The following is a 144179-nucleotide window of genomic DNA, read 5'->3' as shown; positions in this document are numbered from 1 at the left end:
CTTTCCACCCAGATCCCAGCACTATCAAGCTACCTCCTTTCCTTTTACTGCCGTAGCCACAGGTGCACCTTCTTCCAAACATTTCTCACAATGTTGACTCAATTACTCTCTACACTCCATCTTTTTTAACTACTAGGTCCTATTAAATGCAGCATAGATATTAGGGGTCAAGATATCTATTTTCAAATTCTGAATCTGACATTTACAAGTCTGTGATCCTGATGAAGGAGCTTTCACATCTCTGAACTCTACCTTTCTCATCTGGAAAACGGTGCTGGGGAAGTAGAATAACTGAAGGACTTGTAATTATGACAACCTGAGAGGTCTGTCTGGTAGCTATTACTGTTATATTTATGGGATTAATGGCAATTTTGATTCCTCTATATCTTTATCTGACTTTCAGCAATACATAACCTTGAGATCAGAGACTGTCAGAACTTATTTTCTGGTCTCAATAGGACCAAATAAAGAAACCATTCAAAACCCGCAAATGGCACCAAATGCAACCTCTGGTTGCCCTTGCTGCTCATCAGCATAAGACAGTCCCACCAGTGCCATGATTGTTTACGAATGCCATAGCAACACCCAGAAGTTGGCATGTCTTTTCTAGAGATTTCTAAATAACCCACCCCTGAATTTGCATGTAATTAAAAATGGGTATAATACAGCTAGTCAACAGCCCATAACTTCCTACTCTGGGTGCACTGCCTATGAGTTAGCCATGCTGTGCAAAGAGCTGCTACACTGCTGTACACTGCCACTTCAATAAGCTTGCTTTTTTCCACCATCAGCTTGCTCTTGAATTCTGAGTGAAGCCCTGAATAATCCCAGGATACGCCCACATTTTGAAGCTTACCTGCCCTGTATCATCTGGTGCCCAACGTGCCCAGAAGATGGCAAGAGTTGGCAAGGTGGTGAGATGGCAAATAGAAAGAAGATGGTAAAGAGAGGTGGCAAGGCAGTGAGATGGTGACAGGTGATACAGTCAAGAGAGACAGCAAGGTGCCAATCCAAGGTGCAGAGCTGTAGCACAGAGGTCATAGCACCGAAGACCTACTAACACTGCAGAGCTGCAAAACCAGTCAAAGGCTGTTTTCAGAGCCATCATCTTTCTTGTCAGGTGACAGCAGCAGACTGAGCTGATGGGCAAGGGGCTGACACTTCATTTGGACCAACTGTGGCTGGCAAGTTGATGGTCCGCATGTTGGTCTCCTTGCAGCAGTCAAGCCTTCCCAAGCTTGGGAACCTAAGGGAGACCTTCACCAGGGCCTCAAGTGAGAGACCAGTCAGCATCATTTTGGCTTCTGCAGATGGGTAATTGTGCCCTCTGCCCCTTCTTTTACATCTGGTAAACCAGGAAATGAGGTCTCCGGCTAGATGGTCAATTCAAAGTCCCCCATAGTTTGGGTGCCCTAGAAAGAAGTCCATCTGACCAACTATATCATCATTGCCCCTTCTCTAGCTCCTTTTTACTTTAATGCCATTTTATTTTTCCACAGATCATTTTATTTTCCTCCCTGCAATGTATGTTTCATTTACAGTTTCTGCTTCTACTCCCTGCCAACTTTATTTGGGCAATTGTGTAAGGCAGGTCACTTGGTTGTGAGAGGTCCCCTGTTGTGAGAGGACCTTGTGACATCAGAGTCGCATTGTTCTGTAGCCCCAATGTGGCCTCTGGGGTTCACTCTTGAACACCCCTTAGATGCTCTGGGGATTTTGGCCTATGATGAGGGGACCCTCACTGGCCAATATCCAGGTGCTGCAGGTTTTTCAGTATTTAGTACTGTTGGCTACCCTCAGATGCTCTGGGGTTTTCAGCATTGGCATGTCCTTCTAAGATTGTAGATTACAGTCCTACCCTAGGGGGTTCATTTATTCCTTTGTTTCCCTTCTATGAGTGTGGGTTAGAGTCCCTCTCTAGGGGTTTCTTCACCCTGTCACTCTATTTTTACCTTTCCTTTTATACTTGGCTTAGTAAAAGAAAAGTCACCTCTTTTGTCATATTCTGTTTACGGGTGAATGCAGTTATCACTCTAATGCCCACTCATATCTCATCATTTACTTTTGCTGCACCCTATACCTATGCCCTCTTTGCAGGAATTGGCAGCAACTGTGTACTGACTTGAGAAAAAGTAGGTGGGAATGTAAAAGAGAAAATAACAGAGCTTTTGCTAGACTTAGATAAACCTCTGTTTCTGGTAGAGAACCCTGTTAGACATGTGGACAATGGTGAGCATCCAGAAGGACTCACTGCTGGGGTGCCCTTTTAGCAATTAGATCAAACAAATTAGAAGGCTTAAAATAAAAGAAATTCATTTCTATTGCAGCATTGCTCAGGTCTAGTACAAACCGGAAAACAAAATATTTGGCCTAGAAATGGTTCTTTGTTATAAAACTATTTTTACAATTAGATTTATTCTGTAGAAAAGAAACACAATGGGGAGAGGTCGCGTATGTAAAGGCCTTTATGGTCCTTTACCAGGATCCTGACTTAAGGGGTGGTTGTAGAATGTTTCTGGCTCGTGTTACTTCCAGGCACGAAGAAGGTGTGCCAGTTTTGCTAGATAACCAACCCCCTCTTAGCTGTGCCTCCTAGAAAGTCCATTTCCCTTCCCACAGAGTGTCTTCAGTCCTCTGATTCTGAAGAGAGATCCTGCCAGTTCTCCAGCTCAGGGTTCCACCCCAAGATCATGAGACACCCCTCCATGTTATCCAATTAGCCCCAGCCTACACTCCCTACCACTGCCTTGCTCAAGTCCATTTTTCTGGAGGGCCCAGACACCTGACTTGATGGACAACTCCCTGAAGCAGCAGACATTCGGCAGCAGGGAGTGGCCACCTGAACACTTTCTTCAGTTTCTCCACTGCCAGGTGAGTTCTCCAGCAGCTCAAGGACTCCAAGGGCACTCATGGAACAATGCTATCAACCCCTTCCCTCTAAGAGAAAAGAGGTTTTTAAAATCGAAACTGTAACAAAAACTACTTTACCCAAGTTCTATTCTATAGCTTTCCTTGTCTTACCTATCAGGGAAAATGAAGTTTAGCCACATGGACAGATCTCAATCTTTGAAGAAATAATTAGAATCCAGCTATATTTTATAAAGTGGTGAATTTTATACTGCTATCTTACGACTAGAATTCTGAGGTAAAAGCAAATGGGTAAGTGTTCCGTCTTTCTGTGTGTATACACATGTTTAAATATGTTTATGTGTATGTACATGTGTTATGTGTTGTGTCCAGCATGCTATCAAATTACCTTATAAGCAAATGAATATTCATAAATTAAGTCCAAATGTTTTCAAATTCATGTGAATATTTGGTAAATAAAACTGGCTTTAAAATTACCGATAAAAACAGAAATGTCTTCAGAATTTTCAAATTTTGATAAATCAGACTAATTTAAGACTGTTGGTTCAATAAAAACACCTAAATCTTCAGAGTTATCAGCAAAATGCTCATGTATTCAACTGTAAGATTCTTACTTAGGTGTTCACCTAATGTTCAGACTTTAAAAATGTTTAATCAGGAAGCAACTTTGAATGATGACTAGATTTGTCTAATAGCACAATTTTTAAAAGTAAACTTGCTAATCACAATTTTTACAAGTAATAATAAATTAGGTAAATGTAATGAGATAAATGCTTGTAAGTGAACTTTTTGTATAACTTAAAATCTTAAAATCATTTTAGATGTTTACTGGATGTCTGGGTCATTTCCAGTTAAGAAAGTATCATCATAATATATGGGAAGATAAGTTTCTAAAAATTGTGAAATGGTTCTCATCTTTAAAATGATAACATCTGGTACAGAGTTCAGGATTTCTTGCTTCGTTGGTTTATATAATATGTGCCAGAAAAAGATGTCTTTTTATCAAGAAAAAGAATAACTTTGTCTAATTCAAAAGCTATGTAAAGGTTAATTCAAATTACCAACTTGAAAAGGTTATTTATGAAATGAGGTAGAAAGGAACTAATAAGAAGGAAAGAGAAATATAAATAAAGTTATAGATAAAATATGTATTTTTGGTAAAGAAGGGAATAAACAAAAGTCTTGCATGCTGAATTCTTGTTCTAGAGTACAAAATATAGTTGGATTCAAATTATTTCTTCAAGTTCTAGTTCCAGTTCTTTAAGAAGGAGATAGCATGGGACAAGTCAGAAAGTACAAGCATGTGATAGTCTGCATAAGTCATGATAAAGTTTGTGAAAGAAAATTTATGAAGGAATTTTGTGTAAAATTAGGTGGCTGTCATTAGAAAGGAATTGTTTATAATTGTCTTTCTAGAGAATGGTCCCCCATGTTAATGCAAGTTATTCTTAAGTTATTGATTTGTTCTTAATTAGAAGAAATTTTTATTTTAATTCTATAACCTGTTCCTTTTAAAACTTCTCAGATTCATATCTCATATTCAACTACTGTTGTGCCTTGCTGTTTTCAATTCTTTCTCCCTTTGAGAAGGCCTAACACAATAATGCTCCAGCTTTTTCATCTGCTCCTATGACTTTTTCTTCTCCAGTTTTAACTCTTGATATTAACTTACGCTGAAATATTTTATCTTAGAGGTCTATAAAAGCATTGTTTTTCTCCAGGATAACTTGATTTTATACTCCTTGTTGTTCTTGATGTGTAACTTTATGTTTGGCCTTTGGTTTTTAATTCTTAGATTGCTTAAAAAAAGTTTTAAGGGCTAATGAGTGTTGGGCAACCTCCATTCTCACCTGGACTAAAATGTTTAATTGGTTATAGAAACCTGAAAAACTAATTCAGTTCATGATGGGAAACAGGGGCCAGACATGCCTCACTATGCCCCCTATTTGGAATTTAGGTCAGATTCAAAAGGCCTTTCAAGAATATGGAAATAAAGCATTGCCCTTTCCAAAAAGGGAAACAATTAACTCTCCCGTTCAACCAAGAGACTTAGTCTTGCTGAAAATTTGAAGAGAAGGATCCCCCCAGGATGAATTACAACCAAAATGGAAGGGCCCCTATCAGGTGTTGTGAAGTATCCCCACTGTCATTAAGCTTCAGGGGATCACCAGCTGAGTACATCTATCCAGGATTAAACCTGTTTCTTATGAGCCCCCACAGGTTTCAGATACAAACAATGTTACCTATACTTGTGAGTCCCTGAAGGCCACCCACTACTTCTTTTTTTTTTTTTTTTTTTTTTAACTAAAGGAAAGTTAGCTTTATTGGAGAAGCCAAAACCTGAAAGGAGGCAGTGAAGTAGCATTCAAAAACCACCTCTCCAAGTTGTGCCTCTGGATCAGGAGTTTTTTTAAGTTTTTAACAGAAAGATGGAACACTGACCCATTTGCTTTTACCTCAGAATTCTAGTTATAAGATAGCAATATAAAACTCACCACTTTACAAAACATAGTTGGATTCAAATTATTTATTCAAAGTTTGAGATCTGTCCATGTGGCTAAACTTCATTTTCCCTGATAGGTAAGACAAGGAAAGCTATAGAATAGAACTTGGGTAAAGTAATTTTTGTTACAGTTTTAAGAGAAGTTAAGAGAAATCATCAAAACATTTTTGTGAAATGGTCGTGTGCAGTCTCAGATGGGCAGTTAATCACTGCGTTCTTGGTCAATGTCTTGTGGTCTACTGTAGGCACCATCAGCCTAATCAGACCAGTCAGCCCATTCCTAGAGTTGTTTGTCAGAGTTGTTTCTAGAGTTGTTGGTCACAGTTGTTTTCTTTTCTTGTTTTTTTTTTTTTTTGACGGAGTCTCATTCTGTCGCCCTGGCTGGAGTGCAGTGGTGCCACGTCAGCTCACTGCAACCTCCGCCACCCGGGTTCAAGTAATTCTCCTGCCTCAGCCTCCTGAGTAGCTGGGACTACAGGCGTCCACCTCCACGCCCGGCTAATTTTTTGTATTTTTAGTAGAGACAGGATTTCACCGTGTTAGCCAGGATCGTCTCGATCTCCTGACCTGGTGATCAGCCTGCCTTGCCTCCCAAAGTGCTGGGATTACAGGCGTTAAGTCACTGTGCCTGACCTTTTTCTTTTTTTAATTATTATTATTTCAATAGCTTTTGGGATACACAATTTTTTTTGTTACACGGATGAATTAAATAGTAGTGAATTCTGAGATTTCAGAGCACCCATCACCTGAGTAGTGTACAGTATACCTGTGTAGTTTTATAATCTCTAGCAACTCTTCTACTCTCCCCCTTCTGAGTATTATATTAACACCACTCTGTAGTCTTTGGGTACTCATAGTTTAACTCTCACTTATCAGTGAGAACATATGTTTTTTGGTTTTCTCCCCCTGTGTTACTTCACTTAGAATAATGGACTTCAGCTCCATCCAACTTGCTGCAGAAGACATTATTTTATTCCTTTTAATGGCTGAATAGTAGTCCATGGTTGTATATATATCACATTTTCTTTAGCCACTCATTAGTTGGCGGCACTTAGGTTGGTTCCACATCTTTGTAATTGTGTATTGTGTTGTGATAAGCATATGCGTGCAAGTATCTTTTTCATATAACAACTTCTTCTCATTTGGTCCATTACCTTTGTAAAAGGACCAACGCTCAGTTTGGTACAGAGATGTGGTGCTGTGGTAAGCATAGAAATATCAATTTTTCTCTTCTTAATCATAATACTCCTTCCCCACTGCTTTGAACAACTGCTTCCTCCTAGGAAACACATCTTTTGTCCTTGTTGGGTGTAGAGGCCACTCTAAGGTCCAGCCAGACATCATACTGCCTCTGATAATCCTGTTTGCTCCCCCAGTTAACCGATTTCAGTGTGGGTGGGAGAAGACTCTGTAGTAAATATTTCAAAAAAGTATAGCATCAAGGAATAATCTTCTTGGTTGCCGAATCTGTCATCAACATCCCCAGGATAGAGAGTTCCACGTTCTGGCACATCTGGAAAATCTAACGACCATGTCTCTGGACCTCCTAATTATTCACTGTGATGCCTTAGTACACAGACCACTACTTGTTAGGTGGAATTCTCCCCCACTTAACAGACTCTACCTAACTTCCTCCACCACTGTTATCTGCACCTGGGAGATTGGGTACTGGTACCTCCAGTGATGTAATGACACTATCTTTTGCACCCATTGCTGTGTTAATGACACAAGAATGGAAGTTTCCCCACAATGCTCTGTTCCAACCCTAGTTTCCAAGTACCAAGGCTGCACTAAGATAAATGGGATTCAACTTCTAAGTAAGGAAGTCATACATGATGCCACCGCCAAGGTCAATACATGCAAGGAGAAAGCAACCGCCTGATCTAGGAAGATGGAAGTGTTCCCCCTTCTGGAAAATAGGAGCTATTTGACCACTCTCATTGGAATTTGGGGAAAATAACTCTATAGATCCATCTTGGAAGCAGAGAATAGACGTTACACCACATATGGCCTCAATTTGTGCCCTAACTGGGCGCACTTTTGTCTGTGGTTATGATTGGAAAGAAATCCGACCCTGCAACTAACTACTCCTGACTCCCTGGAAAGTCAGCTATTCTTTTAGGAGTAGCTTTATTTTGTATATCAAAAACTTGTACATAAAAACAAAATGTTTTGTATATCAAAACAAAAATGTATGTTGGTCACCACTGCCCCTCTGACGGTCACTGTCTATAACCCTGTAAGGCCCAATAATACCAGAAATAAACAAACAATAGCATTATTTCTGGTGGAAAGCAGGGCAGCAATAATGTAGTGTCTTCTTGGAGTGGCTTTGCCTACCTGAGACAACCCTAAAGAATTAGACTCAAACCCCAGAATCATTGGCCACCAACAAAGGTGAGGCACTAAAGAGAATTCAAGAGTCCCTAGACCTTGGCAAATGTAATCTTGGACTAGTGTTGTATTTTTGGCCCTTGCTTGTTACCTCTTAGTAAAGTTTGTGTCTTCCAGATTACAACAATTCCATTTAAAGACAATGTTGTCACAAGGCTTCCAATTCATCCTGCCTTCTGACCCAGGAAACAGAGATATACTGCCTTTGGCCTCCTTACATCAGATGACAAGAGTTTCTACTCCTCCAGTGTTAGCAAGTGCCTACACTCATAAGATCAGCAGGAAGCAGTTACAGAAGATGGACCTCCACTCTTCTACAAGCCCTTTAACATTAAGGAGTAGTATATAATCTCTAATGCGAGAAAATAAGGTAGGAGAACAGCAGAATTTATGTTCTGATCCTGACAAGATGAAATCAAGAAACTGGCTGGAACAAGCCAGTGATGCCAAAGGCTGTCTCTAGTTGCCTTTGATGTTTATCAGCATATGACACCCCTACCAGCATCATGACAGTCCACAAGTACCATGGCAACATCCAGAAATAACCACTCCTTTCTCCAGATATTTATGAATAGCCCAACCCTTAATTTGCATGTAATTAAAAGTGGATATAAATGCAGCTAACGAACAGCCCATACCCTGCTGATCTGAGTGCACTGCCTATGGGTTGGCATTCCTCCACAAGGAGCACCCACTCTGCTGTACATGGCCACTTCAATAAACCTACTTATGCTGAACCAACATTGTATCCCAGGGATGAAGCCTACTTGATCAGATTAGATTTTTGATATGCTGCTGGATTTGGTATGCTAATTTTTTTTTGGTTTTTGCATTGATGTTCATCAAGGATATTGGCCTGAAGTTTTTTCATTTTTTGTTATAGTGTCTCTGCCAGGTTTTGGTATCAGGATTACACTGGCTTCATAGAAAGAGTTGGGGAGGAGTCCCTCCTCCTCAGTTTTTTGGAATAGTTTCTGTAGAAATGGTATAAGCTTTTCTTTGTACATCTGGTAGAATCTGCCTGTGAATTCATCAGGTCCTGGGCTTTTTTATTGGTTGGTAGGCTATTTATTACTTACTCAATTTCAGAACTCATTATTGGTCTGTTCAGGAAATCAATTTCTTCCTGGTTCAGTCTTGGGAGGCTGTATATGTCCAAGAATCTATCCATATATTCTAGGTTTTCTAGTCTGTGTGCATAGAGGTGTTCACAGTAGTTTCTGATTGCTAATTTTATTTCCATGAGGTCAGTGGTAGCGTTCTCTTCATCATTTCTAATTGTGTTTATTTGGATCTTCTCTCTTTTCTCCTTTATTATTCCAGCTAGTGGCCTATCCTATTATTTCTTTCATAAAACCAACTCCTGGATACATTGAACTTTTGAATGCTGTTGTTTTGTTTTGTTTTGTTTTGTTTTTGCCAATCAATTTCCTTCACTTCAGCTTCTAATATTATTTCTTCTCTTCTGCTAGCTACAGGGTTCATTTGTTCTTGCTTCTCTAATTCTTTCAGTTGTGAGGTTATATTGTTAATCTGAGGACTATGTAACTTTTTGATATGGGCATTTAGTTCTATAAATTTCCCTCTTAACACTGACTTAGCTGTGTCCCAGAGATTCTGGTATGTTGCATTTTTGTTCTCGTTCGTTTTGAAAAACCTCTTGATTTCTGCCTTAATTTCATTATTTACCTAAAAATCACTTAGGGGCATGTTGTTTAATGTCCACAAAATTGTATGGTTTTAAGCAATCTTCTTAGTCCTGACTTCTATTTTTTACTTGAATGTGGTCCAAAAAGTGTGTTTGGTATGATTGTGGTTCTTTTGCATTTGCTGAGGATTGTTTTATGTAAAATTATGTGGTCGGTTTTAGAGTAAGTGGCATGTGGCAATGAGAAGAATGTGTATTCTGTTGTTTTTTGGTGGAGAGTTCTGAAAAGGTCTATCAGATCCATTTGATCCAATGTTGAGTTCAGGTACTGAATATCTTTGTTAATTTTCTGCATTGATGATCTGTCTAATACTGTCAGTGGAGTGTTATAGTCTCCCATTATTACTATGTGGGAGTCTGTGTCTCTTTGTAGGTCTCTAACAACTGGTTTTATGAATCTGGGAGCTCCTATGTTGGGTGCATACATATTTAGGATAGTTAGGTTTCTTGTTGAATTGAACCCTTTACTATTATATAATGCCTTTGTCTTTTTTGATCTTTGTTGGTTTGAAATTGTTTTATCTGAAGTTAGGATTGCAACCCCTGAGTTTTTCTGTTTTCTGTTCGCTTGGTAGATTTTCCTTCATCCCTTTATTTTGAGCCTATGAGTGTCATTACACGTGAGATGGGTCTCATGATAACAGCATACCACTAAGTCTTTCTTTTTTATCCAGCTTGCCACTCTGTGTCTTTTAAGTGGTGCATTTAGTTCATTTACATTCAAGGTTAGTATGGATATGTGTGGGTTTGATCCCATCATTGTGTTGTTAGCTGGTTATTATGTTGGCTTATTGGAGTGGTTGCTTCACAGTGACACTGGTTTGTGTGTTTAAGTTTCTTTTTGTAATAGCTCATATGAACTTTCCTTTCTATATTTAGTAATGCTTTCAAGGTCTCTTGTAAGGCAGGTCTGGTGGGTAACAAATTCCCTCAACATTTGCTTATCTTAAAAGGATCTTATTTCTCCTTTGTTCAGCAAGCTTAGGTTGGCTGAATATGAAATTCCTAGTTTAAGCATTTTTTTCTTTAATAATGTTGAATATAGGTCCCCAAACTCTTCTGGCTTGTAGGATTTCAGCTGAGAAGTCTGCAGTTAGCCTGATGGTGTTTTCTTTGTAGGTGACCTGCCATTTCTCTCTTTAGCTGCCTTTAAAATTATTCATTTAATTTTGGCCTTGGAAAATCTGATGATTATGTGTCTTGGGGATGATTTTCTTGCATACAGTCTTGACGGAGTTCTCTGTATTTCCTGAATTTGACGGTTGGCCTCTCTAGCAAGGTTGGGGAAGTTTTCATGAACCATATCCTGAAATATGTTTTCCAGGTTGTTTGCTTTCTCCTCCTCCCTTTCAGAGATGCCAATGATTTTAGATTTGTCCTCTTTACATAATCCCATATTTAGAGGCTTTATTCATATCTTTTTATTCTTATTTATTTTTGTCTCACTGCCTTACTTCAGACATCCAGTCTTTAAGTTCTGGGATTCTTTCCTCAGCTTGGTTTATTTTACTGTTACTACTTGTATGTACATTTTAAAATCAATAAATGTGATAAATCACATAAAAAAAAAACAAGGACAAAAACCACATGATTATCTCAACAGGCACAGAAAAGGCTTTTGATAAAATTCAATACCCCTTCCTGTTCAAAACTGTCAACAAACCAGGTATTGAAAAAATATACCTCAAAACAAGGAGGCATCTATGACAAGCCCACAGCCAACATACTGAATGAGCAAAAGTTGGAAACATTTCCTTTGAAAGCCAGCACAAGACAAGGATGCCCTCTCTCCCACCGTGGCTATTCAACATAGTGTTGGAAGTCCTAGCCAGAGCAATTAGGCAAAAAGAAGAAAGTGCATCCAAATGCAAAGAGAGGAAGTCAAATTATTTGCGTTTTCAGATGGCATGATTCAACATCTAGAAAACCTCACAGTCGCAGCCCAAAAGCTCTGCCAGCTGATAAACATCAACAAGCTTCAGAATACAAAATCAATCTACAAAAATCACTAGCACTAGCATTCCAGTACAACAACAACAACCACGCCAAGAACCAAATAAGGAACTCAATACCATTCACAATTGCCACAAAAAGAATAAAATACCTAGAAATACAGCTAACCAGGAAAGTGAAAGATCTCTACAATGAGAATTACAAAACACTGGTAACTAAATCATCGAAGACACAAACAAACAGAAAAACATTCTATGCTCATGGAGAGGAAGAATCATACCATTAAAATGACCATACTGTCCAAAGCAATTTACTGATTTAATGCTATTCCTATCAAACTATCAATTACTTTCTTCATAGAACTAGAAAAAATAAACTATTTTAAAATTCCTATGGAACCAAAACAGAGCCTGAAGAGTCAAGGCAATCCTAAGCAAATAGAACAAAGCTGGAGACATTATGTTACTAGACTTCCAACTATATTACAAGGCTGCAGTAACCAAAAAAGCATGGTAATGGTACAAAAACAGGCACATAGACCAATGGAAAACAATAAAGAGCCCAGATATAAGGTTGTGCACCAACATCCATATGATCTTTGACAAACCTGACAAAAACAAGCAACAGGGAAATGCTCTCTGTTCAATAAATGGTGCTGGGGTAACTGGCTAGCCATCTGCAGAAGACTGAAGCTGCCCCCCTTTCTCACACCATATAAAAAAATCAACTCAAGATGGATTAAACACTTGAATATAAAACCCAAAACTGTAAAAACCTTGGAAGATAACCTAGGCAATATCATCCTGGACATAGGAACTTGCAATGATTTCATTACAAAGACACCAAAAGCTATTGCAACAAAAGCAAAAATTCACAAGTGGAATCTAATTAAACTTAAAACCGTCTGAACAGCAAAACAAACTATCAACAGAGTAAACCTACAGAATGAGAGAAAATATTTGCAAACTATGCATCTGACAAAGGTCTAATATCCAGCATCTATAAGGAGCTTAAATATATTTACAAGCAAAATAAAACCCATTAAAAAGTGGGCAAAAAACATGAACAGACACTTTCCAAAAGAAGACATACATGTGGCCAAGAACCATATGAAAAAAAGCTCCATGTAACTTATCATTAGAAAAATGTCAATCAAAAACAATGAGATATCACCTTCCACCAGTCAAAATGGCTATTAAAAAAAATACTAGATACTGGCAAAGTTGAGGAGAAAAGGGAACACTTACACACTATTGGTGGGAGTATAAATTAGTCCAACTGTTGTAGAAAGCAGCATGGTGATTCCTCAGAGAGCTAAAAGAAGAACTACCATTCGACCCAGCAATCCCATTTTGGGTATATACCTAGAGGACTATAAATCATTCTGCCATAAAGACACATTCATGTGAATGTTTATTACAGCACTATTCACAATAGAAGGACATGGAATCAATCTAAATGGCCATTAATATCAGGCTGAATAAAGAAACTGTGGTATATATATGCTATGGAATACTATGCAGCCATAAAAATTAATGAGATCATGTGCTTTGTGGGAACAAAACTGGAGCTGGAGGTGATCATAAAATTAATGCAGGAACAGAAAACCAAATACTACATGTTCTCATTTATAAGTTGGATCTAAATAATAATAATTTATGAATACACTGAAGGAAACAACAAACACTGGTGCCTACTTGAGGATGGAGGGTGAGAGGAGGAAGAGGAGCAGAAAATGTAGCTATTGAGTGCTAAGCTTAATTCCTGGGTGATGAAGTAATCTGTACAAAAAAACCATTATACGTGTTTACCTATGTAATAAACCTTCATATGTGTCCCTGAACTCAAAATAAAATAAAGTAAAATAATAAATAAATAAATAAATAAATAAATAAATAAATAAATAAATAAATACTGCTGGCTCTTGAATTCTTTCCCAAGCAAAGCCAAGAACTCTCCCAAGATAAACTACAGTTGGGGGTCTGGCCTGTCCTGCATCATCGTTGCTCCTTAATTCTATCTCAGAAAGGCAGTTCCTCACAAATTATGTCAATAGAGCAGTTCTATTGCATAGTATTAAAGAAATGATCTCAGAGGTCAGAATGTCAGAATCTGAGTTCATGTCTTTGCCCCTTCCTAGGTGTGTGACTTGGACAAATTACTGATTCATTTTGTTCCTAACTTCCCTCATCCATAAAATGGGGATAATTATGCTAATGTCTTCATAGGGTTTTGGCGTTAATTTTTTTTAATTATACTTTAAGTTCTGGGATACATGTGCAGAACGTGCAGTTTTGTTACATAGCACATACGTGCCATGGTGGTTAGCTGCACTCATCAACCTGTCACTTACATCAGGTATTTCTCCTTACGCTATCCCTCCCCTAGTTGCTCACCCCCCGACAGGCCCTGGTGTGTGATGTTTCCTCCCTGTGTCCATGTGTTCTCATTGTTCAACTCCCACTTATGAGTGAGAACATGCGGTGTTTGGTTTTCTGTTCTTGTGATAGTTTCCTGAGAATGACGGTTTCCAGCTTCATCCATGTCCCTGCAAAGGACAGGAAATCATCCTTTTCTATGACTACATAGCATTCCATGGTGTATATGTGCCACATTTCCTTTATCCAGTCTGTCATTGATGGACATTTGGGTTGGTTCCAAGTCTTTGCTGTTGTGAATAGTGCCCCAATAAACATACGTATGCATGTGTCTTTATAGTAGAATGATTTATAATCCTTTGTATGGACAGCCAATAATGGGATTGCTGAGTCAAATGGTATTTCTAGTTCTAGGTCCTTGAGGAGTCACCGCACTGTGTTCCACAATGGTTGAACTAATTTACACTCCCACCAACAGTGTAAAAGGTATTTCTCCACATCCTCTCCAACATCTGTTGTTTCCTGACTTTTTAATGATCACCATTCTCACTGGCGTGAGATGGTATCTCATTGTGGTTTTGATTTGCATTTCTCTAATGACCAGTGACAATGAGCATTTTTTCATTTGTCTGTTGGATGCATTAATTTAATTAATATGTAAATAACCTAGAATATAGTAGGTGCTTAATTTTGCTATTACTATTTTTTTTAGTAGAGGTATTATTTTCTTTGTTATTTAAGCCATAATGCCATTCTACTGGTTAAATTATCAGGAGACTGAAATTGACGTCCAATGGGTAAGTGGAATTAAAAGATCATGGACCCTATGCAGAAAAATATACGGGCTTGCAGATTATAATTCTCTTTGTGTCTTGATTAGTTTGGGAACTTGGCTTATCCATACATTTTGTTGTTGTCTTTTTTTAAAAAAAGAAAGCATGGATATTCAGTTCAGATTTCCTTGAAGACCAAAATACATGCATAATTTAAAACATAAGATGAAAATCCAAGATGTATGTTTTATTTAAGTATAAGCAACGTAGTTGGGAAGAAGAAAAAATTCAGAATTTGCTTAAATTCATGTTATTTTTAAGAACCACAAAATATGGTTCAGGCAAAGCTGAAGTGTTTTTAGTTGCAGTGAAGACACAAGAGGTTCCCAAAGGAATGAAGTGGTGAATAGAATTTCACCTCTGAAATCTTCACTGGGAATATGATTTTTCAATTGCTGCATCTAATGTGCAAAACAAAAAACAAACAACAAGCTGAAACTTATCTGATCTTCATTTTCTATTCCATTTCTGTAACTACCAAAGAACATATGGACCATCATATCAATTCTCTTGTGTGTGTGTGTTTTTTTTTTTGTTCCAAGAGCAGAGTATATTCTCAGCTACATTAATCATATTTTGAAATCAAGTTTATGTTTTGATACATAGGATTTATATAGTCCCTGATGAATTTTGAAAGCACACAATATTTATTTATGTAGACTAGATAAAATACTTTAAAAATGTCAGGGGAAAAAAAGTATATTTAGCCAAATTCCTGAAAACTTGGTAGATGTTTGCTGGAAATGTTTCTCAACACTGATATTTTTGTAAGACTGACACATGCAAATCTACCCTTATTGTTTCTCTTTTGTTGTTTTTGTTTGTATGCAGACATATAGTCATAGTTCTATTTAACCAATCTGCTTTCTACCTGAGATGTCTGCTGTTACTAGGCTGGTCTCTGAGGTAATTCTCTGAAAATTACAGGCTCATTCCTGCCACCTAGTACTGCTTATTAAAAATACTTCATACCTTCCCCTTTGTTTTCAAGACTATGGCTGGGTATTAAGGCTGCATAACTTATCTAGAACAAATATCTCCCTATTGGTAACTGTTACCCTACATATAAAGATACCTTCTGCACAAGTATGTGTTTCTAACCATTCATTACCAGTTCTTTGTAATTTTTCTGTTTTGCTTAATAGGAATTTTGTAGACTTTTTGGAAATGTTATGGAACAATAATTACTAAACAAGGAAATCAAAGGCATTTTAAACTCAATGGCAGGTAAAACATTGGATTTTAACAAGTTTCTTTCAAATCGAAAAAGCATTGCCCACTAATTTTGCCCAATAGCTTCTGGAGCCAGTTTTAACCCTTTGCTTTTTTTTCTTCATACTGTATTCTCAGTTGTCCTTGAAAAGCGCTCAAAATTGTTCCATCTTTTCAATCCTTAATATCATAGCTCAATTCTGAACAATTTCAGCTCATTTTTACTGCCTAAATGACAGTTTTTGCCACCTTCAATGCACACTATAAACATCCTCTAGATTAAATTTCCTAAAATACCACTTTCATCATGTTACAATCTTGCGCAAGTTCATACTGTGGTTCTAGTGATTATGGGAAAAAGCCCATTCTCCTTACACTGACAGGTTTCCAAGGCTTGGGAAACAGCATCCCATTTTAGTTATCAATCTAACGTCCTATGACTTCCCAAATAAGTTCTGCTTCCATCAGAATACATTCCTTTTCATCCCCCATAGCCCATGTCACTCTGCCCAGTGACTTTCCTAATGTTTTCTTCTACTTTTTCCATCTCTTCAGCTGTCCACATTCTACCTGTCTTCCAAAGCCAACTGAAGTGTTATAAATTCTATTAAAATTTCAACTACTATAGCCCACTGGTCTTACTTTTCTCTGAATTTACACTACACCTCACTGAATTATTGTGACTATGTAATTCAGTGAAGTTTATATGCTGCTATGCATTGTTTCTCCTATGGAACTACTGTTAGTCCAAATAGATTATAAACCAATTGAAGAAATGAATATTCATTATGCAATTTTTTTCATATTAACCACAGAGCTTTTTCAGTGCTGGAAATACACTACATCTTATGGATGCAAAGTAAACTCAATATGATATGCTTTAAAAAGAATAAAAGGTTTTTAAAATACAGCTGCACTAACTGTAAAATTACCAGGGATCCATTAATGACTGAGACATGAATGGGACAAATCCATGTGCTCTGAAAAAGTTAGAGATAACATTTTTATAAATAAAACTGCAGGTTAAATATACCAGATGATGATATTTAAATAACATTTCATTGTATCTCTTTACAAAGGGAAGATGATCCTCAGATTTTCAGTTTCAAACACAGGTGTCTGTCCTATTGTCTTTTTTTTTTTTTGAGACGGATTCTCACTTTGTCTCCCAGGTTGGAGTGCAGTGACACATCTCCGCTCACTGCAAGCTCCGCCTTCTGGGATCATGCCATTCCCATGTAGCTGGGACTACAGGCACCTGCCACCACACCCGGCTAATTTTTTGTATTTTTTTAGTAGAGACAGTGTTTCACCGTGTTAGCCAGGATGGTCTGGATCTCCTGACCTCATGATCCGCCCACCTCAGCCTCCCAAAGTGCTAGGATTACAGGCATGAGCCACCACGCCCAGCCTGTCCTGTTGTCTTAAGAAAGCTTTTCATTTTCTAAAACAAGAATAGAAAAAAAGGAGAAATCTTAGCTGTGTTAAGATGAGAGAATTAAAAGATAAGTCCAAATGTCAATATTCTCCTTTGTCATTACATTACAAATCTTTGTGAAACTTTGTCAAGTATGAGTTTTGTTAAAGGCTAAAACTACTTGATATTTTTCTGACAACAGCTATTTTTATATCTAAAAACTTACCAACCTTTACATAAACAAATCTGTGATGAGTCTGGAAAGAAATCATATTATCACTCTGAGTTTACAATGTTAAGTTTGAACTAAAACCATTAGCAATAAGAACGGAACAACTCTCAAAACCCGGTTCCAGTTCTAGTATGACAGATGGCAAAATGATCTAAAATTCCTAAACACAAAATAGAAATGAATTAAAGTGCACATTACTCTGAACTTGGTGTATCAGGGAGTGGTTAAGTAGAGGACAAGAGATGGGAAATGAGTATATGGAGTAAGTATTACCATATTACACATGAGGAAACATAGTGCTACCTTGTTATGTGACTGAGCTGAGGTTTCATAGCCAAATTCAAGGACATCTGCGTCCAAAACCTATGCTTTCTTATTTACTATGACACGTCTCTGGATAAAACATCTTTCACTCTCCCTAAAATGCCTAACATATTTGTCTTTCACTGCTGGTTAATCTTTTCTTTTTTAGTGTAGGAGGACATTGTGACTGTAAACTTTTCTACACACATCTAGTTGTCTTTACATAGATATAGATCCTGGAATAGTTATTAAATGTATATTAGGAATTAAGCTGCTCTACTAACAAAGAAACCCAATTTAAAAATGGGCAAAGAACATGAATAGACATTTTTCCAAAGAAGACACAAAAAGGTCAATAGGTGTATGAAAAGCATCAGCATCAATAACAATCAAGGAAATACAAATCAAAACCACTATGATATACCACCCCATACCTGTTAGAATAGGTATACCAAATACCAAATGTCAAAAAATAATGAATATGAGCGAGGATATGGAGAAAAGGGAACCCTGGTACACTGTTTGTAGGAATGTAAATTGGTACAAACGTCATAGAAAACTGTTTGAAGGTTCCTAAAAACTAAAACCATAACAATCACATAACCCTGCAATCTCTCTGCTGGGTCTATACCTAAAGGAAATGAAGTTAGCACCTTATAGAGATATCTGTACTCTCGTGTTCATTGCAGCAGTTCACAATAGCCAAGATACAACTTACATGTCCATCAATGGATGAATGAATAAAAAATTTGTAGTGTACACACAAACACACACACAGGAATATTACTCACCCTTAAAAAAAAAGAGGTAATAACTGCCATTTTCTATGACATGAATGTTCCTGTAGGACATTATGCTAAGTAAAATAAGCCAGACACAGAACGACTGTGTGATTTCACTTATATGTGGAAGTGTTTTTTTAAAAAATCCAAGTCATAGAAACAGTAGAACAGTGGTTACCAGGAGTGAGGAGGGAAGGAAAAGGGGAGAAAAAGGTCAAAGGGTATGAATTTTCAGTTATATAGGATGACTAAGTCTACAGATCTAATGTATAGCATAATGACTACACTTCATTATATTGTAATGTATACTAAAAATTTGCTAAAAGAGTAGATTTAGGTGCTCTTACCACACACACACAAAAGGTGATGGATAGGATAATTTGCATGACTGCAGTAATCATTTTACTACATACACATAAATTAGCACTACCCCCCCCCCCCCACACACACACTACATTTTAGATCTTAAATACATACCATAACATTTTTTAAAGACCCAAAAACTTAGTGCCAAGACAGAAACATATTTCTTTCTCACATCATAATCTTAACATAGAGAGTCCAGGGAAAATATGTTGGTTGTAAAGTGTCAGGAACCACTCAGTTTCCTATCTTAATGCTCTGTCTTCCTCAATATTTGGTTTCTACCTCATGGGCAACTATGATTCCTCTAGCTTTTCTTATCAAATCCACATTCCAGAAACCTGGGAAGCAGGTGAAGTAAAATATACCCCTTCCCTCTGAGGGCATGACTCAGAGGTTTCCTACATCACTAGTTCTACTTACATTTCATTGGCCAGAACTTAACCACACGGACACACCTAACAAAAACAGCAAGGACATACAGTCTTAGCCAATCAGATATGTGCTCAGCTAAGACTCAAGGTTTTATTACTAAACCAGTTCATGCCCAAAGATGATTGTAGGTAAACAATATATAGGTCACTTGTCACTTTTCTGATTGACTCCCAACTTACTATTAATGTGCACATATATTTAGTATATCTGGACATAATGAACTAAGGCCATGATTTTTTCTTCTTTTCTTGATTTTTTTTTTTGTTTGTTTGTTTTTTGAGACAGGGTTGTACTCTTTTGCTCAGGCTGAAGTGCAGTGGCTCACTGAAGTGCATAGCTCATTGAAGCCTTGACCTTGAACTCATGGGCTCAAGTGATCTCCTATCTCAGCCTTCCAAGTAGCCTCTAGTCTTCCAAAGACTAACCAGTAAGTCCTACTTACAGCCATGTACCACTGTGTCTAATTTTTTTTTTTTTTTTTTTTTTTTGAGAAAGGGTCTCACACTGTTACTCAGGTTGGAGTGCAGCAGCATGATCATGGCTCACTGCCCTGCTGATTTTTTTTAAAAGTTTTTCATAGGGATGGGGTCTCACCATGTTACCTAGGCTGGTCTTGAACTGCTGGCCTCAAGTGTTCCTCCCACCTCAGCCTCCTAAAGTGCTGAGATTATAGGCTGGAGCCACCTAGACCTCTCCTTGATCTTTTCTAAATGATGATCCATTAGAGTATGTTGCATAATATTTATCTGTTTTATAATTGCAAGTTTTTATTTTATTGTATCACTTCAATAAATTTATTGTACCACTTTGATGAATCCTTGATGGATTTATCAAAGGAAACGAAGACTTCAAAAAAAAAAAAAAAAAAAGCAATTGAGACATATTTTGTTTTCATAGTTGATTTGAAGGAGTGTCGTTCCAATCCTTCAGGATCCTTGTAATGACAACTCTTTGGTGTACCCAAAAAAATGCCACTAATTAACACAAAATAAATGCTGTGGTTTTGGACTGGTGTTCTCTGTATTAATGAGAACTCACGGTTTTTTCTCTATAGAGAGACATAATTGTTTACATGAGTATATTCTTTCTTTTGCCTGACTGCTCAAGCTAGGACTTCCAATACTATGTTTAACAGAATTGGTGAGAGAGGGCATCCTTGCCTTGTGTCAGCTTTCATGGGAATGCTTCCAGCTTTGCCCATTCAGTATAATGTTGGCTGTGGGTTTGTCGTAGATGGCTCTTACTATTTTGAGGTATGTTCCTTCAATATGGTGGCTTAATTTTTGATGTGCTGCTGGATTCGGTTTGCAAGTATTTGTTGAGGATTTTTTCCTCGACGTTCATAAAAAATACTGGTCTGAAGTTTCCCTTATTTATTGTGTCTCTGCCAGGTTTTGATACCAAGATGATGCTGACCTCATAGAAAGTTGAGGAAGAGTCCCTCCTTCTCAGTTTTTTGGAATAGTTTTTGTAGGAATGGTACCAACTCTCTTTCTATAATACATCTGGTAGAATTCAGCTGTGAATCTATCAGGTCCTGGGCTTTTTTGCCTTTTTTTTTTTTTTTTTTTTTTTTTTTTTTTTTTGCTGGGTAGGCTATTTATTACTCAATTTCAGAGTTCATTATTAGTCTATTCAGGAAAGTAATTTATTCCTGGCTCAGTCTTGGGAGGGTGCATGTGTCCAAGAATTTATCCATCTCTTCTAGGTTTTCTAGTTTGCATACATAAGGTGTTTATAGTAGTTTCTAATGGCTAATTTTATTTCAGTGGGGTCAGTGGTGACATTCTCTTCATCATTTCTAATTGTGTTTATTCGGACCCTCTCTCTTTTCTTCTTCATTAATCTAGCTAATCTATTTTATTCCTTTAAAAAAAAAAAAAAAACTCCTGGATTCATTGATCTTTTGAATGGTTTTTTCATGTTTCAATTTCCTTCAATTCAGCTCTAATTTTTGTTATTTCTTGCGTGAACCCAGGAAATTTGAGACAGGTCCCAGTTAATTTAGCAAGTTTATTTTGCCAGGGTTGAGGATGCACCCATGACATAGCCTCAGGAAGACCTGATGACATGTGCCCAAGGTGGTCAGGGCACAACTTGGTTTTATACATTTTAGGGAGACATGAGACATCAATCAATACATGTAAGAAATACACTGCTTCAGTCTGGAAAGGCGGGGCAACTGTAAGTAAAGGCATGAAGACTCAAAGCAGGGAGGGAGCTTCCAAGTCACAAATAGGTGATACACAAATGGTTGTGTCCTTTTGAATTTCTGATTAGTCTTTCCAAAGGATGCAAATAGATACGCACCTATCTCAGTGAGCAGAGGGGTGACTTTGAATAGAATGGGAGGCAGTTGGGCATGGTGGCTTACTCTGTAATCCCAGCACTTTGGGAAGCCAAGGTGAGAGGATCACCTGAGGTCAGGAGTTTGAGACCAACATGGTGGTACTCCATCTCTACTAAAAAAAATACCAGAATAGCCAGGCGTGATGATGTGCACCTGTAATCCCAGCTACTAGGGAGGCTAAGGATCGCATCACTGCACTCCAGCCTGGGCGATAGATCCATCTCAAATAATAATAACAACAACAATAATAATAATAATAATAATAATAATAATATAATGGGAGGCAGCTTTGCACTAAGCAGCTTCCAGCTTGAGTTTCCTTAGTGATTTTGGGGGCTCAAGATATTTTCCTTTCACATTTGTCTTCTGCAAGCTTTGAGGTTTTTTTTCTTGCTTCTCTAATTCTTTCAGGTGTGATGTTATACTGTTAATATGAGGTCTTTCTAACTTTTTTATGTGGGCCTGTAGTGCCATGAATTTCCCTCTTAACACTGACTTCGGTGTCCCAGAGATTCTGGCACGTTGTATATTTCTTGATTTCTGCCTTAATTTCATTATTTACCCAAAAGTCATACAGGAGCATGCTGTTTTAATTTCCATGTAACTGCATGGTTTTGAGAGATTTTCATAGTCTTGATTTCTGTTTTTATTGTACTGTGATCTGAGAGTGTGTTTGGTGTGGTTTTGGTTCTTTTACATTTGTTGAGGATTGTTTTAGGTCCAATTATGTGGTCGATTTTAAAGTATGTGCTATTTGGTCATGAGAAGAATGTGTATCTGTTGTTTTTTGGTGTAGAGTTCTGTAAAGGTCTATCAGAGCCATCTGGTCCAATGTTGAATTCAGGTCCTGAATATCTTTGTTAATTTTCTGCCTTGATGATCTGTACTAATATGGTCAGTGGGGTGCTGAAGTCTTCTACTGTTATTTTGTGGGAATCTATGTCTCTTTGTAGGTCTCTAACAACTTGCTTTATGAATCTGGGTGCTCCTGCGTTGCGTGCATACATATTTAGCATAGTTAGGTCTTCTGGTTAAAGTGAACCCTTTACCATTATGTAATGCCTTTCTTTGTCTTTTTTATTTTTGTTGGTTTGAAATCTGCTTTGTCCAAGGTTAGGATTGCAACCCCTGAATTTTTCTGTTTTCTGATTGCTGGGTAGATTTTCCTCCATCCCTTTATCTTGAGCCTATGAGTGTTATGATGTGTGAGATGAGTCTCCTGAAGACAGTATACTACTGGCTGACCCAAATTTTTTAACAACTACGTATTTCTAAGTTTCTTATTACACAAAGAATGTGTGTTCTCACAGTGATATTTATTAAATTTTTTCATGAATCTTCTGATTTGTAAGACAAAATGAGTCCATCATATGTGAATTTAAGCCACAAACCATTATCAATATATATCTGCAGTATTCCATATTACTTGTGATAAATTCTGCAATGGGAAAGGGACTTAATTTCTCACATGTTTAAATAAATATGCTTCAGCTAGGTAACAATTTGAAGGCTATAATTTTATATGTTAAGATTATTTTTTCTTATATTGATAGGCAATGAAAAATAATATCTCCACATTAAACATTTAATGAAAATAATCAAAACCAATTTCATATCTAAGACTGAATCATAGGTAAAGCTGGTACCAATACTGAGTATAATTATTTTGGAATCATATGTAGATCAGATGTTTTAATTCTGGAAGGAAATGTGTAACGATGAGAAGGACATTATCATTTGCCTTCAATTGCTTTGACAATCCCAAACATTTATTTACCTCATTACCTAAATACTTTGTAGATTTGGTATTTTGGTAGAAGTTATGGTTATCCGGCTTAGATTACATAAATAATAACCTCACTAATTTGGCTTTTTCAGAATTCCCTTTCTGTATTTTTTTTTATTTTTGCACTAGTATTTTCTCAAAAATTCTTATTTATCAACTCAGTATTAAATATTTAATTGGCTGGGCATGGTGACTCAGGTTGTAATTTCAGCACTTTGGGAGTCCAAAGCAGGTGCATCGCCTGAGCTCAGGAGTTGGAGACCAGCCTGGGCAACATGGTAAAACCTCATCTCTACCAAAAATACAAAAAATTAGCCAGGCATGGTGGCACATGCCTGTTGTCCCAGCTACTCGGGAGGATGAGGTGGGAGGACTGCTTGAGCCTGGGATGCCAATGTTACAGTGAGCCAAGACTGCACTTGCAGTGAGCCAAGATTGTGCTACTGCACTCCAGCCTGGGCGACAGAGTGAGATCTTCTATTAATCAGAATAAACCTTTTGGGAAAAATAAAAATAAAAAAAAACCTGAACATTAATTTTAAATTCTTGTCAAGGTCTCAAAACTTAAATAAACTGCTTTCAAAATGAAGTTTTGAACATTATCTTTTCTCTTCTCCTTATAAATCTTCCTGGAAACATGATGTTAGAACTAGTCTGGAGAATCCTTTGTAAGAACCTAAAGTACAGAATGACAATTTCGGTGTTACGCAGTAAAAATCAGAAGAGCTGAATTTGAATCTTCATTTTTCATAACAAATGGATAAATTATGTAATAGCCTGTCTTCAATTATTTCTAAGTATTGCTGTTCTCATTTTAGAAATGAGAAATTTAAACCTCCAAGAACTTCAATAATTAGCCTAAGGTCAGACATCTAATAAAAGCGTCATAATTTGCAACTATATCTAACTGTGTGTGTGTGGGGGGGGGGTGTTTGTTTGTTTTAGAAACAATGTCTCACTTTGTCACACACGCTGGAAAGCAGTGGCACCATCATAGCTCCCTGCAGCCTCGAACTCCTAGGCTCAAGCAATCTTCCAGCCTCAACATTCCACAGTGCTGAGATTACATGCATGAGCCACCATAGCCAGACTGCATTTCTTTTTTAAGAAAAGTTTCTTTTCTGTAATGATGTCCCTAATTATTCTGATTAATAGAACGTTCCAATTTGTATTATCTGTTTTTGAAGCAACAGAAAATATTTTACTCACTGAGTTTTATTACAAAAATTAGCTCGTATGTGATCAGTAAATAGTGGAATACTGTTAGTATTAACACAGAAATAAGATTAGTTCATCCATGGTTGTTTCTCCAACACATTAATGTTTTATGCTACCAAGTACCAGCAGATGAACCCAACAAGCCAGGGAGGAATACTGTGATATTCACATTGCTCATTCATCACTTTTTATTTTCTTTGGCTCCTTTTATTGGTCTGTTTTGGAAGTGTTTTTTGAGCAGTTTTTCCTAATCTTTTTGAATTTTGTCCTTGTCTCCTTGGCTTAGCAGCCTCAACCCTTCTTCACATCTCCTTCTGTCAAATTACTTTCAACTTTATTTTGTGATGAAGTTATAAATTTATTGAGTATTGGCTTCAAACAATCTATTTGCCTTTCTTTTTGTTATTATTATGTTAGCATTTTATTGAGGACTGTAATATTTTTGTTAATGCCCTGTTTTCAATTGTCTGCCCCATCTTTTTTTTTATAAACTAGTTTGTAATTTTCCAGAAAACATGTATTGTAAGAAGGAAATGCCAATACATATAAATCACAGAGACAAAAATACATCAAACACAATTTTCCTATATTTGCTAATTTAGGTTATATTGCCACTAATATGAGTGTTTATATTATTTTCATCATTATTGCATCCAAGTCTTGTTTTGACTTGTGGCCGTTTCCCATTCCTTCCACAACATTTATTGAAAACTATAATATATAAGGCACTACTGGATATAAATGTGAATTTAACACTCATTATACTTACTAGAAAATTACATTTTAGCAGGGAAAATAAAACATGCATATAATCACACACCTAATAAATGCTATGTATAAAGCTGTGTAGTAGGTAATAGAAATATACAAAATTTTGAAACGTGCCTCTTCTTCTCAAGGAGAAATAGCATATACATATATATGTAATAGTGCAGTTGAATAAGTAAACATATAAACAAGTTCCAAATGAAATACATACCCTTCTACAGCTTAGTATATTTGTATTTTGTATGATTTTGTAGATTTGTATTTGCACGCTGCCTGTTTTTTGTTTATGAAATTAATAAACATACCCCATTCTATTCAAGAAACACCTTCTGACCAGCGATTATAAGCAGGATATTATACCTCCATGTTTGATATCAGATGCTAGGACAGACATAAATATGAACAAGATACAACCTTTCTCTTCAACAATTTAAACATCTAGATTAAAAGCATCAAAACTAGGCTTGATTATTCAGAAAACAGGTGTTTTTTTTTTGTTTTGTTTTCATTTATCTAAACATTTAATTCTTTCAGTTATCTCAACATTTAATTCTCCTAGTGGATGCAGAAACTGTGATACATAAGAAGGCAACGAATTTTTAGTAAAGGTTAGTTTTGAGCAACATTCTATGATTGCTGGCCTAGTCACAGAGAAACAGTATACAAGGTTATCTAAATGAGGCTTTTCCTAAATTGAGTTTCCAGGTCAAGAGTTTATTTTTCATGTTGGAATAAATGTACTGAATCAACTACTGAAAATTTCACCATGCAGACATTTTACTGTCTATAAGCCAATGATGATATAGATTTTCAAAAGAGAAGGGTGAAAAGTAAAGACTTGGGAAGAAAAGAAGGCTAATTAATAATATTAATCTGCGCTTGTCCCAGTGGCCTTGAAGGCAGGCAAATACACTGCCAAAGCCACTTGACTTTAGGTAGAAGTTACAGGGATCAGGTTAAAAACGACTCATCCAGATTCTTCTGTATAAAATGCATTTATAAAAGCACTCAAGAACAAAATGTAGAAAACTATGGAGACCATAAAATGTATTTTAATTGATACATCATAGTTGTATAAACTTTTGAGTACATGTAATATTTTCATACATACATACAATGTGTAATGATTAAATCAGGGTAATTAAGATATCCACCACCTCAAACATTCATCTGATCTTTGTGTGGGGAACTTTATAATTCTTTCCTTACAGTAAGTTATTTAAATACAATAAGTTATTGTTAACTCTAATTTCCCTATTGTACTATCAAATACAAGAACTTATTCATTCTATCTAGCTTATTTTCATACTCATTAAGCAACTCCTATCCTCACAAGTATAATTAATTTAGTCCTTTGTGTATACTGTGATGAATATAAGCTCAGAAATGTAATTTGTTCTAAAAGAATTTGATATAAATCTTAAAATTTGACCTAAGAAACGCAATCCATTTCTTTAAAAGATCCCTGATTAAACAAGAAATGTCAGAATATATGCTAAAACAAAAACAAAGGGAAAGATGAAAGCAACTAAACATGAATTTTTTTTTCTCAAACAGAAGTAAGCAGAATCTCCGAATCTATTTTCAGCCTTTCAGATAATAAATCGGTGAAACCAAAAGTTCAACATGCAAAAATGCCTTTTCACAGATTTAAGGAACACTTGATTAAAGCAAAGTGAGAACCCTTATGTGTACATGAAGGAGTCCACCTACTGGACAGACTGTTAATTGGTGTGGAAAAAAAATCACAAACGTATTTTAAACTCAACACAGGAAGCTCCTCAGCAACATGAAATACAAAGGCCTTTTAAAAACAATTTGTATTAGAATTCTAATCATTATGTATGCCTCACATAAAGAAAGACTTAATAAAAATCAAATAGGAAGAAAGGAAAAAAGAAAGAAGAGAGGGAATGAATCCCATTTCTTCTTCCTAATCTTCCCATTTCTTTTCTGTGAAGCACTTTAAGGAATACATTTTCATGTTACATTTTCCATCGAAAGATACTAGTTTCCTACCCTTAAGGGTATGGGTAAAAAAGCAAACACATTCCTTTAAGAGGTAGAACTTTATTTTGTCTTAGTTAGTTTGACAATCCTGAGAAAACAGAAAAAACAGAAAAAAAATTACCTCATGACCTTCATCTGAATGCATCCTACTACCCAGGGCTCAGATCCTGGAGGATTCACCTAAGATCATGTACATAAAACTACTTTAAAAAGTAAATATCCTATACAGAGACAAGATAATCAAGTCATATTTGGCAATGCATCCCAACTAGGCAAGCAGTCTTCACTACCTAACTATTCCCCAAATTCCCTCATTTCTGCTCTGCACCCTGCGAGTAGCCTCGAAAATGAAAAAAAAGGTTAGGAGTTGGCCGTGGATTCTGTTGTCATCTCCTGGACATGGTTCACTCCTATTTGGAGCCATTAGTCAAGCCAAAACCAGTAGGCTGCCAACCCCTACTGACGGTATAGATACCCAAATGAAAGACCTGCTTGCTGTGCTGACACCACTCTTAAGGACTCAAACATCTGGGAAACATTTCACAGTGTTGATCACAACTTTACTGATAAGCAATAACTCACATGGTGTGTACTGTGCATCAGGAGCTCAACAGGAGAAGCAAAGCAGTGTCCCCTTGAAGATGCCACAAGAACTCAGTGCTCTCCTTTGAGAGAAAGCCTTTTGCATCTCACAGTCGTGCCTTCAGGTAATAGACGGTGCCTTCAACCAAGACTTCAGTCCTTTACGATTACGGGAAATAAGCCACATTTAAATCTTGGCCCATCCAGTTTCCTGTTTCTAGCTTGTTCATGCCCATTTAAGAATTTAATCTCTTTAAATACTAGATTTGCTTTATAATCACGAAAGTAATACATGCAAGTTAAATAACGGTGCTGGACAGGGGCAGATTATGTTTCTTCTTAGACATTTTATATTGTGTTGATATTACTTCCCTACTGTGTTTTTATAATAATTACTACAATCACAATTCCGTATCTTCCTCTAATCCCCCATTCTATATGCCACCAACACCACAAAATACACACCAACAGATATCTTTAAGTGAGCAGCTACTTATCTGTGCCTTCTAGTGTTCCTGCAATGATTATGTATTAGTTGTACATTTTAAAGTAACTAAGAGTGTAACTGGATTGTTTGTAACACAAAAGATAAATGCTTGAGGGGATGGATACCCCATTTTCCATGATGTGAGTATTATGCATTGCATGCCTGTATCAAAACATCTCATGTACCCCATAAATATATACGCCTACTATATAATCACAAATTTAAATTTTAAAAATAATAATGATAAATAAATAAATAAAAAATCTAAGGAGAAAAATCCATTTGATAGAACTAGTTAAACCACCTTTATAGATGGTTCTCATATTTCCTCCTCCCATTATACTTATTATCTACATTTTCTCTGGCTAGGACTTCTAACAACTGGCCTGGATTTCAAACTGTAGTCCTACAATAAACCTGTCACCTACTCCCTGGATGTAGGTACTGTCACAAAGTAGTCTTAACGTTCAACTCTTCTCCATGTCGACGAGGCCTAACACCACAATACTACATTCTTCTTCAAGTCAGGGATGCTCTCACACATTTTAACTCAGGTTTTCATTGATTATGCTTTCAGATGATTCTCCGGCTTGTCTAAGCAGAAATAATTGACAAACAGGGAAGCAAGACAGGCAAGGCTGCCATGAGCACTGTATGTCAAACATTAGCCACAGAGAGAGGTGAGATAGGTATGAAAAAGAGGACAAGTGCACGTTGAATCAATGGGTAACAGCAATGTGGATAGAACAAAGTCTATAATTTTCAAACAAAAGGAATGCCTCTTGAGAAGCAGCTCATAATGAGGGCAAAAAGTCAAATTCTCTCAGCTTTTTAATTAAGTTTACTTAGTACAGGAAAAAAGGTGCTCACTAAATATTGTTGGTTCACTACAATGACAGACACACACACATACACACACACTCTAAAACTGATATGAAATTCAACTAAATGTTAATAATAGTTGTTTCTAAGGAGTTGAATTTTTAAGTACTTTTCTGCATTTTGGTAGAGTTTCTTTTTCTAATGTTTCCTAGTGAATCTAGTCTGGGTTACTTTTATTATGAGAGCAAAAACAAATGACTTATCCAAAAAAAGAAATACATGCCAGCATCCTGAATGGTAAGAAACTCATCTGAGCATTGACACCTCTAACCTACGTAGCCAGCTGACCTCAGCTCCAGAAATAATGGATCTAATAATAATGAAGAAAGCAGACAGCAGCCTTAAGCTCCCACTGAGCAGAATCTGGAATGAGCCCTAAAGTTTTATGTTACTCTAGTGTGTTTGAGGAGAAAAGTAAGTCTACGCCTTCCTTAGTACATGCTATGTTTGCATAATCACAAGGATTTGGCTTCTGTTCTAGTAGAGATTAGTGGCTAAGAGCTAGTATCTGGCAACTAGCTGGGAACTATAACAGATTTGACTATGGCCATATTCTTTTTGCCTACCCCAACAGAAAAGGCATTGTTGTAAAGCAAATGGAGCCCCTAGAACACAATCGATGCTTTATTAGTTCAGTATCTAAATATTTACTGAGGGACTACTCAGTTCCTATGCCAAAACATTTTATACTCCGAGTATTCAAAAAAAGATAAATGAAACATTTATACAATGTCTCTTCCCTCATAGATCTTACATTTTATCAGGATGTAGGCAAAAAAAAATAAAGAAAAATTGAGAAAGGATGCTACTTTCACCAAGATATTCAGTGAAGTCTTATCTGACAAGCTGACACTTCATATGAACATCTGGATAAAGAGCATTCTGGACAGAGGGACTAGAAAGTGCAAAAACTCTGAATGAATGTTCTTAAAGTACTGAGTAACAATGCTTGCAGAACAGTGAAGAAAGATACAGTCATTTGGGGACAGCTACTGGAGCGCTTTGGGAGATAGTAAGGATTTTGAATTTTATTCAGTATAATAAGTCACTACAGAATTTTTTACAGAGGATAACAGCATAGTTACATTTTAAATGGATCTTTCTGGTCATGTGTAAAACATAACTAAATGGAGGCAAGACGAAATACAAGGGGTTGAAGGATAAAGTAAGAGTCTAGGCTAGAGATAGTGCTGTCTTGATGAAAGGGGTGATAGTGGAAATAGAGAGGAGTGGTTACACTCAGAATAAACTTCAAAAGTTGTAGAACCAACAGTTTTGTTAATGTGGGATGTGAACCAAAGAGTGACAACAGATATTATCCCAACATCTTCCACCTAAGTAACTAGACGTTACTGTTTACTCGAAGGAGAACAGTATGGTAGGTAGAAACAGATTTGGCAGACAATATCAAGAAATCAAGTTTGGATATATTGTATTTAAGTAGACATTTGAATATGAGTCTGAAGTTCAAGGGAAAGATTCAAGGCATAAATAGAACCTGGGGAATCTTCCATATACAGATGGTAATTAAATAATATAGGAAGTGTACTTATTTAAACAAGAGAAAGGGTCCGGGGACAGAGCACTGGGACTTCAACATTTAGAGGTCATAATAAAGAAGATCTTGCAGAAATACTGACAGGGAGCAGCAATGAGGCAAGGGGGGAAAGTAAGAGAACAATATCCCAAAAGTCAACTGAAAAAACTAAGAGAATTAACTTTGAATAACACTTCTTAAAGTATCCATATCTTGTTTCTGATCTCAGAGCCCTGGCGAAAACACACTACCTTGATAAAAATGGAGTTTCCACATCCCTTTGAAATATATGTAGTAGACCAGTGAATTCAGTGTCATCCCATTATTGGTAAGTTTGTTTAGACCTTCACCCACTCTAGCTTCTTGCCCTTCCCTTCAACCTGCATCACTAGGCAATAACAGAAGATTCAGAAAAAGCAGAAGAGACTAGAGATGTTTCAGGGCAATACATCCTGCAAGTCAAGCTTGGTTGTGAGCACTGTAAAACAAAATTAAATTGCAGGCACACTATTCTGATACAATGAAGAGAAAATGAGCCTCAGATCTAAGTAGGTTTATTTTGGTCCAGCTCTGTGCAACACATATCTTATGTAGTCATTTATTTCCGTACATTTTTACCCTATTCTGGTAAATTTATGTTTAGCCAGTGTTGAGCATCCTTCAGGAGAGGCCATCCTAAGGACTCTACTGGAGTACAACCCACAGGTTCCACAGAACGAACTGATCAACATACCAGTGTCAAAGAAAAGATGATCACCTTTTTGCCCAGAGGAGTCAAGGATTTCCTCTTGCTAACCACAGTAACCTGTGAGTCTTCTTGACTTTGATATTAACTACTATACACTACTGGTACCACTGTTATAGATTATGGTATAGACTAAAAAGAAAAGAAAAACAATATTACACTAATTGTTTATTCAACTTTATTGATGTTTTTAATAAGGTTAGTGGGGTAAGTCCATCAGACACATCACGAGTTATTATATGTAGACAGTACAGACATGTTTTGAATCATTGTCATGTATCTTCTATTATCCATGATGAAATTCATGACACATTTTACATGAGGTGTGTACTGGCTTGGCCATGATACAGAAACTGAAACATGCAGTGACATGTATTATTTGCATATGAGTTACTGTAATGACTTTCCCATCAGCTTATATGGAAGATAAAGCCTGGGGTACTTGAAAAAGTGATTTACGCAGTTAACACTTGACTCTTTGACCCAAAACCTTGGGCTTCATCCCTACATAAACTTCCATAATCAGAAAAAAATGACTCCTTATCAAGGGAGAAAATCGAAGTAGCCTCAATCTCTTCAGAAAATAAGGAGTGAAATAGATCATTTTATGTCCAGACCACTAGCTATTTTGACTTTTGTTGTTGCGGAAATAATTATTTTCATGGACCGATATGGTTTCGCTGTGTCCCCACCCAAATCTCATCCTGAGTTGTAGTTTCCATAATCCCCAGGGGTGGCAGGAGGGACCCAGTGGGAGATAACTGAATAATGGGAGGATTTCCCCCATGCTATTCTCATGATAGTAAGTTTTCAGAATATCTGATGGTTTTAAAAAGGGCTTCTCCCTTTGCGTGGCTTTCATTCTTCCCTCTCCTGCTGCCCTGTGAAGAGGTGCCTTCTGCCACGATTGTAAGTTTCCTGAGACCTCCCCAGCCATAAGTAACTGTGAGTCAATTAAACCTCTTTCCTTTATAAATTACCCAGTCTCAGGTATTTCTTTGTAGTAGCATGAGAACAGACTAACGCATCGACAAACAGAGTTAAGGAATGCCTAGTTAAACCATTAAACAGGTTTCTTGGGTGTAGGACTTCTTACAGCCTTAATTATGGTGAGTGCATTGTGAATGTCTGTGAGGAATATATAATATTATATGTCTTTCAAATTTACTTGGCTATAAAAATGTGTTCCTTTATAGCATTTTACACAAGTGGTCTGCATTATACCAGCCAGTTGAAATTCCCTCCACTGATAAGCTATACCTTTTGTACATACTTCATTGCTGAACTGTTCACATTATGTTATAAAATATACATTTGCACTAGCCTGTGAGTTCTATGAGGACAGAAATGCCTTCTTCATTTCTTTATTCTCTAGACCTGGCACAATGGCAGAAAGAAAACACTGAATAAATGTTTAACAAATACATTCAAGCCTGAATGAGTTCTGTGGCAATAGCTGTGGCAGTTATAGCATCAGTAAAGGAATACAAGGAAATTTCAAAATGCTGGAGTTTTCCAGGGCTTATTCATGAACAAGAAGCAATCTAAGTGAGAATCCACGGATAAAGTCAAAGATGTGGCATTTCCAAAAACATGCAGCAAAGTAGAAGTAACTTTTCCAGTTTAACAAAAACTACCAATCTTTCTTCTTTAAAAGAGTCAAAATATCTTTCTCTTCTCTCTACAGAAAATGATATAAAATGTTGTCACATAAAAGACTCAGAGAGCATATAGTTTAAAAAAATGCAAGGAAAAGAATTGTCTTATATACCAACAACAGCCTCTCCAAGAGCCAAATCAGGAAGTCAATCCCATTCGGAACTGGCACAGAAAAAAATAAAATACCTAGGAATACAGCTAACCAGGAAGTTGAATGATCTCTACAATGAGAATTATAAAAACACTGCTCAAAGAAATTAGTGAAGACAAACAAATGGAAAAACATCTCATACTCATGAATGTGAAGAACCCATATCATTACAATGACCATACCGCCCAAAGAAATTGGGAGTAATGCTATTCCCATTAAACTACCAACAATGTTCTTCACAGAACTAGAAAAAACTAGTTAAAAATTTATATGGAACCAAAAGAGAGCCTGAATAGCCAAAGTAATCCTATGCAAAAGGAACAACGCTGAAGATATGCATGTTACCTGACTTCAATACCTATACCACAGGGCTACAGTAATCAAAACAGCATGGTACCAGAACAGAATAGACAGTCCAGAAATAAGGCTGTACACCTACAATCATTTGATCTTTGACAAACCTGAAAAAAACAAACAATGAGGAAAAGACCCTCTATTCAATAAATGGTGCTGGAATAACAGGTTAGCTATATGCAGAAAATTGAAGCTGGACCCCTTCCTCGTATCATATACGAAAATCAACTCAAGATAAATTAAAGATTAAATGTAAAACCCGAAACTCTAAAAGCTCTGGAAGACAACCTAGGCAATACCATCCTTGACATAGGAATAGGCAAAGATTTCATGAAAAACATACCGAAAGCTATTGCAACCAAAGCACAAATTGACAAGTGGGATCTAATTAAACTGAAGAGCTTCTGCCCAGCAAAAGAAACCACCAACAAAGTAAACAGACAACCTACAGAATAGGAGAAAATATTTGCAAACTATGCATCTGACAAAGGTCTAATATCCAGCTTCTATAAGGAACTTAAACAAATGTACAAGCAAAAACAACCCCATTAAAAAGTGGGTAAAAGATACGATCACTTTTCAAAAGAAGACATACATGCATCCAAGAAGCATGTGAAAGAAAGGTCCATACCAGTGATCATTAGAGAAATGCAAATCAAAACTACAATGAGATAGCATCTCACACCAGTCAGCAGTCAGAATGGCTATTTTTTTTTTTTTTTTTGTGAGACGGAGTCTCGCTCTGTCACCCAGGCTGGAGTGCAGTGGCGCAGTCTCAGCTCACTGCAAGCTCCGAGAATGGCTATTTTTTTAAAGTTGAAAAATAACAGATGCTTTTGAGGTTAGCAAGCAATTGTTGGAGTTGTGCCAAGCAACTGTTGGTGGTAGAGTAAATTAATCCAACCACTGTGGAAAGCAGCACTGCGATTCCTCAAAGAGCTAAACACAGAACTAGCATTTGACCCAGCACTTCCATTACTGGGTATATACCCAAAGGTTTATAAATCGTTCTATTATAAAGACACATGTACACCAATGTTCACTGCCACACTATTCGCAATAGCAAAAACATATAATTAACCTAAATGCCCATCGATAACAGATTGATTAAAGAAAATGTGGTATATATACACCACAGAATACTATGGAGCCACAAAAAAGAATGAGATCACGTCTTTTGTGGGAACGTGTTTGGTGCTGGAGGCTATTATCCTTAGCAAGCTAAAGCAGGAACAGAAAACCAAATACTACATGTTCTCACTCATAAGTGGGAGCTAAATGATGAGAACTCGTGGGCACAAAGAGGGGAACAACAGACACTGGGACCTACTCGAGGGTGGAGGGTGGAAGAAGGAAGAAGAACAGAAAAATAACTATTGGGTGCTAGGCTCAGTACTCGAGTGACAAAATAATCTGTACAACAAACCCCCATGACACTAGTTGAGCTATATAATAAACCTGCACATATACCCTTAAACCCAAAATAAAATTTTTTTAAGTATTAGGAAGTTAGAAACTATTTGTTTTTCTGGAGTTTATTTGATTTGTCATTTTCATGTATAATTACATGTAATAACTTTCTTAATTTATATACATTGCTTTGTATTTTTTAAAGCCCCCCCTCAAAACTGTATAATCTTCAATTTGCACCAAACCCTGATCTCCCCCTAAGGGAGAAATTCAGTAAAATTACTTAGCTAGAAAATAATTAAAATAATTACAATTAGACTTGAAGCCAGGACTGGTTGGTCTCAAAGAGTTATTTCTATTGCATTTTCACCACCTTTATTATCAGTTAAACCTCAGCGTGAATAAGTGTCCTCTCTTCTGGAGAATAAATAAATGTGGAAGGGAGAGAAAAATCAAGGAAACTTCTGGAGAAGTTATTATTAAACACACAAAACACAGGCTATAAGTATCTGAACACAAACTATTCCTATTTTACAATTTTGCTTAGACTTGGGTCACTGGCCTCTTGTTATATAGCTGGCTAAAAAGAATTATTTACTGTGTATACCTGAGTATAAACCCATATTTTATTGTTACCTTTGCATATCTATAAATTTGACTATGGTTTCACAATTGGCATGCCCATAAAACTATCTAATGGAGAAAAAGAAAATTCTGCAATACACATTTTGTTTATGGAAATCTCTATCTCAGAGGTACCAACCTACTTTTATTTCCAGATGCTTTTTATTACTGTAGCAGTTATGCTATTGGTAGATGTATCCAGTGGCAATTTTAGGATTTACATACCCAATAAATGCAATAAATAATTAAAGCCAGCATTAAGTATGCTAAGAAGTCTACATGTCTCCTAAAACAATTACACCAGCATTGTAAAACTGTTGAAACAGAAATATAAGCAAGCCAATCACACTTAAGATTTGATCATTTTTCTAAAAGACTCACAGTTGCCAGCCATTAAAGCTAGTGGAAAAACTTTCCTCTGGGGACTATTTTCCTCGTTCATTTTGTACCATGCTAGAATTAACAAAAAAGAAAAAAAAAAGGCCTAGAAGAACAAGAATCCTTAATAGAAGTAAACCACAACACACCTCATACAGTTTGGGACAATGAATATTGTATTTTTTGCCAATAGCCAGCAACAGGTACCCTCTGCTTTTGCTAATGCAGTTCAGCTGATATGACAGACAAAACTGAAAGAGAAGGAGAATGTGCTTTATCATCTGTAGCCGAATTTCAATTTTCTCTTTCAAGTACAGTTGAATGTACTTTCTTTGCAACCCAAAGACAGAAGATCTTGATTACTGTTGCAAGAATAATCGCAGCTTTTGTGTGAAGAAGACAGGGAAAATAAATAGTCTCTCTGGATGACGTGTCAGCTTGTGAACTTACAAAACAAGATATATTCTTGGAGATAGGGAAATTAAATTAAGGTGAAATAGTATACCCATTAAAATGACAACTAAAGGCTTGTTTGGTAGGCTATGGCTGGCACCCCAGGGGCACAGACAACAGAACCAGGAACAAACAGGGTCAAGACAGATCCAACTGTCTGGGAATACAGGTCACTCAGGCCACAGGCCCTGTCATGAACTGCCAGCTCTTCTGTAAAATAAAGGTTTCAACTCCTTTCCCCCCCGCAACCACCCATGTTTAAGGTCTTAAGAAAGAAAAGGAATTGATATCTCCCTAGATTTCTTCTCATATTTATCCACATCAAAAAAAATCAATCTAACACCAGTTCAGCTGGATTTTTTCTCTTTGTCTCAGGAGAATGCTAAGTGTGTCCCCTCCTGAGTATTAGGAAAAGTTGTGTTTCTCTGAGTCACCTTTTCGTTCCATTCAGCAGACAACATTTTAATTGTGGCTAATAAAAAGAGTACTTCATTGTCCCCAATATGATCAGAAAACACAAAATTAGTAACTAGTCTGTTATTGTTCTTTCTCAAGTACTCTGTCTCATGCATCCCTCAGGGTAATCCCAACGGCTGTCAACTCAGCACTGCTGTCCCATCCCCATCCATACTTTTATCCCTCCTTCCTCTCCGCTGCTCAAATTAAATAGCCCATTCCCAATTCATCTGACAAATCAGTCTGCAACAAGGGATGACAGTGGCTTAAAGTGTATATTTACATGGACACAAGATTGTCCATAGTACCTGATCTGAACTCTTTGGTCTGGCCCTATATCCTTTTGCATATATCTTTCTGTTCACTAAGCATAAAATTAGATTATCAAATTCATTGACAGAATTAACCAATGAACACAGTGTACTGTAAACCTACTATAGTGTAACCTCATGAAGGAAGGGACTGCTCATCACCTCTTATTTGTTCATTGCTGTATTTTACTATGGTGGAGAAAAAAATTAACAAATTGTGTTCAATAAATGATCTTAGTTTTTATCAGTTCCCATAGCTGATATGCTATCTTCTTTATTTACCTCTTATACAAAATAAGGTCTAACTCATTATCCTTCTCCTCTAATAAAAATTATCAGTTACTCCAACCTACCTGTATTGATCCCTCTCCTTTTTCAACTACTATATCTTTAAAATATACTTTATTATACTGTATGCTAACAATTCCATCTGTATAGCAATTTTGTCTTTCAAGCTAGATTTCAGTACCCACTTATTTGAAAAACTGTCACAGTATTAGAAAATAAAAAGAATGTGAAACTTTGTAACTAGAATCTGAAAGATGAGTTAAGAAAGGCAAGAAATCATCTCCTAACTAGTGAGTTTAGCTAGTAACAAGTGCATAGATTCAGTCTCAATTCCTAGGTAGGCATAAAATCCATTTTGATAAAACCCTAAAGAGAATGGAAATCTAAATGCACTTCAAGAAGACAGGCTTAACAATTGGAGGGTGTGAGGGTGTGTGTGTGTGTGTGTGTGTGTGTGTGTGTGATCTGTGCATTTATGTATGTGGGGGGTGCTTTTCTGCCAATGAGAGAGAGATTGTGAGTCATGAGCTAAATAGTTGGCCTTTCATGAGAAAGTATAGATTCTTCTCTGTAGGTCTCCAGGCTCATGATAGACTCTATCCAACTTAAATTTCATCCACAAATTAATTTCATAAATAAAATAAATGAATATAAAAGTATTTTCTATTTGAATGATTTCTGCAATAATTACACAGGCATTTTTGACATCTTAAAATAATAAGTATAGTAATTATTATAACAGCTATCATTTGTAGAGTACTTGCTATGCTCCAGGTATAGTGTTAACAGTTTCATCAAGCACAAATGATAAAAAGTCATGTACTAGATATGTGGAAAAATAAAACAACCCTAGATTTCTCAGTGTTCCTATAAAAATCCCAAGCCTCCTTCAACATGGAAATATATTCACTATATAGTCAAAAAATCTTTCATTTCATTTCTCACAAAAACATTTTCACATACCATAATGATTAAATCTGTAGCAATTTGTTTCCCTAATGATGGAGCTAACTGTTCTGATCCAACATTAAACTCAGATCTCCCCAAATCAAAAGGTTACATACTGGGATAGTTACCTAGTTACTGGGTGAAAGCACAAAGCAGAAAATTCCTAGGTATTTATATTCTAACGAAGAATGAGATCCAGGACTTGGAGACATCTCTAGGTCTGTGACACACAGGGCTATGTGGCTCCTGGGGAGATTTTTATTTACATACCAAAGTGCTGAAGTTAGGAATCAGGCCCATTATGTTTCCAAGGATACCCTTGCAGAAAGAGAGTTGGACAGCTGCCTCCTTGCCCTTAAAAAAGCAGAGCAAATCTGTTTTTTCTTGTTCTTACTTGGGTAGTTTGGCTTCTTGAGTAGAATAACTGACCTGGTTCTCACTGTCTCACCAGAAATGTAAGAACTGGCGGCAGGGGAGGAGGGCAGTCTTCTTTCTCATGAAGAAATCTGTTACTGATATGGGGCACCTCAAATTCAGAATAAAATTAATACAAACAAATATTGCTATGATTTGAGTGTTTGTGTTCCCCCAAAATTCATTTGTTGAATTCTAACCCCCACAGTGATGACATTAAGAAGTGGGGGCCTTTGATAGGTCACCCTCATTAATCAAATTAGTGCCCTTATAAAAGAGGCCCAATGAAGCTTGTTTGTCCCTACTACCATGTGAGAATACAGCAAGAAGATGTCATTTATAAGCAAATGGTGCCCTCACCAGACACCAAATCTGCTGGCTCCTAAATCTTGGACTTCCCAGTCTCCAGAACTATGTGACATAAATTACTGTTGCTTATAAGCTACCCAGATTACGGTATTTTGTTGTAACAGCCCAAAAAAAGACAAAGACAAATGTTAAAAACTCAACACAATGTGAACTTTATATTCTTAGCAGTTCTAGAACCTCAGGTGTATAATATGTAACTTTATTTCTACATTGTATTATAATTTCTGCCTTTGATTACCTAGTCTAGCATAAAGTTTCAATGTGCTTATAAATTCAGACTTTCCTGGGATTTCTTATTCTGGTTTCAGAAAAAGCATATGTAACATTGAGGTATGAAGGGTGGCATTCAGACGATCCTTGTTCATTTTATTTGTGATATCTTGTGGTAATATAACCTGTCATATACTGCCTCAACATGAGTATTAAACATGGATTGCTACTAGAGCAGGTACTGAAAGTTATGGTCTCACCGATGAACCTGATTCCCACCTCAGCTATGAGACATAATCAATCAATGGAAATTTCTGATAAATCATCCTACTGTCCTCATCATAGTCTTCCCACTCTGATGGAGTTGGGGGTGGAAAAATCAGTAACTGGCAGTCCTACCCAAATTCTAAATAATTAAGCGATACAAAGGAGTTGTCTTAAGATGAGATCAATATCTTACCTCTGCATCAAATAAAGCACATTTAGAGAGTACAATTTAATCTGTTGTATGATTAATTTTATGTGTCAACTTGGCTGGGATTAAAGATGCCAAAATAGCTGGTAAAACATTATTTCTAGGTGTGTCTGTGAGGGTGTTTCCAGAAGACATTAGCATTTGAGTCAGTAAACTGAGTAAAGAAGATGCACCCTCACTAATGCGGACTTACATCAGCCAATCTATTGGGGGTCCAAAGAACAAAATGGCAGAGAAAGGGTGAACCAACTCTCTCTCTTTAAGCTGGAACATCCATCTTCTCCTGCCCTCAAACACTGCAGCTTCTGGTTCACCAGATTTCACATTCAAAGACTTACATCAGTGGTCCCCCCGAGTCCTCAGGCCTTAGGTATTAGAGTGGAAGTTACACAATCTGTTCTTCTGGTTCTTACATTTAAGGACTCAGTCTGAATCATGCCTTCAGCTTTCTTGGTTCCCCATCTTGGGACAACATATTATGGGACTACTCAGCCTCCATAATTGCATTAGACAATTCTCCTAACAAATCTCTTCTTATCCCTATGTCTATCTCTATATATCCTATTAGCTTTGTTTCGCTGGAGAACCCTGCCTAATACATCTATGAACAATGAGTTTTCCAATATTACACAGATCTTCCCACTCAGTCTCAGCAACAGTATGAGGAAAGTCCTTCTCTTACCCCTGTAAAATGGAAGAGCAGAGCAACTTCCTGAGGACAGCTGAATCCCAAGAGAAAAAGGAGGACAATGTTCTAGTTTCCTCTTCTAAAGTCAACAATCATATAACTCCCTTAACTACTCACATAAAAGTTAGATCAAGAGATCAAACATGTTATAACAGTGGACCTTCCACATAAAAGGAAACATCATAAAAAGAAATAAAGCATTCTATAACCCCTTCCGTATACTAATGATCTGCAGCATTTTTGTTCTACTAAATCACTGGACAGCATTTTGTTCTACTAAACCACTGGACTTAAGCTTACGGTCAGTCAGCATGGCTCTCCTGCTTCTTCCATTTCATGAGTCACCTACACTATCTATGACTTTAGGTATTGCTCTAAGGCCACTATTAGCAGTTAAGATTTTTGAATCCTGAATTCTCCAAAGTAGGTCAAAACTACCTTAATTAAATTAAATCTGTAGTCATTCTACAGTCTGGCCAACATGGCAAAAACCTCGTCGCTACTAAAAATACAAAAATTAGCCAGGCGTGGTGGCACACACCTGTAATTCCAGCTACTCGGGAGGCTGAGGTACAAGAATCACTTGAATCTGGGAGGCAGAGGTTGTAGAGAACCCAGATCACACCACTGTACTCCAGGCTGGGTGACAGAGGGAGACCCTATCTCAAAAAATAAATAAATAAAATTAAAAATTAAAAATTGTAGTTAGTCTATAACTAAAGCTGAAAACTTATTTCTAATTCTATGTCTTATCAAAAATTATGACAAGTATATATCTAGCATAATACATCAGGGTCCTGCGATGAGAACAAACAACTTAAGAAATTCCAAGAATACAATTCTAACATTATATAGAGATGCCAAATTTGAAAATAAGCCCTTTCAATTATTACATTCCCAAGAATAAATTTAAGGCAAAAATTAAATCACCTTGGAAATTCAAATAAAAATCCATTAACACTCAAAGGAATTAAAGTCCATAATCACATTTTCATTTCCTTATGAGCTACACCTTGAAAATGTTCAAATCACAATGCTTAGATAAAAATCAGTAAAACATCATGGTGAATTTATTCTTCTGCCACTTCCCAGAGGCCTTCTTAATACTTGGAATGGGCATACAGTCATATGCCATGTAACAACATTTCAGACAATGATGGACTGTCCTATAATATTAAAATGGAGCTGAAAAATTCACATCACCTAGTGACAATGTAGTCCCTGTAATATTGTAGCACAATTACTTAGTTTTTTAAATAAATTCAGTGTAGCCTAAGTGTACAGGGTTTATAAAGTCAACAGTAGTATACAGTAATGTCCTAGGCCTTCACATTTACTCACTACTCTCTGCCTCACCCAGAACAACTTTTAGTCCTGTAGGCTCCTCATTCATGCCAAGTGCCCAATACAGGTGTATCATTTTTTATCTCATACAGTATTTTTACTCTTCCTTTGCTATGTTTATATATGTTTAACTACACAAATACTGACCATTGTGTTACAAGGACCTTCAGTATTCAGTAAAGCAACATCCTGTACAGTTTGGTAGCCTAGGAGCGATTAGCTATACCACATAGCCTATGTGTGTACTAAGTTATACCATCTAGGTCTGTGTAAATACACTGTATGATGTTTGTAGAATGATGAAATCACCTAATGATGCATTTTTAAGAACATATATCCTTGTTGTTCAGCAATGCATGACTGTAGTTCCTCCAGGGACTCAGAAATTATATCACATCAAAGACAAATTTTCCTAGCCACATTGTAAAAAGCCCAAAGAATAATCATCCGCAAAAAAAAAAAAAAGAAAAGAAAAAGGTGAGCTGTAGTTGTATCTCTACCATATTCTTATGATCTCTGATAAACTAAAACTGTATCAAAGATTTAAATGTACAAAGGGAAAGAAATATGAAACCATGCAGTACTAAATGAAAACACACAAATTCCTTTAAAATCTGGAATGAAAAAGACATTTCTAAATGACTAAAACCCATTACATAAAGAAGAAAATACTGATAAATTGCACTACATTAAAAGAAAAATCAGAGTCAAAAGACAAATAACACACTAGGGAAAAAATATTTCAAACTCACATCATAGGCAAAAGATTCATCTCCATCATATAAAAAGAGCAGCTAGAACTCAAATGGAGATAACAGTGACAAATTCCTAAAAATGTTCAAAGAAAATGAAAATCACTCACAGAAAAAGAAATTAAAACAGCCCTTAAAGAAATACAAAGGTATACAACTCATTCACATGTTCTTATTAAATAATAAATACAAATTAAAACAACACAGAATATTTTTCACTTGTCAGATTGTCAAGAATCCAAATTTTCATAATACTCTGTCAACGAAACAGATCTCACACTATAAGAAGAATGCAAAACGGTACAACATATACAGGGAGAAATTTGGTAATACACAAACATTACACAGGCATTTATATTTTGATAAAACAATTCTACTTTTAGGAATTTAGACATGCAAGCATCCACTAGCAGGAAACTGTTTATGATACATTCACATCATAAAATATTAATTCCATGCAACAAGGAACAGTTTTCCACAGACTGAAAACATGCAGTTGACTGAAAAAAAAAAAAAAAAAATGAGGTACAGAGCAGTGTGTGTAAAGTCTGCTATCTTTTGTAGAGAAACGGAAAAATTAAGAATATAGATTCCTATTTGTATGTGTTTGCATATTAAAAGACAACACATTAGGTATAGTATGGCAGAACCTACTAAACGGATTACCTACCTACTTATGAATCTGAAGCCAGATTGCCTAAGTCTGTTTCTGTCGCTTCCAAATTAAAACCTTTCCGAGCCTATTTTTAATATAGTGAGTATAGACATTCTTACCTCAGAGAGCTGATACAAGATATAAATGAGTTAATATTTGCAAAGTACATAGGACTGTATTTGGGCACTTAAGTATTATACACTTTTTTTTTTTTTTTTTTTTTTTTTTTTTTTAAGCAACAAACAACTAAATAAATAGAACCTGCAGGCATGGGTAAATATATGAATAGAAGTAAGGTTTGTCAAATTTACATTTTTCCATCTCTTTTAATTTTACAAATGTATGGTTTAAAAACAATACTAAAAGAATGCATATACTCAACACAACTGTCCACACACCTATGTAATATAAACATAGCCACATTCCCAAACCCTAAAACAGTTATCCCAAAGTACACTGTGTTCTTAGAAACCAGAGCTGAATGTCATCTAGAGGAAGAAGGGGACATGAAAATATTATTGGTTGCAGCCTCATCAGGATGCTTGTCATTTATGTGAGTAACACAAAATCCAGAAAACTCCTATCAATACGATAATTTTGACATTAAGGATTCATCATAACTGGGAGTAAGATGCACTCAGCATACTGTTGCCTCTCTCTCATGACATTTGAGACATTCCTACCTTCCAGAAAAGTTTAAAATTTTCCAGTCAAGATCACCAGGTTTTAATAAAGTATAAAATTTTCCCTCTACAACCTGTTTTTAAAACCTCTTCATTTTCATTCCCTCTCTGAGCTCTCAGTTTCTGCCACTTTGGTGTAGCTGAAGGTGGACTCTCTTACAAACAGAGCCTACCATCTCTGACAAGCATCTATTTCAATACTATATTACAGTAGCTCTTTCCACTGTTTCTTGTTACAGAATTGATAAGCTGGTGACCTGCCCCTTAGGGAGGGTTTCTCGCTCATCTATTTATTTCAGCTGGAAAATCACTCTCAGCAGATTCCTGAACTGAAGTTGCAATTGATGATTCTGCAGCCTGAGCCTCCAGAGGCTGAAAGAGAACTAATTCCTTTTCCATGTGCTCCTTTACCCACTGTCTTTCATCATAAAATTGTACAGACCTTGAATAGCATTTTTTTTTCTGCTACATATTTTTCTGCAACAATGAAACACACCTCTACTTTTTATTTTCTTCTATCCTTCTCTTACACCTTTCAGAAAGTTTTAACTGTTCTTAGCTATGTAATCAACTTAGGAAGCTGAGTTTCTAACTGCTTTGGTCTCTTCTCCAACACACATAGCATTGATGCTGTTTGCTGGATGAATACTTCACTACCTTATTTTTTTTCTATGCATTAGTCTTTTGCTAACATAATCCTCTAGTTCTTAAGTTCCAGAATCTTCTTCTCTATCAGTAACAATGAAATCAGTCAATTTTGAATTTACTAAAAGTATCTACCATTCAAACACATATTTTCCCCTCTTCCTCCCTGAGACAAATAATTCCAGACAGGAACTTTTCTCTCATTAGACCAACATCTAGTCTATTTAAGCTTGAATTTATCTTCTTGCCTGTCTCATTCCAATATGCTCCTCTTGCTTGAGCCTTGTCTTGAATCCTAATTTTTGGGCACAATCCTTCAAAGCAGAAAATATGACTACGTTCAAAATCTCTAATGGCTATATTACCTTGAAAATCACCTAATGATACTGTGGGTTCAACAGATTTCCCTAGTCTTAGTTTTAACTGCCTTTAACGTCATCCCTTAACTGTGACTTCTTAACAGTTTCCTATTTCCTGACTCTCTTTGAAGGGGCCATTCCATTTCAGATCTTGCCTCTTTCTCTTTTTGATTAATTTGACTCAGGTTCTTACCTCAATCTAGTAACAACCAAACTCTTAAACTCTCCTTTTACCAATCCTATGACATACAACATTTAGATCCTCTTGAATCTCTATTTCCCTCTTATAGATGTCTACTTTAACTTCAAATCTCATTTTCTATGTCATTTATCTTAAGCTGGTGTCCTAATTTCCCAAATTTGCTCCTAAAAACTTTTCTTTTTCTCCAGCTCTAACTTATTGCTTCCATTTTTCCACTGCTCTCTATTAACAATGAAGCATAAATTTTAAACTACTCTAGCACCTAAAAATCCTAAGCAAAAATGATTTTTAGAACCAGATATTCCAATCATGAGACTTTTTAATTGCTTTCTCACTCACTGTTTTTGCAATAATTGTATTGAATGGTTTCTCATCATCAATTTATGAAGAAGGTATATGGCTCTTAACAAAAAGGGTTCCCGTTGCTTTTTAATTTAATATCCATCTCCATAATTTGATATCCATATGCACCTCCTATGGATGGAGTCACAGTGTGGATCTCAAAGATCAAAAGTTATGACCAAAGTACATAGAATTGTTCAATTCAAAGCCACCCTGAGATCACAAAATAGGAACAACTATTAAATCGATGGCCAAGTCAGATAACTCCAAGATTTGTCACTCCAAACTTCCATCTCTTATCTCTGAAGAGGAGTCAAAACAATATAAAAGATCAGAATTTGAGCAGACTTTTTATTTTTTTTTAGACGGAGTCTCTCTCTGTGGCCAGACTGGAGTGCAATGGGGCGATCTCAGCTCACTGCAATCTCCGCCTCCCGGGTTCAAGCGATTCTCCTGGCTCAGTCTTCCGAGTAGCTGGCACTACAGACAAGTGCCACCACGCCTGGCTAATTTTTGTATTTTTAGTAGAGACGGGGTTTCACCATGTTGGCCAGGATGATCTTGATCTCTTGATCTCGTGATCCTCCCGCCTCGGCCTCCCAAACTGCTGGGATTACAGGTGTCAGCCACTGCACTTGGTCAGAATTTGAGCAGACTATATATGCCCCCTATGTAGGCCTGGCACTAAACATTTCCTGAAAATACCACTGGCCATACTAGAAACACTTTGAGATCTATAAGGCTCGCACACAAAAAGACTCTATAATCAAACCCTTCTCTCAGTCAAGGCTACTTAGAAAAAACTGCGTCTACAGATTTCAAAGCCAAGCAGCAATAATCACTTAACCAGCACTAGGATGCCTCAGCACTCCTGGTCAGATTCTGTTTGCTGAGTCCCTCAAAGCTTGTTGGCTTTTTCTTACAGCCCAAGGTAGGCAAACCTGCTTATATACAAACAGCCACTCTCCTGTGGGCAAAATTGCCACTACAGCTGAACATATGTGATCAGTACCTAGAATTCTGCCAGAGCGTAACACTTCCCACTTTAGCCATGCCAAAAGCTACAACTACACAAATCGCTCTGCAACATGGAATTCCTTTCCTTTTCATTTTATTTTTACTCCCATCCTATGTCCTAGACGTCAGAGTGACAGAAGGTCCAAAATATAACGTCTTTCCATTCCCTCTGGGAGAAATGAAGCAAAAGAAATGGAAAAAAAAAATCCAAAATATTTCCTGATAACTGTTAGAGCAACGAGTGAAGACTGTGTCTTATAATTGTCAGCTTACTGATAACGAACCCCAGAATTAGATGAACTTACCAAGGACGTCACGGGTAACTGCCAAAAGAAGATGGCGCAGAGGCAAATTCTCAACCTTTCCGTTTTACAGCCTGGAGGGGTCCGGTTAAACAGGTACTTCCGATGAGCAGTTTTCGCAAAAGGAAGAGGCGGTCCAAGAACTGTGCATTCCAAACTGACCAATCAGATAAATTATTGCTCTCTCCACAGGAGAAACTAAAAAGACAGCCGTTAGGAGTGTTCTTCTAATATAAGTCCCTCTGTAATGAAGGAAACAAAAGAATTGAGATAGGTGTTCCTACCTACCAACATAATTCCTAGTAACACCTGTTGGGATCTTTTCTTTTCATGTCGCAGCTATCTCTTGGCAAGCCCCCTGGCGCCCTGTTACATCTTTATCCCACTCGATGATGAGGGAACTTTGAGATTGCCTGCAACCCAAAGCAAGTCATAAATCCAGTGTAGCCCATCTGATCTCTCCTAAGCATGCTAGGATGCTAATTATGATGACCACATAATATTTTGCCCAAACTGAGACCCTTGAAAGTGAAAGAGGGCAATGAAATTAATTAAAATTATGTGTTTTACTATTTTTTGAGATTTTTGAGACTTTATATTGGTGGACCAATAAAGTGCAATTCAAAATTCATTTTGGAAAGTAAATTAGTTCTTAAAATTAAAATGATATAACTGTATATTAAAGCTAAAACGTTTTTTAAAGCCTGTATTGATAATATGAACGTTATAAAATGGCTCTTTGGGAAGCAGAGGCAGGTGGCTCACCTGAGGTCAGCAGTTTGAGACCAGGCTGGCCAACATGGTGAAACCCCGTCTCTACTCAAAATACAAAAATTATCTCAGTATGATGTCAGACGCCTGTAATCCCAGCTCCTCTGGAGGCTGAGGCAGGAGAATTGCTTGAACCACGCAGGCGGAAGTTGCAGTGAGCCGAGATCGTGCCATTGCCCTCCAGCTGGGCTACAAGAGCGAAGTTCCATTTCAATATATGTATCATTCTTGCCGTATGCTGGTGTATTTTAATTAGTGTTTTGGTCTATAACATTGGGTCACTGGTATTTTCTAAAGAATGTATTTTAATATGGTATCATTTCTTGTAAACTTTTTAAATCGCCTATAGTCTCATATATGTACTTTATGGGTGATATATGTAAAATTTTTGACATTTTCACTTAACTCTTCACCATGTATTATAGTATTTTAAATTGAGAAAATAAGCTCATAGAAATCCTGCTAAACAGAAAATATCCTTTCTATTTTTTTATTTTGAAATATGTAATTTTTTCAGCCCAAATATATTCGCAAGTACCTTCTTTTTGCCTCTATTAAGGGAACCTATCTACAGCAAATGTTTGTATGAGACAAATTTCATTAACCTTTTTGTTATTTATGATTCTTTTGAAGGTTTTACATATTTAGAACCTGAAAATTGGAAAGCCTTTTAAATTTTATGTCGCTAAAAATGTGAATTTACACTACTTATAGCAGAAATCCTATGAAAAAAATTATATAAATTTAAAATATTCCAAAGCACAATTATAGAATGTGAAAAGTTTATTTACAACTTTTTTTTAAGGATCAAATGTTTGCAAAATCCTGTTTGGAAGCAACAAAGAAACAAAACATGCTATTATGTTTAAGTCTACTTTTTTGTTTGTTTTACTCAATTCCAGTTTCATCACACAAAAAAAAGATTCATCTAATTATTACATATAACACTATTTGTGAATATTAACAATTACAGCATGTGTGGTGTGTGTGTGTGTGTGTGTGTGTGTGTGTGTGTGTATATATATATTTTTTTTTTTTTTTTTCTTTCCCCCACGAGACGGAGTCTCGCTCTGTAGCCCAGGCTGGAGTGCAGTGGCGCGATCTCGGCTCACTGCAAGCTCCGCCTCCCAGGTTCTGGCCATTCTCCTGCCTCAGACTCACTGGTAGCTGGGACTACAGGGGCCTGCCACCATGCCAGCTACTTTTTTCTATTTTTAGTAGAGACGGGGTTTCACCATGTTAGCCAGGATGGTCTCCATCTCCTGACCTCGTGATCCACTGGCCTGGGCCTCTCAAAGTGCTGGGATTACAGATGTGAGCCACCGCGCCTGGCCTACAGTTTGTATTTCAACTGCAGTTTAGATACATTAATTAATTGTGTGCATACCACAGCTCATTCCAAGAATATAGTTATCCCACTGGATTCTCAATTTAATATGAATAGTTATTTTCTCCTAGGATCTTGTGTTCTTCCCAATTCAAGTTCATATTCTACTGTAATAATTGATTTTAAATATTGCTTGAACTGAATATAAAATCACATTCCCAATAGCAGCTGATGTTTTACTCTTTGGAAGAATGAATTTTCCAATGTTTTAATTTGAGTGCATAAATTAAAGTACGTTTTAGTAATAAATAAAATATATATTTACAATATAGTTAGTTTTTCTAACTTTCCTGTGCTGCTAGTGTCCCAGACCACCTTCCTTCATTAGTAAGTATCCTTAATGATGTATTTAATAGAATGGTAGGTGTATTAGTCCATTTTCATGCTGGTAATAAAGACATACCCCAGACAGGATGATTTATAAAGGAAAGAGGCTTAATTGCCTCACAGTTCCATATAGCTGTGGAGGCCTCACTATCATGGTAGAAGATGAAGGAAGAGCAAAGTGATGTCTTACATGGCAGCCAGCAAAAAGCAAATGAGAGTCAAGTGAAAGGGGTTGCCCTTATAAAACCATCAGATTTCTTGAGACTTATTCACTACCACAAAAACAATATGGTGGAAACTGCCCCCCATGATTCAATTATCTCCCACTGGGTCCCTCCCACAACAGGTGGGAATTATGGGAGCTATTATTAAACATGAGATTTGGGTGGGGACACAGCCAAACTATATCAGTGGTGAATAAGGTTTGATCTGGAAAGGTCAGATAAACAGAGACAGGCTATTGCTAGTTGTCTGTCAGGTTTGTCCATGTGTTAAAATCATAATATTGTTTACTGCACACATTTCACACTTTTTAAAATGAGATGATAGCAGAAGCTAGAAGTACAAAGTCAAGATCTAACAAATCCACACTGACTTATTTTAATGCAAATATAAATAGTAATTTTTCAACAAAAATAAAACATCTGGGATAAATAGTGTGTTGAACAAGATGCCAAGAAATAAGATACACATTCTTTTGTATGATGTGTTTCTGTGAACCTGATGCCTTCAGAGCTTGCCAGATGAAGTACACATATAAGTCTACCATGGCAAGATCTTCTCTCACCTAACATCTTTCAGAACACAAATTTTGTTTACATTCCCATCTCCCACCCCTTCCCAGGTCTTAGTCTTAGGAGTGAGAAGAGACACAATGTGCTCACCTCTTCTTTTCATGTAAGTCTCATCTGTCTGCAAAACACCAATCATCCTACCTTTGTTCTCAGTCTAGATCCCCTCATGAATCCAATTTGAGGGAGATGAGTGATTGGAACTCTCTAAAGCAGATTTGGCCAACTATCAGGTTAGCTTTTTTTTTTTTTTGTAATGGAATATGAGGAGAAATTAAACTAGAGGGCCAGGAGGAAAACAGGAAGGATAAGCTCAGGAAAATGTGTAAAGAGATATTTGGGGGCAAGGATATGGAAGTAAATGTGGAATATGGGGAAAAAAGATGAGAGATAAAAGGAGTTTTTCAAAAGTGTTCATTTGTGTTATATGTACACACTTCATGATGTTTAAGGAATCCAAGTAAATAAATTTCCTTTTAAATTAATTTGTATCACTGTGCTGTTATTCTTTGACTACCATGCTATAATTCTGTGATTTCAATAAGATAAAAAAGAGATCAACCAATGGAATTTAGAAAAAAAAAAATTCATACAATAATGTCTTGACCAAGAAAGAATTCAAATCTAAAATAATTATTTAGCTATACTAGCACTTGTAAAATGTATTTTATCTATGATACCAGACTGCACAGCGCTGAAGCCTGACTGCCTGACATTATAAAGGGCTCTATTTCATGCTTTCTGGAAAGTTTTTGTTTTTTAAACTAATGGTTTGCAAGTTATTTGGCAGTAGTGACATCTTTATTTAGATCCTATGAGCAGCTTAGTTACATAGACCATCTAACTTTGTGAAATTTGAACCTCAAAAACTAATTTCAAATTTGCCTTGTTTCAAATTGCCACTTAATAGCTCAGTTACTGCCCACTATCAGATCTGGAACTAATCAACTAATTAAAGGGACAGTTAAGGGAATGGCATAATATCGGCAGGAAGGATATAGCTTCAGTGGTACGGTCCCAAAACTCAGAGTCTCCTTGATTTATTAAATTGTATGGTTATTTTTAGTGAAGGTTTAGAAAGAAGCCCCTCTACTCTGGCAATTCTTTTTACTAGAACCTGAATGACCTCTAATTTTAACACCCTGCCTAGAAAAACATCTATGACCCAGTTCTCTCACAGTCTTGTTTATTGTGTTATGAATGTAGAGATATGTATCCTTATGGGTTTCATTGAAGAATAAATAGTTCTTCCTCTAAATTATCTTATCTGAATTAGTGCTTGACTATTAGGTAGTGGCAGCATACACAAAAACATACCAAATAATACTGGTCAAAGGGAAATGATAGCTAGGGTTATTTTTCTTAGGCTGCAATTATATACTAACTATAAGGCAAATTATCCAATCACATGTTTTTGTTTGTTTGTTTGTTTTAAGACAAAGTCTTGCTCTGTTTCCCTGGCTGGAGTCCAGTGACGCCATCCTGGCTCATTTGCAACCTCTACCTCCCAGGTTCAAGTGATTCTCCTCCCTCAGCCTCCTGAGTAGCTGAGATTACAGGCGCACCCCACCACGCCCAGCTAATTTTTATATTTTTAGTAGTGATGAGGTTTCACCATGTTGGTCTGGCTGGTCTCGAACTCCTGACCTCATGATCCACCTGCCTCAGCCTCCCAAAGTACTGAAATTACAAGGCGTAAGTCACCACACCAGTCCTCAATCACATTTTTAACATTTCAATGTAGAGGATCTAGGGCCAAGTCATCTACATTTCAGTTTTTCAGGAGCCAAGAAGGTTTGAAATGATGACATTCACTAAATAAACTACTGAATAGTGTCAAAACATATGACAATTAAAGATGGCCACAATACTTTGACTCTCTTCCATAGAGAAGCAAGGCCTACATCCTTTTGTCTTGAATTGGAGTGGACTCTGTATCTACTTTGACTAATAGAATATAGCAGAAGTAACAGTATGCTAATTTGTATGCTGGGCAGTAGTGGTTTTGGCTGGGCAGGCAGCTGGGTTTGCTACTTCCACTTCCTGTCACTTAGAATGCTTACTCTGGGGGAAACCAGCTGCCACATAAAAAGTCTAACTTCTGACACTGCCATGCTATGAGAAAGCTCAACGTAGCCACTTGCGGAGAAAGATCCTCAAACAACCACTACTGTTGTACTTCTCTCCACTCAGGCATCAGGCCTGTGAGTGAGAAAAGCACTCCTATGGCTCCATTTTTGGCAATATTTCACTGCAACTTCATAAGAAATCCCAAGTGAGAATCACCCAGGTAAGCCTACAGAAAAATGAATCAGAAAACCAAAAACAGTGTTTGTTGTTGTTATTTGTTTTGTTGTTTTGTTTTTTAATCAAATTTCAAGGAACTTTGTTAAGCAGCAATGGACAACTGGAATAACACTCAATATTTATTAAGGGCCAGGAGCAGTGACTCACATCTATAATCCCAGCACATTAGGAGGCCAAGGCAGGCAGATTACCTGAGGTCAGGAGTTTGAGACCAGTCTGGCCAACACTGTAAAACCTGTCTCTACTAAATATACAAAAATTAGCCAGGCGTGGTGCTGTGTGCCTGTAGTCCCAGCTACTCAGCGGAGGCAGGAGAATCGCTTAAACTTAGAATGTGGAATTGTAGTGAGCCGAGATTGCACCACTGCACTCTAGCCTGGGTGACAGAGCAAGAATCCATCTTAAAAAAAAAAATAATAATAAGCACTTTGTGCAAGACACTTTTGAAACATGCTCAACTTATTTAAACATCAAAAACATTCTTGCCTAATTACATCTGAGTCCCTCTTCAATTGTTCTAAACATCAGAATTATGATTATAGATCCATGGTAGTATCTTTAGTTCAGAGCATTACAAATGATTGTTTTAGTCATAGTACACAGTCTTAAACTGGAACTGTGTGAAGTAATTTGTCTGGCCCATTTCTTTTAAATAGTTAATATTATATTATCAAAAACACACAAATAAATGAAAATTGTTGTTGCAATGCTGTAATAGGTCAGTTCTGACATTAAAATATCAACATTTTATTGATAAAATATGCAAGGTGACATTAGTGAGGCTATTAGATTTTAACTACTCAATTAAACTTAAAATTCAAATTAGCCAATAAACTAAACCTACACCCTCATTTTGTCATCAGACCAATGAGTATGTGGATTTTTATCTTGTTAAAACCCCAGGATAAAACTGTGAACTCGTGATCAGAGAGTATTCATCCTTTATCCAAACATAATTGCTTTACAGATTTAAAAAGTGGGACTAAGTAATTACAAAGTAGATACAGAGAACATAGGAAAATGCCAGGAATTAATTACACTAAGGAGGATCTAGAGGTGACCTCAGCAGGCAAGATGGCCAGTGCTGTGATTAACATATTGCCAGCAAGACAAGAGCTGGAAAAATGTGGTTCAGACAAAGGATTTAGCTTGAAAAAACATCAAGATATGTCCATGCAGGCAGGATATGTTTAGAGAATTTCATGCAGTCCTGGGTGATTAGGTCATAAAATAGATGGAGGCAAAGGATAAAGGTGATTGTGTTGGGCCCTAAATGTCATGGTAAAGAATTTATATTTTATTCCCCCAAAACAAACACAGACTAAGGCAAATGTGAAATGAACAGAAATGAACTTTAAAAACATTTGGCATCAGAGTATAGAATGGATGAGTCTGGAAAGACAAGATCAAGAAACCTGCAATAAGACCATTACTTGAGCAGAAATGCAAGGAGTAATTGTCTAATGGAAAATGAATTACATATCACTCAACCTTTATGATGAACGCCAACGTTTTAGATCTGCTTTTTGAGATATATTTGAATAATTCAGTTAGCACAGTCTCTAAAGGGCATTTTCAATTCTACGTATGGTTTATTCTTTGAGTGGCCAGAAGGTATAATTCTATTTACAATGCAATCTTTTCCAAAATAAACAGCAATAGCTTCCCCCAACCCCTGACATTTGCTTTTTTGTGCTAAAATAAGCATTAGACCTAGTCTTACTTATGAGTGAAAAATAGATTGTTCTCATTTATAGAGCAGTATTATTTATTATATGATGTAGTATTTAGAGAAATATGCACTTGAAAATACTCAAAAATAGAAATATGCCCTCATCTTTTCCATTTTCCATTTTACATGCAGAAGAGAAGGGGATTTTTGTTCTCTTCTCTCTGTGGCCCTGCTAGAAACACTACAAACTGAGAGAGAAGGAGTTTTGGCACCAAATTGTACTACATTTACACCAAGTGAAGAGTAAGCAAAATGCAGGAAACTGAAGTCATGGAAAAAATGGAAATGCTATCAGTATGTCAGAATAAGATGTCAATTAAGGTATATCCCTCTGCTCAGCATACACATGTATCAGTGTGTTCAGTTTTCAACTGATAAATGTACATGGGGCATCTTGACAATAATATTATTATATAAGCAGACATATGGGCCTTACTTAAAAAATGATGCCATTGATTAGCATTTATCTTAATGCTGATGATACAGATTCATGAATCCATTTGCCTAGAATGTGCGGTTGATGAATGTTACCCTGAAGAGTTTTCAAAGGTGAACATAGTCCACACCAATGTTATATAGATGACGTTATTTTACATTCTTCAGAACAAAATGAGAGGGATAGCATTTAACAATTTACATGATGAATGCATATTTGACATCAGCAAAACATACTGGAATAACATAGCAGGAATTTATATAATTTTTCTTTTAAAAGAGATTAATTCTCAGAATGCACAGAGAATAATAATGTAGATTAGGTAACACTGTAAACAAGTACACAATTACTGAACCACCCGAGAGTTTATTTTCATAACCAAGAGACCAGCCTTGAGCTTCAGCTTCCAATTAATCAGAAAGAAAATTGACCTTGGACAACTAGTCTTTTCCAGAAAATGAGCTATATAGAAATTATTCATCAAAGATTAAGACAAATGAAACTAGTATAATGTATGCCATTGATTTAATCCAGTTTTGAAAGTTATCATTCCTCCAAGTACTCCATTAATTTATTTCCCCTACATCTCTATTTATGCTTGTCACTGTGGATAATTTTGTTTCTTTGATTTTGACTTCCACCTTCTTCTATATTGACTATAATTCTCTATTATCAACATTGAATATAAGAGGCAAGCACTTTTGGAATAGTATTCCACTCAATTGAGTAGAATCTGGCAGTCAATGAGAGTTTCAGAAATTGTGTGTGTGTGTGTGTGTGTGTGTATACAGTCATACATATATATGCATGCATAAATATTAAGTGGATATAAAAACACGCACATAAATTTGTGTACATACACACACATATATAACAAAAATCACTACACAATAAATAAAAAGAGCTGTACATTTAAACATTAAATTTTAAATATAATTTTTCTTACTAGAGTATAAAATCATATTTAAGTGACCAAATACCATAAATATGGAGCTGACTTAACTCAAATAATATGTCATACAGCAAGTGAAGAAAAGAAGAATTCTGTGTGTATTATGTGTTTTGTAAGTCTGTGTTCATATAGGAATATGTTGTGTGTGTGTGTTGTGAACATCTGTGGTCAACTTTTTCCTCTCAGGTACATTCTCTTCTTTAAAAGCTATAATCATCATTTCTATCACTCTTCAGTGCTTGTAGAATGAAACATATCACGTGCAATGATTGAGATTTAATGTTGAATTTTAAAAGTGCAAAGATAGAAGTAATTAGTGAAGGATGACGCTGAAGTTTCTTATTCTATTCAGTCATTGTAACCAGTGTGATTCAAGATTGGTTGATGTATGGGTCATGGCCAGCAGCAGCTTTTTTCAGAAGTAGGAGACCAGAAATTTTCTTCCCTGTCAAGTATATAAGAAGGAATCTAAAGTATGTGATTTTGGACACTATCTTTCCTAATATGAGACATACTTTCCTAGGACTAATACAATGGTAAAATAAAACTTACCAGTTCTTAGATTCACAGAAAACTACTTTATGTCTCAAATATTTGTTGTTTTAATTTCAATTATATTTGAATGAATAATATTGAGGAAAAACAAAAGAAATTGTTGCTTGCACAAGCAACAATTTTTATTCTAGTTGGAAACTAGCCAATGAGCTACATTTGATGTACATTTTATTGAACAGTGGCTCTGAGATCATGTGGTTCTCCAAGGCTACATCATATCTTATTCATCCCCGCAGCACCCAGTACCTAGAATAGTGTTTTGCAAGTTATGTTCTGTGGAACCTTGGGGTGCTTCAGATATCTGCAAATACTTGATTTGTTCTACTTCTTTAAAAGTATATCTAGCTTAAACTCCATGTATGCATACATATATACACATGTATACATATGTATCTATGTTCCATATCAATTATATGTATTATAATACACATATAATAAACATGTGTGTGTATACATACCCAAGTTGGAGACTTCAGAGATAATGAAAACATTAACTTATATGGCCAGGGAAGCTCAGTTTTTAATAAATATAGGAAAAATATCTATACATACATTTGAATTTCTTGAAAATGTCAGTGTTTAGGAAAGTTGAATGTTACAAAATGTGTTTTTCTAAAATTTTGAACTGAGCATATCCAACTATGTACAATTATATTTAAAATATTTGTTCTAGGTACACAGGGGTTCATTACCTTAATCTCTCCAAATATGTACACTTTTCCTAATAAAAAAATTTAAAAATTAAAAAAAAGCTATAATCAAAAACCTACATTTTTTTCTTCAAGAAAGAGATGTTTTGGAATACTACATTTAGAATGTTTCATCGTACATTATATGATGTAAAAAAACAATTTATAAAAGACAGTCACAGTATTCAAAGTGTTTTATTTCATCAAACTAATTACAGTTAATAATCTGAGCTAAATATTAAAATGCATAAACTCACATGTTTTTATTAAATGTTAATCCCATTCAGTTTCTCAGACATTTACTTTGGTCTTCCAAGTTAAGATTAAGTCATAGATTGATTGCTGTACTTTATTAATTTTAACTCTCTTCGTTGGGTTGAATCTTTAAAAAATACACACAAATACACACATTTGAACTCCATTAGTGAACCAAAACCACATAGTGAAATGTTTTTATTATGCCACATCAGATATTACAGGTCGAATAACTTTTCTTCCTCCCCATAACCTACAAAGAATTTTTCAAAACATTAAAATTTGGCAAAACTCCAATCTCGATGGTGGTATTGGTCATGCAGAGAATTAGATGTTAAGTAAAAACCAGGAACATTCATGATAGCAGCAGGGATTTCAAAGTGAACTATCAAGTTAGACACAATACTGTGACCAGTTTAAAGGAAGGATATTTATAGACAGAAAAAACAATACACAAACCAAAAAATATTCCAAAGATATTTATGTTTATTGTTTTAAATTTAAATAGAAAAAATACATTAGAGGGATATGTTTTATATTTTAATAATTCCAGAGTTTAGCTCCAACACATTTATCTTAAAATATAAGTATCTTTGATTAAATTTTATAGAAATTTGAATCCTTAATCCTTACTATTTTAAAGACTCATTTTCCAGTGAGAAATTGAGACCTGAATAACTCTACAATGCTATGCTCTAGTATAAACTTTGTGTTAAGAAGCAAAGGAACTGTATTACCATGAGTAATAAGTTGAGATTTGAAAAGCAAGGGACATTTACTTAAAGAGACAGTGTTTAAAAAATCATTTCCTGATGAATTACTTTAAAATTGTAAACCAATATTTGATAATGTTCCTTTTTTTCAAAATAAATTTGCCAAAACAAAATAATAATGACTATGTGCTCCTCACTATAATATACCATGATAATACTCCTACATAGAATAAAATTGCCAATTTCAGGGAGTCAAATGTGATTACTAAAACCTCAAGAAATATGTTCTTGAGGAAGTAATTTTCCTAAAAAATCAAAACACCTCTATCTCCTATCAAACCTTGAACTGTTATAAATATCACACTTCACATTTACTACTCTAATTGAGCAAGAATATTGAAGCTCAGATGATAACAAATTTAGTTTTTATGATATGATGAAATACGCATTTTTTTACTTCTATAATAAGGAGTATTTTCAATTGTACAACTAAACAATTTTAAAATTATTCAGGAGACGGCCGGGCGCGGTGGCTCAAGCCTGTAATCCCAGCACTTTGGGAGGCCGAAGTGGGTGGATCACGAGGTCAGGAGATTGAGACCATCCTGGCTAATACGGTGAAACCCCGTTTCTACTAAGAAATACAAAAAACTAGCCGGGAGAGGTGGCGGGCGCCTGTAGTCCCAGCTACTCGGGAGGCTGAGGCAGGAGAATGGCATAAACCCGGGAGGCGGAGCTTGCAGTGAGCTGAGATCCGGCCACTGCACTCCAGCCTGGGTGACAGAGCGAGACTCCGCCTAAAAAAAAAAAATAAATAAAATAAATAATAATAATAATAATAATAATAATAATAATAAAAATTAAAAAAAATTATTCAGGAGAAGAAAGAAGGGAATGAACTTTCTATTCCTCAGTTTGTATAATACTTCAGCTGAAAAATCTAAGAAAACCTTTATTTCTTCTGAAGTTTTCAACATTTTCAGAATCAAAGTAATTATCAGGGGATTTCCTTCATTAAGGATAAACCAGTGGAAAAAATTAACCTCTTATTTCAAACTATAGACATTCAAAGTATTATCGCATAGATACAGCTTTTCATGAAAACTGGATTCTCATTCAATTTACAATGAAGCTCCCTCAAAATCATATAACCTTACCTTATCAACCAACAATTATTTTTCTGCCTCTTGAAAAATGAAAGCTTTGATTTACTGTATACTTGAACTAGGAGACAATATACATAATCAGTAAAATTACAAGCCAACATGCTACACTGTATTAGCAACATCTGTAAAGACAAAATACAGACTACAATTCACAAATATAAAACACTGAGAAAAAATATGTCAATCAAAGTTTAACTGAAATACTATACATTTTCTGTTATCAGAGCTTCTTTTATTTCCCCCAAAGGAAGCTGTTTTCTATGGACTTCAAGTGATAATTTGTATAGGTACCCATGGAAATCTATAATTTGCATATTAATTTGCCTTTGGAAATAATATTATGAAATTGGTAGTATCTTATATTGCCAACAACATAACTTTGTTCAGGTATTTGCCACACTCCTTTAATGCATACTATAGTAATAATAAAAATGAGACATATATGAGCAAATATAAAATGTGAGACATGAGAAAATATAAAATATGACACATATGATAAAATATAAAACAAAAGAGTTCAGCAAAATATTGTATTAAAGAGATTATGTATATGTATTAATATAGGGAAAAAATCCTAACTGCACTTCACATTATGATATTCATATATGATCTACAAATTTCAAGAGAGAAATTTTTATCAAATTATATAAATCTACATTATCTCCATATTTTACAGTCTATTTTGCTGACACATTTGTTTATTCTCTCTGATCACACACACTCACATCAAAATCCCAATGTATTATAGGAAGCTATTTCCAAAGTAGGTTATATCTTATAGCAACTAGATTTACATGGGATAAGTAGAAGTAATGAAAAGTTTGTTTTACTGAAAACTAAACGAAATGTATATAGTAGAAAAATTAAAGAAGACTATAATTAGTTTTAAATCTTAGTGTTAATATAGAATATATTTAATTTATCCTTTACTCCTTGTTTAACATGACCAACTCTGTCATAGCTTGAGTTATCTGGTGACATTTCAAATACATTTGTGTCATTCTTTTTCTCAGGTTAGTATTTTCAATTAAATTAATCAGTTCAGTGATAATACAGTACTCTTGAACATGGTAAATTTCCTTTGCATACTTTCGTTTTTCCATTTTGAAGTGGAGATGTTTGTCTCTAGTAAAAAGAAAGGATACCATTTTATTCAAAGTTTATTTTATATTACATGTGGGTATTCCTTTTATTTTTTAACAGAAGTAATTAGTGATTGAGAAAAGCTATTAAGAAACCATAAGTATTTTAAAAATTTCCATTAAATGTATCATTATCCAAAAAGAACTTAAAAATGTTGATACTTATAATTAAAGGAATAAGTACTTCACTAATCTACTGATGAATTGAAGGACAGGAAAATATAAACAGTGTAATAAATTAACATTGGGATAGAAATACATGACTGAAAAGTAAAGCTCAGGAGAGAAAAATGAAAATAAAAAAGGCAAGGGAAGCAATCTCAGAGGACAACTCTGGGATTCCCCTATAGAAACTAAAGAAGCTTGCAGAAATACTACAAAGGAAAATGTAAAAAGAATTTATTTTTTATACAGGAGTTCTTTCTATCAGCTTCCTAGTCCTTCTCATTTTTCTGAGGTGCCATAGAGCTGGTTTAATCCAGATTTAATCTAGGTTTAATGCTTGATTCCAATGACATCTGATATACAGAAGGTAAAAGCCATGTAGCTCTGGTTGTCATATCAGTAAAGGATACTCTGGTCAATCCCTGGTCTATTGGAAGGGCAAATAACATATGGTGACTCAGTTAAAGATGGTGAAATAAAAATATTCATAATTCACTCCCCACCTAAGACAGCCTCCTAAAATAACATAATGAAAAATTGAGAAAAAAATGAAAACTATATCCATAATTTACAAGTAATTGATGACAAACTATAGTCAGTAGCTTTTAAATAGGTAGCCATTTGCACTAATAGGAGAAAGGAAATTGACTGGCATTTATCTTAAGCAGGATGTATATTTCAGTAAGTATCACTATCCTGAGATGTTTCAAACAAAGATGGTTTGTTTGAAACCTCTGTAGGAAGGAGTGTAAACAGGCAAGAGAAAAACAAAATCTGTCTTCATACGGTTTTACTACATACTTCCAAATAGTGGAACGTAGAGGTAAAGATAAAAATTCTAATAGACTATATTTGAGAGTTGTGAACAAGTTTGCTGAATAATATAGAATACTAAGTTTAATGTGGGGAAGGGGGAGGGACTAAGAGCAAGAATCACTAGCAATAACATAAAGAAAGTAAAACAGAGAGTTTTACACTGTGAACTACATAGGCTACCCAAATGTCAAAAATAGATTTAAAAATATGGTGCCTGGGCAGAAGAAAAAACACATAAAACAGTTTTGGGGAGGTGGGCTTGAAACCTGAAATTTAAATAGCTTCTGTGGGCTGATCTGACTCACCCTCCCACCACTTCCCACACTATAGTTCAGTAAATAGCTGGCTCTGCTCAGTGATTAATAGAAAGAAACCAGCGCCAAAGTAGGGAAGGGAGACAAAAACTCAATGAAAAAGCAGATGAAGCTCATGCCAGATAAAAGCTTTTTCAAGAAATAGAGGAAGAGTTTATATAAATAGCTCTCTGTAGTCTCAAAAATATTATAAACATGATCTCATTAATAGAGAAAGTGAGAAACTCAAAGAAGATATTTCAATAAAGCAATGGTAAAAATGAAGAAAGAGATGAAAAATAAAATGACAGTGACCAAGAAAGCAATGGAAAACTAAATAAACCACTATGAAGTTGAAAAGTACATTAGAAGTTACAAAATAGAATAATCACAACTGAAAACTCACCAGGGTTATGGCTAACAAAAGTTAAAGAAAATTTTAAAGATACCAAAGTCATTACAAAGAATACTGTAAATAGTTATACAGCAGGGGTCCCCAACCCCTGGGCCACTGACCAGTAGTTACCCACGGCCTGTTAGGAATTGGGCGGCACAACAGGAGGTGAGTGGCAACCACTGAGCATTACTGCCTGAGCTCTGACTCCTGTCAGATTAGTGGTGGCATTGGATTCTCCTAGGAGTGCATGCGAGGTTGTCCGCTCCTTATGAGAATCAACGAATGCCTGACGATCTGAGATGACACAGTTTCATCTGAAAACGATTCCCCCACCCTCACTGGTGCCCATTGCCAAAACAGTTGGGGACCACGGTATAGAGACAAAAGAGATTTGACATAATTGGCATTTCTAAAAAAATTTACTTAGACATAATTGCAGAAAATTTTCCTGAAATAAAAACTGGGAAAAAAGCACCGACTCTCTAAATCTCTTGCTTTAAAGAAACACCATCCAAATTTCAACAATTTCTTCAGTTTTACCCTCCTATTTTTATCTTATATTGATATAAGCCAATTTAATTTTTTAATATTTAGTGACAGCATATATGTCATATTGGCTTCTACATTTACAAAACTGTGTCTTTTAATCAAGCAATCTACTCTTCTAGACAAACATATCCAAATATAAAATATTTATAATTTCTGGATGGTAGAATTTTGAGATTGTTTTTAAATTTCCACAAGGTCTATCTTTAACAGTCATGTATCACTTTAACAAATGACAGTGAAGCAATTGCGCTTTAAAAAAAGAGAATAGAAGGCAAAGTTTAAGAGAGGAAAGAAAAAAATAAGAGATCTCTATTGTTCCACTACCTCTAGATTTGTGGCCCTCCAAACCATAGTTCACATAATAATCAGGTGATTTCTTTAAAATAGAAAAATAAAGATGTTAGTTTTCATAGCATTATCCTTCAAGATTTTTAATAAATTGCCACTAATCCTGAACAAATTCCACTATTTTAGTAATTTACACAAAACTCTCCCTAATCCAGGCCGTTTTGGTCTTTCCAACATCAACAACTCTCACTTCCCTGCATTCACCCTTCCCTCCAAACACTGAACTAAGAATTTGTGGTAAGAGTTTCCTTTGACTTTCCACATCTTCATCTATTCTCCTGCCTCAGGTGGTGATAAAATTGTACTTTCGTTTTTTTGTTTGTTTGTGGAAGTGAGAACGGAGGCTATAAGAACTACAAATCCTTCTACAAAATTTAGTTTAAGATTATCTCTGTGAAAGCTCTGCTATCACTCTTGTTCCTCTCCATCAACGTTATTAAGTTATATGCATCTTTTATCCACCTCTAGATCAGCGCTATGTGAGCACTTTTGGAGCCTGAGGCAGAAGAAAATATTATTACTACTGATTTTATTAATTTATTTAAAATTTGTATATTCTGTTCGTCATAAATTTTTTGCATGAATTTTGATTTTTAAAAATATTGACTTAAATATTAGGTATCTTGATTATTGAAATTTTGGTGTTCCCATATATATTTGTGCCTGAGATGAGTATCACCCTAGTTTTGGCCCTGCTGTATTCTACTGAAGCATTTGTTACACCCCATAATTTTTGTCTGTACATCCATCATCTCTACCAGACTGTGACTACCTGCAAGGAAAGGGGCTAATTTTATCTCTGTATACCTAAAAATCAGCACAGTTTTTAAACTGGACAGGAACCCACTTAGTGAATAAAAGCCCAGAAAATCCCAGAAAGGAGAAATAACCAATATTCTACAGTCTTTAAAGAATACAATCTTCCCTGGGGAAGAATACACTTAATCTAAATGGAGAGATGTTATACATATTTTTGAAGGTAAGGAAATCTTAGTTTGAAGCAAGCCATGAACTTAAAGTAATCAAGCAGCAGAACTAAATTTTTGTCCATAAGCACTTATTTGTGGTGCAAACTATTCAGTGTTTTTATTGCAAGAGTATGCTTTTATTTACTATGAGAATCAGAGAATATTAAAACTGAAAAGCTCTTAGATATTACATAATCCACCTCCTCCCTGTTATAAATGAGGAATCAGTCTTAGAGAGGTTAAGAGACTTGCCGAAAACCACAAGACAGTCAGAACTTGAAATTAAGTGACCCATCTCCACATCTGGTGCCTTCTACTTGAGATTATTCACAAATTTACAAGAGGAGACCATTGAGAACAGGAATGCGGAGAGTGGAGATTTTTTTCTAGGCCAGAAAGAATTGGCCAGCTCATGGGTAAAATAAGCCACAAATAAATTTTTTATGCATTGTTTGAAATAGGGTCACTGTTAAGGTAAGGTTATTGAAAAATGATCTTTCAAAGTTCTTTCCAACCCTGTGATTTTATCTTTGTCATTTAACTTCTCTGTGACTCATTTTATCAAACAAAGGGTGACTCTACTCTCTACCTACTTTAATACAAGATTTGTGAGGTCCAATTTAAAATATACATTATTCAAAGTACTATGTATATGCACAAGTGCAAGTCATTTTAAACTGCGGATTAATCATGTAAATACATTTTTATACCTAGTCATGCCTGTAGGAAATTGAAAGTAATTATGTAGCAGTTAGTGGCCAACTTGGACTGCAAGCACTAGGTCCTAAATAAAACTATTCTGAACGTCACCTTAAAAGAGTAATATAAAGGTACCATTCGGAGCCAAAATTATTCATTATTATTCTGAGAGAGCCAGAATGTTGGGTGCCCCTAATTATTCTTGTGAGATTTTCTAACAGGGAAAAGTGACTGGCTCTTCACAAAAGTGTTTTTACTTGATGTACCTCTGGGTTATTGGGAAGATAGAAATGATGACCAAAATAAAAATCACTGAATGAATTCGATGAAATTCAGTTAAGGAAAGCAAGCAACATACTACTACCATCATCATCATCATCATCATTAACGTTGTGTGCAAATGAAATAATTTATTTTAATAATAATGTTTAAGCTTTCTTGTTAATGTGTTCTTCAAATTAACAATTAAGAATCCTTGGTTAATTTTGTCCTTTCTCATTCTTTGGCCACCTGACTTATTTTTAAACCTTCATATGTAAAGGTAAGAAAAGAAAATCTATGAGTTCACCTGGATCTCTGATCTACAAACCTAAAATCATTTCTTTTTATCTCTCCATACTCTGTGAGATTTGTAGAAGAATACTTCTTTTTTTAAAGGAAGCCAATGAATAGCCAATGAATTATTTCTTAAGATAGGCCAATAGATTAGCAAAGAGTAAGAGTGCCTCACCAAAACAACAACAACAAAACAACAACAACAACAAATAAAACAGCCTTTTCATCAGAATAGTGAACTATCAGTTTCTAGCATAGTTCCTGGAACAAAGTACGCTCTGAATAACTAGCAGTGAATCAATTGTGCTTCCAACCACATTTCCAAGCATTGTTCTCAAGGCCAGAAATCTATTCACATTCATGAAATAATTTATGATAAGCTTTTTTTGTACAAGTACTCTTTATTAAATATATACATATATACAGATGTTACCAGGCCTAATTTTACTAGAATCAGTTTTAAAATGGGGGATTGGGACTGGGTGATTTCTACAGTATCTTTCAGCCTTAAAATGTGTTGATTTTATGGAATACCTAGAAAGACAGCCAAGAAAGAATTCTCAGATATGACTTACAATTAATATTTGACATTTGCACAATTTTCAAGTCTCAAAAACTACTATTTTAAGGTAATGAAATAACTGAAAAATCAATGCCAATTACCTATCAATTCTTTTCTAAAACAAACAAACAAACAAACAGAGAGAGAGATTTCGTCTGCAATGTGGCCATTTCTACCAATATGTTCCCTAAAACACCCAGAACACATTCACTCATCCATTCCAGAGCAGATAGAGAGAAGCACAGAAGAAAATCTAAAGGCAATATGACAAGAACCAGACTTAGATTGAGCTGCATAGACAGTTGCAAAATTTTCAATTAAGTTGTTAAGCCTACCTAATGAGAAAGAAGTCAGTAGATGAAAATCCTGATAAACCACATAGCAGAGTCAGTGGCATCCTACCCCACAGCTATATTTTCTTTACTCGTTTCATTTGCCGCTCTCTTAGTTTTAAAATATTCACCTTAGTTATAAAACCTTAAAAAAAAAACTCCTAAAAAACCAACATGAAGACTGCCCAGAATTACAGAACTACGGACACAAAAATTCTTCAAAATATAGCATTTCACTAGCTAATATACAGATCTATGTTGGGGAAAGCACCTGAAAATGCCTGTGCTAAGTTCCTATTTCTGATGATTCTGTGACTCTGATCAAACTCTACTCTGTGGCTCTGATCGAATTTGACACAGTTAATCTATTAAGTCTTATAGTGCCCAGATTTTTACTTTCAAGTACACAATGCTTTTCACTTACAGAACAATCTGTATCACATTCTCATCTATTTGGAAAACCAATTGCTGAAGTTGTACTAACATGTACTTATCTCAAAGTCGTTATGTGAACAAATATATTTGTTATCCACTATCAGTATAGGAGGAGAGAATATTTTGAATATGTTGTCAGACTCTAAATAAATGTCCTTCACTAAAGAATGCAATGTCCTCTGCTAGTTTATGGTTCTTTGGCATGCATTGACTGTTCTACTTTTTAAGTAATATTGTAGGTAAAGGTGCAAGAGCTTTCCTAGAGAGACAGTTTCTAGCATAGTTCCCGGAACACAGCAGGCTCTGAATAACTATGTAGTAAATAAATACATAACTGAATGAACTACCATGAAAAAGAATTCATACAATGAGTTAAACTTTGGCTCAGAGAACAAAATTTCAAATTAACTGTTAAGTACTGTTTGGCCAACATAAGAAAGGGAACATATTTCCTTTGGTCTTTGTCTTAGTTTTTTATGCAGCACAGTTTTTACTCTATTGATCAGCGTTTATACTATTCCATTTTCTTTTGCCAATGTTTCATTTAACAGGAAAATTCCTTTTCCTGAAGCTCCTAAGAAGATCACCAGAGGTCACTGCATATGACATCCAATAAACAATTCTCATTAAGGGCAGTGCCACTGGGAAATTTAGGGTGGCGGGTTGATATTCATCGGGTAGATTTTTAAAATGTCATAGTCTTTTTTCAAATATCAATGAAAAAATATGTGCCACATGTCTCTAATAGCTCTATTTCTCTTATCCCAACTTTCCATGATGGTGTGTATTCTATATAAGTGAATGCTGAGTTCTTTTAAAATAATTTTTCTGGAAAATAAAAACATAGTTCACTTTTTCACTGAGGAATTAACTCTCCCAATAACTGGCTTATATCTTTAAATGGAAAAAATTACATAGATTTTTTTATTTTAATAAAGAATAGTCGTTTATATTTAAAAACATTTAAAAAGACATTCTGCATTTTCATCATCTTCTAGCAAACTACTATAGCAACAAAATTACATTAGACTTTCTGATTTCTCCATAGTGTCCTTAGATAAATAAACAACCCAATAAACCATGTTAAATGCCCCAAATGTGACTGGAAAGAGAATACGGGCATATTTGTCAATTTTACTTGTGCCAGATCCAGAAGGTGGTGGAGCTGATGGAGGAGGAGTAGCTGACAACTTCCCAGTAGCCCCTATGGTATTAACTGTGGTCTTAATCCTCTGCAATCTTGATCCAAACATGTGACGAGCAGAAGCAGATGCAACTGAAGCCTTTCGAGACACATATCCAGTTCGGCTAGAAGTAGGAGAAGCAGATGGAAGTGCTCTTGCCGCAGATATGGTTTCAGCTGCATTTGCACGGCTGAATGGGTTTGGACTGGAAGCCAAGTAAGACCGAGGTGTGCCTTTAGAAGATTCTTGAACAACTGTGGAAGATTTGCTTGAATGGTTTCCCACCACAGTTCTGTTGCCAACGTCAGATTCAGAGGGAACCAAAGCATTTGTTCTTTTTCTCATGTTCAAATTGGCATTTGTATTCTGAAAAGGTATATGAAAAAATATATTGGTTATGTAACTTTATGCAGATTTGTACAAAATTTAATAAGCTGTAGTCACCTTGATTTTAAAAAGCTTTAAAATATATAACTAAATATAATATGCATATATTTGAAACTTTGAATCAAAAATCTTCTATTTCAAAATATGGTCTATTCTTATAAATAATTAGACCTTAAATCTATAGAAAGAAAGAACGACAAGCTGATGTTATACTTAATTGCATTTTAAGAGTCAATGATTACTGTTCTAAAAGTTATTTGTTTAGTTTTATTGCAAATAATATTCTGTATATGTCATATACATTTCAAATTTCTCTGTGTATTTATTTTATAAACAGGGAGAACCATACCTAGTCATGTACACAGAATACCAACAATAACAACTATCCATATGTACATAACATTCCTTTATTTAAAAAGTTCAAAAACTTTGATTTCCAAATCCTTTGAATTTACCGTCATAAAAGGCATAGGTAATTATACACATTATTTTAAAATCTAACAATCCCGACACATTTTATTTTTCACTTCAATTAATAATGAAAACACAAATAAAATTTAATTAGAAAAGGTTGTATTAGACTTATAAACAGCATCAATGAATAGTTGCATAAATATCTGGATTCAAACCATTAACCAATATTGATTACATTGAAATATATTTCACTGGTTTTCATCAAATTATTTTATTTGTAGAACAAGATTGTATTTGAAGAAAGTTGTGCAGCAAGCCACTAAAATTCTTATAATATTGACAGCCACAATAAACAACTATGTACATAATTAATTATAGATTCTCCATGCTAATGAAGGCAGTAATTTCTCAGATGATCCCCCAAATACTCATCTGATTTTTTAGAATATATGATGATATTTCCACAGTCATTTTTCCTATGTTTATTCTAAGCTATATTAATGTTAGATGATAATTACTTCCATAACTTCTCCCCTTACCATTTCATGAAGTAGATGGTGAGTGAAAAAATGGAGAAATAGAGGAGAGAGAAAGAAGAGCAGCTCATAAAAGGGTGATTGGAAGAAGCTAGCCTCAAAGGGCAATTCACAGATACTAATAAATGAAGCGGGTAGATTATATATAATTAATTAAGATCTCACTTTAGACATAAAGGTTTATTCTATAAATGTAATCTTTATTAGTACACTCATCTAGCATGCTTAAAGTTCAACTCATATCTCATAAATCATGACTTCAAGGTAGCTGAGCAGACAAAAACAGCCTCACAAAACAGAGTCAATGTAGACTCTGACAGGTATAGAAAGCATTCGTCATGTCAGCTTGGAGTATTCTTCTAAGCAGGTTGCAGTTGAACTAATGAGCAATTGTAGCCTAATATATGGCACTGAATTTGGGGTGGAGAAAATTGAAATCAAAATTGACATCAACCTAAAAGCTGAAGAACCATTACTTATCCTTCACTTTTCCTTTACACAGGACATTACAAATGTCACCTAATTAATCTTTAGATTTTGAATCACTTGTTACAGAAAAGAATAGTAATTAATTGATTATCATTGATCCTAAAATGTTACACACATGGTGAATAATAAAAAAAAAAAACAAGGTATGGCCTTACAATTTAAAGAGCATATATAATCTTTGGCAAGGAAGCATACATACACACGATACAATAAAAAATATAACAAAAGGTAAAATATATTCAAGAACCAAACTATGACCAAATGCTGAATATCCCAAGAGAAGAAAAGAGAGTAAAAATGATAAATTGGACAAACAGGAAAGTAATACATTTTTTCAAATATAATATGATAGTTGCATACTGTCTTCTTCTTTCAGTCAGTTAGGTTGTCCATTACCTTTAGAAATCTGTATGTTTCCTAACACTAAATTCTAAGGACTGGAGACTTTCCCTGCCAGTCAAAATGAAGTAACAGGAACTGAATCTACTTTCCTGCCTAAAATGACCCCCAAAACTTGACAAAAAAAAAAAAAAAAAGTTGTTTGAAGAAACTGGCCACTAGACAACCCAGAACCATAATCACTGAGAGGGAAAAAACAAACTTGAGAGAGTTGCTATGCTGTGGTTTAGGAATGGAAAAGCCAGAAAAAAACTGGCAGGCTTCCTGAACTGAAGAGATGGAGTTAAGAATCTTGGGAGACTGAGGTGGCTAGAGTTCACAGGACAAAGTACCAGAGATAATAATGCTAAACAAAGAGAGAACTTCAAAGATCTAAAGAGAGTCCCCATTGAGTATTTTACCAAACAAAGATCAGTTCGTGAGTGTGAGGTAACTACCCAAGGCTGAAAGGAACCATCTGAAATGATTAGAAGAAACAATATCTGACATTGACCCAAAGCCAGGAATAGTGCATGTTTCCACCTGCCAACCTAGAAAATGTCAACATTCACGTAGCATTTGGTAGAGTACGTAGAAGTGGCTGTCTTAACAGTATAGCATAAATAGCCTCAAACACTGCTCTTGTATTGTCTAATGCATTTTAAGAGCAAGAGTAGGAAGAATCAAACTGACTCCAAGTAACTTTACAGCCCCCCAAAACAAAGTATTAAAACATTTAAGTTCTTTTGTTCTAGACCAGTATCCTTCTGGAATGTCCTGAAATCTTGTAAATTGTGTTCTATATAATAGATTGGCTTCAAAAGTGACACCAATTCATCATTTCTCTCTATATTCATGCCCTCAATATTCATGCTCCATATTCAGGCCCAGGAGCTTACCCATTCCTGACCCATCCAGAGTTGGAATCTATTTTTCCATAAGCTGCCTAATGATTTTCTTTGTCCAATAGTATGTGGCGGAAATGATAGTTTGCCATTTCCAATTCTTAACCTCAACAGTTCTTACTTGCTTACACTCTTTCTCGAAACACTGCCACCACCACCATAAGAAGAACAGGTCAGCCTGGCTAGCCTGCTAGAGATTGAGAGATCATTTGGAGAATAGCCAGTTATCACAGTGAGTCAATCCTAGAACACCCAACAACTAGCTGACACTAGATTCACCAGTGTTCCATTAGAAAATGAGCTGCCCAAGCAAGCGTAATCAAAATCAACAGAATTCAGTTGATCCATAGACTTGGGAGAAAAAATAAATATTTATTGTGTGTACCTGAAGTATCATTTTTTTGTTATGCAATATTATTGTGGCAATAGATAGATGAGTTAGATCAAAGGTCCTGATGGGAGGTGCAGCCAAAGGGCTCATGAGGGCAGAAGTTCCTCAGACATTCTAGGATACTTAGAAGATTGGCCTGCCCAGAACTCATAGAGGACCTTTAGGGGGCACTGTTGCCTAATCCACATACTAGCTGAAGGACCAAGATGCTTTGCCCTCCATAATCCCACTCTTTTAAGAATTACAATATTTTAAAACAGAAAGGGATTTCAGTGATCAACTTATTCCATTACCTCATTTTCCAGTAGAGAAAAGTAAGAACAGAAAGGTTACAGGTGGCTGGAATTCACACAGCAAGTGACTTACTTGGTGTCTGTTCTGCCTCATTGTAGAGGTTCTCTACTCACAAATGTGGAGGAGGCTTTAAAGAACTTAACAAGCTGCACATATTTGAGTCAGTCAAGTATTCATAATAGTATGATGTTAAGAAAAATTTTACAAGACTTGGACATCAGAAAAAAATACAGCATGTCTTTTCAATGTCATAATAGAGTATTGTTTAACAAGCCCACACAAGGATAATTAAATCTTTAGAATCATTTACTTGAATTTGATTTTGCCATTTAATATTGGATTAGAACTCAAAAACTGTCAAGTTAACATATTCAATTATGGATTCTTGTCTAGTACAAAAGATCACCAAAGGTTATGGTTTTATTGCTTTGTTTTAAGACATTAAGCACTTCTGTATTTAACCTACCAGTCTTATTTTACTTTTCCTTTTAAAAAAAATTGCCTATAAGTAGCCATTCCTCAAAATGACTTTAAATCCATTTTACCATCTAAGTGGTTCTCTCATTAATGAACCATTGAACCAATCTTGGAGACCTGTCCATTCATTATTTGTAGGTCATGTTTTCGACAGTTGGAAAACTATATTCTGACGATATCTACTATTGTATAAGTTATAAATATCAAAGAAATAAAAGCTTAGATTTGAAGAATATGCCTAGAGAAAGAGGAAAGCCTAAGCAAAAATAAAAAGAATCAGTCTAAGGTGGTTAGAAAAAAGAACAATGAAGTAAGAGACTTTTTGAGAGTAGGGTGAGCAATATGAACAGCACCAAAAAGATTACTGTCTGAAAACAAAGATCAAGTATTTTTATTCCAGTTTAAAAGAAGTAATGATAGAGTATAAAGACCATCTTATCAATCTTTGTAGATTAATGTACACAGTAGGCACCTACTTCATATTTGATAAATTGCATTAAAATAGATATCCTATAGAATCAAGATCATTTTTCAAATTAGAAAGTGTCAAAAATTTTTATCTGATCTCCAATTTATTATTTCTTTTTCTATGGGACACATCTTCAGAATATCGTAGGTAGTGCCTAAGGCATTTAAGTTATCTTGACTCAATCTCAAGTCCAGCTGACAATGCCTTAGAAGTTTCACTATGCTGTATACCATATCCTACATAAAGGAAAGTGGAATTAGACTGATTTGAGGCTTAAATCATTGCTCTCTGCCAAGCAGTTAAATGACACTCAAGTTATTTTTGTAGTTATGTCTCAAGTTTTACTCTGTTAAAAGTAGTCATTTTCCATGATGACAGACCACAAAAGGAATAAGGTATCTGCTGATCTATCTGGCAGACGACTCACCCAGAAGAATATTCACCCAGCCTTCACATTCTAGTGCAACTAATGTGGTAGAGTGATGTTGTGTTTCATACAGAGTGTAGAGACTTCAGTGGATCCATTATGATTTAGCTGATGCACAGTGGTTTCGAACAAGAAAAAGCACCTAAATTCAAAGCTTCATTTGAATTTTAAAAAATGATTTAGTTTGAAATCACTTTGTCATTAGTCACAATAGCCTGAAGCAAGAAACGAGATGCAAGGTAATAGATTTAAACATTACCAACAAATTAAAGCAGTAACAGGCAAACAGGAGCAGATCCAAGCAATTCGTCAATCGTGACTGTGATCTGACACAATTTCTAAACAATTTTTATCAACTGCAAAAAAAGTCATCTCAACTTACTACTCTAGCAGCAAAGAGATAAAGTGACTAAGATTAGGTTTGCAGAATGCATGCAGCTACATTCATATTGCTTGCTTGTAAAGCTAATGAAGTTTAGCTTTGATGAAGTTTAATACAATGTAATTTAATTCTTATAAATTAAAAACTAACAAGACTAATAACGAATAGGGTTATCTTCTAGAATATAAATGAGTCACATACTAAAAAAAAGAATCTAGTAATGTAAAGACATTTATTCAAGGCCATTTGGACAGGACTTCATGAGTAAGCCACACATCTTATTTAATAGGGAAAAAAGTGTGGTAGAGCAGCTAGAACTAAACTCCAAGGTAATGATTTACTGAGAACTGTCAACAGCATTTTTAGAAAGTGCTACGCGTAGAAATTTTTAACACGTCCCTTCCAAATAAACACGCTAAATATTTTATAAATAGTTAGCAAGGCACTCTATCATATATTGAGCTCCAAAACATAGAAACCAAAATGCTGAGTTCCCTATTTATTGTATTTAATTTCCTCCCAATGTTGGCATTTAATTCAATGTTTGTATTTCCATAAGTTATAGAAATATTACTTTCAATATCAGGCACTGGGATAAACTTTTGTTTTCCATTTGGGATTACCAGAAAAAGAAATCTTAAAGAATCCATTCATTTTCCCTTTACATATTTAGAGTTGAAGGTTTAAAACAGAATTTCTTTAAGATAGGTGACTTTGTGATTACTTTCATTTCATACTGATTCCTAGTGTTTCTTTTTTATTTGTAAATATTTTGTATAGTAGATATACGGCTCCAATGGAGGAAACCACTTTGTTAGAGACTTCTTTGGTCAGAGCAGAGGTTCTTAGCTTGATTAAGCAGACTTGTTCAAATGCTAGCTGAAATCACACCAGGAGCTGCTTTCATCAATGCCACCAACATAACCCTGGAGAGAAAAGAGTGCAAAGGACAGTCTGCTCACTTCCTCTAAATACAGATACTAAGCTAGATGAGTCTTTCTTATTCAATGTAGAAAAGCAGTATTGTGGTTATACAAAGTGTTTATAAGCATAATCTGAGACCAGTTAAAAACTCAAAGTCTCAAACAAGCCTTATTTGCAGGAAGTCTTTTTCATTAGCTATGCTGTTGTCAGTGATCCAGGGATCAGAAATTGAAAAATGCTTGCTAAACAGTTAAAATTGTGGGCTTCCAAATCAGACAGACCTGGTTGCAAATACTGAATTTGTCATTTACTAGCTATGAGATATTCAGCAAGTTATTTAGCCTCTCAAAACCTCAAAGTCCTTGCTATAGGAGTAATAATGCTGCCTTCCTCCTAATAAACATATAAGATAATGCATGCAAGGCAGTTAGCTCAATGTCTAGCACATAGTAGGATTCAAATGAATATTATATAGAAGTAACCCAGCTGAGGTCACATAATAAGATTCTGCCTCCAAAAGAAAATGATACGTCACAGAAATAAATAATTACAGAAAACAAAATTTTAGAAGACAATATTATACATCTGTGAAAACATGGCCATCATGTCTAATAATTACCACAGCGAATGATCACTGAAGGAAAGAATAGTCTATGGAGTGGGATTTGAACAATGAGAACACACAGACACAGGGAGGGGAATATCACACACTAGGGCCTGTCGGGGGTGGGGGACTAGGGGAGGCATAGCTTTGGGAGAAATACCCAATATAGATGACACCCTGGGGTGCAGCAAACCACCAGGCCACGTGTATACCTATGTAACAAACCTGCACATTCTGCACATGTATCCCAGAACTTAAAGTATAATTTTAAAAAGTTTTTTAAAAAAGAATATTCTATGGTGAAGTCAGTCAGGGAAAGGATGTTGCTGGTGAAAATGAGAAATAAATACAAAGAAATACAAAATGCAATAGAAAAATCAACATTCATATTGATAGTAAGGGTGCGAATTAACACTAGAGTAAACCTTATAACTTATGCATAAGACATGTCAAAAAGCTCTTTAGGAAAAAGTAGCAGTAACAACAACCAAAACAATGGCTAACTTTTCTTGAGTGATTCTTTTGCACCTGGCACTCAGGTAACATGCTTCTAACTGAACTATCTGCTACACCTAATGTCATGTGCCATGTAAGAAAATCTGATAATATCACTTTCCAGACAGAAATCCTGAATCATCATCATCAATATTTCTACAATGTATTGAGCCCTTAATATAGGCCAGACACTACCTAAAGTGTTTTCACAAATAACCTCACATAGTTCCTACAAAAACTCATGAGATAGTGCTAATGTTTTCATTTTCCCATTGAACAAATGTTTCAATGTCTAAGAAAAGATGTGGGTTATATAAGAAGGAGATCTCGTGTACTATTCTATCAGATCACAGATCACTGTTTCTTTTATTTTCTTTCTTTCTTTTTTTTTAGACGGAGTTTCACTCTTGTTGCCCAGGCTGGAGTGCAGTGGCGTGATCTTGGCTCACCGCAACCTCCGCCTCCTGAGTTGAAGTGATTCTCCTGCCTCAGTCTCCTGAGTAGCTGGGATTACAGGCATGTGCCACCACGCTCGGCTAATTTTTTTGTATTTTTAGTAGAGACGGGGTTTCTCCATGTTGGTGAGGCTGGTCTCGAACTCCCAACTTCAGGTGATCCACCTGCCTCAGCCTCCCAAAGTGCTGCGATTACAGGCATAAGCCACCACACCTAGTCTCCTGAACTTTCATAACAACTTTGGTCTTCTTCAACCACCAAATATTTTTCCCTGAATATTTTCACCTCCCTGCAGATTATGACTCACTCATAATGTGAATAAGTATGTATCTGCGTGTATGTGTGCAAGTGTACATGTGTTTTGGATTTCGAACCATGCATTTGTTTAAATATTGAAAAATGTAATTAACAATATAATTTATAACTTTTCTTTTTCACACTTTAAGAATATTTTTAATCCTTGAAAGTGGAGTTAATATATATAGAGAGATCTGATAAAACATTACAAAGAAGGCTAAATTAGATGGCAAGTAAATTTACCTTTAAAGCATCCACATTATCCTATGGGAATTATTTTCTTCAGCTTCAAAATATTCAGAAAATTATATTCAAACTCAAACAGTATTTGCACAATGCTTTATTCTTAATATAGACTTGATATGACTTCATCATAATGAAATTGTGCTATGATGAATAGCCATCCAGAAGGATTCAAGTCCATGCCAACCCTATAGGTGGCTGGCATCGCAAGTAGTCTGAGTTACAATTTTATCTACATCAGCAAAGGCAACAGGGGCTCTGTCTAAAACACAATCATTTATCAAGGCAGGATTCTCAGTATACTTTTGCTGGGGAGAAAAAAATTCCATAGCTCAGGCATTATAAGAGAGTAAAATAATAGTCCTCTGTAAAACAATAGCTATGCAAGGTGAGTAAGTCTTTGATGAGCCAAGAACCTTGCTGAATCTGGAATTCCAATTCCAATTTCTTTGAAATTCCAGACAATGTTTGCTTCATGAATGTAAACATTTATAATAACTGTAATAGATCTATTTTTAGGGAAAAGTAGTTCAAGTTCCATGCGTCATCTCTTGTTGGAGCATATTCCCCAGGTCCAGTGGGTAATAGAAGATCCACAATTAATGACATAAGTAATAAGGTCTTATTAAGGACAGTGATTCACCTCATTCTTTCATTAATTCAACTGTTTCAAGTTATTTTCCTGGGCACTGGGAGCAAAGGGATGAAAAATAATATAGTATTTGCAATTTATCTCAAGAATCACAAAAAATAATAAACAGTAAATGGTATAAAGAAAGATTAGAGGAACTAGGGAATACATTACCCAGCCAAGAAGGCTGGAAAACCTCTTTGTGGAAGTTATACTTAGGCTGAGATATTAGCAACAAGTAAGTTTTAAATAGGCAAAAGAGCTCACTGTTCCCTTATGGGGTGAGGGAAGAAGATGCCTGTTGGTACAAGAAACAATTTTTCAAAGATTCCTCTCAGTGGTATAAGGATAGGGAAGATCAATACTCTTCCTTGTCAATAGAAATTTGAGGTTTCTTGAAGATATTCTAAGTTCTTCCCTTTCTCTTCTTACTTTTTCTTTTGAAATGAACAATTATGGCAATGATTTATAATACATTCTACTCTAACATAATTAATATCTGACAATATCACTTTCCAGACAGAAATCCTGAATCATCATCAATATTTCTACAATGTATTGAGCCCTTAATGTAGGCCAGACACTACCTAAAGCATTTTCACAAATAACCTCACATAGTTCCTACAAAAACTCATGAGATAGTGCTAATGTTTTCATTTTCCCAATGAGGGCACTGAAACCTAAAATGTTGAGCACCTCTCTCTCCCAACATGATACAATTAAAATGTGTTATTCATGATTTGAGTCCCAAATACATACTCTTAACCACTTCAAGAAGCCACCTGCGATAGCAAATATGTATACTCATGGAATTAAAAATACATGGTCATGAGATTTTTTTAAAAAAAGAAAAAAGTTTATCTGAAATATGTTCGCAACAACCCCTAAGTGACGTTTGTAAACAGTTTGGATTTGACTTACATTTACATAGCTTCCATTATAAGCTAAGTACTGTACTAACTTTTTTTGTATCTCACAAAAAAATTTCTCCTGATTAGAAAATCCTTCCTTTCCAGTGCATGTGAAAATTGTTCTAGAGTTCTTACTGATTGTTCTTACTCCCATTCATAATATTCTTTCTACTTTGATGCTTGGCTGTCATGAAGTGCTTATAGATAATACTTTGTATCACAAATATCCTCTACATTCAGGCGTAAATAAATATTTATAAATAGGCTTACATTTAGTTGATTTATTCTACAGAAAACTGTATCTTAACAAGTGCAGTCTAGCTGAGCAAAGTGGTATTTTTAATTGAAGACACTTTCCCTGTGAGTTATTTTAAAAATGAATCAACGCTACTCAAATCTGCATCTTCTATGTGACAAAAATATTTTTATGATGTTCTTCTACAAGAGGAAATCTATTCCCTATCTTTCTTCCACAAACTCTCCCTGAAGTTTGGATATAGCACTTTAAAAAGCTATTTAAAAATTTACTATTCAAGATACATGGTAAAACTGATTGAAACATTTTCCTTTGGTACATAAGACACTGAAATTTCGGCTCCATTTGTAGCCCAGAGAAGGTATCAACATGAGCTCTACCTCTTGTTTCTGATTTGAGAATGATTCTTCAATCATTCTCAAAATTTTCTACAAATAATTAAAGTTAAAGTTCATTAACACATTTGCCAAATTATGTATACAGTAACTGTGTGTACACATTATATGTAGCAGAAGAGGATTCATTAAGTCACCTATTGTGTCAGTTCTTATATTTTTAAAATCAGTCCTCTCCCCCTTAGTCTTTACAAATGGAAGTATAATCAGTTGGTCATAACCCATATGTTGAATTAGCCTATTAACACAATTCATTACAAATCTACTCTATTTACAATAAAACAGCACATTAAGTCAGCAGAATAAACTTAAGTTCTACTATGACACCGATTGGTAGCACTTACATTGTTAAACAGACACCTGCCACTCTCACCACCCACTCCCCCAAATTGCTGAAGCCATTTGGCTGTTTTCCAGAAACTAATTTGACATGTCCTGAAGAGTAAGCTCTAAGCTACTCTTGATAATGGGCATTATCAAAAAACATTCAATGGTTAACAAGTCTCTCAAGCTGAAACAGCTGTTCATCCAAAGTGAAACTTTTTTAAACTTTCTCTGAGTATAGCTAATCTTACTTGAGCTAGAAAATAAGGTACTAGACTGTTTTGCATGTTCTACCACTTTATGACAAGAAAGCCAATTTTGCACTTCAGTAAAGGCAGATTGCAAATTTAGCATGAATTGAACCAGTAGCTGAGTTGCAATTTATGGCAAATGGCTCATCAGCACATTAATGTATACTGCCAATATAACCACTTCAGCCAGGCAGGCCAGAAAGTACAAGACCCAAATACCTAGTAGGCAGTAAAGAAAATGTGCTCTCTATCAACTTGTGTAAAACAAATCTTAAAACCCAAAACTATCAAATATAATTATCATTTATTATCATTCTTACATTAGTACTTAAAAAAAACCCAAAGTCAGAACCACAGGTTCTGAAATTAGATAGATTCAAGTTTTGGACTTTGCTAAATACTAGCTTTGTAACCTTGGGTAACTTATTTAGCCTTTCTATGCTTAAGGTTTCTCCTGAGTACAGTGGAAATAATAACAATAACTACTACTTAGAGTTAGTGGTGGGGTAATTTCCATAAAGTGCTTAACACATTGCCTAGCATATAGTAAATGATCAATATTTGTTCAGTGTTTTTATTCTATTGTTATCATTTAATATTCTAATAGAGATCTGTAGATGGCCACTGTCAGGTAAAATATTACTTTAGAATTGACCATTATTTCTATACTCAGATATTTGTATTTTTCAACTGAACTAAATGTTCATACTGTAATTTTCCACTTCAGTAAATGTTGGAAATGTATGAGAGCCTATATTTTGTGCCATGTTCAAAATTCATTTTACTTACTTTTCCTAGGAGGACATGATCAGCATCCTTGGAGCAACACTAAGAACTAGCTAAAACTCTTACCATCTTGCCAAGATCTGCCAATTGTAAAGAGATGATTAAGAGCTCCAAAGTTTAAAAGGCTTAAAAGGTTTCCTCTGGGGGTGGTGACCACTTCAAGAGAGGCACAAAATCAAGAATCCTGTGGATATTATTCTATTTAATATTAACAACTTAAAAATATTTGCACTTACTCGAAATATAGCATGCTAAAATTTCTTTTGGGTTATAAATAAGCCAACTCATATATCCAGTAGGACATCATTCAGATGTCTTAAAGGCCTAACATACTTTTAATTTGTTGATTCATCCAGTCATCTAGTTACTCATCCAATTATTCAACAAATATTTATTGAGTACCTATTTATGTTCCAGGCATTCTTCTTGGGTCTGGTGATACAAGTATAGAAAAACAGTGCAAAATTCTTTTCTTTATGGAACATCCGCTCATGAGACTCCTCAAATCTGTGAGCTCTTCCAACAGCTATTATCTACCACTACCAGTCTGGGAAAAAATAGTCTACAATTATGGTTTCCACTTCTTCATCTGTCACTCACTTTTCAACTCATTGTTATTTGATTATTCTCCCATCTTTCCTTTGAAATTATTTGTGGATCACTATAATTAGCACTTTTAAAAATCTATGTCTTACCAGTCTAGCCAACACGGTGAAACCCCATCTGTACTAAAAAATATATACAAAAATTAGCCAGACACAGTGGTACACATCTGTAATCCCAGCTACTTGGGAGGCTGAGGCATGAGAATTGCTTGAACCTGGGAGGTGGACGTTGCAGTGAGCTAAGATTGCACCATTGCACTCCAGCCTGGGCAACAGAGTGAGACTCTGTCTCACACACACACACACAAATGTATGTCTTACATACTGTCTCAGTAGCATGTAGCACTGTTAATGAATTCTTTGTTTATTTCGATTTTTCCCATAATTCTACATTCTAGCAATGTTCCATTTACCTTTATGAGTCTCCAATGTGGGATGCTCTTTCTCTACCTAATTCTAATATGTTACTTTTCCATAGGGTTTAGCTCTCAGTTATCACAGTTTTCTTAGTCTTCAGGTGAATGGGCCTGTTCAGTTGCTTTGAATACAATATTTACATCAATATCATAAAATCAATGTGTTCTTCCCCCAATTTTTTTCTAACATCTAGACACATATAGCCAGTAAGACATCATTTAGATATCCTAGAGGCATACTAAACTTTTAATTTATTTATTCATCTATCTACCAACTTATTCATTCAATTCTTCAGATATTTATCGAGTGCCAGGCACTGTTCTTGGCTCTGGTAATACGAAAGTAGAGACCAGCCCAAAGTTCTTACCCTTATGTAACTTACATTCTTGCCCATATTCAAAGTCTAATAGAGGTGTGAATTTATTCATATCTAATAAACTCGATGTATTTGCCCAAACAAATATCTCTCCGGCTGTAGTTTAGATCTCAGAGATTACCACACTATCCAGCTAGCTTTCAAGCCACAAAACTTCAGCTGTTTCTGCTTCCTTCTGCCTTATTCTCTTTTCCTTTCAATTTTTCTCAATATTTTTCTAATCTGTCTCTTCTTCTCCACAGCCCTTGCAAAGACATTCAACATTTTTTACCTGACTATTGCACAGCCTATTAACATTTTGAGATTTAATATCCTTATGCACCTTTTCTCTCTCTACTCTTCATTAAAATAATATTTACACACTACAAATGTGATCATGTCAATTCCTTATTTAAACTTTTTCAGTGGCACCTGATTGTTTTCAGGGGAAAAATTATATATATAGCATAGCATTCTACATGATTTGGGCCCTGTCTCCCAGTCCGGCCTCATCTCCCCTTCCTTTCCCCAAACCATCCTCTCAGCCATGTCAGGTACCCTGGTATTAGCAAAGGCTATCAGCGCCTGGTCCATATTCACTTGGTTTACCCAAGAGGTTACTCCACGTAGGCTGATAGCTTACTGCCTTTCTCTGCCTGAGGGATACTCTGCCTACAGAATCTTTATAAACATTATTTATTTATTTACTTATTTATGTATTTTTAATGTGCATACAGTTATGGGATACATGTGCAATTTTGTTACATGCATAGATCGTGTAGTAGTCAAGTCAGGGCTTTTGGGGCATCCATCACCCAAATAACGTACGTTGTACCCATTAACTAATTTTTCAGTAGAATGGTGGTTACTAGTGGTGGTGTGGGCCAGGGGATAATGAGGAGATATCGTTTAAAGGGTATGATATTTCAGTTATGTAACATAAATAAATTCTAGAGATCAAGTGTATAGCATCGGGACTACGGTTAATCATACTGTATTCTATACTAGAAATTTGCTATGAAAGTAAAACTTAGATGTTCTCACCATACACAAAAAGAGTATCTATGTTAAGAGATAGACATGTTAATTAGCTTGACTGTAGTAATCAGTTCACTATGTACATGTATGTCAAAACATGATGCACACCTTAAATATATACAATTTCAATTTTAAAAACACTGCTGAGTGAACCTAATCAACAAAAGACAGGGATTGGTAAGTACTCCAACTTACCAAATTGTCATCCAGTGGGACAATTCTAAGGCTTGCCCCCCACATACTTTGGGAAGGTCTCAAGCATGATGAGCACACAGTGGTAAACCTGCTCATTAATGACACTTGACTGGCTTTTCTCTCTTTCATTCTCACTTCCCTCACAGTGCTTCTTGAGAATACCTTAAAAATAAATTGCTTGCACACATCCTTGCAACAGAGTCTGCTCTGAGAGAAACCCAAATTAAAACACCTGGACTCTAGCCAGGATGTCTTAGTTTAGTTCTAGAAATGTGAGCTATATTCCCTTGCTTCTGGTTCTTTGCACATTCTCTTCTCACTGTCTTCTCTCCTCCATCTTCTTTACCTCCCTTTTATAATTTCCAAGATAGTATCTAAATATTGCTTCCTTTGAAAGGTTTAATCTGACACCCCACCACCCTCATCAAATCTTACACCATATAAACTCAAATCAGGACCACTGCATCTTCACACCACATCCTAATGCTTTTTCCTAGCCTAGCATTTAGCATGCTTGTGTGAGTGCCCCTCCAGACTGTGAATTTCTTTAAGGGCCTCAACAGTGTCTTACTGTTTTCCTTTCCCTACCAACTGGTGCAGTACCAAACACCGGAAAGTATTCAATGAAAGTAAGTCAAATGAATTCGATGACAAATGATGAGTAAGCAGTATTAAAATAAATCAACAACAAAATCATTCTCTCTTGTACACTCAAAACAGCAGAAATAAGTTTCACACAATGTGTTTAGGAAATAAGTAGTTGGCAGAGCTATAAAGTCAAAAGCAGTACATTTAAATCCACTTGAAAACCAGATGACAGTCTTTTATTCTACCCAGATTATACTTCCTGGACCACTATGGTAGTTAATGGACTGTTTAAAGAGTCAGTCCTGGAATATTAATTGATAACCAGAATGAAATGCTTTTCCTCTCCTGTCTCATACATCTGCCTGTTGAAAAGTATGCCTGAATGACTGCTACTGAGTAGGAAAGAGTCAATCCTACATCAACCTGCACCTTTCTCTTGCCCTTTGAGGCTACACAGGAAAGACATGAAGCTCATGGACAGCAACCTGCCTCTCCCGGAGCAAAGGGATGAGAAATATGAGCCTGTTCTTCAAATTGCTTGGAACATGTAGCCAATGGCTGTGATAGCTTGTTTAACAAGGACTGGTTTTTTCCTCTCAATCATAGTTCTAAAGCTATCGTTTATTGAAAAGCTGATTTTTAAAGCACACACTAGAACAGCTTTTCTGTACAGCTGCAATGCTATTTAAATCTTCCATGAATATCTCCACAAACCCAAGAAAATTCTAAACTGAAATACTGCTCTTAGAGAGGACATAGTAAAATAAGACCCTATAGGAGGAAAATTCAGGAAGTGAAATCTGGTTGTCAATTTTAATACTAGAATTATAAAATCAGGCATATAGCTTCCACTCTTCTGAGCTAAAAGATCACCTAAAATCACTATTTGAAAAAGTAGCCTACAGGTTTTTTGTGGAGACGTTGGTAGATACTAGCAATCTGCCTCAAAGTCATTCCTTAATAGTCTCCAGGAATGTAAATAAATGCCTCACCTTTTTCTTGGAAGAGACTGGAAAGTAGATGAAGAACAAGCAGTCAAATAAATACTTTAAAGACACTAAACAAATCAGTGAGAGGTAACATCGTCCTTAGGAAGAGCTGACTGTTGAACCCACATTTCTGCTCCACAATAAAACCTCAAGTTCTTAACTCCAGCACTATTTTGGGGGGAAAAAAATTCTATAGGCCACTGGTGATCCTGGCAAGACTGATGTGATGCTTTAATCTCATGTAACTGGCCATATCATTCTCCTGCTGTGACCAGGCAGTCTCACTGTAACCCTTTAGGCTGCATTTGTAGCATTTTAAAATGTTGATACTTCTTTGAATTTCATCAAAGTGGAAACTGATAGATTCTAGCCAGCTATATTGCAACATTCATTTCTTTCATTTAAGGCATTCAATTTCCATCAAATGACCTATCAAATGAAATTAGATAGAGCTTGAGTCACTATTATAAATATTTTGGAGCCATTTACTTGGAGACTGTTGACAAAAACAGCACTTTTTGGTTAGTCATTTGGGAAACCCAAGAACGGTTTCCCAAATGACTAACTGAAGAAAGAGCATTATGAGAATTGTTTTGTGTTCCATCAATTATTGTGTAGCCCTATGGTTCATTTCTGCTAACTCTTAGTTCCCAATATAATAGAAACTCCAGTGTGGAGCTAAGTCAGTACTTGCTAAATTATTGATTCATTTCAAATAAAGAAATGTCACAACATTCTGTGGATAGGAAAGGATGATTATAAGACATAAGGAGTCTATACAGCCTTGATACCTAGTACAACCCCTGGCACAAATTAACCTCTTAACAAATATCTGTTGAATGAATAAATAAATAAATGTGTATAAGTTGAGAATCTGATGTTTATGAAACAATAAGCACTGGTGCATTGAAAGTTCCACACACATTTCTTAAGTCATCTTTTGAACACAAAGCAAGAATAAAAGTGCAGCAGATCCAAAAATAATTGGATTTAATTCATGTTCTAAAGCATTGTGGAATTAATAAATAAAAATTTAATGCCATTTTGAGTTCTTGTTATGCCGTGGAAGCCTGCTGGTCTCTTGGTTTTAAAACACTTTTCCAGAATACTAAAATCAGAACTCTTTTTCTCATGTTGTTCTTTCCTTTGTTTCCATAGGAAACAGTGACTTCCAGGCATCCAAGATGACACAACATAGATTGCCAAATTGCATGCCACCCTGCAGTTGCCAAGGAGATAATGTATGTCATTCCTACAAATAACATGTTGCTCATGCCTTCATTTCCTTTATCTAGCTTTTTAAGATATTCTTTGCCTGAACTGAATTCTGATAATGTTCACTGTGAACTGATGGAAACATTCCTTTTTAAAAAATTTGTTTACCCCATTCCCCCAAGGCACTTGATCACATCACACATGCCGTCTGTGGAAGGTCTGGGCATATTTTATGCCGATTTTGGAACCAGTGATTCAGCAGTTTTCACTGAAAAAATAAATGCATCCTGAATTCTGTCTGCCTGCATTCTAAGTAAAGGTCCAATTAAATCCACACCTGGCACTATCATATTCCAGTTTAAAATGGCCTACCACAAAAGCAGCTGCACTTAGTTAAATTTATAGGGGAAGGAAGAGAGGAAAGCAGGAAGGAAGGAAAAGGGGGAAAGAAGGATAGAAAGAAGAAAGGGCGCAAAAAAGGAAGGAAGGAAGTAAAACTGGAAGAAAAGAAGAGAAACATATTTACTGAGCACCTGCAGCATTCCAGATTAGACATCTGTAAGATGAACAAACAGAATACGAAAAATTCAAGATCTTGGCTGACATCATCCCACTAGCAAGAGGCAGAGTCATTCTTTGAACTTGGTTGTATCTGACTTAAAAGCATGTGTTTCCCAGTTAATCTTTTGTGCTGCATAATAAATCTCCCCGAAATATAGTGGCTTAAAGCAACAACAATCATTTTAATTTTATCTCTCAAGGATTTGGAGGCTGACTGGACTCAGGTAAGCAGCATTCCCGCGGAGTCTGTCACATGGTTTCGATCAGAAGGGCTGGGTTGGAATCACCCTGAAGATGTCCTCACTCCCAGGCCTGACAGTTGAGGCTGGGGCTGTCAGCCAGAATACCTTACAGTATATTGTAAATAATAGCCACAAATGAATTACTGTATCCTTTTACATACTCCACTTTGTGCTGCATTCTTTTTATTTTAATTTATCAACTACTGCCAATACATCAAGAGGCTTTTGCCCAATGTCTTTATTTTCTCAGCATCCTAAAGTTATTCTAATAGTGAACCTGGTAGACCTAGACCTTGAATCCCATACAGGTGATCTGAAACAGTCATAAGGCCTCCACTGAACATCCAATCTGTGCGCTACCCTGAAAATAATCAGATTTGTTTATCCTTTGGAAACTTATTAAACTTTATCATAAATAAAGAGACCTTCTGCCAGAAAAGAGGATATTAATGACAAAGAAGTATCATGGAGGAAACACAGTAATCTGATTGTGGGGAGCATTCAGACTAGGGAAGAATATTATGGTGGGCTAGTAAAAAAGAAGCAAATTATGTCTCATTGCTTGCATTGCTGAGAGTAGATGATTGTGCTCACTCTACTGTGCTGAGAGATTGGCCTGAAATAAACATATATAATATTTTATTTCATGTAGCTATTTCTGAGATGATCAACTATGTAATGAATTAGGCTGCACTACACAGTACTAAATTCAGTCTAACAAGCAGATTACCATTACCTCAAACAATAGCAGTGTAACCCAAATGTAACACTTGGATTCATACTGTCTCACCCCAGTAAAAGTCCAGCATGTATTTTCATTCAGGCCAACAAATATGATGAAACATTAAGGTATCTTTGATGACTGCTTTGCAAAATAGACCTAAAAATGGAAGCACTTAGGTAATGCACAAGCTAGATCCCAGCAGGTGGAATAAAGGACATCTTATTCAGGATTTCTCTTCTCACTTTCATATTTGTGATTTTATCCTACATGCTTCAGCCCCAAATTTTACTCCTTTCCGTATATTTCTTTTCCTAAATGAGGACTATAGTCCGGTAGCAAAATCTCTGAGAGTAAAGCAGCAGTGTTTAAAGACAGTATTTGACTGTCTTACATTATAGAACAACTGGCTTATACCTTGCACAGACGTTGCAGTGTAATAGACTTGAGATCCTTTTTGCCCCTCATTTTATGTTCTTTGAAGCTTAGAAACTTCATAGTGCTATGATTTCTAAAATCATGAGTAGCTAGTGCACTTACTGGCTACAAAATGACTGGACAGTAAGTTAACTGCAGTCAAAAATTATCACACGTTCTTATGGGATTCTAAAATCCTTTATTAATTGTAATATTAACTTTTAAGCCCATTATAGTATGTATATTACAGTCATATATATCTAGATTACTATTTGGAAACATTTAAATTAAATACTTTAGCAAATATTCACTGCTAGAAGACCATCTTTTACATTTGGTCCCTTGTTAGGGTGATTACCTAATCTATTGGTCAAGCAAGGACATTTTTGTCCAGAACAAATGCTAACCTGCGTAGGCGACAAGGACAATAATCATAAACTCCAGCAATTGCAGGCAAATAAGCACAAGATTAAACTATCCATTGTAGATTAATTGGAAAAAAAAGTCATTTGCTAGGAATTTGAAGATTGCATTGGAATTAAATCTGTATATTTCATTGAAAAAATGTTTTAAAAATTTCCATATTTTATCTCAATAATATGTTGGCATACTTCTTTGAAACATTTGTAGTAATAAATTTTATAAAATATATTTGACTATGATGCAAGGGATATTACATATGGCAAATGTACAAAAATGAATGATGTATTGAATTTTGAAATATGAATGCAATTCATAAGAAACACTGTGGGAAAATAAGTATAAAGAAAAAGAAATTAGATATTGAAAGCTACTCAAGGAGAGATTCACATTTTTTAATTAACCAAAAACAAATAGGATTCACCATATAAAAATCTCATTCTATTTTTGTGAATTGCTTGGGGATGCTAAAATAACTTTCTGTCAGCAGATCAGGTCCCCATTGACCACGATCTATTTCAGTCCCAAAATGTATTCTTGTTCTATGGATAATAGGTAACCTCCTTGGTGCCATTTTTAGATCAGCCCGTTGGCAAACAGCAGAAAGCATGTTAACATTTTTCAGGATCAGCTAAGGCTTTAGCAAAGTGGGTTTCTTGCTTGCAGAAGTAGTGATAGTGAGCTAAGCACAAGAGAGAGCGCCTGTTGAAGCTCAGAATCTACACAAGCATAAACTGCTTCAAGTCAAAATAAAACAAACAAATAAACCAACAAAACAATCCTACTGAGACCATTAAGATGCCCATAGAGGACGTGCCTCCATTAGGCCCAGGAACACAGAGTACAGCTCCAAGGTTTTGATACTCTCAGCTCAGCTGAAATCTCTGTCTTCAAAACAAATAAGCTAACAAATTTAAAAATGCAAATCACTATCATAATTCATGACAAATTCTTATTAATTACCTCTTTTGCTGTTAAAAAGAGGCAACTAATAAGGGAATTTTATGTCAGAGCTAGGCCTCATCTTTACTTCAAAAGAGAATTTTCCACCTCTTTAAAAGCCATTTTAGTCTAGCAAACTGGCATTTTCTAATGGTTCGACCTAATAAAATCTGGTTTTTCTCAAAACAAATCTCAGGCTCATTTCTTCATGGAAAGAGCAGCAGGTGAAAGTTAAGTGCCTAACCCAGGCTTCCACTTATTATTGCTCTCCCTCATTTTTTTAAGCTAATGATATTCTCTAAAAAATATCATTACTATATGCATGTCCAGCTCTTGCTTACTTTCCAGGGAAGCAAGAAGCTTCAAGCCCCAAAGAAAATCTCTTTTTCACTCCTTCCAAGCAAGATATCCTTACCAGAGCCCTTCCAACCAAACTAGCACTCAGAAGAGTATCTGATTATTATTAGAACAAGCGAGTAATAGATTGCTTCCTTCACAAACAGCCAGAAAACCTATACTGGTGCCCCAGGTATCTCTGACCAGCAGAGTTGAGCATGACTCTAACTTTCTATTTCATACTTATCTGCACTGGGAGACAGAGATAATCCACATAATAAAACTAAGGCTCAGAGGAAAAGCCAGTGGAGTACAGGAATAGTACTTTCTTCATATGGGTGAGTTCCAAAGAAATTAGGTCATTTGTGGTTAAGAGAAGAGTTACACAAATTTCCTTCAGCTATCCAAAACCTATATGTGAGCCTCAAAAAGCAAATCAACAATGTTGTATGGGTTTGTGGGACTTTTTACTGTTATTATGTTATCTAACCAGTTAATATTAATCATGTTTTTATATATTATTGAAAATATGCTATGTAATTATAATTAATATTTTACAGAGACTACATTGTATTCATAGTCTTTCATTTGTTGACTCAATCAACAAATATTGTGTGCCAGGCCCTGTACTAAATATTGGTCTTCAAGCTCATACTCTTCAAAACACTTTTCAAATAAATCCGCCCAATAGACTAAACTCATATGTCCTAATAGTTTGTTACCCTGGAGACAGTAATAGTCCCACTTTGTATTTAAAGAGTTGACTTTCTGCTTTTTGAAAACACAGAGTCCTTGCCACTCTTTGCCAAATTCTCTTTGGAAATGTCAATCCCAATCCCCAAGTGCCAGGGGCCTAGACAAAGAGAAAATGCAGATGTGCTAAATGGTGTGGCTTCTTCCTCTATGGCTTCTTTTCCTAACATTAATATATATATATATATATATTAATAAAATATATTATTAATATATTATATATATATAATAAAATACTAGGAAAATTGTTATATATATATATTTTTTTCAAGAGATATCTTGATATCCACATTAAACTGACTGGACTTAGAAAAACTTTTTAGGGAGGCAAAAACAGAGTGCCCATATGCCTACTGCTTCTGTGAAACCCCTGAGAATGGCCTTCTCTCTGACTAGGAAGCCTAAAGCTGTTTGCAATTAGCCAACAAAAAGCAATTAAAAGTATTTACTTTTTAAAAGCTTGTTTTAGCCAACCCACCCTCAAAAGAGAGACAGAGAGTCTAAGAGAGAAGAAAAGTTTAGTGGCCTACATTTTTTGGGATTTGTGAGACTAGAGAGTATAAAGAAATCTCCATACTGGTCATTGATATGAAGATATCAGAGTTATAAAAATTGAGCTCAAAGTTCAAGAGCTATAGACTGAGGGAGAAGGAATAGAATCTTACAGAATACGAAGTTGAAAATTCAGTATTATTAATCGTGGCAGCAAAAGACAGTTTGGGAAAGTACATGATGTATTAGTCAAGTAAAGAATCTAGGAAGCTACAAAAATCCTGTAACATCTGAAACTAGAAAATATTAAGAAAAGCATGCCATGTCACACAATCTGAGTGAAAAGTGTCCTCTTTCTAAAGTTGTTGAAAAATTGATCAAAATACATAAAAATTTTATTTTACCAAAGACATTTTTCATACATGATATCCTCTAATTCATTTAAGCGAAATAAAATAAGTCATACTCAAACTGATGTTTCTTGAAACTTCTAAATCATCTGAGGCTGAGCAAAAAGCTGGAGATTTAGCGATGTATATTATGTTGTGGGAAAATTAGCTCCTCAAAATAGCAAAAGAGAAAATTGGCAGCTTAGTCAAATACACCAGAAGGAATGAATAATCTTACTCAGTAGCTTAGGGATGAGAACTTGGTGGAAAATATAACTAAATGTTGAGGAAAGTTGTTTAAAGCAGTTGTATATTTTTGAAGCTGATTTTTTTTCCATTCTAAAAAGAAGTGCTGGCCCACTCACATTGCAATATAAATGGAAAAAAAAAAAAAGATTATAAAATAAATAAAATATTGAAGTACCAGAAAAAAACCTTTTAATAACAAAATTTCACCAATGGAAATTTTGGTATTCCAAATTTTGGAATGTAGTTTTTGCATATATTGCTATTACCAGCAACCATGTCTATATCTCAGTTATATGAGGAATGAAATCAACCAGTTAGGCATTTCTTGAGCACCTGGCTATGTGTTAGGAAATATGTGCTGGGAAGTGATGGAGTAAATGGAGAAGTAATAACAATTCCAATAATATAGTAATTGTTTATAAATTATATAGCAATTCTAGAATGTTTCTTAAGCTAGACCATAAACATTACAAACCGACTCATGATATTCATAATAAGGAGCTGGCTTAGCCTTGCTACTCTCCTTTATCTGCTGACGATCAATAAAATACACCTCACCACCAGTCTGAGTTCTGCCATCATCCCCCACTCCCTAAAGCTCAGCATGCTTCTTTGTAGTGTCCAAATACAATGCCTGTTCCTCTGGATTATTTATATCACTATACACTGTCTCCTGATGTAGTATTTCAGGGCAAAAACTACCTCTTAAACTTCTTGCAAATTTTTCTCCCGTTTAAACCAATGTATGTTGTAAATAAATATTGTTAATTGAATATGTTGATGCACATAAAATAGATTATTTCAAATAAAAAATAATGGCAATATATTCTAAAGTTTTCTAAATATTTAAAATGTCACAAAATGTTGGGAAAACTGTGGATTAGTTAGTATACAGTTTGTTAAAATAACTGTGCAAAATAAATTGGTAATTTTTAGAGTTGACAAAATCTGCATGTATTTTATGAAAAGTAGATGATTTCAAGAATGTGATTAATTTTCTCTGACCGCTTTCTATGTAAACCAAAACACTGACTAAGGGATATGGTTTGTATACAAATGGGATAGAGTTTCAAAGTATGGCTTACACTTCTAACAATGTAAACCTTAAGACAATCTTCAGAAAAATTGTGGATAGTTGGGGAGTGAGTATGTGGCCAGGGACACAGCAGAGTTCAGCAGTGGTTGTGATGGGTTGTAATTGAGGGACAACAGTCTGTGGTGGCTGTGAACCTACACTTTGGATCCAGACCCCTGAGTTTAAATCTGGTCTCTGTTACTTAACAACTGTGTAATTCTGGGCAATCACTTAGACCTTTCTGTGCCTCAATTTTCTCATCTGCAAAAAGTATTGCTGTGAAGACTATATGAATATATATGAAATGTTTAAAATATTCTCCAGCAAGTAATAAGCACAGTATAATTGATGTTTTCATTGCTGTTGGAGCAGTATAGATTTCTGCTGTAGAGGTGAGCATGAAATAACCTGAATATTTAATTTGATCTGACTCAGTGACCCCAGAAAGAACCATCCTTCCTCTAATCAGCTCTTCATACATCAGTCGTACTAAAGTAAGCACTTGTTAAAAAGTGCAAAGCGACCGGGCATGGTGGCTCATGCCTGTAATCCCAGCACTTTGGGAGGCCGAGGCTGGTGGATCACCTGAGGTCAGGAGTTCGAGACCAGCCGGGCCAACGTGGTGAAACCCTGTCTCTACTAAAAATACAAAACAAATTAGCTGGGCGTTGTGAAGGGCATCTGTAATCCCAGTTACTTGGGAGGCTGAGGCAGGAGAAACGTTTGAACCCAGGAGCGGAGGTTGCAGTCAGTCAAGATCGTGCCATTGCACTCCAGCCGGAGCAACAATAGTGAAACTCCATAAAAAAAAAAAAAAAAAAACGGGTGCAAAGCAAACTTGCATTAGTTACAAAGAATGGATGGGTTTGTACTAACACAGACATTTTTAATTAGATATGAATTTAGATATAATCTTGCCTAACTTCATCATTTAACAGATGGAGAAATGGAAACCTAAGCATTAGGTTGTGCGATCAAAGCTACACTACACTGGAGAACTGAGAGTAGAGACAGAATCCCTTAATGCCTGCCTGCAGTTATTTCTAGGTGAGAGGCAGCATCATGAATCTGAAACCTTCCAGCTTTCTGATGCCAAACAGACAAGGCTCAAATCCAAGTCTACCATTTACTACACATATGATTTAGGCAACTTACCAAAATACCAAGGCTCAGTTTGGGCAACCATAAGATTATGTGTATAACAACATAACAACACATGGCAGAGTTTGTTATAAAGATTAGAGACAATTCATGTAAAGCAACTAGCACAGTATGTAGTACATAGTAGGTACTCAATAAATGATGATGGTGATGATGATGATGATGACGATGACATGCTGTTCTCTAAATTCTATACTAAATACATTTCACAGCTTCATTTGCCATGCTATTTATAAACACAGAACACACGAAAATAAATGAACAAATATACTATTAATCTATAGCATCTATATTTATACCACATACAAACACATACACACCCTACTGTATTAAACTATGTTGCCTTACTCCCTCCTTGAACACCAGTTAATATATATAGCCTTCTTAATGCAGCACTAAATTTATGGCATTTCCTCTTAAGGAAAAGGAAAGAACCTAAATCTTCAATTTTGATGCTAATGTTGGCATTTTTCTTTCCATGTGACATTATTGCCAATAATTACCAAAATATGCAAAATATTGGTTCAATAAGCTACTAAAGTCTATTTATTCTTCCCTTTGCCATTTTGAATAGTGATACTTAATTTGTTATGTTTTTGCATTTCAAAGAGTAATTTGAAGCTCAACTCTGCTACAATTTATTACCCCTTCTACCTCTCCTTCACAGTATTTTGAAGGTTTGTCACTATTTACTTTAAATTGCTGAATGACTATCCTCCCTACCACCCTCCTATTTATGAAAGAAGGAGCACAGTATTCCTAACATACTGACACTTGCTAGGTATTTCATAAATATAGCAGGTTCCCAGTATGTAATTGAATATAAAGGTCTGTATTTCTACTATAAGCATACTTGAATTCTAAAACTAATACTCAGACCATACTTTTATATAGTAAATACAGCCACTAACAAGATTAATAGCCTGTCTCTCTTATGAGGCTAAGTTCCTAGGTTTTGTCTTTGAATCCTCAGTGCTTTGCAGGGTGACTGCATAATAGTTGCCTGGTAAACACTTGTTATCTGACTAGCTGAGATCTGCTCTAGTGCTTAGCATATCATTTCTCTACATATGAAAAATAAACAAACTAACATAAAAAAACATGGCTGGAGATGAAACATAGTTCTAATATTTTGGGCACTGAAAACATAAAGTTTAGTAATTGTGCATTAAACAATTACTCATTGCCTAAAGAGTATTACTAACTACAGAACATTCTGTACTTAAAATAGGTATGAGTTTGGGGAGATACTTATTTATATAAAATTTAAAGAATGTCACTAAACTCCTGTCATAAACACACCTAAATGTCAGGTGAATTGTCAGTACTGCCTCACGTACTTTTTCAAACTGCCAAAAAACGAAGTTTGAAAATGAAAGAAATAAGGACAAATGAATAAAATAAGGTTTGTTGCATGTTAGCTTCAAGTATTTAAAGAACAGCATTTTTAAGAGGAATTTTAAGAATGATTGAAGTGAAAATCTCAAACTGACCTAGTTTATATACCCTTTAGGAATGGAATGAAGCTTGTATATTATGGTAGCCAACTACTCTTTCCTCATAACGCACAGCTGTATGCATAGATTTGCCGAAGCTCTTTGTTTTTCCCTTTTTTTTTTTTGGTCCGCAAAGTGTCCTTCTCAGTTCTCTGTTGCTGCCCATTAGCCAAGTCCAACTGCTAAAATGTGTCTCAGAATGCTAAGAATGAGTATTTGCTGTCCTAAATGGTCACAGAAACCCTGCTGCGGCTCACTATTTAACATCTATCTGCCTTATGCTCACATTTATTTCAGGTAAAAAAAAAAAAAAAATTGCAATCAAAGACACATTTTTTGAAAACTGTGGACAAATATATTGGGTTTTAAAAGTACCACATTTCTTATTGTCAGATTCCTATAATTGGTTCATAACCAACCAATAAACAACTGTAATTTTTAAGCACTATGCTATGTGCTGTATGGAAAAATAAGTGTGCTGTATGAAGTCATAATTCTTTTTATTAATGAGCTCACCATATCACTAAATAAATAAAGCAATCACATAGGGAACAATTTAAGCAAAATATCACAGGATATTATAAAGTGATAAATGAGATCATGCATACTTTATTTAAGATGCCTAAAGAAATAAAAAGTAATAATCACAGATACTAATTAGTAGGCACTAAGTACTGTACTGGGTACTTTATGGAATTACATAACTTAATCCTTATTATAAGCCTTTCCAATAGATAATATTATTACTCCCACTTTAAGGATTTGAATGCTTAAGACCATATCCTCAAGATCCTAGAGCTTGGTCAGAATGAGCCCCAAAAAGAAAATAAGGCTACAGTTTGACTTTGAAGGATAAATAAAAAAAAAATTATCATTAAGAGTACTTGAATTATTACTTATACATTCTTTTTTTACGTAATCTTTTTCTTAAAGACTCTAAGCAGAGAAAATAGCTCTTAAATTTTGCAAATAGAATTGTAAGAATCTGTGGACTTTAAAATTGAAAAGTCCGGGAAGACTAGTTATGGTTAAAATGGAAATAAAGAGAAATGGAAGTTAGGTAGATTGGAAAGGAAATGCAAACAGTAGAGAATTTTGCACTTGAACTTTGAAAAAAGAAAGTCGTTATTGTGGGAAAGGACAAGTTGTCCTGCTATGGAAGTCTCCACTTATCTAAACTCGAATTAATTTGCTTCTTCATTAAATGTGCTTCATCTCTCTTTCCTATCCTAGTGATTGATGCCACCACCATCTATCTCAGCCTCCATTTCCCTCACCCGATATATCCAATCAGTCATTAAGTCTTGAGGCTTAAAAGCATGAGGCTTTCTGTCTCAACTCTGCCATTTACTAGATAGGTGACCTTGGGAAGATTATTTGATCTTTAACGAGTAATTTACTCAATGGTAAAAACATAGGTAAAAATAGAACATATTTTATAAGTTGTTAGAATTCAATTATACACTAAATGTAAAAGTTTTTATTACTGGTACATAGAAAGCATTCAGAATATTAAGCTATTAATTATAGAAATATGAACAAAAGATTCTATATTGGGCTTATTATCTTCTGACTTCATATATACATGCATCATATGTATATGCATATATTTTTATATATCTATAATACATATAATTTAATGTCTACTCTTAAAAGAGATATTAAATATTAAATACCATAGAATTATATTTAAGAAAAAGAGCTCTGCATTCAGACAGAGCCAAATTAATTTCAATATTAGGTTTACCATTTTCTATCTGTGTTATATTGAATATATCACCTAACAACTGCAAACCTCAGTTTCTTCATCTGTAAAATAGTTATTGTGAGCTTGAAATTAAGTAATACATGTAAAGCACATTGTATAATACCTGATACAATTAATGTTAGCCACCTTATTATATCACTGATTTTTTCATAAGATACAGCATGCATATATTAATGCATAATTTGTGACTGGACAAGAACTAAAGAATATACGATTGAAGCAACTTTTAAAAATATCATTTCATTAAGAAAGCTTTCTTTTTTGTTCTATAATTGTTTATTTTTCAAATTATTCTATTAATCCAAATCACCTGCATCCGTGAGACAGTAGGTAGTCTAAGAAGTAGTTAAGAATCTGAAAGGAATGAACCACAAGAAAGAGACTCAACTCAAACAAGAACGGGGCAAATGCAGCATCAAGGTAATAATGAACAGAAACGGAACAGCTGGTTTGCCTTCTGAGACACCCAAAGACATACTCAAGCTACCCATAGCTGCTTTTAGATTCTGCCAATTGGCCTTTTCTCCTTGCTTCATGAATATTTCATGAACTATTCCATTTCCCAAAGAACCAAAATGATCACCATAAGCCTGTGCCAGGTTATCAACAACAGTCCATAGGTCACATATAGTGACAATGGATCAAACTACTAGTTGAGTTACCCAAACGGCTACTGAAATACCAAATGTCGTGTAGACTCTAAAGACAATGCAAAGTGAAGAGTTCAAACAAATTTTAAGCAAAGGCAGTATCATTTGAATAAGTAAATAGTTTTACAAGTTGGAACACATATTTGAATAAGCAAATTTCAGCTTCCTGATTGAAATCTCTACTGAAATTCAAAACTTAGGAGATTCTTAGAATAAATATTTCTTTCTAGTTGTAACATTTTGCTCTTAACATACTTTTTCCTTTTTGATTTCTTTCCTCTTATTTCTCTTTCTCTTTCTGTCCTTTAATTTTAATGTGTTCTTAATCTTTAAAGTAGTACTTGATACTGAAGGCATTTGATGACAAGTGATACTGTAAAACCAGCTGCACTCTGGCAGGAATCTAGAATCAGGAGAAGGGGTGGGCCAACCCATTAATCACTGTCTTTAGATCACAGATATTCTTCAAGTAAACCACTGTAGAGATGTAAGTCATCACACATACATAGTCACACATTGTGGAAGATACAAAGCGTGTAATGCATATTTTGACTAGATTTATTTTAAAGTCTTTCCCAATGCTTAAATGGTATAATCCTACGTTCTTCACAACCAAATTTGATCTTCTTGACCTTGGATGTGCCATTTGCACATAGCATGTGGATCATGCTGAAAAAGGAGTTACTAAATCAGAATGAACTTAGCCAATGGAATGAGCTCAACCAACCATTTACTGTAATGGCAATTGCTGTAATCAGGAAGTATGTTTCAGGGAGCCCATGGAAGATTAACAGTTCTCTTCCCATCTTTGAAAATTCAGCAGAATAGTTTTATTGTGATTAAGTAGTACTTTGAAGTGTTTAGAATATTCCATGATAGCACTAGTACAATGAGTCTCATCACTTTGCAAAAAAAAAAAAAAAAAAAAAAAAAAAAAAAAAATAAAAAAAAAAAAAATAACACAAAAATTATATATATATATATATATATATATGTGCGTGTGTGTGTGTGTGTGTTTCCAAAACTGGAATACTTGGACCTACAGCAACCCCGGTATTGTGGAGTGTTAATAGCTACATGAAACAGTCAATATATTTTATAATTTCAACATTATTAGAAAATCACAAATTGAAATACGCTGTTTTAAAACTTTAAGTTAACTACTAGTGATATACAAATATGACGTAACTCCCAAAGTACATGAAGAAAGAAAGACTAAGGAAAATTTTAGTGATACAAATATAATAGGAAAATTAATATTAAGAATTATAAAAAAGTACTAAAATCAGACCAAATAGAATTTAAGGAAAAATCATTATATGAGAATAAACAATAAGTTTATTTTATTATTAGATGCCTGGAATGATACAGAAATAAAGCAGTAATGTGTCTTAACATGTTGCATATCACAACATTAAAATGTATAAAACAAAAATAATTAAAATGCAAAAAATTAACATGATCTCATAATATCAGTGGGAGATTTTTTCAAATATTTCTTGGTATTTTAAAAATCAAGATAATAAAAGGCTATGTGTTAAACAGCCGAAATAATACTTTAGTAAAATTGTTTTAATAATTAAAAATTAACTTTTTTCACTTTGGCATCAAGTATTTGTAAGTTTTTAGCGTAGCTCGGGGCACAGTAAAAATATCTGTAACATTCAAATCTGTATAGGTAATATTTCTGAACATATGCAATATTACTAAAAATTATTGATGAAGTCTTCAAAAATCCCATTTGAAAATATTATCTCCAAATAATTCTTAGTTCACAGATAAAAGTAGCAACATAATTATAGAATATTTAGCAAATAATTATAATAATATTACATATTTAATGGTATGAATTATGGCCAAAGCTGTTTGCAAAGGAAATCTTATTGCAATAAGAAAAATTTATTATTAAATAAGGCACAGTGAAAATAAATTAATAAGAGGCAAACTCAAGGAGCTAGAAAATGAGTAACAAAATTAACTTGCAGAACGATGGAATTCAAATATAATCATGACTCAATAATTAGAAAATATAAACAATTTGATCTTTGACAAATCTGACAAAAACAAGAAATGGGGAAAGGATTCCCTATTTAATAAATGGTGCTGGGAAAACTGGCTAGCCATAAATAGAAAGCTGAAATTGGATCCATTCCTTATACTTTATACAAAAATTAATTCAAGATGGATTAGAGACTTAAATGTTAGACCTAAAACCATAAAAACCCTAGAAGAAAACCTAGGCAATACCATTCAGGACATAGGCATGGGCAAGGACTTCATGTCTAAAACACCAAAAGCAATGGCAACAAAAGCCAAAATTGACAAATAGGATCTAATTAAACTAAAGAGCTTCTGCATAGCAAAAGAAACTACCATCAGAGTGAACAGGCAACCTACAGAATAGGAGAAAATTTTTGCAATCTACTTATCTGACAAAGGGCTAATATCCAGAACCTACAAAGAACTCAAACAAATTTATAAGAATAAAACAAACAACCCCATCAAAAAGTGGGCAAGGGATATGAACAGACACTTCTCAAAAGAAGACATTTATGCAGCCAACAGACACATGAAAAAATGCTCATCATCACTCACCATCAGAGAAATGCAAATCAAAACTGCAATGAGATACCATCTCACACCAGTTAGAATGGCGATCATTAAAAAGTCAGGAAACAACAGCTGCTGGGGAGGATGTGGAGAAATAGGAACACTTTTACACTGTTGGTGGGACTGTAAACTAGTTCAACTATTGTGGAAGATGGTGCGGTGATTCCTCAAGGATCTAGAACTAGAAATACCATTTGAGCCAGCTATCCCATTACTCGGTATATACCCAAAGGATTATAAATCATGCTGCTATAAAGACACATGCACACGTATGTTTATTGTGGCACTATTCACAATAGCAAAGACTTGGAACCAACCCAAACGTCCATCAATGACAGACTGGATTAAGAAAATGTGGCACATATATACCATGGAATACTATGCAGCCATTAAAAAGGATGAGTTCTTGTCATTTGTAGGGCCATGGATGCAGCTGGAAACCATCATTCTCAGCAAACTATCGCAAGAACACAAAACCAAACACCGCACGTTTTCACTCATAGGTGGGAATTGAACAATGAGAACACGTGGACACAGGAAAGGGAACATCACATATGCGACCTATTGTGGGGTGGGGGAAGGCGGGAGGGATAGCATTAGGAGATATATCTAATGTAAATGACGAGTTAATGGGTACAGCACACCAACATGGCACATGTATACATATATAACAAACCTGCACGGTGGGCACATGTACCCTAGAACTTAAAGTATAATAATAATAATAAAAGAAAATAGAAACAATGAAATAAATAAATAAATTCAAGACTCCAGTTTTTGAAAGATTCCATAAAAAGAATCTTCTATCAAGGCTTCAATACAAGGCAAAGCAAAATAAAACAACAAGCATAGAAGGTATAAGTTTACCTATGGGGAATGGGAAAGAAAATAAAACTGCATACTCAATCAGTACTTTTTAAACTAGTAAATAGTATGTAAAATTCATTCTGATGATTTTCAAAATCGTGATGAAATTAATTCATTTAAAGGAAAACATAAACTATCTAGACTTACTTAGTGGAAAAATATTAATTTTTCACCTGCACACAGGCCACTCTTAAAGGGTCCAGTGCCCTGTAAGAGCAGAGCTATAAATTGCAGGACCCTGACCAGTTAATTCCCGCCAGGATGAACGCCTAACCTAAGTTCTTCAGCTGGCATCTGAGAACGGAATCCCATCCTCCTCCCACACTTCCTGTCCCCTTTAGTGCTTTACTATTATCATAGCCCTATCACCGTCTAACACATCACCTGTTTTGTTATTTATGTTTTTTATTATTGTCTGCCTCCTCTCTCTTGCCCCACACAAGTAAATGTAAGCTCCATCTGGCAGGATATTTGTTTTATGGTACACTATCTACTCACAGACTCTAAACAGGAAATCTCGCACAAAGTTGGCACTAAATGTGTATTTGTTGAATGAGTGAATAGATCAATTAATGAATGAATAAGGGACCGACCTGTGATCAATAGAGTAATAAAGCTGATGTGTTTAATCAACATGTGTTGATTTGGGTATATGCAAACAAAGGGAGTAATAAATCAACATGTGTTGATTTGGGTATATGCAAACAAAGGGAGTCTTAGACTACCGTTTGTGGCAAATGCCATAGACTGTGTTTAAGTGACCACAGGCATTTGTCTGCTCGTTCAAAAAAGAAGCTGAGTAGAGCAATAGTGTGAGAGAAAGAGAGTGAAGGAAATAGGGGAGTAGCGGAGAAAGAAGAAGAGGAAAGAGAGCGAAAGGGGCACTGCTTGTTTGCTTCTACATTTTTATGAAGATCTTACTATTTTTGTACAGTTGGACTCCATGAAGAAAAAGACACTTTTTAATTGTTTGTTTTTTTAAATCACAGACTCACAGATGTGTCAAATGTAAAATACAATAGCTCTTATTGGGCTTTCCACATCTTCTTAGATCTATCCCTTTAGGTCAAGAATTCCTAATTTTGAATGTACATTTACTACAACTATTTATCTTCTTGCTTATTGGTTTTGTTTTCTTCTTTAATACACAAGTACAGGCCCCACCCTGCCCCCTGGAGTAGTTCTAATGTGTGGCCATGTTAAGAGCTGCTGCTTTAAAGACTCCACAAGAAAACTATTAGAACAGATAAACAAATACAGTAAAGTTGCAGGATACAAAATTAATATACAAAAATCAGCAGCATTTTTGTATGTCAACAGTTAATCTGAAAAACGTATAAAAAAGTATTCCTATTTACCATAGCCACACATAAAATTAAATACTTAGGAATTAACTTCACCAAAAAAATGAAAGATATCTATAATGAAAATTAGAAAACACTGATGAAAGAAATTGAAGAGGACACCAAAAAATTGAAAAAAAATATTTTATGTTCATGGATTGGAAGAATTAGTATTAATAAAATTTCCATACTACCAAAAGCAATCTACAAGTTCAGTGCAATCCCTATCAAAATACCAAAGACGTTCTTCACATAAATAGCAAAAACAATCCTAAAATGTATATGGAACCAAAAAAGACCCAGAATAGCCAAAGCTATCCTAAGCACAAAGAATGAAACTGGAGGAATCACATTACCTGATTTCAAATTATACTACAAACCTATAGTAATCAAAACAACATGGTACTGGAATAAAAACAGACACATAGATAAATGAAACAGAATAGAGAACCCAGAAACAAATCCACACACCTACAGCAAACCCATTTTCAACACAGGTGCCAAAAGTATACACTGGGAAAAAGACAATCTCTTCAATAAATGGTGCTGGGAAAACTGTATATTCATATGCAGAAGAATGAAAATAGACCCCAATCTCTTGCCATATACAAAAATCAAATCAAAATGAATTAAGACCACCTCAAACCATTATACTACTACAAGAAAACATTCAGGGAAATCTCTAGGATGTTGATCTGCGCAAAAATTTCTTGAGTAGTACCTTAGAAGCATAGGCAACCAAAACAACAATGGACAGAAGGGATCACATCAAGTTAAAAAGCTTCTGCACAGCAAAGTATACAATTAACAAAGTGAAGAGACAACTCAGATTGTAAGAAAATATTTGCAAACTACTCATCTGACAGAGGATTAAGAATCAGAATATATAAAGAGGTCAAACAACTGAATAGGAAAAAAATCTGATAATCCAATCAAAAATGGGCAAAGATTTGAATAGATAATATGGCCTGGCTGTGTTCTCAGCCAAATCTCAACTTGAATTGTATCTCCCAGAATGCTCACCTGTTGTGGGAGAGACCCAGGGGGAAGTAATTGAATCATGGGGGACAGTCTTTCCTATGTTGTTCTTGTGATAGTGAGTAAGTCTCACGAGATCTGATGGGTTTATCAGAGGTTTCCACTTTTGCTTCTTCCTCATTTTTCTCTTACCATCACCATGTATGAAGTGCCTTCCGCCTCCCATCGTGATTCTGAGGCCTCTCCAGCCATGTGAGACTGTAAATCCAATTAAATCTCTTTTTGTTCCCAGTTTTGGGCATGTCTTTATCAGCAGTGTGAAAATGGACTAATACAATAGACATTTCTCAAAATAAGTCATGGAAATTGTAAACAAGCATATGAAAAGGTGCTGAACATCACTGATCATCAGAGAAATGCAAATCAAAACTACAATGACGCATCATTTCACCCCAGGTAAAATAGCTTATATCCAAAAAACAGGCAATAGCAAATGCTGGAGAGGATGTGGAGAAAAGGGAACACGTGTACACTGTTGTTGGGAAGATAAATTAGTACAACCACTATGGAGAACAGTTGAAGAGTCCTCAAAAAACTAAAAATAGACCTACCAGATGATTCAGCAATTCTACTACTGGGTGTATACCCAAAAGAAAGGAAATCAGTATATCAGAGATATATCTGCACTCCTATGCTTGTTTCAGATCTGTCTACAATAGCTAAGATTTGGAAGCAACCTAAGTGTCTATAAACTGATAAATGAATGGAGAAAATGTGGTACATATATACAGTGAATGATTATTCAGCCATAAAAAAGAATGAGATCCAGTCATTTGCTACAACTTGGATGGAAATGGAGATCATTATGTTAAGTGAAATAACCCAGGCACAGAAAGATAAACTTTGCATGTTCTCACTTATTTGTGTGATCTAAAAATCAAAACAATTGAACTCATGAACATAGAGGGTAAAATGATGGTACTAGAGACTGGGAAGGGGGGGAAGATCGGGATGATTAATGGGTACAAAGTAATAGAATGAATAAGACCTACTATTTGATAGCACAACACAGCAACTACAGCCAATAATAACTTAATTGTACATTTTGAAATAACTTAAAGAATGTAATTGGACTGTTTGTAACTCAAAGAATAAATGCTTGAAGAAATGTCTATCCCATTTTCCATGATGTGGTTATTTCACATTGCATGCCTGTATCAAAGCATCTCAGGTACATCATAAATATATGCATCCATTATGTAGTCACAAAAATTAAATATAAGCAAAATTTTTAAAGAAACAAACAAAAACTAACTGCTGCTTTGCTTTGCACCATGAACTCTATTAGAATGTTTTCTCAACTCACTTACAGATGTTCACAGGTTCCTCCTAATAGTATACATGAAATTTTGTCCTTTTCTGTAGAAAAAAAAACCATGTAACTCCGAAAGAAACTTTCCAACAATTAGCATCGCCTACATCTAGCTCTGTCACAGCTGTTTACTTTTTAAGCTTTTAATCACCAACATAAAGTTTAAGCTCATACAGTTACTTTTATATTTTTCTGGATTTTTAAATGACTTACAAGTTGATATCGGGATTTTTAAGTCCTCAATTTGTTCTCCTGACAACATAAATTTGATCAGGAAGCTAAAATCTTACACTAAACGCGGATTACGTCAAGTACCTGCAGAAGGGCTTCAGGATGCTTCTCTCTCTGCACTGGAGCAGCGGGAACTTCCTGAGGGGGCTTTGATGTCTTCCTTTTGGCTTTTTCCATTTGGATATTGGTGAAATAGTTGACAGCAGCAAACTCGATAAGGGCCGAAAATACAAAAGCAAAGCAGACAGCTATGAACCAATCCATGGCAGTAGCATAGGACACTTTGGGCAAAGAATGTCGTGCACTGATGCTTAGTGTGGTCATGGTGAGGACAGTTGTTATTCCTTCAAAGCAAAAGAGCAGAGAGACAAAACACCTTACCATAATTCATATAAAAAAAACCACTGCCACCAACAACAGAAACCTAGAAAATCAGGTGGGATAAGGTTAACAAAACTTACAATAACTCAAACAAAACCATCTTTGATGGAGAATTGGAATCTTAGTGGTTCAATAAAATTAGCACAGGCTTTGGAGTGAGAGAAAGATATGGTTCTAATCCTAGTTTTTCTAATAATTGCTTAATAAGTCTTGCATTGAATTTGGAAAATTCTTTGGTCTTTATTTGACACCTACTGATTGGGTTTTCCATAAAGGTTAAAAGCGTGTAAGGCACCTAGCACACAGTGGGATGATACTGGAAACTATGCCAACACACCCACCGGACTCAACAGACACACACATATCAGGACGAGTAACTCATTGAAGCGCTCTCAGCTAGGAATGGGAAGTGAGGAACACTGTCCTCCTAAATTGGAGCATCAGAATTTCTGGAGTCAAGCATGGACCACTGCTATTGAGAATCACTGCCGGAAAAGGCATAAATTATACATAGGTCTTTCTTATCTTTAAACATTATCTATTGAATTAAAATACTAAATTTACTAGTTGTACAGAAGCCTCATTTATATAAAACAATAAAGTTATATTACTGAAGGAATAGATTTCCAGAGCAATTTGGCATTATAAATATTGGACCTATACTACCCATCCGTTCACAGCTGGCTGGAAAATATTTGCAAAAAGAATAGAAGTACTTCTCCATCAATAGCCTTCTGAAGCACCACATCCAGGAATGCTTTTTCCTTAGCTTGGAAAAAATGTCTGTTTCCACTCTTAGTAGAAAAATTCTCCTTGCCACTGATACTATAGAGTAACACGTTATTTAAGAATGCTAATATTTGGGCACTTGTCCATTTCTGCATGTATATATGACTATCTAACCCATATTGTACAGTTAAGTCTGGAACTTTTTGCGAGGATTTACTACATCCATTTAAGCTGATTCTATATAATGACTAGGATAGCTCCTGAAGTTGACACACAACATGTTTGGGGATGGGGATGATGATAATAATAGAACAATGATGTTGAAGGCATTTAAACTGCGTATTCCAATACCAATCCCCAGCTGAAAGGCAAATAATGCATGTTCAACCAAAGAGATAATGTGTTCAATGCAATATTAAAGGAATATAACATTTTGATTTGGGGAAAAGAATAGGTCTCTTCTATTCAGAATTTTGTTGTATTCTGCCTACTACTGTTCCTTAACTGATACATGTGTGTAACCCTCATTTCCACAGCTTTATTAACCACAGTCTTCTTGAGGGCAGACAAGTCTAAGATTGCTTCAGGTTTATGATATTTCACATGGTGCTAGGCACAAGATAAATTCATGGAAATAAAAACTCATTTTTCCACTTCCTCACCAATCCATTTTCTCTGAAATCCAGTCTCTTCTAAATCTTCAATGCTTAGAACATGAAAAATTGGAGCAACTGTGCAGCACATGAGCCACACATCATTTATAAAGATCTGAGAAACCACACAGAGAAAGAAACCTGAGAATTTGGTTGTATTCCCTTTTAAAAATATTTTGTGACATTTTTAGCATTCTTATTAGTCTAAAATAAATTATAAAATGAGTTTATTCAAATATATAAATATCTACATATCTATGAAAATGCTATATTGTGAATTTATTGGATTTTATTTCAGAAAGAGACCTTGGAACATTTAGGCCTTCATTTTGAATCTCAGAAAAGTGGCACCATTCCCATGTTGGCTGTGAGATATATGAATAAACAATAAAATAACTGAAAAATTTTAGCTACATTTGACGATAGATGAAAATGTTTTTCTTGTTCATAAGAATTTAAATTTAATGGGGTATTAAGAATTCAAAAAAGTTCTATAACTTTCTCAGATATGTAAGCAATATTTTCCTCTAATGTCATAGAAACAATGCTAAAAGCAGTTAGAATAAAATATGAACAGTACAGTATAAATAATACTACTCAGTACTCAGAAAATTCTACAGAGACCATACTGTGATAACCAAAAAGGATACTCAAATTAAAATATAAGCAACTTAAGATTCCCTATGTCACTCTGAACTATTTTTTTTTTTTTTTGTAATAGGACTATTTTTCTTGGTGATCAGAAGTACTGGTCTTTGTCTTCTCCTCCTATCATGTGACTGTCCTTACCAATATCAAGCAAACAGAATACTAATGCAGTTATTGACCCATAAATTCAATAATTACTTTCCAATTGTTTAGGAGGATAGATCACCAAGTTCATGAGTTAAATGATGATGTGGACACCAACACACACACACACACATACACACACACACACACATGCTGGATAGGTGGCTACCTTCCATTTATCTTGCATTATTTTCAATCAATTTGATTTTAAAGTTTGTAGAATAGCCCTCCAGATACTATGGTTCCTACTTTATGACACTGGTAAAACTGGGAAAGTAGCTGGCACAAACATTCGGCTAAGTATTTAAATGTTGTCACCTCTTTCGACATTAAAATTTATCTCTCCTGGTGTTAAAATTTAACGAAAGAACTGCCGTGACAAGGGTATGCTTATTATACTTGGTCTGAAGTGGAACATTTGATTAAATGAAAACCAGTGGAATAACAAACAGAAACCAACTCTTCAGAATAAGAATCCATGTTTCCTCTGCACCCAAGAAGACAATTCATCTGTCGTGTATGGCTTAGCCAGCATCTACCCTGAACACATTTAAAAGCCACATTTTAAAAAATATATCCAATTATTGATGCCATTCCCTGCATTTAGCATGCTGAATATGCACCATATTGGCTGGCCTAGAAGCTGAGTGAGGATGTGTAAGAGTAGGCAACGACTGTACACAAGAGTGAATTTTTGGCTGGCCACTCCTAGAAAATGAAATAGCAATGATTAAGATATGCCAGCTGGCATTTACTTGTGTTTAATGTTTTACTATACTGGAATAATTAGAAAACTTAGAGGCATACAGCTTTGGAGATAGAAGGCCTTTGGAGAGATTTTTAGCACACTCTGCTCCTTTCATTACACTGATTTTTTTTTTTTTTTTGGTTTTGTTTTTGCACAGTCTCTAATGATGTCTTTGACCCAACAAATTATCTTCTTATGAGTAGAAAGGGAAATAAGAGTTAGGGAAGAAAAAAATTTTGCCCAGAACTAATATTTACCTAAATCTCATGTGCAAATAGATTTCTAGTTTCCTCCTAAATACTTAAAATTTAACTTTCCTAGTATAGACCCTCAATGATAATCTAATAATTATCAATCTGACACATCTTAGGTCTTTGAACACTTAATTACCGACATAATTTCTCTGCTCAACTGAAAACAATATTATCAATCTGACACATCTTAGGTCTTTGAACACTTAATTACCGACATAATTTCTCTGCTCAACTGAAAACAATATCTTGGCACATGGGCACAAAAGATGGGTAAATTTCCAATGAAAAAATAAAAAAACAAAAACAGCCACAAAGTATCTTTAGCACACATCCATATAATCTCACTCAGCAGCTCTGGAATTCTCCACAAGCCCCCACATCCCCACACCTCCTGTGAAGACAGAATGACTGAGTTGTCAAAGTTAGATAGAAATTGTCTTGGGTCCACCAATTACAATTTGACTTTAGAGAAGTTTCTTAATATGTTTGAGTCATTTTCCTTATCTATAGAAAATAATGACTACCTTGCTGAGTAATTATTAAGGTTAACATTATTTGGCAAGTCTGTTTATCATTGGTACTACTAGTATCCTTACTTCTTGCTACTTAGTTTTCTTAAAATGTCTTATTTGGATAGGAAATATTGGGTGAGTACAGCTGTAATCAATACTAGTCTTCACCGCACCACTGGGAATTTCTATTATTTGAGGACAAGTGAGAAGAACAGTAGCTGTCAGGTTGTAATCAATCAAGAAATAAATAAAAGGTTATCAAGTCATCACAATAATAATAATATATGGCAGGTAGTCACATTAATATATCAAGTAATGATTCTCAAATGAAGTAGATATCAGCATGGAATGCCATACTAATAAATAACACTTAAATCATATTTTCTATGCATGTGGCATTATTTCAAGTGCTTTTCTGAATCAACTCATTTAATCCTTATAGCAGTCCTATGAGGCACATGCAATCATTCGTCCTGTTCTAACAAATGAGGAAGCAGGCAAAGGTAACTTACTGAAGGTCCACAGCTAATAAGTGATAGTCCCTGGGTGAGAAAGTAGGCTTTATGCCTCCACATTCTGCACTTATGGCACCATCACCCCTTGATTACAGGCACCTATGATAGATCATTAATTGCTGTTCTATATGCTCTTCAGGATCATTTTTCTTAAAAAACAATATGTATACAAGAGTTTTTTATTTGTAAGATATAGTAGAAACTTCTGCGTTTTCTTTTTAATTTTTAATGAGGGTAGCTCCTGAAATATTTATATTTCTTTACAAGAAAAAGTTAAGAGACTTTGGATGTTCGGCTTCAGTAGATACTTGTTGCCTAGTCAGAGTGCTTCAAAAGATGATGTGTGAAGACACAAAATTAGCTTGAGTGTTAAATGAGATAATGAACATCAAGAACTTAGCGGAGCATCCAACAGCACACACTAGAAAGTTATGCTTTCTTTGAAACACTTAAAAGTCAAGGAAACTAAATCAGAACAAAATCTATCTTCCTTAGATTGGAGAAGTATTGGAGTAAGTAATTAATATGAACCAAGTGGTCCAGATACCCTATATTGAGTACTATACATAATTTTTTAAATCCTCGCTAGTCTATGAAGGTGAGATATATTGTCACAATCTTATGAATGGAGAAAATAAGTGGCAGATTTGGGTTTAAACCTAGACTTGCTGACACCCACAGCTTAGATTTTTTGTTTTCTCTCTTCTGTTTTCAAATGTACATTTAAGAGCTAAATTTTATTCAATACTTTAAATTGTGCAGGTATTCTTTAATTGAACCCTCATAACTCTTTAAGGTACCATTATACCACCTCACTGCCTTCCTAAGATCACACCCTCCCTCCACCATTGCCCCCCGATATGAGTTTCTCCAGTATAATTCCAATACATTTTTTTTCTATTTTTGTAATGCATCCTCATACTCCAACACGTTCTTAGAGAAACCTAAGATTAAAGGGAGGATAGCTATCTATAGAGTATTTCAGATCAATTGAAGACACTAAGACACCCTCATCAACAGTTCTCAAAAAGGATGGGGAGGTAGGATGAAAAGTTCCCATTCTATTTAGTTCATTTGCACCAGTGTCTCTTCAGCTATTGTGTGATAAGGGCTATTATACCATGGCTGTGATCCTACTAGGTAGAAAGGCAAAGAGGAATTGGCACTCTTGTGAGGACTACACCACCATTCCAGAGCAATTCTGATCGTTTTTCTTCTTATTCTACTACTGAATGCTTTTGTTACTTACACTGAACAGAGAAATAATAGAGAAAGACATTAAAATAAACATAATTATAACAAATTCCACTATTTAAAAGCATGACTGATATGTAGAATACATTGTTATAAAAATTGTAAACTCATATGCTCTGAACTTTATATGGTTCAGAATACTATACAGTATATATGAAGCCATAATAAAAACAAAAAGTAAAAACAATATTTAGAAAAAAAAGAAGTATGTAAGTAGATGAGCTTATAAACTAAGCACATAATACCTCCCAATTCAATGCATTTAAACCATTTGCATTTTGTTCCTCTTCGTTAAAAGCTAAATTATTCTAAGGCTTTCATATTCATTCAGCCATGACTTTTATTTGCTTTATTTTAAGCTGCCAATGCATTTCATTTTAACACACAGATATAATTTTAATTCAATTACACAGCATTCTACTAGGAGCCCAAGAATATCACTGAAAGTGAGATTATGTCCAGATTCACATTTGGTCTACACCTGTCTGGTTCTCAACAAGGGAAATCGGATGCATGGCCCCAGAGGAAAGGAAGGATGCCTGAATCTCCCCAGGCTTTATTACTTTGTACTGGCTACATAAAAATGAAAGCCTATGTGATTCCTTATTCAGGATAGCCTGATGTATTAGGGTTTAAGATTTTCTTAGAAATATCCCATGAATCACGAATAAAATGTAATGTGAACAAAAACACCCAAGAAATGAATTGCAATTACCAAATACAGTCCTAGCGGGAACTGATTCTTTATTTATCCAGAATGAAACTTGAGAAAGAATCACTGTCATAATGCATGGAATATAGGTCTGAATCATAAAATAACCCATCTTCCGTCTGAGGTGGAAGTAAACCGTCATAACAATATATTCACCTGCCAAGGAAACAGGAGGAAAATGTGTTATCGGTTCTGCAGGCAGTTAGTCAATGACTTCATAAACATATTTCATACTAACAAACAGTATTCTAAGGAAAGAAATTCTCTTTTGTGCACAGCTTCACAAACATCAATAAGTATGTAGTTTCCTAACGAGGGAGAAAATGATATTGAACATTATTATACAGAAAAACACTTTGTTCCATGTAATGATTAAGCAATTTAACAAATTGGGCTAAAACTTTTTAAAATTTTCTGTAGTGCTTTCTATTTTGATGATCTAATATTGCTAAGGCAATTAACTTTCATTTTCAGCATCTTTTAGAAACAACATTTAAACCTAACTTCTATGGAAAACCACCAGAAAAAAAAAAAATAGAAATGCACACAGTCACACATACACAGACACTGACACATACACACACATTTATGAAAATATAAAGTTTAATTTTAGAAAGGAATAAATATACATATTTTATTTATATATAAATATATATACGTTTCATTCATATATAGATTTCATACACAATCACAAGCTTAGAGAGAGGCTACCTTAGTTTTAGGAAAGAGGTGAATTTCTAAATATTCTTTATATGAAGAAAAATATAGACGTGTATAACAGACAGGTATATATGACACCCCTGAGTTCAAGCATGTTTTACTGGCATTTAGACAAAAACCTGATTTCTGGTAGCTGTTGGTAAGTATTTTTACTATTACATCTGAAAATAATATGTCAAAAAAGTTACCTAGGAAGTAGTGGCCTTATTCACAAACCGTGAGGCCAGCATTCAGAAACCTCACATCCGACCAGTTGTGTTCCAAATCCCACTTGCAGACTGGAAAATAAATGCCCTTCCAAAAATATATTTTCTTGGACAGATGAGAGGCAAAGTGCCCTCTTAGAAAGCTACTGTATCGTTTCATGACTGATGTGAAGAAGGTTTCCTCAAAATGATAACAATCATGACAGGTGTCATAAAGATAAAAGTAATGGAAATTCACTGTGACTTATACAAAGCAGTTTTAATAGAAGAGACAGTGGGCTAAATTCCTTTTTTAAAACAAAGGCTTATGTATTAATTTTATTTATCCATAATAAATTTCCATTTTATCTTATTTATGTTTAATTTTTAACCAATTTTTGAGGTATGATTGACATACAAAAAGCTGTACATATTAATGTATACAACTTAATGAGTTTGGAGATAAGTATACACTCGTTAATCTATCACCACAATCTATGCCACAAACATATACATCACCCCCAAAAGTTCCCTCTTTCTTATTTATTACCTTCTCTGACAAGAACATTTGAGATCTATTCTTTCAGCAAATTTTAAGTAGACAATACAGTACTGTTCACTATATGCACTCTGCTATACAGTAGATATCTAGGATTTATTCACCTTATATAACAGAAATACTATGGCCTTTGACTAATATCTCCCTGTTTCCTCCTCCCAGAGGCCCCTGATTACCACCATTCCTCTCACTGTCTCTGAGTTTGAATATTTTAGCTTCATCATCCCTTCACAACAGTGCTTTATCCATTTTTTTCTTAAAACAGAAGCAAAAACCTCATTATCTCACATCTTTACTCCAGATCTTAAAACTACTCGTTTTCTACTAATGCAATCTTAGCATTTTATCTCTCAGTCAACACCTTTTTAAGAACACAAACTCAGAAGTCATAACACTTAGATTTGAAATTTGGTTTTGCCAGTTATTAGCTATATGACTTAGGAAAATACATTGTACTTAAACCTTTCTCATGTATAAAATAAATGTTATGGTAGTATCCACTTCATGGGATGGTTATGAGAAAAAATACATGCAAAGAATTTAGAAGGGTGCCCGTCAGATGGTAATTGCTGAATAAAGTTTAACTATTGCTATGGTCTACATGTTTGTGGTCCTCAAAGTTCAAATGTTGAAACATAATGGCCAATGTAATGATAAGAGGTTGGCTTTGGGGTGATTAAACCATGATGGCGGAGTCTTTATGAATAGAATTAGTGCCTTTATAAAAGAGGCCCCAGCGTGAGCACCCACTTCCTACACCTTGGGAGTCCCCATGTGAGGACTTATTCATAGAAGGTACTATTCTGTGAACAAAGAAATAGGTCCTCATTGAACATTGAATCTGATAGCGCCTCATCTTAGACTTGTCAGCCTCCTGAACTGTGAGAAGTAAATTTCTGTTGTTTATGAACCATCCTGTTTGTGTTGTTTTGTTACGATGGCCCAAACAAACTAAGATAACTATCATCAAAAATATTTTTTTCTGGTGACATGTATATGTAAGGAACAGTCTTAGAACAAGCAATAATCAGCTAATTTTTCCACTAAAAATGATTAAAAACTAAATTCTGTAATTCTTTCTATTCACATTCCAAAAGAAAAGAGAGACCAAGAATCATAAATAATAAACATCCCCCCGACTCATGAAATAACTTTAATGTACACCCATAATATACTTTGTAATTAAGCTTGAGATTTTTGTTTACGTTCAGAAAACGAGATAAGGTGACACCATAAAATTGGGCAAGATAAAATAAAATTTTTGGAAAGCTCCACAAAAATCATCAAAATCCAAAACCAAAAACAAAGCAAAGACAAAAAACAAGATCAGACTTCCTACCACATAATTTTGTGAAAATAATTTTAACATATTTGATTACTGGCTTTCATTTCTAAATAAGAAAACCAACTCACTTTTAGCATCTTACTAAATCAGAATTTATTTTAAACTAAAGTAAGATTATAAATATAAGGAAATTATGAGCTGTAACTCATGCATCAACTCTATTTCTGAAAAATGTTTGTTGTTCTCCTGAAAAAAATAAATAACTATTTCAACGAAAAAGTCAGGAAAAAACTCTATTGATAACACCAAGTAGCATATCAGCTTTAATTATTACACATCTCACCCGTAATCGATTTGATGGTTTCACTTGATACGGTTTGCCCAATCAAATCATATTGAACTAAGCTGGAAGACTCCTTCGGCACTTCAACTGATTTCTCAGGACCTTTTGTCCAGGTGTAGATCATCTCACTCTTTGGATAGGCATCTAAAAGAGAGCACAGAATGTGGTTAGAGTCAATGCTCCTTTTTCATCCACATCAGTGGTCAACACTTAAAAACAGTACTTGTTCAAGAAAGATGGAATAAAGGAAAACAATGTTCACTATAATTTAGTCAAACATGTTTAAGACTTAGAAAACTAGAGATTAAGTAAATACCCTTGCAACTCAACAGCATTTATTTTTTATGCCAAATAATTGGAGGAGGAGATATTAAAACTGAGGCATCTAAAATGTTACATATGCACCAATACACTTGGATGTGTGTCCACACTAGTAGGATAAACAATTCAAAAACAGATATATTAAACTACCAAAACCGTACTGTCAAGCTCTTACTTCTTTCACTTCTAACTCACTTCCAGTGCTTGACCAATACCATCCTAACACAGTTCTGCTATTTAGAAACGTACCATATGCTGCCTGTAATAATACAATAACAAAACCAAACAAATTCTACTGTTAGAGTTCCCCTGGGGTCACCTCTTCCAAACTCTGCCTCTGGGCAATATCCACTGTGTTTGGGGACCATTGTACAGTGACAACTGGCTATGTTTTTTGTAAAGCTGTTCAGGGAATACAATTATACAACCAATTCCACTACCTTTAGTTTCTCACAATCAGGACATTTCCCCTTCCATCTTCAACAAATCTCTCCCAGTAGCAGTTTAAGCCCATTTCTATTATTGGGCACTCTGTTCAAATGGAGACCAGCTGCTTGCTTACCAGTCTACCCATAACGGACAGCTTGGCTCACACACAAGAAAGTTCAAAAGAACCAAAATGGATTATGGGCCAACCTCCCTCCAAACCATCGTAAAATGGCTATAGCATAGTAGCTCCTCAATGGAATCATTTCATTCTATGAAAGAAGTTGACACTTACGAGCACCTTACAAAACAATGAGGCTTGTGTTGCCATTTTAGCATCATTCAGTTATATTATCTGTCAGCCTTTATCTCCAGAAATATATTCACGCTTCAGTAAACTGTTACAGCCTCTGTATACTATGTTCTTGTCTATGATATTGCAAATTAAGTATCCTTCCCTTGGCTACCCTTACCTTGCTAGAATGACCTTTTTCTTTCCTGGTTTTACTAATTCCTCTGAATTGTAAGCATGGGGGTTTAAATAGTGTTATTTTTCCCTCTTTCCAGAGTAATTAAAAATCCTTACCTGCTAAGTATGGTGTGCCTCTCTTTTTAATTCCCAATCCAAAAACATCCGCTTCCAATGTGCAATTTCTTTATTTTATACCCACTCTGATTGAACACTAACTATGTTCAAGTCCTTCTGAAGAGAGCTTTCTCTGAGAACTAGAAGTTGGGATGAGGGGAGTGAGAAGGATTTCCTCTACGTGAGAACTAATTTGGGTAAAATTTGAATGATTACGGTACAAATGGATTTTAATTCTGGCCCCAATGAGATCACACTGTCTATGTATTTTTCTGCCTTTATCTTCTCTCATTAAATTATTGGTAAGAGAACATATTACTTTCCCTGGCTTCAAGTTAGCCCACTGAATACTGTGATTACTAGGGTTTATAAAAAGAATAGTGACTGTCGATTCTCATTAAGTTAAGCAATGAGCGATGATAACAGCAGGCAACAGTTTCACAATCAGTGCAACTAAGAATCTGAAGCAATAGTAAAAGCCAGCATCTATTTTTGGTAGATTCTGATTGAATTGAAAATGTGAGGCAGACCTTAGAAACGGCAATCACATTTTGCTGCCATCTCAGAGAAGGGACCTTAAGGGAAGGAATCTCATATTATTTTCTATCCACTCATCTCATCCTGTTGCCTTCATTACTACAAAATTTCCCAAACATATCTATTTCACAGTTTCTCCCCTGTACCATCCTAGTCTAAGCCACTGCCATATTTGCTTGTACTAAAACAACAGCCTCCATTTCTCTGCTGCTTCCACTCCAGTCTCTCTACCACCCATTCTAAAAAAAGTAGAAGTCGAACTGTAAAATGTCAAAGAAAGCTATATTGTTTCATCAAACCTTTGAAAGGCTTCCCATAGCTTTTAGATAGAATGCCAACTCCTTAATGTGGTATATAAGGCATTATATTATCTCAGACCACACCCCTACCATGCTTTTGCTATGCTTCAGTCACTGTTATACTAGCAGTGCTTGCTTCTGTCATTTCAACCTATATGATGTCAGGAAGCTCTGAACCTTTTCAGGACTTCCTCCAAGTTGGCTATGAAGGACTCTGCTTATAATAGAATATCTATCTATCTATCTATCTATCTATCTATCTATCTATCTATCTATCTATCTATCATCTATCTCTCCAAAATGATATATATTATAATTAAATTATATATATATACATTTATCTATATAATTTGTGCTTTCTGTGTAACACTACCAACATGTAGAGTTCAGAGGTCCCTAAATTTCACCACTGATCACCAGTCAATTGTGACTAAGAGTACTTAGATTATATGTATAAATAGGTTTTTGTTTGTTGTGGGGAAAGGAGGTTGTTTTTATTTCTTTATTATAAAATAATAGTTAATGAAATCTCCAGAAATAAAACTGGGCAGTTTTTGTTATGGACCATGACTTAAATGTTGGATTATGAAAAATAAAATACATATGTAAATATCAGCTTGCATAAGGTAATCATAAATTCTAACAAAATTTTTATTATAACTTACAACTCCCGAATTTCAAAGGGCATGCATGACCATCCATGGGAAAATCCACCAATCTCATGGGACACTCCGCACTTATGGTGAGTCTATGATGAAAAATGCAATTACATAAAATCAACCCTTTTAAAAAAATAATTATGATTTTAGATTCTAAAATAGGAAGGAAGGGAGGGAAGAAGGAAGGAAGGAAGAAAGGAGGGAAGGAAAGGAAGGTAGGGAAGGAGGGAGGGAGGAAGGAAGGAAGGAAGAAAGGAAAGAAGGAAGGAAGGAACGAAAAGAATAAAAAAGAAAGGGAAGAAGCAAAAAAAAAAAAAAAGATTACCTCATTGTGTATAAAATAGTACCATTTCTCATAATTCTAAAAAGCTTATTTGGAGCTGTCATATTATGTGAGACAGATTTCTTTCCATTCCTGAAGAAAGTATCAGGGGTCCATACTTTTGTTACCATCATATTGTTCAATCTCAAAATTTCAATGGGACCATCATATTTTAGTCTTTTGTCAATCCATGTCTGTCTGAAGAACACATCCATTGTATATTCCTAGGGCAATTATTTTGGAACATATTTAAGTCACAAATGACTACACATAAGTATGTGAAAATAATGCATTACATTCTGTCCTCCTTCATGCTCATAAAAAAGACCATTGCAAATAAAATTAATAGGAGCAGGAATGATCTTGAATCAATGGAGCAAAAAGATTCTCAGCAATTAGAGTAACTTTTATCCATCCTGATGCCTTCATCTTCTGCATTCATAAGATAAATACATTACCACACATACTCATCATCTAATAATACATTTGCTATAATTTAAGAAAACCACCAGTACCAGGTAGTTACAGTTGTGTTTTACTTTAGACCAGATAGCAAAAATCAGTTAATGTGTAAAAAATATCATGCATAATTAATCATGTGATTGTAGGCATTTTAAAGACAAAGTAATATGTGTAAAAGATATTTTATTTTCACAAAGTTTATTAAAGTTAGTCAAATAACTCAAGGGTTTCAAATTACTAGGAGCTTTAGATCAAGGAATAAACTAAAGTAAGTTTTTTGTCATGCAAACTAAGTATATTTAATATAAGATAGCAAAACTGTATGAATGAATTCTTCCTGACCAGTGCTTGGTATTCTAAGCTCTTAAACATGAGTGAGAAGGAGGGAGAAGGGCTGGGATGGGCAGCAAGCAATTAAATACTAAATACAATGAAAACTACAAAATAGTGTACACAACTAGTTCATACTGAAACTAATTATCATCTTATCATCTCTAATTTTCTCCCCCTCAATAGTTTCCTAAAGAAAAAACAGCCTGGCACGGTGGCTCATGCCTGTAATCCCAGCACTTTGGAAGACTGAGGCAATAGGATCACCTGAGCTCAGAAGTTCGAGACCAGCCTGACCAACATGGAGACACCCTGTCTCTACTAAAAACACAAAATTAGCTGGGCGTGGTGGTGCACGCCTGCAATCCTAGCTACTCGGGAGGTTGAGGCAGGAGAATCACCTGAACCTAGGAGGTGGAGGTTGCAGTGAGCAGAAACTGCGCCATTGTACTCCAGCCTGGGCAACAAGAGTGAAATTCCATCTGGAAGGAAGGCAGGAAGAAGGGAAAGGAAGGAAGGAAGGAAGGAAGGAAGGAAGGAAGGAAGGAAGGAAGGAAGGAAGGAAGGAAGGAAAAAAGCTACACCCCAGGTTGTGCTATAGGAACCAGTAATAGGAAAGTTCTTCTCTTCGTTTAGAATGACCTTAAATCAACAAGCACTCAAATGTTACAACTGAAATGCAAATTGAAAGAGATTCAATGTCTTACTCTTTATACATTCTTAAGTTTAATTACGGGTTCTTTGGGTTTCTGGCTTTGCGTGATTGACAACGAAATAAATATTAATTGCCCTCTTTTCTACATGTTTTCTTCAAGTCTCAAAAGGTAAATTAAACTTTGAAAATACCTACCATTTCAACATCAGAAACAGGTCCGAAGCTGGTGACATATATGTCAGTTTTCACTTCTGTAACAGGACCTAGCAGGTATGAAGTGAATAAGTGTGAAAAAATAATTACCAATTTTACAGGCTTGGATGGTTAATTACAGAGTAAATATAGATATGATATGTCATGTTTCTACAAGCATCTTAAATTTTCAGTGACATAATGAATCTCTACAAAAAAATGTAGACCAAAGCACAACAAAATCAGAAAGCAGTGTTTACTTACAGGCAAAAAGAAACCCTAATTACTTACCAGGAACCTTTCTTAAATATACATCACCCCTGGACACTGTTACAACAGGCAATGCAGAGACACAAAAGTTTTTAACCTTTGTAATATTTTATAGTCCATCATCTGATTGGCCTCTATAAAGAAGTGAGCTGTTAAAAAGGGGAAGTGTGGCCACAGGAGCAAAGAAGAGAAAAACCATAACAGCCGTAAGGACTGTATCCTTGGAGAGTTGAGGATACCAGTAAATAATTTTAAAAATAATTTAAAAAAAATTTTTTTAAATGTCACCTTTATCAACAGGCACATCATCCACTACTGATTGGGATCAAAGACAAACTTTTTTATAAGTAACAGCTACTTATGCTCTGCCACCTACTAACTGTACAATCAAGTTATTTAACTCCTCAATAGTAGCAACCACAACCATCAGGCAAGATTTTGATAGCGATCAAATGAAATTGCTGAAATAAGATGCTCAGCAAAGCGACTCTCTCATGAAAGTACTCATTCCTTGTGAGGTTCCCTTTGCTTCTGACAATGGCCCCTATTGAGACTCTTTCCTGTATCTAAATAAGACTAATTCATGAAGAAGCACATAGGTGTTTTGGCAGAAGAGAAACGTGGGAGCGTAATGACAATATGGCTAACACAGATTTTAGACAAGGGAACACAATCTGGGTTTAGCACAATCTGAGTTTAGCATGAAGTTTAAAATCAGAAAGTTTGGAGTTCACATTTGGTTCTAACATCTTCTAGTAATATCATCTTCAAGTCATATATCCCCATAGGTAAAGATATTAATGAGTATTAATTGAGATAATACTTGTAAATCATTTTCCCGGTCTCTAGAATATAATGTGCTCAGTAATGACAATAGTCATTATTATGTATAATATAGCATTTTAATACAAACAAAAATATAAAAGTTGTTGCCCCTTGAACATAACTTCCTTAAACAATGGTTTATAATACTGTATAGCCAGAGGCTAGATATTCCGTAGGAAGAATGAAATCTGCTATAAAGATGAAATAATCTCTCACTTGGATTCTTGCTTGGGAAATGGGATTCATGCCAAAAAAAAAAGGCAAAGAGAAATTGGTATTACTTAATGCCCTAGTTCTAAAGTTATCCTCATAAAAATGAATCTGAATATTTCTTCTTCTAAAGAATGAAGATTGATCCACACAAAGAAAGGTAACTCGAGGGAGAATGAGAAGATTCCTTATTGAATAAGTATCCTAAGAATAATAAAGCCTTAGGCAGTATAGTAAGAGAAAAAGTCCGGATCAGGCTTATCTATCATGAGATTTAATTTTTTCAAGACTACATCTATGGAAAGCAGAAAAGTTAATTAGATTTTTATTTGAATGAAAACTGGAGAAAACAACAGCAAAACATGATAGTAATAAGCTCATTAACGTCAAATTGTTCCAGGAATAGTTAGGTAGTCCAGGAAGCGGGTAATATGTGCTGAACCCTAGAAGATAGCAATTTCACTCAAACAGGTTCAACAGTGAAACAAATCACTATGTTAGTTTCTTAAGGACAATTGCCAGAGTATTAAAAAGCAGAAACACTATGTCATTGCAAGTCAGGGCAAGTGGTGATAAGTTACTCGAATAATTAAGGTTCGTTATGTCCTGACAACTAGACTGTTTGACAAGATTCTTGAGAAATCAAAAGTTACTTTGATGATCGGTTTAGGGAAGTGGTTCTGATATATCTGTTAAAACACAGATTGTTGAACTCCACACCCGGATATGCTGATTTAGTACTAGGCATAAGGGGTGGCCTCACAATTTGCATTTCTAACAAGTTCCTAGCTGAGGCTGTTCACTTTACTCTATTTTACAGTGTTCATTTGTTTTCTAGGATAGTATTTACAACACCATGTGCTATAAAATATTAATATCATAGGTATTTCAGGGGAGCGAGGAGTCTAGGAGAGAAAGGAATTAGGCCAATGATATTTTTCCTTATACATTTATTTTAAAGTGTGTGGGTGTATGCTAATTCTTGTAGTTCTATAGTTACAATGATTCCATGATAAGAATGAACATTTTCCAATTCTTGCATAACATGCTACTTTCTCAATGATTCTTGAATAATGTTTTGTGTTGAAAATTACAACCTTAGTATTTGTGACATTCATGATTCAGTATTTGCCTTATATGTTCCTATGTATCTTTGAGACCGAGTGAGATCCTAAAAACATTTGATTGGTAAAGGGATTTCCTTCAGACATTCATTCAATAAACATTTATTGAATGAGTGCCAGTTGTGTGTTGGGTTCCCTGCTAGGCTCTGATGCTACGTTGGTAAACAAGACTCAGGAATTCCCTGCCTCAAAGAGCTAAAGTGCCATTGGGGCTGTCAGAGTATGAATACAGTAGTAAAATGATAAACTAAATAACAGAATGCTATCATTTCTAAGAGGAAAAATACAGGATGGTAAGAGAGTGAGAGACTGGGAAGGCCATTCCTGATTTGCAGTCACAGCTGCTTCTTCAAAGCAGTGACTTTTAAACTCAAACTTGGAGAATGAGCATGAGCCATTGCAAGAGCTTGGGAAGCTGGATTCCAGGCAGAGAGAACTGCAAGAGGACAAGATCAAAGACAGGAAAAGGGCTGAGTGTATTCAGGGACTAGAAAGGGGGCCAGTGGGGCTGAAGCAAAGCAAGGGAAGGACAGAATGATGAGAAATAAAAGTCATAAAGATACAATGAAAACCAGGGTACAGTGGATAGAACACCTACCCTCAAACTCATATTCTAAAAAGTGGCATGTTTTAAGCAACACACTTATAATATATGCTATGGTGACTGTAGTTAAAACTACATGGAAAATAAGTTGTAAATATATCAGTAAAAGATGGGGAGCTACATAGAGTATTGTTATAAACTAAATTGTATTCGCTCCAAATTCCTATGATGAAGTCTTAATTCTTGGTACCTCAGAATGTGACCATATTTGGAAATACACTTTTTAAAGAGACACTAAAGTTAAAATGAGGTCACTAGGGTGGGCCCTAATCCAATATGACTGTGACCATATCAGAAGTGTAGATTAGGACACAAACACACACACACACACACACACACACACACACACACACACAGCAGAAACAATGTGAACATGGAGAGAAGATGGCCATATATAAGCCAAGGAGAGAGGACTTAGAAGAAACCAATTTTGCCTACACTTTGTTATCTCCAGAACTGTGAAAAATTAATTTCCTATTGTTTAAGCCACTCAGTCTGTGGTACTTTGTTATGGCAGCCTTAGAGAACCCAAAGGTTAATCGTTTTTCCTATGTTTTTTTCCTGGAGCTTTCTTCTTCTGATAATTCAGTCTGTCTCTGTCTTTACTTGCAGGTTGTGGTAAGAAGTTTGATTTGTATCCCATAATCACTGGGAGACCACTGAGGGTTTCAAGTAAGGGAGTTTGTATGATTAGATTATATATTTTACAAAATTATTCTGACAATGGTATTGACAATACATTACAGGGAAGCAAAAGTAGAAGAAGGGCTCTTCTAAGAGGCTGCTATATCGGTCAAGTTGAGAGTTGGTGATAACATCTTGGACTAGGGATGTGGCAGTGGGGTTGAAGACTGGACAGATTGAGGGGCAGGTGTGCTCACAGGGTGTGGGTATTTTCCAAACAACAATAAGCAAAGTTACAATAATTACTATTTGTTAAAGAACAATTATTTGCCAGGTAGGTTATTAGGTTCTTCCCATATACTATTTCATGTAATCTTCACGACACCCTCCAAAGGCACTATCCTCATAAGAATGTTATGGATCTGGAAACTGAGTTCACAGAGATTAAATAATGTATGACAGAGCCAGAATTCTAATCCCCTTGTATTGATCTCCAAAGCATGTGCTAGCTTTCCTATACTATATAACATCACCAATAATAAATCATTAATTACTTAAGCAAATGTGGAATTTCATATCTAGAATATAACATGCTATACCTACATTTCCTGCTTTGTTCATTAGTTTCTAAAGTATTTTCTCACAGTGCTTTTCATGCCTTTACTATTATTCCTACTACTGCATACTGCCTGGGTCTTTCTATCTGTAACAGCAAAGGCAAAATCTTAATCCTTTTTGAAGTCTCAAACTAGCACAATGCCTTGCACATATTAGGCATTGAATAACTGTGTTTCATCATGTTCCTAATATCATCCCAGTAGTGATTTAAAAACCCATCAAAAGAAAAAATTAACAGAATTACTTTCCACAGCAGTTAAACTAAAAATATTTCCCATTTTTAGAAATTGTGTTTTATTTGTATTTGTATCCTCTGGCAGGACCAATCACAGGTTTTAAATGTAATAGGCCTCTGATAAATCAGTTGTCAGTGAATAATGGTCACTATGTAATTAAGAATAACTCTTAAAGACACCTCCTCTAATACAACAGTTTAGGATGTTCAAATCAACCTTACTAAGAGTATAATTACATGGAAACCAGATAATTTTGAGCTTGGAAGGATTTCTTCCCATAATCTGGTATGCATTTGTGAAACATTAAAGACATATTTTAGTTTACAATTCTACTTTGTTGGTAGTAGGGATACATTTTTTAACAACTAAAATATGGTTGACAGTCTGTAAGGTAAACAAGATGATCCAACAGTTTTTGGGAAAGAAAGAGCCAAGACCAGCAAGATCAAATTCAGGGAAATATTTCCATCTAATTAATGAGTCTAACTTGCTGGGAAAGAGGGAAGGCAATTAACAATGAATCAGATAATTTCCCAGTTTACTTAATTTTAGCAGTACAGATATGGTTAAAGGGTGGAATCATTTTTGAAATTTCATCTCCAATAATGATGTCTAATTTGCTGCTACATCATGAGAAAGCCTAGGGTGTTTTGCTGATCTTGAAACTAGTCCATCCTTATTTTCCATATTGCCTTCCCAGCCATGCACTTGAGGAAACATTTCTAATTATCCAGCCACCTACATCACACATCCACCATCACCTTACAAAATACTAGTGATATATCTCCAAAAATGAAGACACTTGAAGCGATACAACAAGGAATCCTAAATGAAATACATAAAGAAATCTCTTTGCTTGTCATTTACAAAATATACATATACAAGCCTTCCTGAATACTAAACAAAGATGAGAGATATCCATTGATATCACTGAGAAAGCAGAAAACACTATAAAGTTCTAGAAGTTTCTTTCACTTAGAAGACATTAAAGATTAGTTCCTCCCATGTCATATAATCCATCTATCCTGGTCTACTTTGTAAATAATTACAGCCATCAAATAAATAAAGTATGAACAACAACAGAAATAAAATATGGGCAAACAATAAAAACAAGTAATTCACAGAAAGAAAATTATCATAGCCAATAAAGATTGGAAAAGATATTCAACCACGTTAGAACATAGTGAGAATCAGAAAAATTCAAATCATTTCACAATAAAATGCCATTTTAAGAAATACCATTTCAAGATATATATATATATATCTTGTGTTAAAGAGGGTATCTGGATCCTGAATGTCATGTTCATTGTAAACTGTAAATGGGAGTTGATTTTGTAAACTCATCATGAAAAATAGTTTGGCATTATCTTGTCAACTCCCACTTACACTAAGATCCAGAAAATCCATTCCTTGATATATATGCAAAAGAAACTCTTGCACATTTACAGCAGGAAATTTGGGCCAGGATATTCAGAGCACCATAATCTTGGAAACAAGCAAAAAGCCTACTGCCAACAGAGCAGATGAATAAGCTGGTTTCTATGCAATGGGAATATCACACAGCAGTCAAAATGAATGATCTATTGCAATATGCAACAATAAGAATGATTTTTAGCAATATATAATTAAGTTAAAAGCATCAAAAGATTATATATAGCAAGTTCAAAACAATTAAATATTTAAAATAAACTTTTAAAATAAAGAAGTCAACCTAAAATGACATTCAAAGGAAAACTAATAAATAATTTTAAAAGGACTTAAAATCATGGTTACTTTGGGTGGGGAAGATAGGATGGAGGAGACCACAGAGCAGAATGAAACTTGTCCAAGTCCTACACTTTGTGCTGGTTGGTGGTTTAACTGGTATGTTTATTATATTTTAATAAATGATTGAATAGATGAAAGGATGTATAAAAAGAAGGCTATGTATCGGCCAATAATGAAAGTGTGTCAAATACCAAGAACTATTAATCTAGGTTTCAATTCTGTGTACCTGTGGCTTATAGAATAAATATGTAAGAAAGGCATAGACTATAAGGCAGTGATGTTTAATGATATATACAAATGCAATCAGATGTATTTTCTCATCTAAAAGAAGTCTAACAACTCAGTGAAGTATTACCCAAATATCACCAATTTTCTAATATCCTGTAATCTAGACTTCAGAGTGTCTATTTCAGGAAACACCGAATGCAATGGATACATCCTAACCCTAAAGAAAATGTAAATATATAACAGCACCGGTATGTTGTATATCTTTTTTTTTTTTTTTTTAACCAAGAGCATAAGAAAGTAAAGTTGTGCTCTGAATTCAAACTTCTCTTGTTTTCTCAAAGACATATTTCTTTCAGCTATGCCTTCCCTCCAATCTAATGCTAAATATTCTCTACTAGATTATTCCCAATAGAAGAAATAAAAAAGAAAGAAAGGAAGAAAGAAAAACATGTTATGGTCTAACCTTGAAAAAAGAAAGGCAAACTTTTCTCTTTCTCTTCTCTATTATATTTGAACTTCTGAAAACAACCAAACTATCAACAGTACCTCTGATTCTTCTTATTCACTCCATCATCTATCTCAATAATTTGTTTTTCATGCCTAGGGTCCACTTCCTTTTGCCAGTACCATGCGTTTTTCCTTATGTACAGCATTGTTCCTGCCAACTTTAAAAGTATTTTTTCTTTCTCCCATTTTTCTGCCTCCTTCCTTCTACCATCCCAATTTCTCTGCTTCCTTGTACAAATGCCCAGAAAAATCTTATTCCATTCTCTCTTGAATGCACTCAATCAGACTTTCACACCTATCATAACACCAAAACGGCTCCACCAAAACAGTCAAAATCAGTGAAGATGTACACATTGCTAAATCCAGTGATCAATTTTAAGTTCTCATCTTTCTTTATCTGTCAGGATCATTTGACTAAATTAATCCCTCCTCCTTTCTTTATTTTTTCTTTTTTTCCCCCCCTTACATTTTAATTTTATACACACTCCCTTGGTTTTCCTGCTACTTCACAAGCCACTCCTTTTAAGTCTTCTTGGGACAAAGGTTCCTCCTCTCCTCTCTGGAGCCACCTCCTAACATTGGAGACATCAAAACTCAATATTTGTACATCTTCGCTATCAAACTTAATCCCCTGTAATCTTTTTAGACTTTGGCTTTAAATATCATGTATATTGACATACTCATGATCCCTGAAATTCAGGTTCATCTCCATTTGATATGTAATAGACATCTCAAAGGTACCATACCTGCACACAAATTGCTCATCTATGCCCTTGTTCTACTTCTGGCACAGTCTTGACAACTCCATTTTTCTACGTGTCCAAATCAAAAACTTTGCAATCGGCTTTGACACCTCCCTTTCTCTCACATCCCACATTCTAGCTGTCGTCAGTTGACTTTAATTTCAAAATATCCAGAAGCCAACCATTTCTTATAAATTTACAAACTTCTCTGCAACCAGCTTGGTCAAAGTATCCCTCATTTCTCGCCTGGTTTATTATGGAAAACCTTGCTGCATCTGCCCTTGCCTCTGACTGCCTGTTCTCAACACAAGGAGAGCCTTTTAAAATTAGTTCAGGCCTTGTCCCTGCTAAAATTTTTCCAGTCACTTTTGATCTGACTCAGAGTAAAAGCACAGTCCTAATCAGCCTGCAAAGCTGTACACAACCTTGTCCTCTTATCACACTGATCCCCTTTTATGCCTCAGCCCTGCTAAACTTCACTACAGGGACTCTGACTTCCCTGCTTAACATGTTTGCACTTAGAATTCCTTCTCATTCATTAGAAGACCCCATCCCAAATGTGGTTTATGCTTTTATTTAAGTACGACCAGTGTTCAAATAGCACCTCCTTAGTAGAATCTCCACTAATAATTCTACTTAAAATGACAACCCCCTCCCCTGCTTTACATTACTCTATAGCTGTTAACCAACATCTGGCACACACACTCTGTATTTTACTTATTTCTGTTGCTTATTTTCTGTCTCTTCCACAGTGTGAACTTAAGAGGGCAGGAAATCGTGCAGTTCTCCCCAACTTTAAATAACATCAACCTTGCCCAATTTCTCAACATAGAAATGGAAAAGTCATTTTTTACTTCTTTTTTTTTAACATCCATATCGAGTCAATTGCCAATTCTTTGTTGAATTAAACCTCCAAAAATCTCACTTTAATCAACTTACGTATATCCATCTTTACTACCTCTACCACCTTTTTCCAAGCAACCGGCAACTTAAGAGAACTAAAGCTAAAGTAACAAAAGCTTCATTGGTCTCCCTGCTTCCAAGTTTCCCCACTTCCTTTTCTAAGTCTTCCTTTATGTAGACAAGATGGAGCATTTTTCACTCTAAGTCAAGCCATGTTATTCCCTCCATTTAGAAAACTCCAATTACTTACAGGTTCACTAAGATAATAATTTATGCTCTTTTACAGGGTCCTCAGAGACCCTGCGAGACTTGGCCTCTGTTTACCATCTCAGCCAAACCTCATGAGATTCTTCTTCTTGCATTCTGGCTACAGGCATGCTGGACTCTTACAGTCTACATCACACTAACCTATTATCTACCTTCAGACCTTTGCACCTAATTGTTTTGTTCCCTTTGAGAATTACTTTTCTCTTACTCTTTTCATGCCTGACACCTTTAGGTTTTAGCTTTAAAGACTTCCAGGAACACCAAATCTGAAATAGATCCCTCACCCATTTCTTCCCCTTTTAGCATGCTATTAGATAATTCTATAGCATTTTCATTTAATTATTTTATTATTTCTTTGTTATTTTCATCTCTCTATAATGCTTAGCTGTAAAGTCTGTGAGCGCTCATATCAGATCAGAATGATATCTTCACAACCTTACATTGTTCCTGACATATAGTGGTCTCTCAATACAGATTGGTTTCACAAATGAATGAATGAAAGAATGGGACAAATTGGAAGAGAATGAAGTTTTATGTTGCCAAGAAGTGCTCTTTTTGCCTACGTATTTTTAAAAGCATTTCTCTATTGACATTTAATTAACAAGACTAGCACAAGACACATTAACTTTCAAATGGAGATACATAGATCATTTGAAAACATTGCAAACACAATTTGATTTTTGTGGGGAAAATATTCCAACTTAACCCAAATGCATACAATTTTCTGTGTTTTCTTTGCTGTTTGAAAAGTTACTAAAGCTTTAGAATAAAAGTTCTTATCTCACTTCTTCAGAGCAAATGTAGTTTTGCTTATTTTAAGGTCCTACTTAGTAGCAAGAAGGCATGTTCAGGAAATTTGACTCTTGATAAACAGGACAATGCAAGAACTCCTCAGAAGTGGATATAGGACCAGCTGCCCGACTAAGGTTTTAAAGATGAGGGTGTGTGTTGTGACTTTACCAAGAAGTAGCTATAGAATTGGTGGGCAATTCATTGGAAATTTTCTCAGCCTGTTTTCTAACAGAGGGATGATGCCTGCCTTACTTATCTCTTTGTGTTGTTGTAATAATCTTAGTAAATAATGTGAAGTCCACTAATGTGAAATCCTACTATGTTAGTGAATAACCTTACAAAAATGACTCATATGCTTCATTCCCATTTCAGAGAGGTTGCGGAAGATGATTCAAAGGCAATGATCTGTATTTGAAACACTTGTTATTCTGGATCTTGTGCCTCAAAATATTGAGATGTGTGAAAGGCTGTGCAACCCTTCGATAAACAGAAAATGAGTAATGGCAGGTTTCCTAAACCATTTCCTGGTAGTCAGTAAATACCTTAGCTATGCATTTTTAAGAAAGCATATAACAGTGTTGAAAGCGAACAAGAGCTAGGGAATTATTTTCTGACTTCTTTGTGGAAGGTTTCACTTGTGTACTATATTTACACAGGTGAAAGCTACTTCAGGATGATAGCAACTGATTTGTCAGAGGTTGAGAGGACTACATCCTCTCAGAAGTACGAAATCAGCTTCTCTCACCATGCCTCCTTCCCTCTCTTCTCGCCTTTTCCCCCTTTCTTCTCCAATGGGAGAATGTAGGAGACAAGGGAGAGGAGATCCTGGAGGGATGTAAAAAAAGGAAACCATTTCAGTTCCTTTTATTTCCCTATCACAAGCTGTGCTGCTGAGTTAAAAATATGTAATTTAGTTTCCAAATCTATTTCAACCCCTGCCTGGCCTACTGAGCAATCACAAACCATCCAATTTCAGTTCAAATCTTTGCTTTTAGCTTTGTTTGAAATGGAACACAGCAAAGTTGTATAAACAGATATAAAGTAAATGCCCCACAAAGAGCAGAAGCAGGATTATAGGAACCAGGAAGTAAATCCATATTTATAGCCTACTAGTCAAAATCTGGATTGTTTTCATTTTATTTTTAAAATACCAAATTTTCCACAGAGTATCCAATGTCATAGAAGGGATTTGATTTGTGGTATCTAAGAGTCTGTGCTAATGATGAAGTTTCTCATTGTTTTCCATGGTACACATTTACAACTCCATGTAAACAGAAAACACATTTTCTGCAGGTGAGAATCACTATTCCTCTGTCACATTTGGAATACTACACATTTACAGAGAATGACCCACTTCTAAAAAGTGAATCACATTTACCACAACCATTTATCAGCAAAGCCAAGAAACAAACAAACAAACAAACAAACAAACAAAACCCATGTTATGCTATTTAGTAAATGTTTAAATGGTTTACCAATTGGTAATGCTGGAAGTAATGTTAATTCGACCCCTTCTCATAAAACTACAAAAATGTTTTCAGGTGGGTAATGCAGATCATTTGGCAGTGACAAATTAGATGACTAATAATGTCCTTGAGACATTTGGTAGAATTACGATTAACCAAAACCCAGTAATGGCTCACATATATTGTTTTCACTTATGTTATTGTCAATATAATGGTATGCGAGAGAGCAGATGGTAAGAAGGATCTATCTACAATGGATCCCTTCTTCCTTTTGAATTATAGCTTGCATTATAGCCAGCTGGGCAGGTATTATTTTAATTTTCAACATTTATAACCAAACAATATAGTTTCAGTTCTAACTTTTCACCTTAATTTATGTTCTGGTATATCAATTTTCTGAATGAATATGTAAACTACATAGGACTGGATACTTTTCTTATTTTTTTTCTTCACTTGAAATGTCAAGTTTAAAACATTTATGGGCAGATAAATCCTCTTTTATTGATATAATATTGCCTTAAATGGTATCACATCATCTGAACCATGCTCCACAACACTATTTTTGATCTAAAATGGTAATTTCCCAGTCACTTATGGAAGATCATGCATTGACAAATGATTCACCCCTTTTCAGATTTGCATGAAGGCAAATGCAGTGCAGGCAGCTTATCCCTGGAGAGGCAATGTGAAAATAAGCAGGAGAAACTTTCATTCTTCTCTTCTATCCTTATCACTGTCAACATACAAATGCTGGTCCAGCGTGGCTCATGCCTGTAATCCCAGCACTTTGGGAGACTGAGGAGGGTGGATCACTTGAGATCAGGAGTTCAAGACCAGCCTGGCCAACATGTTGACACCCCATCCTTACCAAAAAGTATATTTAAAAAAATTAGCCAGGTGTGGTGGTTTGCACCTGTAATCCCAGCTACTTGGGGGGCTAAGTCAGGAGAATCACTTGAATCTGGGAGCCAGAGGTTGCAGTGAGCCAGGATCAAGCCACTGTACTCCAGCCTGGGTGACAGAGTGAGACTCTATCTCAAAGAAAAAAAAGAAATATACAAATGCTGAATCAATACCCTCAATGGCTTCCCATAACCTTCTCATAAAATCCAAGAAAATAATGGTTTGGAATTCAGAAGACCTGATCTCATCCTATCATCGATGTACTACGTGCCCTTATATACATCGCTTTCCCTTTCTAGACCTTAGTGTCCCCATCTGTTAAATGAGACTAGACACCAAAGAAGCACCCAACTCTACTCTATCCAACTTTATTTTCTCTCCGCCAACTCTTTCTAGCCTCAGGCCATACTCCTGCTTCACATCACAGGCTGTCCTGCTCCTCATTCTTACTTTCTCCATTCTCCCAACATCTCATCTCCTACAACCCTCAATAGGAGGTATAAAGTTGCTCCATGCTTCTAATATTAGATGATACTCATCACACAGTATCTGATACCATCCCCATGTGCACGGCTTTGTTTTTCAAATATATAGCCTGCTCTGGGTTTACATCCTTCCTCTCCCACTTGGAACTTGGACTAGTTACTTAACTTTCTAAGCCTCAATTTCCTCATCTGTAAAGTGGGGATAGTAATGGCTTTCAAAGGGTTGCTGTGAGGGTTAAACAGAGTAGTAATGCCTACAAAATGCCTGGCTTATGTGAACATTTAATTAAATAAATACAATATTACTGGTTGTTATTTTTGTTACCACTTGAATGTAAGCTCCTTTAAGACAGAATCTCTGTCCTGTTCAACTCAGTTGCTGAAGGGTAATTAATGCAGTGTACTGTAAAGAACAGGGACTTTGAGATCAAAGGACCTGGGCCAAACCTATGAATGGTACCCTAGCAAGTCATTTGTCCTCGTTGAACTGGACTGAGAAGCTATTTGAGGTTAAGAAGTGTATCTTAAAATTTCTGTGGACCTAGTACCTAGCACAAAGCTTGCCACATAGATTTTCATTATATATGCAAAGGAAATATGAATATGAAAAAGAGCAACAGTGCTGTTAATGGATGTACCTCTGTTAAGTCCTTTATACTTATTTTGTTGAAGAAAGCAAGCTGAAACATGTCTAACTTTAAAGTCTTAGGAGGAAAGCAAATGACACATCACCGAAAAAGAAAAAAGGAAAAAAAAAGCATCCTGCTGTAGAAGAGAAAAGGAAAGGAATGGGTTCTCTAGCAGAGCAGGCAGCTTCATGCCCCAGATTTATGTCCTAGGTAGAACACTGGCCAAGGTTTTGGCATAGGCATGGACACGTGGGAGGACGAGGGACTTCGGTTCAGCTGCCTCAAGTGCAACCTGCTCTGAGCTAAGTGGCCAGGTTCAGGGAAACTATTCTCAGCGAATAGCGGCCAGGCAGCTGAGCCCAGAGTTCCCATTTTTGACTCTTCCTCTCCAACCTCCCCCAACCAGCAGTCAGGTCCCAGGAGGTAATTAGTGTGGGGGAGAGGCAAAGCTTCTGAGGGGGCAGGGAGATGGGAAAGTACGGGTGGAGGCGGTCTTCTTGTCATAGGTCTCACCAAGAGAGGAGAGATAGAAAGAGAGAGAGATTTATTTTTGCACGTGAGGCATACCTAATGATATTCCCACAGACAGACAGAGAGGAAGACCAAGAGAGGGACAGACAGGACACACTTGCGCGTTTGAAATCGTTCATACCCCCAAATCCAGGACGCAGCCTGTTGTCATAACCATCGAGCAAACTGTCCAGGATGCGGGTGAAATTTTCTGTGCACAATTTCTCCTCCTTTTGGTTCTGTCCTGGGGATTCGTTTAAACTGCAAGCAAAAAAAAAAAATAAAAAAAAATAAAAAAATAAAAAAAATAAAAAACGGGGGCGGAGGAGATTATTTTAAGAATCCATCAGAAAACAGGTGCAAACAGGTTTGTTTTCTAGGGAAGGAGTCGCTTGCCCCAAGCTAAAGGAGACGAGCCTGGGGTTTGAGATGCAGAAGACAGAAATTGTCAGGAAAAGCGCGCCCCGCCACAAGACCCCCAGTGCCCACATGCCTCTTGCATCCTGCGCCCTTCGTGCTCTCCGCATCTATGCGGTCACAGAAAAGCCTGGCTTCGGCCCCTGCTTTTACAGCTGAAATGTACACCCAGGGAGACCTAGTACACCCAGGGAGGAGCGAGTGGCCAAAGGGGTCCGGGAGCTGGCCATTTCTTCACTTTCCCTTGCCCACCTCCCCGCACCCCAGAGAACTCACCAAACCGCCAGGCACAGGAAGCGCAGGAGGGCGAAACTGACCCCGGCGGACAGAGCGATCGCGGGTACCTTCTTGGCAGAAACCATCTTTGCAACATGCCATACTTCAAGCCTGTTCACGTTTCCAGGCTCTTCAGATGCCCTGAGCAGGGTGCGAGGAGAGGGCAGAGAGGCTCCCGCGGCGTGCGCACACTCGCGCTCACACTCGCCCGCGCTCAGCCAGCCCGAGCCGCGGTGGGCGTGTGTGTGCACGGGGCCAGGGGAGGCGGAACCTGCCTTCCTCGCCCCCTCCTTTCTCGCTCAGCGCTCAATGTGCATGTAGAGCTATGTATACCGCTCCACACCCTTTCGTGCCCGCGCGCTGAAGGTTCTGGGGTTAGCATCCGCGCGCTTGCGCTGCAAGACTCGGCAAGTTTGTTCCGACCGTAACTCCGCGGATGAGGACCCAGGTCTCTCGCCCCTCCTCCGGCTCCGCAGCCTCCGACCCCAGGTGGGCTTCCCGCCCACAGCAGTGCTCGGCCTCCTCCTTCCTGGGCCCCTCCCTTCCGCTGGGATTTGGATGTAACCAATGAAGCTCCTCTCTCGTCTGGTTGTGCGAGGACCTGTTTGTACCCAGAGTCAAGGTTGGAGGTGGAGAAAGGGCGGGTGATGGGGACTGCTGGGCGTGGGGTGGTAGCGGTGGTGAGGAGAGGGGATCAAGTCCGGGCTCAAAAGACCTTTGAGACCCTCCCCTTCAGGTGTTATGGGGGGCGGTAGGGAGGACAATGAAAGCAAAAAGATTATTCCTGCTAACAGGGGTTACAACTCACCCGGAGGACTCTCGCCAAACTGTTGGGAAGTGGACTCGAGCCGCACTCTAGTCCCAGTATTTGCTAAGCTATTGCTTTAAAGACACCCCATTTCTTTACCCGCCTCCACCAGACACGCGCACACCCTTCGCTTTGCTGCTCCATCCTTTTCTGGAGAGGAGGGGAGAAGTGGAGACAAGCGATCTCTGGTCAAAATCACTTTCACTTCTTGTGACACTCTTCTCTTTCAGAATGGAGTTGACTTACTTCCAGAGGTTGACCTCTTTAGGTAGGGGGCAAGGATGGCTGGAGAGAGAGAGGCGGGGAAAAAGAGAAAATGTGTGTGTGTGTGTGTGTGTGTGTGTGTGTGTGTGTGTGTGTGTGTGTGAGTGACAGAGAGAGAGAGAGAGAAGGGGTTTGGAGAGAAAGGATACATAAACTAAAATGGAGGGGGACAAATCTTAGTTCCCTTGTGACATGAAAGGGAACACTAAGCTCTGTATCTTTAGTGTTTTACTGAGCAAAGATAAGCATTCCCAGTAGATCTTTGGAAAACATTAATTATTGGCTTCAAGGGGGGAAAGCGTCTTTTAAATTAGTAATGATGCATGTGGAAATTTTCATATGATGGATCAATGAGCTAAGTAATTCCCATCTCCTGGAACCAAACACCAATTAGGTTCTAGTCGGAACTCTGATCATTTGTTCAAATTGGGATGACTAGTGGACAAGTATGAAGAGGGAACGCATTGTATAAGACAGGGGTTTTGGTTTTTTTAAACGTCTGGATTCAAGTTTTCTCTCTAAGGGAAGGTCAAAAGTGCCCATCGTGCGCAGTGGCTACCTTCTCTGCATTCTGTACTGCTGTCTCCATGGAATTTGTTAACTTCATCCTAATTCCATCTATCACTCCTTTCTCATAGACTGTGGTCTCTCTGAAGGCCTGGGCTAGGTAATTTTCACTCATCTGTGTTTATTTTACCTGTTGTTACAGTGCATGGCACATAGAATGTCAATAAATATTTATTGAATGAACAATTAAACAAAACAATGAATTGCTTGTTCCCAGATCTATCTCATAAATTTGGATGACGTTCAAGCTCTCTCTTTTGGGAAAAATAATTGAAGTACTAGTGTATCCTCCAAATATGCCATGAAAACATTGGTCTCCACAGATTCTCCACATATTATATTATTTCTCTAATCTTAAAACTTTCCTACCTTTTTAAAAAGAGAGTTTAGCTCTGTTGCCCAGGTTGGAGAGCAGTGGTACCATCATAGCTGACTGTAGCCTCTATCTCTTGGGCTCAAGCAATCCTTCTACCTCAGCCTTCTAAGTAGTTGGAACTACAGGTATGTGTCACCATGCCCGGTTAATATATTTTTATATTTTTGTAGACATGTGGGGGCTATGTGATGTCACCAGACTGTGCTCAAACTCCTGGCCTCAAGCGATCCTCCTGCCTCTGTCTCCCAAAGTGCTGTGATGACAGATGTAAGCCACTACCTTACATTTGCAAGCCTTTTCCTATGCTTTCTGAAACCTAAATTGGTATTTTCTACCACTCTCCCTTGTAATTTTCATTTTAAAAATACACGTATCAAAAAATTAACAACCCAAAATAATGGCTTTGAGGAAAAAAGTTACATATCGTATCTTTAAAATTCAAATTTAAAATCTGTAAAACTATTATACTCAAATTAAAAGAACATTCTTTCAGAGTAGCTACTTCCAGTTGTATTTTTATTAACTGAGTTATAGTATTCAAGTTCAGCTGAAGATAATACTAAAGACATTTATATCTCATTTCATTTTATTTCACAGTCTTTCATTCATGCTACTTTTATATTACTTCAAGAAGATATATGTTGAATTTCACTGCCTGAAATCTTTTTTAAAAAATTGCTTGTTAACATGAGGGTTTTTTTTTGTTGTTGTTGTTGTCATTGTCAGAAATCGAACATTCTGAAATGTTATAATTTACCTTAACTTACAAATATAAATATGCTATTATTTCCCATGTAAACTCCTATTTGTGATAGCCCAGGATTGTGAGTGAATTATTATTATCTATGTAGCTGTGCAGAAATATGAAGGTGTTAAATCATACCTATACTTTTTTTCTTCTTTAAGCTGATATAAGCCTCTGATTACTAGGTTTAGTAGAATTTGAATTGGGCCCAAGTACACTACCCCAAAATATCATTATATCAAGCCAGTCACATTTTATAGATTTAACAAATGGGTTTACTTCAAATATAATAAGATGCAAATAATGCAGATAGCCCAACTGCTAACGTCTTAGGATGGACCCTTTAAAGTCCACAGTGCCTATGAAATGCCCTGAAAATGAACACAAAATCTTGTGTTTATGTAAATATGTGCATTTTCCTGTGAGACTGTTTATCTCTCATCAAGTTCTTATAGATCATGGACCAACATTTTAATATAAAAGATAACTCAAATAATAGAACATTCAACCAAACAAGTGAATGAATATTTGTAGTTAATGTGTGATAAAAATCTCTATCACATTTTATAAGCTTCCCCATTGCCAGTTTCTATAGACTGTCATGTAGATCTTAAGTCTCTTGTGGGTACCCGGTCCCATTTATTGTCAATTTATCATATGTCCAACGAGCTTGGTACGCAAAATATTTGAGCAGTAATACAGTAAATAGTCTGAAAGGGTTCAACCTGTTCCTGTTTTTTTTTTTTTTTCATTAATTCTTTCTGGTAAATATTGAAACAACTGTAACCATTTGAGGAGGGTACTGATGTGAATTACTGCTTTAAATTCTGAAGACTTGTAGATATAGGCCCAGTTTGAAAAGTTTCTGTTCCAAGAATTTAGAAGCTGTTGACAATTTTATGTTAATGTATTTCTCTGTCCCTTGTATTTTGCATAGGTGAGAAGAATTGATTTGATACTCTCTTAGTTAATGCCTTTTCTTATGTGTATTAAAACAGTGTTTCCACTGAAATATTACCTGTACATCAGCCTATTATCATTGTCTAGTTATAGATTTTTTATCTTCATTCATTTCTTTTTGTATGTATTCGAGGTATACAACAAGATGTTTTGATATACATATATAGCAAAATGACTTTTACAGTCAAATTAACATATCCACCACCTTACATAGTTACCTTTTTGTGTGTGAGGTTCGAGTACCTAAAATCTACTCTCTTAGCAAATTACTCTTCAGTGCGCAATGAAACATTATTAACTGTGGCCTCATGCTGATCTTATTATACATAACATATTATATTATATATTATAATTATAATTAAATATTATATAATATATAATAATGATAACTTTCTTATACAGAACTATAACTTTGTATGCTTCAAGCTGTATCTCCTAAATTCCCCCCACCACCCTCTTTTGGAAACCACCATTCTACTCTCAGTTTCTACGTATTTGACTATTTATAGATTCCACAAATAAGTGAGATCATTTCATATTTATTTTTCTGTGCTTTCTGTGTCTGGTCTATTTCACTTACTATTTGTCCACCAGGTTCATCTATGTTGTTGCAAATGGCAGTATCCCTTCTTTTTTAAAGCTGAATATATATGTGTGTGTCTATATATATGTACACACATGCATACATACACACACATATATATGCACACATACACATATACATATAACAGTTTCTTCATTCATTCACTGATGGACACATAGGTTGTATCCATATCTTGACTATTATGAATAATGCTGCAATAAACATTAGAGCTCAGGTATCTCTACAAGATGCTGATTTTATTTCCTTTGGGTGTATGTTCAGAAGAGGGATTGCTAGGTCATATAATAGTGCTATGTTTAGTTTTTTGAGGAACCTCCATACCGTTTCCACAATGGCTGTACCAGTTTACATTCCCACCAACAGTGTCAAGGGTTTCCTAATCTGGGAGAATTTAACATATTGTATTTGAGTAAACATTTCATAATACCAGTTAATACTGCTGTCAAAATAAGAATTTTTTTTTGCCATATACTTAATGCAGATTTAGTCATTTCAGTGCAATTGTTTGAAAAAAATAAAATTTTGACAATCTGAATAAACTCTACACATGAAATTTGGAAAGTCAACTATTATAGTATGTATTTTAGATTATTAATTACTTTTTATAATTTTCTGAGATCAAGTTAGACATTAAGACAATGTATCAACATTTAATAGTCTCCAAGATCTCACATTAATTTGAAATACATTCAGAAATATTAGTTATTCAACATTAGCTTTTGTTTTATTTGAAAGTCTGAAATTTTAAAATAAGTGGAAAGAAGACCGTTTAAGGGAATACAGTCCAAGTAATACATTTGATAACTACTTTTGGGCTCAATTGAAAATGCCTAATAATGTGTGAAGCACTATTTTACTCATCAGACCTTGAATTCTGAAATAAGCTCTCAGAATAAGTTTAGAAGTACTACTCCAAAGAGCCATAATTGTGTGTGTGAGATTGTGTGTGTGATTGTGTGTAATTAGTACAGAGTACTAATTATTACAAGAAACATTCCTTTATGTTAGGTATATGTGTGGTATGTGTGTATTTTTAAAGTTTCTGAAAAAGATGATACTACTGTTAAGAAATAGATTTATTTTCAACACCTAATAGTAATGGTTTGCAGGGATAATTTATGCATTACCAATAGTGCCCCAAATTAACTCATATCATTCATTTAGAGGGGATACACAAAGATGTAAATACTGGAGGTATGATTCATTTGATGGTCATTTAAACATTATTAAATTTGTTGCCAAGTGCCTATTTTATAATGAATATAATGTCATGTCTTGTTTCAAGACTGATAAGGGACTAATAGAACCACTTTGGAAAGCAGTTTGCCAATACGTTTGAGTTTTAACATATTCGTACCATATGACCAAACCATCTAATTTAAATTTTATATCTCCAAGAAACTCTCAAACATGTTCATGAGGAGACATCTAAAATATGTTATGTTGTTTGTAATAGTGGAAACTTAGAAACAAATTAAATGTCATTTAGCAGGGAAGTGGATACATTATATTGTGGTGTAAAGAGAGAACTAGACCACAATTAAAATAAGGAAATAAGATATATGTTTCAATATAAATATATCAGGAGTAAATGTATACAAAATAAGCAAGAGGCAAAATAAAGAAACCATTCTCCAAAGAGTTGAAGACAACAATGACTGACAGAAATTGTTTAGTTTACAAGATAACGGATAAAAAAGAAACAGTGCTAAAACTCCCTCTGCTTGTAACAAAGCTAGCTAAAATGGGTTAACGCCAATATGGCTGTTAAACTAGATTTTGCAGAGAACAGACATGCTGACATCACAGGCTGAATTTTCATGGCATGTTTTATACTAACTCCTCCCAAATTTGCACATGGGACCCATGAGGAGGCATGGAGAGATACCTGTGCATGCCCAAGGACTTTCCAGACCTCCTCCTTCCTTCCACCAATCTCCTACTAATTCCAGAATTCACCTCCTAAACTTTTTGTAATAAAATTACTACTTTAAAGCCAGCACAGGGAGACAGATTTGAGCTGGACTCATGTCACTTTGTTAGTCAAATTGCAATAAAAACCTTTTCTTTTCTCAAAAACTCAATGACATAGTATTAGCTTCTAGTGCATCAGGGAGCAAACCTCTTTCTCTCAATAATGATAATATCTTCAGCCAAATACTCATATAAAATTTAAAACATAGAAAAACATTATTCAGTTGTGGGTATATATGTAGCCAAATGAACAAATTTGCATAAAAAAAACAACAAATTCAAGATAATGGCTATCTGTGGCAGAAAGAGGAATGAAATCAGGAAGAGCAACATTGACTATTTCAACCGTTTACGTAGAGCTTTATCTCATTAAAAATATCTGAAGCAAATATGGCAAAACGTTAAGATTTGCTAAATCTGGTGGTCAGGACTTAGGTGTTCACTATGTTACTTTTCTTTCGTGTTCATCTTCTCTTGTGGAGCAAAGCACTATAAAAATTTCTAGCTTGAAACAATTTATGATACTCTCTCACAGTGCACATAGTTTGATTAGGCTCGTGGTTTTCTCTGGAGGTCTTTCATCCCATTGCACTTAGATAGTGGCTGAGGCTGGCATACTTTGAAGGTTTGACTGAGCTGGGCATTGAAGATAGCTTATTGCTTCACATGACTGGTGCCTCAGTTAGAGAGGGGGAATTGGCTGGAGATCTCTCTCTCGCTCTCTCCCCCCCCACCCACGTCCCCACTTTCTCTCTGTCTTACTTAGCCAGTTTGGATTTCCACATAACATGATGGTCTTGGGGTAGTAAGACTTTTTATATGCCGGCTGGTTTTCCCAAAGTAAACATTTCAAGTTAGGCTGAAGCTGAAGACTTCTTATCACCAAACCTTGAAAGTCACAGAGCATTATTCTATTGGTCAGAGCAGGTAACACTGTCAAACCAGATTCATGCAGAGGGGATACACAAATATGTAAATACTGAGAGATATGATTCATTTGATGACCATCTTAGAAGACTATTATATGTATTTTTCATGTGCCTGAAATATTTCATAAAACTAATTGAGTAGCATTTTATAAGAATGGTGTGATGGTTAACTTTGTGTTAATTTGCCTAGATCACAGTACCCAGATGTTTGGTAAGATATTATTTTCATTTTATTTATTTATTTATTTATTTATTTATTTATTTATTTATTTATTTAGAGAGGGAGTCTCGCTCTGTTGCCCAGGCTGGGGTACAGTGGCATGATGTTGGCTCACTGAAAGCTCTGCCTTCTGAGTTCACGCCATTCTTCTGCCTCAGCCTCCCAAGTAGCTGGGACTACAGGCACCTGCCACTATGCCCAGCTAATTTTTTGTATTTTCAGTAGAGACAGGGTTTCACCGTGTTAGCCAGGATGATCTCGATCTACTGACCTCGTGATCCACCCATCTCGGCCTCCTAAAGTGATGGGATTACAGGCGTGAGCCACTGCGCCCGGTCAGATATTATTTTCAATATTTCTGTGAATGTATTTCTTAGATGAAATAAAGATTTTAATCAGTAGACTTTCAGTAAAACAGATCACCCTCCATAATTTGGGCGAGCCTCATCCAATCTGTTGAAGGCCTTAATAGACAAAGACTGACCTCCCAGAAGAGGGAACTCTGCCAGCAGATGGACTTCATAATTGAACTGCAACATTAGGTATTCCCTGGGTCTCCTGTCTGCCAGACTTCCCCGCAGATTTTGGGTTTAACAACCCCTGTAATTGTGTGAGTCAATTCCTTAAAATTTCTACAGATAGAATGATCTATACTCTATTGATTCAATTTATCTAGAAAACTCTAACTAATACAGTTGTATAGAGATATAAGATTAAATGTTTATTAAATGTTTTTGGGTTCTAGTAAAATTTTGTGTGTCAATTCAATGTTAAAATTTTTCTCACCTTTCAAATGCCATTATTGTTTCAAAAAGTGATACGAAATTGTTACAGAACTCTGAACCTTATCTTACAACAACTTATTGTTTTTATTACTCTTAGGATGGACAGTTTTTTATGACACAGTTAATAACTCATGGTATGTGAACCATTATAAATGTTAAACTTTCATGAACTGTTACTTGGATTCTAAATTAATCGTTATATTTGAATTTTGTTCTTTTGACTTTTCAATCAAACAATGCATTCTCACTATAGAAATTTTGGAGACAACAAAATACTAGAAAGAAACATTACATACCATGCAATCATTCAAGTAAAACACTTTAAAACTCTTTTTAAAAAAATAGGCCTAAGCCTTTGCAAAAATATCAACATTTACACTTTACAAGCTTTGGGAAAAAAAGTAGTGAGTGAGCAAATTTGGCAAGTTAATAAGCCCAAGAAACAAAGATGCAGAATGTACTGTATATTTTATGCAATTTTATTGCATATATTTGCATTGGATGTTGCTATTTTATCATTTTTTTTTTACAGGTGATATGAAGCGATTCCTCTTTTAAATATATTTATAATCAGAAGAAAACATAAATTAAACCTAAAGAATGCATGTATTTCCACTAATCATTCTAGACACAAATATTTTTGTGTTTCAAATGTTTAAATAAGAATCACCTTTAAAGTAAAGCACAATGGCAGAAATGTATGTGATATTTTCTGTATCTTTAAGTCCCCAGTACAGAAACTATAACACAAACCAGACACATGCAAACTAAATTATTAAAGTATTATAGATGTACACTAGCCTGCCATCAAACCAACACAGTGTTTGGAAATAAACTTTTACTTTCCAGGCAAATCTGTGAAGCCTGAACATGATACAGTGGTGAAATATTTGGTCCTCAAAAGACTAGGAAGCCAGACTGCTCTTCATTACCATCTGGTGGCTACTGCATGGAGTGGCATTAACCATAATTTTAAGAGAGCGTTAAAGGGACTGATTGTTATAGGAATAGAAGGAGAACCTCAATAGTATTAATATTGAGAATGCATGAGGGTAAATATCAGAGAAGGATTAGGGACTTTACCATAGAAAAGTACACCACAAAAAGTTATTTATTGGAAACAGTTTACAGTGAGCAAAAGTTGAATGTTTGATTTATGAATAGCATAAGACTTCCAAATCACTCCTATTTGCTTTATAATAAAAAAAACTTTATTTTAGTGATAAATTCTATGCAGCAAATTGTCTGAATCTACTAAAGCTTTCAGTCTTCCATGTATCTTCACATGTCACTTGCCTCAGAAATACCCTTTTCTATTTTATGTACCTGGAAAACACATATCTTTAAAATTTAGATTAAGTTCACCTCACTTATGAAATCTATGTCCTCCCAGGTAAGGGTTTTGTTATCTGTCTCTACAGACTGTTTTACTTCTGTGGACCATTTGCCTAATGGTTTCTTTTCATGACTGACTGAGTTTCTCGAGGATGGGGATGCTGTTTTATTTATTCTTGTAAGACCCAAGCTCTAAGCATTTAATATGCTTATGTAAGGAATGGATCCAGGAGGGAGTTCATTGTTATTTAGGAAATAAATAACAATATTTTAAGCCAAAAGAAATCTCTCACATTTCAGACTTGACAGACACTGAGACAAGGGACAAATTTAGGTTTTGGAGAAAGTAAATATCCATATTGACATTCAAGTTTCCCACTTCCATCACAGAATTGCAAAGTCAAAACAGAACCAGAGAAATCATTTAGTTCTGCTACATTCTTTTAAGTATGGGAATGAGGCTCAGAGAGACGACATGATTTTCCTAAGTTTCTATAATTGCTAACTACCAGAATCAGGATGGAAATCCCAGTCTTCTGACTCTCCTCCAGTGAGGCATTTATTCTGTTGATTTAATCTCTGACTTCTCTTAAGGGGAACCTTAGGTCTAGGAAATTGGGCTTTGAACCTAAAATGCAATGCCCTTTCAGGAACTGAATCCTATTCTTGATCCATGTCAGCCCACACATATTTACAGGCAAGTTAGGAAATCATTAATTATGCTATGCGGCATTGCAATAATATATTTAAAACGTTCTTTTTGTTTGTTTGTTTGTTTTGTGTTTTTGTTTTGTTTTTCGTTTTGGTTTTTAGATGGAGTGTTGCTCTGTCACAGGCTGGAGTGTAGTGGTGTGATCTCGGCTCATGCAACCTCCACATCCTGGGTTCAAGTGATTCTCCTGCCTCAGCCTCCCGAGTAGCCGGGACTACAGGCGCGTGCCACCAAGCCTGTTTAATTTTTTTGTATTTTAGTAGAGACAGAGTTTCACCATGTTGGCCAGGCTGGTCTCAATCTCCTGACCTCGTGATCTGCCCGCCTTGGCCTCTCAAAGTGCTGGGATTATAGGCATGAGCCACCATGCCTGGCCTACAATAATGTATTTAAAACTTTCTTAAAGTTCTTTAACTTTTCCCAGTGGTTACAATTCTAGGCATTGATTCTAAAAAATGACAAGATATTTATGTCAAGATTATAGGCACAATGAGCAATAGGGCATCATTATTAATATCTTTTATTTTTAGATTTTTTTTTTTTTTTTTAAGCAGCAGCAAGATTTATTGTGAAGAGCAACAGAACTAAGCTTCTACAGCGTGGAAGAGGACCCGAGTGGGTTGCCCTATTTTTAGTTTTTATGGGTACATGGTAGATGTATTTGTTTATGGGGTACATGAGATATTTTAATACAGGCATGGAATGCA

General features: G+C 35.6%; 1 protein-coding gene across 3 annotated transcripts; it reads right to left on the bottom strand.

The window, feature by feature from the left end:
- Positions 1 to 65629: 65629 nt before the first annotated feature.
- On the bottom strand, positions 65630 to 134261 carry GABRA4 (gamma-aminobutyric acid type A receptor subunit alpha4). Of its 3 annotated transcripts, none has more exons than XM_023224602.2 (9): positions 133194 to 134261; positions 132643 to 132761; positions 118793 to 118860; positions 117154 to 117374; positions 116835 to 116917; positions 114001 to 114144; positions 110912 to 111064; positions 104443 to 104702; positions 65630 to 68127 (listed from the first exon to the last, which is right to left on the bottom strand). In XM_023224602.2, exons 1-9 carry the CDS (start codon positions 133277 to 133279, stop codon positions 67597 to 67599), a joined length of 1665 nt encoding a protein of 554 aa, XP_023080370.2. In that variant the 5' UTR covers positions 133280 to 134261; the 3' UTR covers positions 65630 to 67596. The 3 variants fall into 3 exon arrangements, with proteins under 3 accessions (XP_023080370.2, XP_023080371.2, XP_023080372.2); XM_023224603.2 differs by having other exon boundaries at positions 67597 to 68127; positions 133262 to 133290; XM_023224604.2 differs by lacking the exon at positions 110912 to 111064 and having other exon boundaries at positions 67597 to 68127; positions 133262 to 133290.
- Between the last annotated feature and the right edge of the window lie 9918 nt (positions 134262 to 144179).

This window comes from Piliocolobus tephrosceles, chromosome 3 (assembly GCF_002776525.5).
Source record: "Piliocolobus tephrosceles isolate RC106 chromosome 3, ASM277652v3, whole genome shotgun sequence".
In the NCBI taxonomy this organism is placed as follows: Eukaryota; Metazoa; Chordata; class Mammalia; order Primates; family Cercopithecidae; genus Piliocolobus; species Piliocolobus tephrosceles.
Note: the sequence above shows the minus strand (reverse complement) of the source record. Positions and strands in the feature narration are given on the sequence as shown.

Excerpts from the sequence above, each read along its gene's own strand:
- GABRA4 (XM_023224602.2), bottom strand. The coding sequence starts at position 133,279 with ATGGTTTCTGCCAAGAAGGTACCCGCGATCGCTCTGTCCGCCGGGGTC. Across the intron at positions 104,703-110,911 it reads TCCCGCTAGGACTGTATTTG|GAATAACAACTGTCCTCACC; the intron begins GTAATTGCAATT and ends TTTGCTTTGAAG. Across the intron at positions 68,128-104,442 it reads ATCCTGAAGCCCTTCTGCAG|AATACAAATGCCAATTTGAA; the intron begins GTACTTGACGTA and ends ATACCTTTTCAG.